This window comes from Diabrotica undecimpunctata, chromosome 4, assembly GCF_040954645.1.
Source record: "Diabrotica undecimpunctata isolate CICGRU chromosome 4, icDiaUnde3, whole genome shotgun sequence".
NCBI classification, from domain to species: domain Eukaryota; kingdom Metazoa; phylum Arthropoda; class Insecta; order Coleoptera; family Chrysomelidae; genus Diabrotica; species Diabrotica undecimpunctata.
Window position 1 is genome coordinate 76175476 of NC_092806.1, and position 144179 is coordinate 76319654.

Consider the following 144179-nt stretch of genomic DNA (forward strand, 5'->3'; position numbering starts at 1 on the left):
TCGTCTCGTTATAATTAAAAATAGCATGTGGCTCCACACCAGTTAATGTTTGTTTTAAATTTTGTATGTATTCAGCCATTTAGTCTGCATTGAGTGCTCCTCTACTTCTTTTTATGTTTGAGACTATCCTTACAGTATTGCAGTAAGGTCCTTATGACGACTTGAAAAAGATTAGAAACAATCCATACCAGGAGTATTATCTTTAAAGCGAGTTATTTTTTTTCCTTGGCGATTTAAATGAGTCTTGATTATTTGTCGTTATTCCATTCCAGTAACAGGAAATCCAGCATCACTAAGGCTATGAATGCATTGTACGAAGCACCTTTCCTCTTCATAAGAGAATATTGATGGATATCCAGGTTTTCCAGTGTGTACTCCATTTAATTTGTAAAAAATAGTTCTCCTTGGAATGTTAAAGGATTCAGCGGTAACTCTTGTACTCATGCTATCTTTTATTGCTGACCGAAATGCTTTCAAATCTTTTTCTGAGTAGTCTGCATATTTGCGAGATCCCAGTTTCCTTTTATAACGTCTGAGCATTTCCTAAAAACCATTTTCCTAACAACCTTTTACTCTTGGAGATACTTTGCACCACTTGCAAATTGGCGGTGCAAAGTATACCCAATTTCACGTGTTAAGTGCACATGTAAACAATGTTTTTTTTGTTATTGATATCATGGTTTAAAACCGTTATTTTAACAACTAAAATCGCAATCGATTGTGGTATATGCCATTAGACGTGTACTTACCAATTTGTGTCCGCTGGGACTGTCTGCACAGTATGATTTTGCAAAGTTGGAAAATAATAGATTTTCAAGGTTAATATTCTAACCGTTGCTGATAGATAACTGGCGACCGCAGAGACAATCGCGCGCGTCTTACTCACGTATTGCGATGTTGCCTATGTGCTCTAGAGATAGTACAAATACATATAAACAAAATTGAGCGTAGGTTTACAGAAAATATACTTTTACACGTTTGGTGCAAAGTTACCCTGCTCAGTGCAAAGTAACCCCGTTTTACGGTACTCAACTTTAGTAGCGGTACTATTCTACTTCTAACATATTTTTTAACAAATTTATTAGTGAACTTATATCTAAATTAGTTATTAAAATATTTCCGTGTAATTTTGACTAAATATTTTGAACTTCACTCAAATAATTTTTAACTTAAATCTCGAAATTATCTTTAAATCTCATTAGAATAATTTATATATATTATATTTGTAGCCAGAACGATGATTAAAAACTTATAGTGAAATAAATATTTGGTGTGGATTTGGTATTTAAAGCGACGTATTATTTTATGTTACTTGTTGAAATCCAATGTAAAACATACGTATCTTACTAGAGAAACTAGCAGTAAACTTACTAAATAACGTAACAGTATAAATTCATTCATTTCTACATTCATACATTCATTTCTTTCTGTATTTCTATATACCTTCCTATACTAAATAATATAATCTAAAACTTATATCTTAAATAATAAAATAACGTAATTTTATATCAATTCAAACGCAATAATAATATTGCCAATAAACCACTAAAAACTTGTGAATGTTACTACTTCTTGGTGTAGAACTTTATAATTAAATTAAAAAAGAGGTTCCGTAATTGCTGCGCAATCCAATTGCGAAGATTTATTCCTGTATTTAAAATTTCAGTCATGTCATCGACATACAATTAGAATCAATATTGTCCTATAATATTCCATAAGATAAAATATTTTTTTGTGAGTGATAGTTATAGTTATAGTTTAAATGGCGGAAAAATTATACGAGTATCAAGGTTTTTCTGGTAGATTTCATACGGTCAGAGACAATCTACGCGAGAAATATTCCGCATGGAAAGAAAACGATGATAGGAATTTAGTCAAATGGTTAACAGATAAATGCTTTTGTACTAATAATACCGATGATACCGATTGTTCAGAGTTTTCTCATATTTATAGGTAAGTGTTTATAGATATTATTAATAAGATTAAAGCTTTTAAAATTAAAAGCTTTAAGATAAAATAGTTATTGATATATTGATATATGCAAACATAAATACAATTAAATACATACTTAAATATACGTAAGCATACACACATGGTCATATATTTATAGAAACACACAAATTAGAATACGCTACCTATAAAGACGCGCTCACTGGCACACAAATAAAAATATACACACATAAGTAATATAACAAAAACGATACTGAAATGATGGTATCTTCCGAGATAAAATATTCCGGAAGCAAACTAAGCCTCCGTTCGAATTTCTGGGTGAGGTCTATTTTACGGGGAACAAAATTATAGAGATTATATAGATTATATAGATAATAGATTATACAGATTATAAGTCTTACAGGTAAGAGTATGGAATTGGTAGATAAGCTTAAAAGAAGAAAAGTACAAATTGCTTGTATTCAAGAGACGAGTTAGATAGATAGAGAGATTCAATGCGGTGGCTTTTAGCCTATTCCGCAGCAACCTTTTCAGATCTATTATGGTCCTATAATTCTAGATTACATTCTCAAGCCTGACCCTTTTTAAAAGGTCTACTAGCTTTGAGACTGAACCTTCCATATAGTTCTTTGCCGGTAGCTTTGATTCGCCTGATGTAAAGAACCGCATATTTGTCAGGCTGTCGCACTGACGGACAGAATCTGCATTGGTCATCATCTGGCAATCCCATCAGCTTCAACTGCCTATTCAGCTTGCAGTGCCCTGTTAACAGACCTACTATGGCGGTAACTATTTTTCTGCCTTTGATTACTAGGTCTGCTGTAAATTTTGGCATATGTTCTATAATTCCTCTACAAGATTTGTGTGCTGCCCACTTTCTTGCAGCCATTCTTGTTTGGTCATTTCATCTGCTTTTTTATTGCCATTATGACCCTCGTGCCATGGTACCCAGGCTACCGTAACCTTGTTACGGTCTCCTAGTTTATTTAGGGCATTCACATAATCCCATACTAGCTTAGAATATCTACATCTATGCCTCCAGCGTTGCACGCTGGTTATAAGAGTGGAATATTGACCTTATTTTTAATTTACTTACAAGAGCAATATTTATCTCTTCACTGCAAAGATTTATCCAGTTCCGGTTTCGTGGAATTTCCTCCTTCTTATGTGGGTTTAACACAGTCTTAAAAGTAGTCCTTACGCGTGGTTTAGTTTCACCTAAAGAAGGTTGTTCCTCCTCCTTAACCTCCATATATAGGGATGCTTCCCCTGATTTACAGAAGCTAATTGCTACTCGCTTTTCCTTCAGTGTTTTTGTCTTCCCTACCTGTTATCGGAAAGTTAACTTTCCCACTCCGAAAAAGAGCGAAATTTGGAGTTTATGGAGCTCTTCTCGAGATTTAGAATTTATTAAGAAGGTCCATAAAATCCCTTTGTGTGAAGGATTGCTTCCTCAGGCTGTCCATAGATGTTTCTTGAGCCCATGGTTACTTATTCTTAGTCTATTAATGATATTTTTTTGAACTTAAGACGTGCCCATCTTCATCTTGTACAAAGACACTGCATGATTGCGACATTATTCCAAAACCTTAGGGTTGGAATCACCTCCTTTAGCCACCTCGTTCTTTTCTCATCCGCACAGTTAAATTCTAGGAAATCCAGCCTGCAAGTACCCCTCAGAAAGCGAACCTGAGGTACTGTTTCCGGAATTTCTTCATCAGCCACCAGATCGCTTTTTAGACTACCTTCTTGGCTTTTTCCCTTTGCGTTGGCTTTCAGGTGGTGTGCTTCCGTCTGACCTTCTTTTTGGACCTTCAGCCTTCTGAGTTTGTTTTTGTTTTGTTCTGGCCTCTAACGGCTTTGACGAAAACTTTTGCCTTGCAGTGGCCTTGGTAAAATTGGCCTTGATTATAGCCCTTTTGGCTTGTATTTGATCTTGGCCAGGTTTCACTAGCTTACTGATTTTAGCTTTAGAGTTGGCAGATAGCTTTGCAGCCTTAATCTCTTTGTCTGTCATAAAATCAACGTCTTTCAACGCTGTAGCTCTGACATATTTTGTAGTTTTTTGCCTTTCAGTATAGGGGGTTTCTTTAAAACCTCCTGACTTTCGGAGTTCGGATTTTCTTTAGAAGTTACTTTTTAACTTTAGAGTTTTTTGGACTTTCGGCCTCGGGAACACTTTGGTCCGGGGTATTTGCTTTTTTTTTATGTTTACCATATTGGTTTCACGAGTAGTTGGGGAAAGACGTCCACCTCTTGCAGAGCCCCGCTTGCGATGGTAAGGTCTATATACGTTGGGGTGCGACCTGTTTGGGACACTGTTACCCTAGTACCTTTCAGCATTCACCACGGTGCCTTACCGCTTGGCTTGGGGAGTATTTATCGACTATCTCCAGGCTAGATACACTGGATTAAGTTTCAACAGGATCACCTTATAAAGGGTGCAATTAATGATTACATATCATTGTTGCGAGTACCCAGCGGCCTAAGAACTGTTTTCACAAAGGAATACATCCCTTGGCCTCAAGAGTCGCGGTAGAAAGGACAAAGGGTGAAAGAACTAGGTTGAGGATACAAATAGTGATAGTATTGGTATTAAAATTTTTACTTAATAAAGCAATGTTCAACACTTGTGTGCATATGTCCCTCAAATTGGTTTGGGTGAGAATAGAAGGAAAGTATTCTAAAATGAATTAGGAAACATACACTGAGTGATATTTCATAATAGAAGAGAGTCATACTAAGAGATGGATTGAAGATAAAGAAGATATGAAGCAATACATGAAGGACTAGGCTTTAAAACTAGAAATAAACCTAAAGATGACATGCTGGAATTAGCAACAGCATTAGATATGGCGATTGTTAACACATTCTTTCAAAAGAAAGAAAGTCAACTTATCACATAAAAAATGGACAAAATCACTCCTAAATAAATTATTGCATGAAAAGAAGATACCTATACTAAAAAAAATATCGGAGAGCACCACAAAAAATCAAATTTTTGATGTTAAAAGATGGAAAAGAAGATCTATTCAGGGCCAAAATAGTACAAAAAATGTACTGGAATATGAAAGAAAGTCCTAATACAATTTGGAGGAATATGAACAGTATACTATTATTAGAGATAGTGCTAATGACATACTTGGAAAGACCTCAGAAAAAAAGTTTGAGAATAAAGAAACCTGTAGTGGTGATTAAATAAAGTTCAAGAAAAAATAAATACGAAAAAAGTATATAAACAACGACAAAAAACAGGTGGGACACCAATCTTCAAAACTATAATGTCGCCAAAAAGGAAACGAAAGTACCAGTAGTAAAAGTTAAAGCAGACGCGTATACAAATCTATACGATCATCTTGATACCAGGGAGGGCAAAGCCAATATTATAAAGGGTGATTCATTTAGAGGTACTTTTTTGGTGGGGATTTGATTGGAGATCGTGCATGAATACTGTCAAACTGACATTTTGCTTTTGTTCAGTATTGTTTGACATTTTATGATGGAAAGACTTAGCCCGGCACAGCGTCTAGAAATTATTAAGTTGTATTTTGAAAATGGGAGTTCTGTGAGAAATGTTTCGTGAACTTAGAGCAATTTATGGTCCACATAATCGGCCTACCGAACGTACAATTTGCTTTACGATTAGTAAGTTTGAAACCCAGTTTTCATTATTGGATAGCACGCGACCACATAGACCACATTCAGCGGTAATATATAGTGTACTCGAAAATAATGAAGAATCGATTCGTCGCCGTTTTCAACAGCTTGGTTTGTCATATGCAACAATTTAGGATATTTTACATAAGGATTTTTTTAAAAGCATACAAAATTCAATAAGTGCAAGAGCTGAAGCCGATCGACCTTCCGAGTCAGTCGATGGGCTCTTGATAAGCTTTCAGAAGATCCACTGTTTTCGAGAAAATTTTTGTTTTCAGACGAGGCCCATTTTTGGCTTAATGGGTACGTTAATAAACAAAATGCCCGTATTTGAGGTAATCAACAACCCAAAGAGGTTCAAGAGTTGCCATTACACCCTGAAAAAAACAACTGTTTGGTGTGGTTTATGGGCTGGTGGAATCGTTGGTCCATATTTCTTTAAAACAGAGGCCGGTCAGAATGTTACTGTGAATGGAGACCGTTATCGTGCCGTGATAATAGACTATTTGGTACCTGAAATAAAAGCTCGTGATCTCGGCGACATTTGGTTCCAACAAGATGGCTCCACTTGACATACAGCCCATGAAAGCATAGCTTTACTGCGAGAAATTCGGTGAACAAATTATTTCACGCTTTGGACCAGTGAATTGGCCGCCTAGATCCTGTGACATCTCACCTCTAGACTCTTTCTTTTGGGGCTACCTAAAGTCCAAAGTCTATATGAATAAACCAGATACGATTGAGGCATTGGAGGCCAATATTACTCGAGGCATTGGTGAAATACCAATCGAAATGCTGGAACGAGTCATCGAGAATTGGAACTTCAAAATGAACCAACTTAATCGTAGTCATGGTCAAAATTTAAAAGAAATTATCTTTAAGAAGTAATTGTAAAGAAATTGTATGATAATAAATATTTTCAAATAAAATTTATTTTTTTCATTGTTTTTTTCTTGTTGAAAAAAGTACCTCTAAATGAATCACCCTTTATAACAGCCAAACATACAGCAAAGAAAGTAAAAGATTTTAACAGAAAAACAGTTGCGCTAACGGAGACAGTAACAGCAATGGCCACTAAAATGACAAACAAGAAACTTGTTCAAGCACTTAAAAAATAAAAATAAGTAAAGCAGTTGGACCAGATGATATTCCTGGAGAAGTATGGACAGCTTTAGGGGAGACAAGAACAAGTTGGTTAACAGGTTTGGCTCATAGAATTATGGAAGTGATATATAATAATCTAGACGATTGCTATACAACAATGCCCAAATTATAGGGCTATAAAACTACTTTACCACACTTTAAAAATTTGGGAGAGAGTAATTGATAGACGGATACGTGAAGAAAACCAAATATCCGATAATTAATTTGGTTTTATGCAAGACTAGATTAACAACAGACGCAATTTTCGCTATAATAAAGTTGACGAAAAATAAAGAAATAAAGAAAAAAACACTTATATGGAATTTATTTTAATGATTTACTCAAAAAAAGTTTTCCCTGTGAGTACGTGAAGATTGTGAGAGACATTTATGAGGAAGTAATAACTATTGTTAGACAGGTGTAGGAGACACTGATAAATTTCATGTGAAAGTAGGATTGCACCAGGGCTCGGTGTGGTATTTGAAAGTAATTACTATTAAAATGGAAATTTTCTTCGGAATTTTTTCGGAAAAATGCCACAATAAACCTCAGACACAATGTACAAAATGTATATATCGAAAATGTGAGTGACAAATAAGAATGCAGTTCGAAATTTTATAAGTGCAAACGCCTCTTGTACTTAGTCTATGAGAAATAGAAGTACCACGAGAGCGTTATCTGCACAACGATAAAAAAAGAAATATAGAAATGATATATTTGTATATACAAATAAAATCCTAAAAAAAGGAATCCTCGAAATTCTTGTGTCTCTTTAACTTACGGAAATAGATCACAAGTACAAAATAGAAAATGGTAAATATTTCAAAGCGTGTGGTCTCCGTACGGAGAGATATCGCAATGAATATATTTAAAACAAATAAATGCAATAATAACATAGCAGAGAAATGGAATACACCAAGCGTATGATCTCCTGGGAGAAATATCGCAACGAATATTTCAACAAATAAAATAACAGCAATAATAAAATAGCAAAAATGAGAATATATTTGAGCGTATGATCTACGAGTAGAAATATCGCAACAACTGTATTCGACAGGTTAAAAAATGCAATAATAATATAGCGAAGTAAATGGGCACTTTCTCTGTGCATGATCTATAAAAGAAATTCCACAGCAGAAAGTACAGAAAAATAGCACAAAACAATATATATATATATATATATATATATATATATATATATATATATATATATATATCAAAATTCACATAAATATCAATATAAATCAAATATCAAAAATGGTAAATAAAGGGCAGATTCTAGGTGGGTAACTAGCACCGAACCTAGAGTCTTAAAATACGAGGGTGAGATCGAACTGGCCGACTACAGAAAATCCACCTTCTTTTATACACGAAAATCCTTTGTCTTTAGGGATTATGACGTATGAAAGTGGACTTCCCGTAAAATCGACCAATGGGAAATTTTAAATTGCTCAAAAGTTGGAATAACCCTTATTTCAACCAATGAACAATTTTTCCCGTGTTTGGAGATGTTTCCCGCTCGCCGATTGGTCAGTTAATGCGAGTGTACGAGAACAGTGACAATATAAATTTAAATTTAACGAGAGATGAAGTGGTTAGAATAATTTCCCTCATTGAAGACGAAAGAACTCAGAAATATGTGGCAAATTTACTGGGTGTAAGGTACCGAGAGACTGGTCTTTATGAAAGACGAGCTGTAACAGGTCGGCCAAGAGCAACTACGCATGTGAACAATAGATTTTTAGTCCTCCAGGCTTTGCGTCGAAAACATGTGACTGCAAGTCAATTTCAACATGACTTAGCCAAGACTCGAAATGTAAGTTGTACGTGTGTCTTTAGAACCTGTTAGGCACATCTTAAGACAGTCTGGAATTAGGGCCAGAGTAGCTGCCACTGCCCCGAGACTTACAAGGGAACACCGTATAGTGCGTCTAACATTTGCAAGAGAGCACGTAAACTGAAATATCGACGACTGGGGTAACATACTCTTTACGGATGAGTCAAGATTTTGTTTATACACTTCGGATCGAAGAATACCAGTTTATAGACGAGATGGCGAGCGTTATTTTCAATCCAACCTAATACCGGCGACAAACTTTGGAGGACGATCTATTATGCTCTGGGGCGGAATATCTCTTAGGGGTCAAACGGAATTGGTACAGCTAGATGGAGGATCCTTAACGGCTGATAGGTACATTAGAGAAATTTGGCGATGCATATTGTTACATACGCCCTATTTATTGGTAATAACTTTATTTTAATGCATGACAATGCACGCCCACACATCGTAAGAATCGTTACCGAGTACCTTCAAGAGGTAATTTTACAAGTTTTGAATTGGCCAGCACACAGCCCGGACTTAAATCCAATAGAACATGTTTGGGACCATCTTTACAGAAGGGTGAGATCTAGTAATGTGACGCTAGCTAATCTTCAGGACCTGCAACGGTTGTTAACCGTAGAATGGGATAATATCGATCAAGATTATCTAAGAAGATTAATTGGAAGTATACTACAACGTTGTCTAGATATTATAAAAGCTAGGGGAGGCAATACGTCTTACTAAATTATCATGACTTCTGATTTTTATTTTTTTTATTCAATGCTGTTTGCGCGCTTACTTCTAATTTATGAAATGAATTAAATAAAACCTTTGTTTTTCGTACATTCTGCATTTTTCTTATATATTTGTTAGGTACCTTAAAAACAAAAAAAAAAACAGTAAAAAATGCATGTTTCAAATTATTTTTAATACAAAATTTGCAGTTTCATGCAGGTGATGCGATACTTTTTTGGCGGAGTGAATATATATATATAAATATATATATATATATATATATATATATATATATATATATATATATATATATATATATATATATTTGTGTGTGTATGTATGTGTATGTGTGTGTATGTGTGTATGTGTGTTTATTAAGGGGTTAGTCAATTTTTAGAATACAGGAATAGCGATTTGTAATAATAATAATAATTGTAATGTAATATAATAAGCAAATACTGACTTTTATCATAGGAAGATAAAATAAAGTTAAATTATTAATGACTTTTCGAAGGAAGGTATTAATCGCTAACTTTGAAAAATGTTGATTGATTGAAATTTATCTATGGATCAATCGCTCATTCCAATCGCAAGGTCTTAGATTAAATGTATACACATCAAAATAATGTAGAGGACAAAAACAAAATGCGATATTACAGAAGGATTTCAAATAATTTATTTCAAATATTTTTAATAAAAAGTTATAAACAAAGTGTCGCGAATATAAAATAAACATTTTTTCTTAAAATTATCGCAATACCTCTTAAGAAAATTAAAAGAGAACATAAGTCAAAAAATGGTAGCAAGAAAAATCAAAAATTAATTTGTTGCCCCTCAACTCTCAACAAAGCAGTGTTACGGTTAAATTAGTATAGTGTATGACCTCCACGGTTGTTGGTTACTGTCCAACATCTGTAAGGCAAACTCATGATTAGATGGTCAATGTTTTTCTGCGGTATGTTCCTCTCCATTAAAAGGCTTAGGGCCTTGTTGCTGTTTTTTATTGAACGTAATATTTTGTTGTAAAATGCGTCTGCCCAATATGTTTCATCCATGCTCAATAAAACTTCAATTTCATTATCTTCGACAAATGTTCGCACGTCCTTCGCAGTATGCGGACGTGCATTGTTGTGCAATAATTGAAATTGGGAATCAGCTTGTTATGTAAAGGGTACAACGGCAGATTTAAGAATTATATCGCGGTAGTCTGTTGCATTTAAAAACCGTTCCAAACAAACGAGATTGGCTCTTCCACCAAGAGTGATGCCACTCCATACATATTATACTGCCGCCTTGCTGTCTATGAACCTCCTGCACGTTGGCCAATCGTTCAGCATTGCCAGATCGTCTTTAAATTGTTGTCCGTCGTGTATCTGGTACAAATCCAAATCGGTACTTATCTGTGAACAAAGTAGAGGTCCACTTACGTCTAACCCAATTTGCGTGTTCTTTTGCCTACTGAAGACGATGAGCCTCTCTCTTGTCCTCTGGATAACACAGGCTCTCTCACAGGTCTTCGAGCATTTAGCCCTACTTCGTGCAGTCTATTTCTAATGGTTTGACCACTTCCAAACACCTGATGGGTACTTTGCAGCCTCATTTGTAATTGTGATGCAGTTACAGTGCGATCTCGCAAATCCTGCAACCTAATAAAACGGTCTTCAGTCTAGCTAGTTATTCTTGTACGACCTGTATGACGATCAGCAACATTACCAGGTTCTTTACACCTTATCTACAAACGGTTAATGACAATTCTGTATGTGTGGAGGATCTCAGCAACGTCTCTTTGACTTCTACTAGCTTGAGCATCTTGATAGCACACCACTGCGTTTCGCGATTTAAATGATGTCTCTCCATTATTGGTAATAAATAAAAATCCACATAGACATAAAAAATCAAGTACCGATAAAGAAATATTACTTTTTATCTTATAGCCAAAAAATGCATATTGAAGTTTTGTTAAATTTTTTATTGCCATTCTTATCTGCAATAACGTAGTATAATAATCGACAAAACAACAAAAAAGATTAAAAACATAAATTTATTTTTGTATTTGCAGCCAATATCGATTTAAAGCTATTAATATAAGTGTCCCTTAGATTATGTTGATGTGTGTATATTAAGTAAAATATAGTTTTTTTTGTTCAATGATACTTTATTATTAAAATATTATTTCTATTAATAGAAATATCGTTCTAAATCTCCATTTAATTTGTATATACTAATTACCTAAATATCTTAACCTATCAAGTTTTTTAATGTTTCAACGTTTTATTACCTTGGAACGAGTAGAAACTGGATATTCTGATAAGGCTTTAATCCTATTAGGATTCGATTTAGCATTGTCTTGAGTAATAATATGATCCGGATGTATACCTCTGCGTCATAGAAATATTGACATTTATACGTTTTGAATTCTAAAATTTCTTTCAAAATTCCACTTAGCAAATTTTAAATATATACTGGTAGGTTAAATAGTTATTAGCAAATATAACAATATAATTAGAGTAAATCAAACGCAGAAAATTTTAAATCTTAAACATAACAGTATGCTATATCATAATTACATTTGTAGTGATTTGATGGAAACTCAATTTTAAAAATTACTGTATTTTTATTTCTTGAAAGGCGTTAGCTACTCTTTGGAATAAAGCAGATACTGACCTGTTGCCATTATTTTGGAGTATAACCTAAGATCTATTATACCTATATAGAAATATTCTACCCCTGTTTATTTCAGTAGTAAATCTATTTCCTGCTATAGCAGTGCTGAAAAGATTGTATTGTCCTCACAAGACTTGTAGGGCTTAAAATTGTTGATAGCTTATTCTATTATTTACCTCCAATAAAATAATGTTGACTAAAGAAAGTGAGTATTCAAAATTTCATCATCTGGATGGAAAATCATTTGGAAAATCCCGAGAGTGGTCTCTCGGGATAACTTTTAAAATGTCAACTACGAGGGCTAAATTGGTACTCCCGAACGAAAAAATTCCCTTCATGTTTTTCTTTTACACCCTCTTAACTCTGCGTTACATTTTGTTAAAGTATTTTGTAGTTCTCCCAATTATCTAAATTTTTGTAACAATAAAACACTGAAAACTTTGTTTTTAAAACTTGCACAATATTTATTATCAAATCTCATCACTACAGCAGTTTCGGCAGAGTGCCTTTCTCAAGCGATCTATTTTTCGTATGCGTTTACACTTTATAGTCTTTAACTAAATAGATTGAGGAGGGGAGAACTGTTTGTCTCAATTGGGTTATTCAGAATTATGTCTGTGTTATTTAATTTGTTAATTTCCATAGTCTAACAAAGATAGCTTAAGGCCTTTATTTTTAATGTGAAGAATTTGAAATTCGCCAATAAAAGAATGATTATGATCTAGAAGGCGAAGTGCGTATGTAGAATCTGTTTTTCTATTATTGAAAGCCCTTTTATGTTCTGCTATTCATTTATTAAAATTTTAAAATTTCTACCAGTTTGACCGATGTAAATTTTTGGACAGTCGTCACATTTAAGTTTGTATACACCACTGTGTAGGTGCTTTTTATTTTGGCTCTTGTTGTTTATAATATATTTGCCTAAGTTGTTGTCTGCCCAAAAATTTACACCGGTCAAACTGGTAGACATTTTAATAAACGAATAGCAGAACTTTCTACATTCTACTTACGCACTTCACTTTCTAGATCATATTCATTCTTTTAAAGACGAATTTTAAATTCTTCACATTCAAAATAAAGGCATCAAGCTATCTTTGTTAAAATCTATGGAAATTAACAAATTAAAAAACACAGACATAATTCTGAATGACCAACTTGAGACAAACAGTTCTCCCCTCCTCAACCTATTTCGTTAAAGACGTAGTAGTGTAAGACGTAGTAGTAAGTGTAAACGCATACTAAAAATAGATCACTTGAGAAAGGCACTTTGCCGAAACGGCTGTAGTGATAAGATTTTATAATAAATTTTGTTGAAGTTTCGAAAACAAAGTTTTCAGTGTTTTATTGTTACATAAAATGAATTTCCATCAAGTAATGGTCGAATCAATCAATCATCTAAATTTTTGATTTTGTTGAAGGCTTCGCTTGCACTAGCCTTTAATTTTCCTAATTACTGGTTTAACTAAGGCATATCTCTATTGAAGGCTTTTTTTATTTATGGGACAAGCTTAACAACAACTTATGTTGTTTAATTATGATGTTATTATCGTATGATTCAACCAGTGCGAGGCTGTGTTGAGCTTATGTGCGGTTTCAATCGTATAATTAACCTTAATTTATTCTTGCATGAATATCAGTTAGTTTTTTTCAGCCTTACTTGCACTCCGCCTTAACCTCGAAATGCAACCACTGCGATCCAACATTGAGGCTTCATCAGAAACATGCTAGCTTTAAATTATATTTGTTATAAAGCAACTAGTTAGGGTGATATACAGTACCTCTTTTCTAGTTAAAGTAGTAAATGTGGGTCTGTTACTTTGTTAATAATGTATATCTTACAAGCAAGCAAGTATTTTAATAGTCCGCCACCTTACTTGTTTGTATCCATGCTGTCGCATACAGTATTGTGGGAAATTGCGTCGTATTCAATAATGAGTTGTCCGTTCTTTTTGTTGCTTCGGCTGATGAAGTTTCAAATTTCATCTGTCGGAAGGTTATCTTCGTCACTGGAAAAGTAATCAGAGGATATTCTAACAGAAGTGGATCCTCGTTTGGTGGAAATTTTCACTTTCGCTGTTGCAAGATCCTTAGTAATCAATTTTGGAACAGAATTAAATTTAGTGAAGTTTCAAATGAGCAGACATGCCCTTGGTGTGTTATGTATTTCTGAATATATTAACTTACATAAGTTCTTTGTACCTTTAACCTTCTACCAATACGGTATGTATAGAGGAAAATATGGCAGTGATATCCGACAATCAACTCCGGATCTCAACAATCTCGCCTCTCTATCTGTTATTGCCCCTAGCATTTACTCGGTCTTGCTCACCTCACATATTCATCGACCAAGAACAAGCATGAAGAGCCTCTCCACTAAGTACGACAAATGAAGACTATCAGAACGGTATGAGGCAAAAACTGTCAGAACAGTTTTGAAATTATTGCCGCCAGTAAACAAAAAGATTTTGTTTGTTTTTTTTTAAACCAAAACTCCAATTTATTGATTCTAAAAGCAGACAAAAGCAACAAAATAGTTATCATGGAAGAAGTACATTATAACACCAAAATGAATGATCTACTCAGTGATAGAAGCATATATCAAGAAATAAAAAATGATTCTACTATGCAAAAACAAAATAACGAATGAATAAGTAAATGGGAAAAAATAATATATCTCATATGGAACAGCTTAAACAAATTCCCCTTCGTTGGCTCAGTGAAGATGTTCGTTCAGTTGTAATGGAAACACCAAATAATAGTAGCAGAGTTTATTGATGAGACGTATACTATGGGTGTTGACCCGGGATTACTTTGAGTAGAGACTGATGAAGTTGATCGTTGAAGACTATCAAGTTTGTTGAGTGAATATTGATTGAATGCTTCTCTAGGCAAGAGATCTTAGTTTTATATAAGTTTTAATTGGGTCAATATATTCGCGGACCTCGCGTGATATGTGTATCTAATTTATGTAAATTGTTTAACTTTTGTCAGCACTTTTGACTGATGTCCAAATTATATTATTGATAATTGACCAAATGTGTATGTAACCTAATTAACTACGTGTGTGTATTTAATAACAAATAAATTCATTCGGTCTACTGGGTGATAAAATTATACTGTCCAATTTCGGATATGAATTCTGAAGATTTGATATTGGACACAGCTAAAAAAATAAAAATAAATAATGCTCCAATTTAATGGATTATCGAAATATTTAAAAAAACATATTGACAAATGTTTTTATTAAAAATAACTATTATATGTTAAAGACTTATTTTATTTCAAAGAAAAAATAAAGACATTAAACTACCAAAAAATCATATATTAGTCTCTTTAGATGTAATATCACTTTATACTAACATACCCATATCATTGGTTAAAAAGTTGTATAAAAGAAATGGGATGAAATAAAAAATATACTACATAATATCTCCGTTGATGACTTCCAAGAAATTATAGAAATAACACTAAAATCGACATATTTTCTTTACACAAACAACAAATAAACAGACAGATGTGCAGGGAGCAAGCTTTTCTAGTGTAATCGTCCAAATCATTATGGAAGATCTCGAAGAATCTGTGATTACTTCACTAAAATTTATATTATCATTGTATTACAAATATTTATATGCCTGCATATTGGCTATACAATCTGATCAACTAAATAGATAATAGAAAAATTTAATAGCTACCATCAAAAACTACAAGTGAAAAACAATTGTAAAATTAGTTTTCTTGACCTTACACTACACAGAAGGAATAAAATAATTCACCCAGAATGTTACACTAAAAACACTTGGTCTGCAAGATATACTAATTTTAATTCGCATCATCCCATTTAACAAAAAAAGTCGGTAGTAATCGGTCTTGCTGATAGAACGATACAATTGTCAGATATAGAATACAGAGAACAGGCAATGAGCAAAGCAAAACAAGCACTGTTAAAAAACAATTATCCTCACATCTTATACACAAAACCTTTTAACTTAGAATTTATAGATATTACAATAAAACTAATAATTCAACAAGTAATAAACCCAATCCAAATACCTATTTAACCTTGCCATACATAAAAGGTCTTTCTGAACAATTTAAATATTTATTTGCTAAATATAATATTCAACTAGCTTATAAAGGTTATAACTTTAGTAATAAATATTTTATCAAACTTAAAAGGATAGTAACTTAAACTCCCCTACACGTAGTATATAAAATTCCATGTAAAGACTGACAAGGAGTTTATATTGATCAAACAAGTCAACACCTATATCTAGATTAAACTTACATAAATATGATGAAAGGAATACTATAGCTCTTACCAAACATAAAAAACAAGATTACACTTTCAGCTTTGAGCAAACAAAAATTCTAAAAGTAGAACAAAACACAGAAAAGGGAAATATACGAAACAATACACATAAAACAGTGCCTAAACGCTATAAACCACAAAAGAGACATGAAATAAAATTTATTATTATTATTATTATTAATATAAGCAAATTGTTGATAAGTGGACATTTGAAATAACAATAAATTTTTAAAATTGTCGAATTGTTTTTGTGATAAATTATGTTTATGTTTGATAAAGATATGGGAAACCTGCCAAAACTTCAACCAAGATAAAGAACATTTTCATTCTCAAGAAAGTTTTCTCAAAAAATATAAATATTAGGTTCAAGAAAATAAAACAAACTATATATATATATATATATATATATATATATATATATATATATATATAATATATATACATCCTGCTATCATTTTGGCATCGATACACCATGCTTTTACCACCAATTTAGCATCGTCTTGCAAAGTAACGTCTGTATATCGATGCCACTTACAAGACCTTAATAACTTTTTTCCTGTACTTTTTATCTCAATAGTTAGAAATTTGATGTCGTGTTGGTACTTTAAAATATCCGTTTTCTTTTTTTATCTCATAATAGGTTATTTGAGTTTGTTCCAGAAAATGTTTAAGTCTAAAATGATGGTGTAGTGAAAATATTATATATATTTAGTTAAATGTTTTACCGTTTACTCACTACCGCAATAAAAAAAATGTATACCCCACTTTCATTAACAATCATTTTGGCATTATAAATTTGGCGTCGCTGTTGAATACAATATTACCCACGTCGAAATAGTCAATTTTCGGTCAAAGTAACGGGTCATAATATATTGCACCTACCGATTGTATCTTCGTTCTAATTGGTCCAGTAGTGACGTAAAGCCTATCAAATGATAGGATTTAACCAATAGAATACAATAAAATAGAAAAATCTAATATAACAACATGCCAAATGGACCTTAGTTATATATATGAATCTTCAGTCCTATTAGTTAAATTAACTAGAAATTAAATACAGTTACTGTTACCGACAATGTCCAAAATCGAAAGACTAGGTACTACTTAATTTTGCCGAAAAAATTTTTTTATTGTATTTTTTCAAAAAATACAAAACCTATGACTAATAGAACCAAGATAACATCTTTAAGAGCTGAAAATTGAATAGATTATAAACAAAGGTCTAAATCTTATTTTTCATTTTATAAGTGGTACACTCGTATACCGAGACGGAGTAAAAAGTTATGTCTTTAAAGTGATAGTAATTGTAAAATACCGTCACGGAAAAGTGGAGGGGTGAACTACAAAAATATTATTTATACTTATTATTCACTTATCTTCATTAAATGAAATCATAATAAAATTAATTATTTGTAGAAACAAAACTATCAATATTAAAGGTATTTTATTAATTTATAATAATTAATATATATTTATATAAATAATATACACTTACCAGTAAAATTTAAATATTACTTACGATATAATAGTAAAATTCAATAACTTTTTTATGAAAACATTTAATTATTTATTTTTCCATGATTTTCCGATAGTCAAAATAGCACAATTCTTATTATTTGGTTAAGCTACCCCAGTAAAAAATGAAGATTCTACGTGCCACAGAAGCCGAGATAAAAAAAATTTGCAGGCGAGCTTCAAAACGAAGCTCAGACAATTCTTACCTTCACTTTTTCATGGCGGTATTTTACGAATACCATTATTTTAATGGGTTTTAGTTTTTTACTTCTTTACTGTACATGCCATCCATAACTTGGATCATAAAATGTAGATCTTATTTAAAATCTTTTCAATTTTTAGATCTTAATGTTAATAAATATTGGAAATATGATTTTAAGAATAAAATACTATCTTAGTTCTTAATGGTTATAGAAAGTTTTGTTTTTTTCTCCAGCTTTTCATTAAGATTACTTATAAGCATGTGACATAACAAATATCAAAGTTAATATAAATGTTTAGTTGTTTAGAAGCTAAAAAGTCCCCTATTCAAACTGGTTTTTAATAAAAAATGTAATAATATGTTGATGTTTTACCTACAGAGATTTTCCGGTCAACAATATACAAGAAGATTCATAAACTACTTAAAATTGACGCCGTTTAAAAAAATCCCCTTGCTGGTTAGAAAGACAGGCCTTTCTTTCCTGAAAAATTTTAAAGGTGAATATATTTTAAAAGAAATAATTTTAAACTCCTGGTTTACAGAGAAACATTACATATTTATTTTTATTTCACATAAACAGTTATTACAACTAAAATTATTTAAATTTATCAACAAACCTTACATTGCGTTTAACCTTTTAACAAAACGAATTTAAAATTTTAGTTATATACCAAATAACAGAAAAACGATAATACTGACTGTCATATGTCGAAATGAAATATCAAACTTTTCTGAATTATCAATTAATTATCAAGGTCAATTTTATTTAAAAGAAAAATAAAATATGACACTTAGCTGATCCATAAAACGCATATTTATTTATAACCTTTTAATTTGTCATGAAAACAAATCTCAGTATTTTAACGAAGAATGTTTATTTTACTTAGAAAATTTTAACAAAAACTATTTTGCTTTAATGACTGACAATTTCGTTTTAATGATCGTTTTAAGTGATTAAGAAAGTTTATTACATTGCAGTTGGATACAAAAAAAACACACTGTACCACACAAACTTTTTTCAAATCCCTTTGCATGAAATACATCGTACAACAAACCATAGTGATTAACTAACTCACTAAACAAAGACTGCCAAATAAAATTTTGAGATTAAATTCACCTCCTTCTAACTTATGAAACTAAACGAAAATTTTGCCGGTTTTTTTAAACTATCTGCCGAGAATCACCTCTTCCGTTCAGAACCCAACATCTTCTTCTTTTTCACTGCTGACTAACTAATTTCCGATGACAAAGACGAACAATGAACGACGATAACGAATATCAAGAAAATCTGGACTGAAACAATAAAACCGACTGCCTTTGGCAGCGGGTCCACTCGCTATGTGGAAATATTCATATTTATTTGACGCGCAAATATATAGGCGGTATCAAGATCAAGCGAAATAGCAATTAAAATTATTATAAACAGACTCGAAAATGCTTATATCTTAGAGACGCAACAAGATTAAAAATCTTTTTCGGTATTTTATTATATACGGAGTGAAATGGAAATGCTAAAATATCCCCACATAAGAGCGAAAACTAGACAAACAGGAACAACCGTAGCATTTTCTAGCTATGGTAACAGGGTGAGTATCAAGGGGTAGCCTGAAATATGTTAAAGTCTATTTCAACTTCAGTGAATCAAACAAAAAAAAAAACAAACAAAAATCATAACCAAAAACTATTTCAAGTTCTGTTTATGAGTGCAAACACGCTAAAGTGTGGCACATATTTACCTTCCAAATGAAACTAGATGCTCGACTTGAATGAATCGACACCAGGTACAGTTCGTTGGCTCTTAAGCACAACGACCCATGGCAGATTTCTATAAAAATGGCTCTAGACTAACCAAAAAGGTGGAACAGACTAGTGTTGAAGTTTCTGGAAGCGAAAAGAGGGGTGCTTCCAGCTCAACAAAGGCGGGTGGCCAACAACATAGCTTAAGTAAGCTTCGCTATGGTTATCCACTAGGTAGATAACCAAAATAAAATTCTTTATAATAATTTTCGATATAGTGAAATATAAAGGCTAATCTTGAGCGGAAAACATATTTTTTTTACTTACCACATAATATATTATTATTAAAATTTCATATTTGATGGTTGCATCTTGGGTTTTAAAGCATGCAGAGATTTTTATAAAAAACTAACTGTTTTTTCGAAAAATTAATAATAAAAAGGTTCCAAGTTACGAGACACACGTATAAAAACACAATAATTTGTTAATTCATGTTTAATGAGAGATAAGTGGTCTTGTTGGATACTGTATTTAGTTTTCAGAATGTTTAGAGTTTCATCTATAGGAATGTTTGTAAATAGTGAGACAATATCGAAACTTACTAGAATGTCTGACGGTGATATAGGTTACTGTTTAAGAAGTTCTATGAAATGAAAAGAGTTTTTGACGAATGATGAAGCATTTTTGGCGAAAGGTTGTAGGGTTTTTGCCAAATACTTGTCCAATGGTTGTGTAGGGCAATAATTGTATGCACTGACGATGGGACGTAGAGAAATATCGGGTTTGTGAAGGCCATATATTCGAGGTGTTCTGGAAGACTTTTTTAGAGGCTGTTTTATGTCAACAGGAAGAGAGGTTTTATTAATAATGGCTTTTGTTGTTTTCTCCAGATAGGTTATTGAATTCTAAGGAATTGGTTTGTAGTCTGGATTATTAACGAGATTTAAGAGTTTATTATTGTAAAACGAAGTGTTAAGGATGACGGTGGCGTTACCTTTATCGGCGGGAAGAATGACTAGATTTGGTTTTGACTGAAGTTCTTTTAGGGTTTTTTTCTCGGATTGGCTAATGTTCTGAGTAGGAGGCTTTGAGTTTCTAAGAACTCTAGAGATGTATTGTCTGGTTATTTCAGCATCTTCGGAAGGTAAACTGAAGATGGCTTCTTCAGTTTGACAGATGATTGTTTCTAACCGCGGAAATCTTTCCGAACATATATATTTATATATATATATATATATATATATATATATATATATATATATATATATATATAGTAAACTCTTAAATATTGGGGAAATCTGCAAGAAAGACTCTAATGTGTATCAATTTTTTCGCCGAACGTTTTCGCGAAAAACGTTCGGCGAAACAATTGATACACATTAGAGTCTTTCTTGCAGATTTCCCCAATATTTAAGAGTTTACTATTTAACTAATCTGCAAAGATTAATTTTTTTTTTCTTTTTTTTTTTTTTCTATATATATATATATATATATATATATATATATATATATATATATATATATATATATATATATATATATAGAAAAGGAGTACGACCGTCAATCCAATATAAATTAAGGAACACTCGAAGAGTGGTGGGTTTCTCGGTCAAAGTGGAGAAATAAAAAAAAATAAGGTAGCTACTTCATCTATTTATTGAAGACGTTTCGCTTTCTAATCAGAAAGCATCATCAGTTCATCTAAAAAGAACAACATGAAAAACCAAACATCCATAGAAAAGTTATTACATGATTGTTACCTTAAAAAGACATGTAGCAGTCAATGATATTAAATGTGTGAAAAAGCTTACGACAATGGACATTTTAAGATCAAGTTGTATAAACAATTAATTGAAACTAGGTACAGTTTACAAATTAACAAACTTAGCACAGCAAAAGAACATGTGGTAATCGTACATGTATATAAAAAAAATTTTTGTAAAAAACTTAAGTAAAAAACATTAATATTAATATGCAGAGAACTAAAAAGATCATAAGATGCACTTTTAACAGTATATTATTAGTTAAATTTAATTTTGACTTTAGGTAACAATATTGAATAGATTAAGATTGAAATATAATATTTAAAAGTAAAATGAAGTTACCAGTCTTTAGCTTATTAGGTGCTGCAGGTAAATAAAAGCAACAGGTATAACACCCACGCCAACAACGTGAAAAGACAGTGGCCTTGAGGTCAAAGTATGACAGCATTCACCATTTCCCCCCAGTGATTGGTTGAGAAAACCAATGAACAAAGCAAGCTAGGTCAATGCAAAATATCATATATTATAAAATCTACGTTGTAACTCGTTAGCCAGCCAACAGGTGAAGATTGATTCAACTTCCACAGTCCAAGGTTCATAGCATTTGGACCTGAGATTGAAAAAGATTCTATGAATCAGTTTCAGTTAAAAATTTTTATTAAACAATTCAATCAAAAAACAATTATTTAATATATGTAAATGTAATATTGACAAAATAATTAATAAAATATAAGTTGAATGAATCTAAGTTAAATAAAGAAAATATTATTTTATTTTATTTTTATTTGAAATTATTTAATATAAAAATATGATAAAAATAAACCTTAGGGGATAATTTTAAAGTAAACAACATATTAAGCCTAATTCTGTGAAATTAATGCATGATAAATTTGGCTCAAGCTACTAATGTCAGTTCTCTTATTAAGAGCATTAGGGTGTTTAAGTATTGAACACATTTCCAAAAACTGTCTTTTAACGAGATTGGGGTCATTGCCAAGAATCTTAACTTCATTAAAGTCCACTTTGTGCTTAGTGGTAATAGCATGCTGGGCAAGAGCACAAGTATGCTTAGATAAGTTGATATCACTGCGGTGTGTCGTAAGACGCCCTCTCAGTGATCTCCCTGTCTAAACTATGTAACATGAGTCACACTCAACACAAGGTATATTATGATAGATGACATTTACTTGTTCCAGAAGGGACAAGGGTGTTTTAGTTTTAGAAAACAAATTTCTGACAGTCTTAGCATTCTTAACTGCAATTTTAACAGGTACATTATTCTGTTTGTACAGTTTAGCAAGTTTTTCAGTAAAATAAAAGTAAAGCTTTAATTAGGTTTAATTTATAGCTATATAACTATATCTATATATAAGCTGCAGGCTAAATAAACTAACACATCCGGTTAATCGAAGGGAATCCCTTCAATTTACTAAAAATATTTTGATTGAGAATTCCTATCCATCCTCCCTTATTAATAAATACCTTTTCTTACAAAGCTATGTTTCCTCTTTAAATGACATACCCAATGGTGACCAACTTAGAATAATATCAAATAATTCCATTAATAACACTGTTCTGCCTAATACTGTACTTGGGACTCCAACTGCTCATTACTCATCTCTACCTTATTTTCCTTAAGTTACTGAAGAACTCGTTAAACTGTACAAACAGAATAAGTTACCTGATAAAATTGCAGTTAAGAATGCTAAGACTGTCAGAAATTTGTTTTCTAAAACTAAAACACCCTTGTCCCTTCTGGAACAAGTAAATGTCATCTATCATATACCTTGTGCTGAGTGTGACTCATGTTACATCGGTCAGACAGGGAGTTCACTGAGAGGGCGTCTTACGATACACCGCAGTGATATCAACTTATCTAAGCTTACTTGTGCTCTTGCCCAGCATGTTATTAGCACTAAGCACAAAGTGGACTTTAATGAAGTTAAGATTCTTGGCAATGAACGCAATCTCGTTAAAAGACAGTTTTTGGAAATGTGTTCAATACTTAAATACCCCAATGCTCTTAATAAGAGAACATTGACATTAGTAACTTGAGCCAAATTTATCATGCATTAATTTTACAGAATTAGGCTTAATATGTTGTTTACTTTAAAATTGTCCCCTAAGATAAATTTTTATCATATTTTCATATTAAATAATTTAAAATAAAAATACAATAATATTTTCTTTCTTTATTTAACTTAGATTCATTCAACTTACATTTTATTATTTATTTTATCAATATTACATTTACATATATTAAATAATTGTTTTTTGATTGAATTCTTTAATAAAATTTTTTAATTGAAACTGATTCATAGAATCTTTTTCAATCTCAGTTCCAAATGCTATGAACCTTGGACTGTGGAAGTTGAATCAATCTTCACCTGTTGGCTGGCTAACCAGTTACAACGTAGATTTTATAATATATGATATTTTGGATTGACCTCGCTTGCTTTGTTCATTGGTTTTCTCAACCAATCACTGGAGGGAAAATGGTGATCTTAACCACCTTTTCCTTTCATTTTTTGGTTTTTTACTGACAAGTTGTCACTCAAATTTATCATATTCTTTAAATGTACCGCTCTATTGCACTAGAGGTTGGTATTTCGCCTTGCTGTTCTGTCATATTTTGACCTCAAGGCCACTGTCTATTCACGTTGTTGGCGTGGGTGTTATACCTGTTGCTTTCATTTACCTGCAGCACCTAATAAGCTAAAGACTGGTAACTTCATTTTACTTTTAAATATTATATTTCAATCTTAATCTATTCAATAATGTTACCTAAAGTCAAAATTAAATTTAACTAATAATATACTGTTGAAAGTGCATCTTATGATCTTTTTAGTTCTCTGCATATTAATATTAATGGTTTTTACTTAAGTTTTTTACAAAAATTTTTTTTATATACATGTACGATTACCACATGTTCTTTTGCTGTGCTAAGTTTGTTAATTTGTAAACTGTACCTAGCTTCAATTAATTGTTTATACAACTTGATCTCAAAATGTCCATTGTCCATGTGTAAGCTTTTTCACACATTTAATATCATTGAGTAATTTCTTTTTAAGGTAACAAACATGTAATAACTTTTCTATGGATGTTTGGTTTTTCATGTTGTTCTTTTTAGATGAACTGATGATGCTTTCTGATTAGAAAGCGAAAAGTCTTCAATAAATAGATGAAGTAGCCACCTTCTTTGTCTTTTATTTCTCCACTTTGACCGAGAAACCCACCACTCTTCGAGTATTCCTTAATTTATATTGGATTGACGGTCGTACTCCTTTTCTATATATATATATATATATATATATATATATATTAATATATATATATATATATATATATATATGTATATATATATGTATATATATATATATATATATATATATATATATATATATATATATATATATATATATATATATATAAATATATATGTTCGGAAAGATTTCCGCGGTTAGAGACAATCATCTGTCAAACTGAAGAAGCCATCTTCAGTTTACCTTCCGAAGATGCTGAAATAACAAGACAATACATCTCTAGAGTTCTTAGAAACTCAAAGCCTCCTACTCAGAACATTAGCCAATCCGAGAAAAAAACCCTAAAATAACTTCAGTCAAAACCAAATCTAGTCATTCTTCCCGCCGATAAAGGTAACGCCACCGTCATCCTTAACACTTCGTCTTACATTAATAAACTCTTAAATCTCGTTAATAATCCAGACTACAAACCAATTCCTAAGAATTCAACAACCTATCTGGAGAAAACAACAAAAGCTATTATTAATAAAACCTCTCTTCCTGTTGACATAAAACAGCCTGTAAAAAAGTCTTCCAGGACACCTCGAATATATGGCCTTCACAAACCCGATATTCCTCTACGTCCCATTATTCGTCCTCTATTGCACTAGAGGTTGGTATTTCGCCTTGCTGCTCTGTCATATTTTGACCTCATGTTTCTGTAAAATTTTGATGAATTTAAATTTGCCGATCTTGTCAGCTGCTGATGTATCGCATTCTGATAAATCATGGAAAAACGGCAAACTCTATGAAATGACGTCACCATATATAAAACTTGAAAGACAGTATAATTAAGGACTGCTTTCTTCCTAATGCCTTGAGCAAGAAAAGGATAACAAGAATCTAAACAAAGATATTTAGTACCTTTTTTTATGCCATTCTCAGCGATTAATGCCAATGAAAAAGATGCTAATTCGTATGTCAGATATTGTTTGATATCACCGATTATTTCTCTCGAAATGCATATCCATTGAAATAAATGTAAGGGATTAATGACGACCGGAGATAACATGATATATTTTAACTTCAATAGTATTTATCATAACACTTAAGGGAAGAACCTTCGATTTGCGATTAAATGACAGTTGAGAAATATGTGGCACCACTAAACTGCTTGGGATTCTCGTAAATGTACACTGCTTAGAAATTATTGTAAAAACCCATAATATTCTAAGCTTTGTATTGGGGAAAAGGATCGATAATAAATTAATACTAACATAAAAATAATAATTTATATAAATCGAAAAATATTTAATAGAAAACTAAGCCTAATGATTCGTTTTTAAACTATTCTTACGAGTACTCAAGAAACCGATCAACTTCGGAGCGCTCTAAAACCCAGATAAATTAATGAAATTAAACAAATTTGTATTGAAAAATATTCGTTGAAAAACCCTATAAAATTGCTATAATGTTATTTCACTGTAAGTTGACAAAAAAAGTTATAAGGCCCCAAATAAAATAGGTTCAAAAATTTTCAGCTATTTTTGTTTAAACCTTTTTTATTTTTCATTTTAAGATAAAAATAATACACACGTAATAAAAACAAAGTTATAGACAATTTAATTTGCTATAAATAATATCAAATAAAATTTTCTGTAGTGTTTCTAGTTTACGAGATATAGCGCGAAAATACTTTGCACCCCTTTTTCCAAGATGGCGGCCGGAGGACAAAGGTTGCGACCCCACAAACTTAAACTTAAGCTTATATTAAATCCCCACATATCAAAAAATAAAATTGCATATTCAGAAAAATGCAACCCGAAATGTAACTTTTTAATGAACTATTAGAAAGAAAAGTAGTTTTAAAGACCCGGGCCTATAGCGGGACCGGAGACTATTTAATCATTGACCACAGATGCGATAGCGTAGTTATGTAGTCTACATAACTAAATGTAAAAAAATATTTAACCGTCTGTTTAGTGCCATAAGTATAGATACTATTGTATTTGTTTTTTTTTTATTTTTAGGCGAAAAACAAGAAGAGAACTCGTTAGAGTATCAGCCGCAGTAATGGGAATAGAGTTTTCATATGCTGCAGAAACGGCTTTCGTTTCACCAACACTTTTAAAAATCGGCGTTGAGCATAAACACATGACATTAGTATGGGCGCTTTCACCTCTTATTGGTTTTTTCCTTACGCCGATTTTGGGATCTCTTAGTGATAGATGTCATTTGAGCTATGGTAGAAGAAGACCATTTATTTTACTGATGTCAGTGGGAGTCTTATTAGGTATATTTTACTTATTTATGCATAAATACAAAAATCTTCAATGAATTCGAAAAAAATTCATTGCAAAGTCTTCGTTAAAAAATATAAATATTTAAATTAAAAAAATATTTATTTAAATAATTTTAATTTTAATATTAGCAGTTTGAAATTCAATATATTTTACTTTGAACTTTAGTTAGACTGAAAGGACAACTTTAACCTTAGGATACCACAATGGATCTCTTATGTTGAGTTTAAGGGTGGTTAAGTGTCCATTCATATTGTAACGAAATGACTTAATGTCAGCTCCTGGGTATGTTTTGACTAATATTATGCTGGTATGGAATCTTTTATTAATCATGAATTAAACTCTTCTTCTGCTGTATACTCACCCAATCGGTATCTTCGCTTATCTATTTTTTTAAGCTTATACTGTCCTATGAATTCTCCCGATTGTCAAAAAAAAAAAAAATAATCTGATGAAATTGTCAGCCTAGTACCGATTATAAACAATTTTCGCAGACCTTATCTTCGGGTCTAGGGATAGTTAGTTGTAAATGATTTTAACACCAATTAATTGGAGGCTGAACTGGCTGTCTGTTTGTAGATATGTGTATAAAATAAATATATCAGAAATTTTCGAGAATAACAATTTGCAATGCTTCATAATATATAAAATTTATTTCATCATCATCATCATCATTTGGCTCTACAACTCTATGTGAGTCTTGGCCGCGTTTACTATTTCCTTCCATTGTTGTCGGTCCTGAGCAGCTATTTCCCATTGCTGTATTCCCATTTTGCGTAGATCACTGGCTACTGCGTCCTTCCATCTCTTTCTTGGGCGGCCAACTGACCTTCTGCCATCGGGCCTTTCCCAGCATGTGGCGTTCAGGAGTCTTTCGTCACTCGATCTTAGTACGTGGCCCGCCCATCTTATCAAATTCATTTCATCATATATTCCGCCCGTCATCATATAAAATTTATTTACATAGTTAAATTTGTGCTCCTTAGAAAGCATCCGTTATTATTCATTTAAAACATAAGCATTTGTCTATTTTATAAAAATGTGAAATTATCTCAGAAAGTAAAAAATATTTAGTGCCAGTGCGCGGATAAGTTAAGTGTTATAAGAATATAAGTGAATAAAATTATTAAGAATAAAGTAGAATTAAAAATACTTCTTGAAGAAGTAGGCACTAATGCACATCAAAAAAGGAAGAATTTGACATCGACGAAATAGTTTATTATTAGTTTTGAAAAACTATAAAAAAATTGCTTCTGTATGAAAATCATCGATAAAGGAAAAGCTCTGAGTAGAGATAAATTTTTATTAGTCTGCTGACGTGAACGAAGTATAAGTACAGTAATTCCTCTTCCACCGAGGAGTTTAAGTTACACGCGCCGTTAGTGACTTTGTTGGCGAGGGATCCACATTCCAAAGAAAAATATGAAAAATAATCCCAATTTGGATACGTACATTAGTACATAATGCGTAGTCATAATATGTAGATATGTGTATACAAATGAAACAATAAAATAGGCTGTTAGATAGTGATATACTTATAAGTATAAAATGCCTTCAAAACATAAATTTTTAAATATGTCAGAATTAAATATGCGTCATTTTCTTTTAAATTTCCTTTTGCCCTCCTCCTCAAAGTGCCAACAAGTCTTCTAAACCATTCATGAATTTCTAACTCCTTTTCATAGAAGGATCCACATCAAAAACCATATCCTGAAGTTTTTGAGTAGATCATAAAATCGTATTTATCTTATGCTGAAAATGTTATGTTACTTCTTGGGAGTTATTGCCTTCATGGATTTCTATATTATTTTTCCTTAAAAATTTATTTTGTGCATCGCTTGTAGAATATCATTGACTTCCGTTGTTTTATTGGACACTGCTGAGACACAATAACAACTTCTGCCCACTGCTTTTCCAAATAAACGTTTATAGTTGATGACCGTATTTCATCAGTGGCTTCTTTGATAATAGTTATAGAGTGAGTAATATTAAATTGTCTTCAACTATCGGCACCACTCAATGAATGATCTAGTTGCATACGATCGAAGATATGGCATAATGAACGCCTTAAGTAATATCGCTTCAATGAAGTTATTATTTCCTGATCCAAAGGATGTAAAAGCGAAGTGATGATGGAAGGTAGAAAGTCAATTCTTACATTTGAATCAATTAAATTGAGACATTCTGGATATCCAAAAGCATTGTCGATAAGAAGAAGTATTCGTTTTTATTTTTGTATTTAAGAGGCCGTGTATTTAAGGACTATTCTTTTCCAAAAATGTATGATTCGTCGGAGTTAAAAATTGGTTTCGGCTTATATCCCTCACCTTCTATGAGTTCTTTGAGTTAAGCTAGATAATAGTTGGCCGCGTCTTGATCTGCTGAAGCTGATTCTCCTACTATTTTGACGTTATGTAATAAAACGTCGTTTTTTAAATGCTTCGAACGACCCTTATTTCCTTGTCGCCTTTATTTCGTCGTAAAGACGAAGAACTTTTTTTTATAATATTCGTATACTAATTTGCCTGCTCTTTTTGTGTGATCTTCCATCCAAACAGGCTTGAACTAGTGCTACAAAAACACTGGAATCAATAGTCTTCTTACTCTAAACAGTTAAACTGTCTAAAAACTATTTTTTTTTCTAAAGTCGTTACACGTTTTACACTTTAAACAAAATCTTTACTATTTCTTATAGACGAAGATATTTTTCAGGATAAAAACTAGGTAGGTACTATGTTAAAACAACAACCGTATTTTACCGTTACAACGCGAAATGAGAAGAAGTACATATGTACATATGTATATAAAAACATCTGCAATACCTACTATGAAATGTGATGCATAGGAGTGGTATTGGACGCCAGTAAATTATTCTATTGACTGTACAGAGTCGAGCATTCGTCAAAAGTCAATACCGAAGAAAATCCACATTGCGAAAAATCGCGGTTGATGAGTGTGCTAATAACGAGGGATTATTTGCTAAATATTGGGTTGCTATGAAGCTGAAAATATTTTTAATGCTGATTAAACTAGACTTTAGTAGTTGTTTTTATCTATAACACATTTAAGCAAATATTCGATGTTACAAAGAATCTATTGTAGATAAATCGCCAGTAAAATAGATATCCAACTTAAACTGTTGGATGGAAATATAAAAAATGGAAAAATAACAGCAAAGACAGTACCATTTCAGCTAAAGAACTTTAATAATAAAAAGTAGAAAATAAGGTAGAAAAATTCTATTCTTTCCACTTTTTATCCCACTTCTTCTCATTGCCAACAAGGTGTAATGTACAATTTGAAAATAAAATATAAAACATTCTTTATAAAAAAATGGTCGATCTTTTCAAATACCGCAAAACATTTTGAAAAGATAAAAAAAGTATAGATTTGTTAATATGGTCCAAAAAACCAAATTTTTCTTTGCAGAAATTAATTCATGACTTTACTGACAAATAAAGTGAAATCGAGTGTACTGCCGATAAAGAATATATATATATATATATATATATATATATATATATATATATATATATATATATATTCTTTAAATTCAAAGTTTTATGCTTTGCCAAAAATCCACAAACCAACACTATCGGTTCGTCCCATAGTAGCTTCCATTGGAACACCCACTGAAAATATCTCAGCTTTTGTTACAGACATACTTACTAATGCATATAATTATGAAAGTCAATATTACATTAAAGATTCTTTTGAGATGGTAAATAAATATAATGGCTACATACTTCCATCAAATTATGTTCTCGTTAGCCTTGACGTTGTATCCTTATTCAGCAATGTTCATCTAGGAATATGTTTGACATCAATAGAGATCAACTGGGACCGTATTAGAGGTTGTTGTTCCATGTCTTACGACAGATTCATCAGCATCGTCGAAGATAAAGAAAATCAAAATAATATTTCCCTTTACTGGGATTTAAATTCATTCGTTTTTTACCAATGAACCTTAACGACATAAAGATTCATACCAACTATAATTAAGTTGTCAGCGCTTGCGTTCTGGCTTAAACAGAACCTCACTTTTAACTATCTAAAAACCAAAAATTTAGTTATTGCCGACATTTCAAAGAATTACCTCCTTTTAAATGTAGTTGCATTGAGTTTTTCGATTAACCTTGGGTAAGCCTTTACGTGTCAAGTTCGAAGCTACCATACATTTCAAATCTTATAAAAAACTTTTTTTGCACATAGTAACAAAAAACACCACTATGTTACTAGCAAAGTTTTTTAATATTCTAACTCTACAATTCTAAGTTACGGTAAGATCAATAATGTTTTAATAGATAATATATGGTAGCTAATTATAATTTATTCTCTTTCAGCCCTGAAGAAGCCAAATTAATTCTCTTTGGCGAAAACGTTCGGCGAAACAATTGATACACATTAGAGTATTTCTTGCAGATTTCCCCAATATTTAAGAGTTTACTATATATATATATATATATATATATATATATATATATATATATATATATATATATATATATATATATATATATATATCGGAATGTTTCTTCAGCGTTAAGTTTCCCAAAAAAATCTTTATTTCGAAATTAAAAGTTTACAATTTTGAGAAATAAGTACTACAAACTACTACATTTAATGATTTAAACTTGACTCTTGAAACATAATAATTACAATAATAATAAACATATTGATTTCGTCCTTTTTATAACATTGGACATCGGAATCTGCTGATTCCTAATAGTAGGGGAGCTTATGGCCACCTTTCTCCTACCTCCATTGGTTGGGACTTCGTCCTCTAAGTTTTGGTTACTTCCGCTATCAGCTCGTTCAATATCTGGATCTGGGCAGGATGCAATTTTTCTCCTAATAGGATTTTGGAAATTCGTTTTCTTTAACTAATTAGGAAGATTATTAGAAAAGCTAAAATAGTTAAAAATATTATAACAGAAGTGGTGCTCAGTCCTATTGATAATCGGGGTAGTACGTCTATGGTATCTAGTGGTTGGATTTGGCCATGTATCTCTGGGATTGTTAATTTTTCGATTTTCATCTTATGGTTTGGTATTAATTTTATTGGAACAATTTTTGGAATGGAAATGTCTTGTGACGTCTTTTAATTAAATTGAATACCTTCAATCATTATTGGTACATCTGTCGTCAAGAGGCTGGTTGAATTAATTTCTATCTGCTGGATTCTCATCGGGTGAACTATTCCTAGTAATATGACTTTGCTGGTCTCTTGAAAAAAGTTCTCTGTGACTAATGTTGTTGTGAAATTATCTACATTGGGTATGTTACATTTGGATTGTACATAGTTGAAACAAACTATGTTATCGCCTTGTCCTATACAAGTGTCGAACCATTTATTATTTGTATAGTTGCTTGCAGATGGCAGAATCATACCATGATCTTTGTTTGGAATGGGGTAGATTTTATAGGTAGTGTAAGGAATTTCATGGAGTATAGAGATTTTAATTATTATGAGCATTGTATTTGAAGTTACACAAACTAAAGTTTTTGTTAACTCTATAAGTTCATAAGGGTGTTCATTACTATTGGGGATTGAATTTCTGGGATAAATTTTGAGAAGGTTTTCTTTAAGGTCTATTATTTCCTTTAAAGTGAATAATTCTATATTAGAGATATTTAGTTCAGATAAGGTAATGGTTCTAATAAGTTTCATTAGAAATTCGTTTATATTTTGTAGATTTATTATCTCATTATGTAGAATGATATAGCTGTCGAAATCAGCTGATAATTTGTTAAGTGCAGATATGAGAATTGAATTATCAGAATTTAGTTTTTCTAAAAGTTTATCGAATCTCGTGTTAAAAGAGTTTCCATAAGATATTTTGTTATTAAATTTTTTAATAATTTAACTTTAACTTTATTTTCTAAAGAGATTATATGTGATTTTAATAAGTCTAAGTCAGAGTCGTCTGGATTCCCAGTCACGTATTTGATGGCTGTACCTAGAAAATTAAAAAGTCCGCGTTTCTGTTTTCGCGTAATCTTGTGTAGATCGTCTTTTGTTTGTTCTTGTATGTGAGTGTATTGAGAGTACAGTAACGAGAGAGGTGCATTTTTGAAGTAATCTCTGAAATAGCTTGTCGGACAAGCGTCAATAGTGTCGGATAGTTTGTCTAGTAGAATGTGAAGAAAGTGTCTGTGATAGTGGAAGATTTCTTTTGATTTGCCTATCTCTTCAGCATAGTAACCGTTATTCGGAATCTCCTGAATACTGAGTGGATGGACCAGTGCGAGGATTGTCCTGTGAAAAATTTGGGTCTTGAGTAGGTTTGTCTACATGTTTTCGTATTCGTTTTACATATTTAAGGCGAGTGATTGTTAAATTTTGTTTATCTGTTTTACCGATAATTTTTGTTTTGTCTTGTGTTTCTGGATGGATAGTGGAGAAAGGGGCTTGTAATTTAGACTTATGTTTTTTCTTAGAAACATATAGAGATTTTGTGAGGTCTATTTCCGGAATATCTTCGGCATTTTCGTTTTGTCTATTTAAAAGGTGTTGTCTTTTTTGTTTTTGTTTATTATATAGTTCTGCAATAAAGAGTTGGAGTTGTTCTTTATATCTTTGCTTATATGTTTCGTATATCGGAAGATCAAAGTCGAAATGTATTTCATCTGCATAGGGTCCGTACAGAGTTGAGAAAGGGGAATAATCTGTGGAACTGTGGATTGATTGGTTGTAAATGAGAATGGCATGTGTTAGAATGTCATCTAACGAATCATTTGGATTTTGGGCTTGTAAGGTCCTAAGTTTTTCAATAAGAGTTGAATGAAAGCGCTCTACTGGAGAGTTTGAGGAAGAATTGTTTACTTTTGTAAAATGTATTTCGATTTTGTGGATATTTAGGAATTCTTTAATGACTTCGGAATTGAATTCGATGCCTCTGTCGCATACAATCTTTTTTGGATAATTGTGGTGCGAAAAGTAGTGTCTCAATTTATTTAGTATGGAAATAGAAGTTTTGTCGGTGAGCTTATAGCATTGACCGTATTTGGAAAAAGAATATATTATTGTGAGATACAGGTTTTTATTGCAGTGGAATAGATCGATATGTAGTATATCAAAAGGTTTTTGACCTAACAACGGTCCTAATTGGGGAAGTTTGTAAGGACGTCGTTCGTATTTATTTTTTAGGCAAATTTCGCATTTATTGATAAAATTAGAAATAGTTGTCTGCATTAAGGGCCAATAAAATTTTTGTTTTAAGTGTTTGTAAGTTTCAATTATTCCGTTGTAGTTTTCTACGTGATAATTCTTTATGCATTCTATTTGTTGGTTTTCTTCTTTTATGCCCTGAAGTAGTATATTGCAAAATATTGCTTTGACTGTGGAATTTATTTTTTATTTAAAATAGTTACAGATAAAAGGTTTAAATTCGTGAGGGATTGTTATGGCAAATTTTTGGTTTGGTCTAAGGATATTTTGGAAGGTATTTGCTATTTCTATTTTCCAATTATTTGTCAAAGTAACAGTGTAACGGTGTTTGTTAAAAATTCTTTTGTATTTTATTTCAAAATTATTTGACTCTGGTTTGAAAATAATTTGGTTTAAGGATAAATTAATTGGTTCAAGTGAAATTTCTATTCTAGTAATGGGGTTCTCAACTGATGTATGTAGAGTGTTAGTACTGTTTTGTAAGTTGTCAAAATCGGCAAGGAAATCGTCAATGTCGAAATTGTCGGGTGGTTCAGCACATTTTGAACTAGAGCTTATGGCATTTATTTGGACTCGGTTAAGAGCATCAGCAACTTGATTCTCTTTGCCTTTTTTTTATATTTAACTTCAAAATCATATTCTTCTAGTTTAAGTCTCCATCGGGCTAATGTAGAAGTGGGGTCTTTAATTTTGTAGATACATACGAGAGGATTGTGATCTGATTCTACAGTGAATTTTTGATTGTATAAATACATACGGAAGTGTTTACAAGAATCTAGTATGGCTAAAAGTTCTTTTTCAATAGTGGAGTAGTTTTGTTCTGCAGAATTAAGAGTTCGAGAATAGTAGGAAATAGGGTGGTTGTTTTGAGATAATACTGATTCTATAGCTATATTAGAGGCATCTGTAGTCAGTACAAAAGGCTTTTCAACGTCTAGGTATTGTAGAACTGGGGAATTAGTTAACAATTGTTTGCATTTTGCAAAACATTCTAAATAATTTGGATTAGTAGGGTCAATAGTTGCTCCTTTTCGAGTACATCTCGAAAATGAGGACGTTATTTTTGCAAAATTTGGTATGAATCTTCGGTAGTAACCGATTAAACCAAGAAATGATTTAATTTCTTTTACTGTTTTTGGTAGAGGGTATTTTTGTATAGCTTCGATTTTTGCTGGATTAGGTTTGATTCTTTCAGTTGTCACTACGTGACCTAAGAAAGAAACTTCTTTCGTGAGGAACTCGGATTTGTCTAACTAAATTTTTAAATTATTTTTTCTGAAAGTGTCAAAAATAGTTGCAATATGAACTAAGTGTTCTTGCAGTGACTTAGAAAAATAATAACATCGTCCATGTAGACGAAGCAAAACTTATGAATAAAGGGTCTAAGAATATTGCCCATTAACCTTTCGAATGTTGCTGGGCTATTCTTTAAACCAAAGGGCATACGTAAAAATTCAAAGTGACCATGCGGAACTGAAAAGGCTGTTTTCCGAATAGAATCCGGATGAACTTCAATCTGATGGTAACCTTGAGCTAAATCTAATGTTGTGAAATAACTGGCTTTTCCTAAGTTATCCAGTATCTCATCTATCCGAGGAAGTGGGTAACGATCACTTTCAGTATGATCATTGAGCTTCCTGTAGTCAATTACTAATCTGACTAATCTTTTTCTGACCTGAGGCATCAGCTTTTTTTTGGTACTATCCAAACTGGAGCTGAGTACGGTGAAATTGACGGTCGAATTATCTTATTATCTAATAAATTATTTATTTGTTTGTTGATTTCTTCCTGCATTGTTTTGGGATGCCGAAATCCCTATACATAAATCGGATTTTCATCCTTCGTTTTGATTTCGTGTCAAAGTGACAAAAACAGCAGACGTGAAAGTTAAATTTTTGTTTTCATCGTAAAATACATCCTTACCTATATTTCTTACAAAGATTTATAATTTTATACTTTTCTTCGTTGTTTAAGTGCAAAGTTCGTATTTTATTTTCATTAAAATGTGTGGGAATTTGTGCTATCATAATAATTTGGGAATCATAATTACAGAAGTTCTCAACTTCAATTCTCTTATTAAATTTCATAGGCGTCGGTAATTCGATAGTCTCTATGAAACCATTTTTGCAACGTGAATAGAATGGGAAATTTTGATACCTTGAAAGTGTCTTTCACGCAATAAAACTTCGCCGTTATTTATGTTTACGGGAATTTTCTGATATAATGTTTAGAATGGAATGCTTACGTGGGGATTTTCAAAGGTTAAAATATGAGTCGCATAATTAATAGTGGCATGGCATCTCTTTAAATCGTAATTTCCTATTAGGATATCAAAGTGCTGACTAAAGTCAGCGATTTTTACGTCGAATGTTTGTGGAATTCCATATTTCATAAATAGTGGCATTTTAATAATTCATGCTTGAAAGTAATTTTCATTGACGTTAGCGAAAAACGTTTTTGATAAATATGTTTTTTATCAAATAGTTTAAGAGCTCGCGGATTTAAAATTAAATGGGAACCTCCGGTGTCGATCAAAACGCGTAGATGTGTTTTGGGTGTGACGAAGCAGGGTAATCCAGGGGAACTTTCTATATTATGTAGGTTTATACAGGAGGTGGATGATCGTCTAATGGAATGGCTTGAACATACTTATGATTTTCGTCATGCAAATCGGGTTCTTCTTCGGATTCATAATTTTCGAAATCATTTTCGAAATATTGGGTATCATTCGAGTCTATGTTAAAATTGTGGCTTCTATTAGTTGTAATTGTCATGGGCTGATGGTTTCTGGTTGTGGTAGTCATTCAGATTTGTAGTTATTCTTTGATGATAATTGTCGTAGGATTCAATATGTTTTTGGACGATGGTGGATATTTGTGTTACCAATATGTCTTCGGAACGTCTGTCTCCGTATTTAGTTATTAAGGCTGGACGAATCTATGTCCAATTGGTTTTATTAGAATAGTTTAAGAAATTGGTTGTCTCCAGAAGAGTATTCGGGCAGAGTTGAGCAATATCGCTAGAACATTTTCATTTTAAAATTTTAGCCATGGTTTTTTTTGTATAAACTTTGTGTAAGTTGTAAGTAAGTTGTAAGTGTGAGTTGGGGTCATAACCATCCCCAGAGAAAAAGCATATATTGCCAAGTAGATTTTGATCTTTGAGCTATTTTTTAACTACTGTTAAAATTTCAAACAAATCAATGCATATAAAAAATCAGAGGTTTTCTAATATTTTTACCGTCATTTCCTAAACTAAAAAACAATAACGAGTGGTGTATATAAAACGGGTATCCTTCTAAATAGGGAATATATATGAAATTTAATTTACCGATGTGGAGAAGTTTTAGTGTATATAGTTTACAAGTATTAAGAATATTTTAAAAGTAATTTTTAGCTTAATTTAATAAATATGACTTTATAATTATTGTTAATGTACTGAATTGATTAGTTTAGGTAGTTTTCTAAATACAAATAATTTTAATTTTTTATGTTTAGGATTGATTTTAGTCCCAAATGGAGAATACTTGGGATACAAAATGGGAGATACAAAGCCTCCAGATTTATACTACCATAAGAAATCTTTTCAGAATGATGTACCATTAGAACAGGCAAATTCAGAACTAGACGACTCAAAAGTAACAAATAAAATGTTTTCATTAAATAGTAAAAATTCATCAAAGGCGCAAATATCAACTTTAAATAAAACACACAAAAATATAACAAATAACGACAATATTGCAGAAGATATTAAAAATAATAATGACACTATTAGATTATTAAGTAATAACGTTGTTAGCAACAGTCATCCTGGTGTAATTTACAACAATTCCCATCCATGGGGAGTACTATTTACCATTATTGGAACTGTTTTATTGGATTTCAATGCTGATGCTTGCCAGAGCCCTGCAAGAGCGTATTTGTTAGATGTTACAATTCCAGGTTAGTAATTGAAATGCTAATATTTATTTATATTATATTTAAGTACCAATGGTAATAATATATATATATATATATATACCTATATATTCATATATATATATATATATATATATATATATATATATATATACCTATATATTCATATATATATATATATATATATATATATATATATATATATATATATATACCTATATATACATATATATATATATATATATATATATATATGCGTTTGTTCTGTGTAATTTTTTTTTATCATTTTTTAGATGATCATGCTAGAGGCTTAAGTACGTTTACAATAATGGCCGGACTCGGCGGATTTTTCGGATATGCATTGGGAGGAATTAACTGGGATGCTACATTTATTGGTAATAATTTTAAATTTTTTACTTCATAATGGATATACTGAGGTCTATTTATGATTACAGTCTTATAGTAGACTAAATAGAACGTTTATCAATAGTACCTTAATATCATAATATGCTGTGTAGTTGTCGTTGGTTGGTGTAGCTGCTCAAATAACAACAATTTAATTTTTGAACATTGCATATGTGGATCTGCTATTATGTTTTCTCTTCCTTTGAGATCATAAAACTTTTTATTAAAGAAATAATAGTAAACACTTAAAACGAAACTTTAAGTACAAATGATTTTCAGACAAAACAAAAATTAATGACTCAGGAGATTCTGACAGTGATAGATGAACTTCGAAAACATAAACACAAGAATGATGTAAAATACAAGAAAATTCACAAATCCACTAGGAACAAAATTAATGAAGCAAAGGAAAGGTGGATCAACGAAAAGTGCGATGAAATTGAGGAAATATATATATATATATATATATATATATATATATATATATATATATATATATATATATATATATATATATATATATATATATATATATATATATATATATACAGTAGACTCCCTCTATAACGAGAACTGAAATGGCAGACTAATCACCTCGTTATAAGCCGATCTCGTTATATCAGACAACAATAATACTGTGCATACATATAAATATGTAGATTTCTAAAATATTAGCTTCCTATAGTGAAGCCATTCGGAGCAATATAAGATTCTAAATATTGTTTGAATGGCGTTTTTGAAAAAAAGTTGTTTACTTTTATTGTCAATGAAATATGTTAAAACAAAAAGAAGTTGTTTACTTGTATTGTCAGTGATATACGTTAAAACAAAAAATCTGTACTTACATTTTTTTTTCAACTACATAATGGATAAAGCGTATTTTGAAGGATAACATAAACTATTGCTTCTGCAATTGTAAAAAGTCTGTCATTCTTGACTTCTTTAAATTGTCCAGTATCATTCAATCATATTTTCTAAAGATGTGAAAAATTTGTATTTATTGTAAAGAAGTTTATTGCGGGCAGCAGTTAAGATTATTGCCGGCAGTTAAAAAGGGTATTTATTTATAACCACAGCCGGGTCATAAACGTAAAAAACACGTTTTTCGATCTTATTTTCTCTCGTTATAACCAAATTTCCCTCGCTATAGACGATTATATTTCAATATAAATTTCACGGGACATCTAATGTACCTCGTTATAAGCGAAACCTCGTAGTAACCGTGTTCGTTATAGGGGGAGTATACTGTATATATATATATATATATATATATATATATAAATATATATTTATATATATATATAAATATATATTTATATATATATATATATATAAATATATATTTATATATATATATATATATATATATATATATATATATATATATATATATATATATATATATATAAATAAATATATATACAGTAAAACCTCCCTTAACCGAAACCTTTTTAACCGAAACATCGTTTAACCGAAACGGCTGACATTTTCAATAATTTCGTCAATAATAAGTAAATTTTTATCGCAAAACGTAACAATTGCATTAATTTCCCTCACCGAATGCTGCCTATGTGTGTTGGGAAATCAAAAAAACCAAGAGCTCTGAAAGATATTTCCGAAAAAGCATTTCCAGTTTTTTATAGAAGCCAAAAAAGCTCATGGATGTCGACCACTTTATTTTCAGAATGGTTCGAAAATGAATTCGTCCCAAGTATAAAATCCTTTTTTTAAATAAAAAAACCTTTCCGTCAACGAATTGTTGCTTGTTGACAATGCGCCAACTCACCCCCAAAATATACAAAATAGTGACAGTTGTCAGATTTTCGCCACCGAATGTCACGAGCTTAATTCAGCCGTTAGACCAAGGGGTAATAAAGACATTCAAGAGACATTATAGTATTTTTTAATACCAATACTTTGACCAAGAATACTGTAAAACACAATGTTATTTTTAACCGAAATTCTTGTTATCCGAAACGGCCTGCCCCCCAATTATTTCGGTTAACAGAGGTTTTACTGTATATATATATATATAAATATATATATATATATATATATATATATATATATATATATATATATATATATATATATATATATATATACAGTCCCTGCTCAATTTATTAGACTCACTTAGCAAACTCTAGTTTTCTGTGTTTTATAATCAATTATAATTATAACTATGTTAGCTATAAGTAAGAAACGTAAGACAAAAATGATAGTAGTAACCCTTTTGCATATTAATTGAACAAAAATAACGGAAATTATTACAATATTTTACTTAACATTAATATTTTGTTAAGCCACCCTTGGCTTTAAGCAGTGAAGCCACTCTCCTAGGCATGCTGTTTATGCATTTTCCTGTGATTTCTTTTAAATTTTCGGTGTAATTCCAATGGAAAATAATTCTTTTTATCAACTGAACCTTGTTGGTAATTATTTCCTTGGCTAAATTTCTTGTTCTAACAAAAAATTTTTAATAGTTTTAGTCGTATGGCAAAGTGCTCCATCCTGCATAAATATCTTCTGGCTGTTACCAAACCATTTGTTCACTTGTGGAACCAATCTTTTCTGCAAAACCATTTTGTATTGGTCTTGTCGCATGATTTTTTCTACGACATACATAATGTCCCATGCATTTGCCACTAATCACCGACTATATCATTACTGAGATGGGATGTTTAATTGTATTTATTACACACTCCTTTTCATATTTTTCTCCTAAACGTCTTCGGACAAACTGGGCCTTGTCATTCATAATTTGAAATGTGGCTTAATCGCTGAAGCAAACCTGTGAATGTGAATAACAATGATAAAGTACGAAAATAAAATGATTTGTAATAATTTACCTTACGCCAATTATCGATAGATCAGTCTTTATAGATCTTAGCCCAAGCTAACAGTTTTTTGAGAATTTGTGGTGTTAGTTTTGGCTTCTTAACAGGTCTGCGACATTTGAAGCCCATGTAATGCAAATTTCGGCGTACGGTGGCCACCGATACTGAGCATCCTGCTTCTTCCAACTTATTTCTTAAATCTCTATAGGTAGCCCTTCTGTGTGTTACAGTTAAATTTTTTTACATTCGTTGTGCCTTATAGGTGATTAAAGGTTTTTTGACACACCGGCCCTTCCGAACTGACGTCACAGGTTACTTCTCTTTGAGTTTTTAACTTAATCTTCTCACCGACGACTGGGATACACCACATTTTCGTGCTATCTCTCCCTGGGTAAGTGTTGTATTCTTTAATAGAGCAGTAATGGACGCGATTTTCTCAACACAAATATCTTTAGATTTACAAATCTAAAAATGCCAATCCAAGATTAATCGTCTTGTTTTATGATTAAGAATTAACCAAAATCAAAAGTAACACTATTATATAATAATATCAATACTCACTCGTGCAAATTTTAAATAAACTGACCACAAATCCTTGTTTTAAGTAGAAAAACTCAAAATGCAAAACAATTAGTTACTCCACACTTTGAGCACATTCTACTGTCATCTGTAAATTTTTGACAATTCTAAAAAAAATTTATACCATTTTCTACGTATCTATGTAGTAAATAGTTGTGCAAGCCATTTAACACCTAGTATCCAAGTGAACATACTTTCAGTGCAATTGAAATAAAAAAAAAACTGAAATTTTTATGAGTCTAATAAATTGAGCAGGGACTGTATATATATATACATCTTTAACATCTATTGAGAAATAAGATTGGTACAATAATCACAAACTTAGAATAAAAACTTATATATTGGAATAATTACATATTTTATTTCTTCAATGATGATACATAGATCAAGGAATTGCGTCTTAACACTTTAGGAAGATGCATCTCCAATAACATCTGATGAGGTAAATCATACCATAAAAATTACAAAAAGTGGCAAAACAGTAGGGCCAAATGAGATTTATTGTAAACTCTAAAAAATACTGCACGATAAGTCGATATCCGTTTTGATGAATCTGTTTATAATATGTAATATGTTAATATATTTTATAATATGTAAATAGTATATATAGAATTGAAATAATTCAAAAATATTGGTTAATCTCCCCATTTGTCACAATTCCGAAGAAGTCCCGCGCTACTAAAAGTCTTCCAAGGAATTATACATACAAAAATTTACAACAAATGCGAAAGTGAAATATTACATACACAGGTCAGATTCTGCAATGGTTTGGGAAACAGAGAAACCCTGTTTGTCTTTAACGTACTGGCACAGAAATGCACCGATGTCAACTAAGATATGTATGTCGGTTTCATTGACTATACTAAGGGCTTTGACACTATTAAGCACGAGAAGCTACTTGCAAATCTTGGAAAAACTAAATATTGATTATCAAGATGTTCAAATAATATTAAGATTCTACTGGAGTCAAACGGCAAGAATAAAACTTAAAGGCTCTATGTCAAAGGAAATAAGTATTCAGAAGGGTGTTCGATAGGGATGTAGTCTCTCGCCAATAATATTTAATTTATACTCTAAACTTAGAAAATTTAACTTAATAATTTGATATTTTTACCTCACAAATTCACGAACAACAAATAATACCAATGGCATTGAATAAATGTTTATAACCAAAAGTCCTTATTTACTCTTCAAACAATTAAAAAAAACAATATTCCCAACTTCTTATGGGACAAATACATACAAAATAGAAATGTTTGGAAACGTTTTCTAAGCCCCGCCCATTGTGAAGTCAGACTTAGGAAGTCCGTAGCCAACAATTTGAGAAATCTCCAGAGACTCTTTGCTAAAGTATCTAAGGTTAGAATGACGAACGGTTTATATATCAATATCAGAAAAACCAAATCGATGCTCGTTAAAAATAAAAAAAATTAACCACGATTGTGAACATTACTTTTTAATGGACAGATAATTAAGCGAGTTTTGTGGTACAAATATCTTAGAACTATTGTCAACGAAACGAAAAACATTCAGAAGAAAGGCGTTCACGCATTGAACAAGCACGATCTGCGTTAAAAAACTTGTTTCTTGGCCACGTCTCTAGACCCATAAGATATAAGTTTCTACAACTTCTAAGGAAAGATAGTTGGACGAAGAAGCGTGAGATGTAGAAGCATTTCTTGGCTGCGAAACCTTCGTAAACGGTTCGGAATGACATCGATCAAATTATTCCGTGCAGTACTTTTGAAAGTGAAAATAGCCATGTTGAGCAGCAAGCTCAACAGGAGCCACTGAATGCAAGAATTTAGTGTAGGAATAATTTTCTCATTGAAAATTAGTAATAAATGTTATACTTTATCCATTAATATAGTCTCGACAGATGTTATGTTTTGGTACAAATATTTTAGGGGAGATTCTTGGAGGCCATGTAAGAGCAGTATTTACTGTAATAACTGTAATATTTATAATATGCGTGGCGTCCACAATAACAAGTTTTAAAGAGATACCTTTACCGTTGTTGGAATTAAATCGGAACGAAGCTAATACTCTTGAGCTAAATGAAACTCAAAAATATGGAACCCTTTGTGATGACTCTAATATAGATGAAAAAGTAAGTATAACTTTCTACAATATTTTAAATATCTTTGAATTTCATATAGATTATCTTAATGAAGATTAAAAAAACAACATGAAAAAGAAAGACGTTATTATTTATTTAGCTCAACAGGTCTTAGAGGGCTAGGGTTAAAGGTTACAATAGAAAATCATAAGAATAAAAACTATACTTTAAAGATTATTACAGTGCCGATAGCAAGCTCTGCCTTTTGGGTACAATTTTTCATTTTATTATTTCAAATATGTACTTTCTCTCACAGGCACCGACCATATATGTCATTCCTCACCGGCACATTCATTCTATGAGCAGTATCCTACTTACAAAATCTCATGAACCTGACTCACTCATTTGCTAACTTCAATCTACAAACAAAATGATGGAATCTGACATTTCTGAAAACATTTAATTTTCTGCAGTGCTTTCTTACAGCAAGACTGAGTCAAAATAGTTTTTGCATTAGTAACATAGTTGGGAGTATTCATTGTTTTTTCTGCTAACAGAGGTTGGTAAGATTTTATATTGAGATACTAAAAATGTAAGTTAAATTATGTTTATTTTTATTTTAGTAAACTTTTTTTTAAACATACCTGATATTTACTTTATCTAATCTTTCCTATATTTTATCGTTAATAGAGCGAGAAGCTCAGGCTACTGGTGTCTCAGAAAGTATGACCCGCTATAAAGAGGGTGAAAACAAACCAATAACTTTAAACTTTGGTTTATTTGCTTTAGTTTACAGATATATATATATATATATATATATATATATATATATATATATATACATATATATACATATATATATACACTGTGTGTCAGCCAAATGGAATTTAGCTAATAAATAAATGAGGGAGAATTAACGTCGTATTATCGAAACGTATTATCGAAAAAACGTCGATTAGTATTTATAGTTGTGCATAATTTCCATAAAATCTTTTTATACTGGGTGTATCAGATAACTGTGGCAAAAAATACCAACTTGCTTATTTTAAATAAAACACCCTGTATATTAATTAATTTTTAGATTCCTCAGATCATGTTAGACATTTTTTGAATACAATATCCTATACCCATCTTTAAATGTTTCGGAAATATTAAGTGAAATGCAAAAATTCACATTTAGAAAAGAAAATTATCTATTTGCTGAAAGTCGCTACAACATATTCAAAAACTTCTAAATATTACAAATCTAAACAATATTGTTTACATAGGAGATGTTCAAAATGCTTCCCACCAACGTCTTGGCAACACCCTAACCGTAAAGAGAAATTTCTTCTAAGGTTACTCAACATCTCAGATGTGATCGATCTAATCGCAAGCGTTATTCGTCTTCGTAAGTTAGCTAAGTTAGTGGGTTAAGTTTTGCATACAATACTTTTCACATATACACATAAGAAAAAGTCTAATGGCGTCAAATCAGGAGATTGTGGTGGCCATTCCATCGATCCTCGCCTCCCTGTCCACCGATTTGGAAATATTTGGTTTAGGTACTGCCGGACATGGATTTGGTAGTGGGGTGGTGCTCCAATTTATTGAAACCATATTATATTCGCTGAAACTTGTGGGTTTCCTGGATCAAGATACAAGTTGGCCAACGTTGCCACTACATTATTTTGGAGCAATGCTAAATAATTGTCGCCATTCAAATTGCCATCTATGGAAAAATATTTTCTGCCCACACGTTAACCTTCTCATTGTATTGAGTATTGCCTTCTCTCATCCAGTGAGGCCTTTTTCTGGACCAGTAGCGGCAATTTTGACGATAAGCATGACCGTGAAGAGTAAAGGTGCACTCATCACAAAACAAAACATGTTCTAATTGGATCACATTGCTGTCTAACATTGCTATTATTTGTTCACAAGAATACGTTCTCCTGTCATCATCTTCCATGAGATCCTGAGTGTGTATAATTTTATAGGGATGCATTTTGTTTTCTTGTAATATTCGAATAACCGATGAATAGCTAATATCGAGCACTGGGGCTGCTTTTCGAACAGATGTATGTGGGTGTTCCTCAAAACTCAAGCATAACAGCCAATTTGGTATCCTCACTTATTGCATTGGCAGCTTCTTTTTTTTTACCTTCCTAACATGGCCCAGCTCGTGGAATTGTTTCTCTATTTTACTAATTGTCCATTGAGATATGTGCTTACAGTTATTTTCAAGAGCTGCTAAAAAATACAAAATATATTACAAAGTAGAACTGAAAAAAAACATTATATTAACTCACCAAATAAAATTAGTTTTATTAATAAATTTATGCTGCTAAACATATTTCAAAAAACTATTCTAAATAAAAAAGAATTTTTAAACAAAATTTTAGTTTTTGGCAATATAATTGTCAGTAGACAGAGAATGTGTAGATCACAGAGATGCAAAATCAATACTCAGATGAAGCTCATGGATAAATAAAAGTAAAAAATAAAACATAACCGTATATTAAAACAAATGTTTCTACCAAAGAAATAAACACACATTTTAATGACAGCATAAATTGCAAAAAACAAACAATCTATGAAAAGTGTAAGTAATTAAATATAAAAAGACATATAAAAAAATACTACAAGTTATTTTAAAAAAGAAAGTCACCCAGAGTAGATACAATAATAAATTATGGTTGCAAGAAATAATTTTAAAAATATTACGAAATTGTTTCTGCGTCGATGAAACAGAAGTCCTCGCAACGGAGAGTATTGTTGAAATATTGAATATTGAAATATAGAGGTATATCTGAATACCTTGGAAAAATTTTTCTTTACGATGTCGGATACTATTATGTAAGTACTTAAAATTGCTATCACTTCTCACTGAATTTAATTTTAACTTTTCAAAAAGTATTACTTTGTACTTGTTACTTTTACGGATGACTACAAGGCGTATGGTTAACGAAGACCGACACTTTTTTTTAATACAAACTGCTCCTTTCAGCTATCGGGAATCAACTCTCAGAATCACTGTCTCTACACTCACTGTCGTTTTCTTTCATTCCAAAAACTCCCTTGGCTGAACACCTCATTCCATCAATAACTTTTCTTCCTGACATTGGTCAAAACAAACATGGCTTTTTCTTCATTTCAACGTCTTCAAATTTCCCAGTCGTAAGTACTTTAACATTTTCTAGAAACTCCAAATTCCCGACTTCTTCCTGTCTTATTAATAGGTTTTATCACAAATTATTTAGCATTTATATATAATCGTATTTAATTACGTACTAGTTTTTACTAAAGTGGAGAACCGACCCTGTCACGAAATTTAGTATGACATTAAAATAGTCAATGTTTTTAGGATTCATTTATTTTCAAGCATAGGAATTTAGAAGGTACATGAGGTTTTGCACCCGCTCTACATAGTTCTAATAAAAAAATACATCTGAGAGATTACAAAAAGAAAATTATTCTATTCTACTTTTACGTTGCATACATTTGTTTACAATTTTTTTTTACATTTTCTATTTCGTGCATCGTTTCTTCAGTTTTCTACTTGTATTATTGCTAGTTATTGTTCACAATGTTACTTATCTTTGACGTAGCCTCCATTTTTATCTGCTAGAGTGTGGTAGATACTAATTTTTCTTTTTCTTATTACATTAAAAGTTTTGTTCTAAAGCTATTTTCTTGTGGCATTTTCAAGTAATTACTATTTAAATGGGAATAAGCCACAATTAAAGGTTAAAGTACGTTTATTGACGTTTCAATTTCCACTTCGGAAATTTCGATTTCCGAAGTGGAAATTGAAACGTCAATAAACCTACTTTAACCTTTAATTGTGGCTTATTCCCATTTAAATAGTAATTACATTAAAAGTTTTAGCGCATTTTTTTTTGTTTCCTGGGTCTTTATTAGACCAGTTAGGAGAGGAGAGTGACTAATTGAATTTTGTAATGACCACGATTTCGTTATATCCAATACGTGGTATCAACTCCCACTAAGAAGATTGTATACATGGCGAGCACCAGGAGATCAGGTGTCCAGGTCATATGATACGAAATCAGATTGATTACATCTTGATAAACGACTACTGCAACTATATAAAATGAGTGGCTGCTTACCCTGGTGCGGACATTTCGTCTGACCACAACCCCCTAATCGCGAATGTAAGGCTTCGATTGGCAATAGGCCATCTAATAAAAAATACATAAACACTAGAGAATTAATGAGAGATGAAGAGCTTAGATCTACATACAGTAAGCACATCAACGAGAACTTGAGAAACTTAAAAGGAAATTGTATAGAGGAAACCTGTGAGAAAATAAAAATGGCTATAGTCGAGGTTGACGAAGTAGTCGCAAGTAAAATAAAAAGAAATCATAAAAACGAGTGGATGACGGAAGGAATACTTGATCTAATGGACCAACGCAGACAGCACAAAATACATCAGAAGCAACAGGAATACAAGGAAATCCAACGTACGATAAGGACAAGAATTAAAAACGCAAAGGAAAGCTGGATGAAAGAACGTTGTGAAGAATTGGAATCACTACAAGAAAAATAAAACAGCTTTGGACTACATAAAAAGGTCAAAGAAATTTCGAGTATATACACCATGAGACTCGCCTGAAGAATGATCAAGGAAACTACGTTTATACTCAGGAAGCACTAGCTAAAATCTGGGCAAACTATGCTTCGTCCCTCTTTGCGGATAATAGATCGAATCTGCCAACTACTAACTTACCCACGGAAAATTTATCCGGCCCTCCCATTATTCGCGCTGAGGTGGAGTACGCTATAGAAGTAGCAAAACTGACGGACTGGTCACACGTGAAGCAGCTTTCTGCTTGACTACGCTTGTACAAAACTGCATGGATCAACGAAAGGATATAGTCATAACATTCCTCGATTATGAAAAAGCGTTTCACATCGTAAAACATGACGCAATGATAAAAATGCTACACAACGCTAACATTGACGAAAAAGATATAAGAGTTATCCAGAATCTCTATTGGAATCAGAGTGAGACTGAATAAATCAACCAACACAGAAGAATTTGAAATTTTAAGAGGGGTGCGACATGGGTGTATTTTGTCTCCTATGTTCTTCAATCTATATGTGGAGAACATTTTTGCAGAGGCACTGGAAGGCTCTAAGTGTAGAATAAAGGTAAACGGGTTCCCGATAAATAATAATTCGTTAAGCCAACGACACCGCGATAATAACAGACAACGAACATGATATGCAGTTGATGTTAAATAAAATAAAATAAAATAAAAAAATATATGGCTTGAAGATAAATGCTGGAAAAACCCAATGCATGGCAATAAGAAAAAACGCACTTTTAAGAATACAACTGCAAGTAGATAGTGCTCTAATCGATCAAGTGAAAACATTTAAATACTTGGGAATGATGATGAATGACCAATGGGATCCTCAAAAAGAAATAAAATGCCGTACCGAACAAGCAAAACAAGCTTTTATCAAATTTAAACCGCTATGTCACCGCAATATTTCCTTCAATCTCCGCTACAGGATGGTTAAATGCTATGTATGGTCCATATTGCTATACGGCATGGAATAATGGACGTTAAAAGTACCTTCCATTAATAAGTTGGAGGCCTTCGAAATATGGACGTTGCGAAGAATGTTCCGCATACCATGGATAGATAGGTTGAGAAACGAGAAAGTCTTAAGGAAGGCAAATACTGAGAAAGAACTACTCAATTTGATCAAGGTACGAAAAATTGGATACATCCTCGACATCCAGGGAAAGATTGAAGGCAAGACAGGAGTAGGTCGCAAACAAATGTCGTGGCTACGGAACATAAAGAACTGGACAGGCATAAATAACACTGGCGATCTTTTGCATGCCGTAAAAGACACATTCGCCAACGCACTATAGGTGCATGGCACTATAAGAAGAAGAAGGTCTTTATTAATTATACTTCACGTCCATTCTCTTCCATTTTCACTCCCAAACAAGTAAACTCCTTCATCCCTTCAGATATTTAATCAGTTTCTAAACCAACTTTTGAAGTTTACTATTTGTGTTGTTAGAATCTATTTGTCTGAATCTTGTGTTTTATTAATGTTATATCACCTGAAAAAGCTAAATACTGATATTTTTATATTTAAAAATTGTTTTTTTCTGTTTTTATCTTCTATCGTCTAATTATTATGTCAGGTGCTAGATTAAAGAGAACCGTAGCCAGTATCTCAGTTCTTGTTTTATTTTACATTTGTTTTAAGCGATTCCATTCATATGTAGTTTCTAAAGTTAGTTTTACTAGTCGGATAATGTTTCTTTGTATTACTAGTTGTTTCATTACTATGAACAATTATTGATTTATCTTTTTATTTCATAGGCTTGTTTAGAGGATTTGTGAAAATTGAATATACAGAGTGATCAACTTTTGTGACAAGGTCCGTTATAACTGTTCTTATAAGGGATATCAAAAACAGTAATTCATAAAAATAGGAGGTAGCTATAAGCTTCACATTTAAATTTTTTATATTTTAGACTACTGAAGAAGAATATATCCCTATCAAAGATCCAAATGTAACGATAGAATCTCAAAAAAAAAGTATTGATATAGATCCAAATATTTCATTATTACTGTACCTACAAAGCATTATTTACATGCCGTATTCGATAAGAATACTTTGTACAACGAATCTATTTTGTTGGATGGCACACGTTTGTTATTCTTTGTATTTCACTGATTTTGTTGGAGAAGCTGTTTTCAACGGAAGTCCTACGGTAAGTTTAAAAAATGTACCAAAAAAATGTTTATTTTCTGCAAAACGCAAATTGTTTTTAAACTATATTAAGTGAAAGAAAATTGCAGTATTATTATTTGAAACTATATTTATTACATACCGGATTACGAACTTAAAATTATTAGCAAAAGCAGTTTGTTTAAAATGTTAGTAATTACTATGATTGCAATTTCTGAACAAAAACGTAAACGCCTCAAAAATATGCGCCCACGGCTACTATGATGTGACTAACGCAAGTGGAGTTTTAGAAACTTCAGTCAAAAATTAATTCTGAAAATTATATATTCTAAATTTTTAAAATAAGTTATGTTATTGAATAATTAGTGCTGTATAAACATAAAGGGGACATTCAGAACTGTAAGAAATATAGAGTAATAAAGTTATTATCGCGCACAATAAAATTTTGGGAGATAACTGAAGATTTAAGATTTAGGGGAGATACATATTATTATACATTAAGATCTATAGGAGAAGCAAGTTTGGGTTTATGCCAGGAAGGAGGGCAGCGTATGCCTTGTTTGCTTTAAGACAGTTGATAGATGAATACGTCGAGAAGAAAAGAGAGCTGCATTTGGTATTTATGGGTTTAAGAAGGCGTACGACACAGTTCCTAGACAAGAGCTATGGAAATGTATGGGAGAGAAATTGGTTCCTGAGAAGTACGTAAGGCTCCCGACGGATAGGTATGAGGGAGCGTACATCAAAGGAAGGGTTTGTATTGGATTGACCGAAAGTTTTTTGGTAACGGTTGGTTTGCATCAAGGCTCTTCACTGAATCCTTTCCTGTTTAATCTTTTTATGGATGTACTGAAAGAGAATGTAAGGGGGTGGCTCCTTGGTCAATGACCTTTGTGGATGATATGTCATTAGTGGTGGAGAGTAAAGAAATGTTAAAAATTTGAAGGGTTGACAAAGAGCTATTAAACAGGGAGGACTAGAAGGTTAGCAGGTAAAAAATGGAAAATATGTGGTTGGGAAGGAAAGGAATAGTTGGAGACATAAAACTGTTTGAGAAAAAACTAGGGCGAGTAGAAGAATTTTAAGACCTTGGCTTAATACTTTGCTACATAACAAAACTGGAACACTAGATCGAGAAATTGCCCACAGGTTACAAGATGATTGATTTAGCTGAGAGCAAATGAGCGAGGTACTCTGTGATCAAAAAATCGAGGAGAGACTTCTTAATTCCCTATTCTTCTGTATTCTCAGCAAAGCCATCTTTGTCCTCCAAACTTTCGATTTGAATTTTCACCCTTAGCCGGAATGAAGTAGAAGTGGAACCCCAAGCTCAAGCAGCACCATACAATCTGTGATTGCTTCTTGGTTGGCAGTGCAACTACTTCTGGCCCTTTGTAAAAATAGTCCATAGTAACCATCAAATACTGATTTCCTAATGTTGTTACTGCAAATGATCTCAACATGAATGTCGACAGCAACTTGTTCATATGGACTCCTGATGATGTATTGTTTGAGTTTTCCTCCAAGTCCCGTTTTGGGGCCCTTGGATGAACACATGCCACATCTTGCCGATGATTAACCCAGTAATATCTCACGGATTCTGGTCAGAGTCCTATTTATCCCAAAATGCCCCCTGGAGCGGCGATCTAGGAGTTCAGCAAGCACGTTCTTTGCACATGTCCTTGGAAGAACAACCGGGGGCACTGTTCTTGTTCCATCTAATATTTTTTGGTTACGAGTGTTACCGCTACCTTGCAGACACAAGGAGTCCCACTGAATCCAATAGTCCTTCATTGCTTCCCCATATTTGCCAATTTTCTGTCACTGTCGACTAGCTTTATTGTCCAGCCACTCCAGGACTATCTTTGGATCTGGATCTTTCTTCTGCTCGATCTGAAGGTTTTATTTGGTTACAACTTCTTCGTCACTTTCGCTCTCTGGTTTTTAACTGTTGACTCTGACCTTCCCATTCTTTATGGCACTCGTAGAATCGGCAGTTCTCTTCTTTACATGATCTTCTCTAGAGGCCGTTGGCAGTCCCATGAGTTCTTCTTGTTCGTTAACAAATGCCAAAATCATAGGTCTTTCGTTTTTTAAATAAATGGTAGTGATCTACTGCTTTAACGACTGTCAACAACTTCTTCGTGATGACACACAGTAGTTTCTTTCTACTTTTCCCAGAGTCGTGCGTTAATATCTTATAACGTGTTCCTCGCCCTTCTGTAATTGAAAATGCAATGTTCTAATGCCATTTTGAGAAGTATTCGTATTTACCACGCAAATATCCTCATCTTTAGAATATGCCAGGATTGGAGCTGTTATCAGTTTATGCTTGAGTGTGGTGAAGGCAAGCTGCAACTACTGTATCCAGTCAAATGACAAATTCCTCTCAGTCAAGTTATGGAGAGGTTTTGCAATATTTTCAAAATCTTTCACGAAGCGATGATAGTAACTGCAAAGGTCAAAGAAGCTTTGGACATCGTGTTTGTTTCTTGGTGTGGGCCATTCTTGTATTGATTTTTTTTAAGGATTTACTGCAACTTCTAAGAACGAAATTACATGTCATGACATGAAATACATGTAAAGAAACGAAATTTTTTTTTGGAAGAGCTTGAATTTTTTCTCATTTACTTGTAGGGGAGTGTTCGATGAGTGTTTCTCAGTCTGGTAAAAACTTTTTTTAAATTAGTCAAGTGCTCGTAGAAGGCCATTGCGATGACCAGGATGTCGTCAAGGTATACCAGACAGATTTCTACGTAAGTCCTCTAAGTATTAACTTTGTTAATCGTTCATACGTGGTAGGTGCATTACACAATCCTAATGACATACCTTTGAATTGATAGAGTTGATTTTCAGTAGAAAATACTGTCTTCTCTCTAGCTTCAGGGTAGACTGCAACTTACCAATAGCTGCTTTTGAGATCCACTGTGGAAAACCATTTCGATCTAACCTAGGCCCTGTGGGTATCGTCAATTCGGAGAAGTGGGTAGTTGGTTTTCTTCGTGACGTTATTCAATCTTCTGTACTCGATACAGAACCCTGCGAAGCCATCTTCTTTGGTTACCAGCACCACTGGGGAAGACCAGAGACTACTTGACTCGTCGATAATATTCTCTTTTTGTATATGACCTAAGAATGATAACATCTTCTTTTTTGGATGTTGGACTGTAGCCTGCACAGTAGTGCAGCCAGTTATTTTTCTTCTGAAAAAGATCACTTTCATTTTTAATGAATTCTTCTGCTTTATGGTATTTATCTTCATATAGATGACCCCTTGGCTGTTTTAGATTTTCCAACAGTTTAGTGAAGAGTTAGTGTTTACTGGTTGGCACATTTTTTTCTATTCTGGTCACTAACTGGCTCGCATATTTTAAGTACTTGATCCTTTTTAAAGGTGGAGTTCAGTATATGGGAGAGAGTCTCCTTGGAATAGGTCCTGGTTAATTGGGATATTTTCCGTTGGGATGTGTTTTAAGTCTTGTATATGAAGAAGAATTTTAATCCTTCCAACATATCAATAACTTTTTTAAAACGGTAACAATATTATTATTGACTTTGTATATCGTAAAAAGATTTATTTTTCTGGTATATGCCTGAATGGGAATGGAGAAGATTATTATATTTTTTTTGCAGTCCATTAAGTGAGTGTTTGTGAAACCGATCATACTACAACCAATTGACTTATTATAGACATAAAACTTTTAGCACAACCTTTTTGAGACTCCTGCGGACAAGAAATAATATAATAATTAATATTATTTCTTCGTCTTCTTCAGCTTTTCCCTTTGCAACTGTCGCTATTTCTTGCTCTTATTCGCCAATAATTTCTGTTCATCGTGTTTTCTTCATTTAAATCTTTCTCTCTCAAGTTTTTTGCCACGCAGTTCTTCTATCTTCCCCTCTACCTCTTTTTCCCTTAACTTCTAACAGCTCTATCCTTCGTCCCACGTAATTTTCATTTTTACGTCTGACGTGACCAAACCATTTTAGCCTTTGTTCGTCAACCTTTTTTTATTCCTAACCCTTATCCACTGTGATATTTTCATTTCAGCTACCTCCATCTTCTTTTTCTGAACCCTCTTTATATGCTACACTTCAACGCCGTACACCAATGCAGACCTCACCACACTCTCGTATATATTTCCTTTCAGTCCTCTTCACATTTCTTAAGTAATCTTGTCTGTAGTATTCTTAAGAAAAGTTTTAAAAAGTGGCTCATTGGGCTTATTAGTCTATCTGTGTCGCTTTCTAAACTTAGCCTTCTACTGGGAATTACTCATATGAGCGACAGAAAAGGTCTGTCCTAGGGGCCGGGTTAACCTCCTGAGTGCCCGGTTTTTTTCAAAAATTTGCTTGTATTGTTTTTAAGTTTGATTTTCTGTATATTGTAGCAGTATATGACAAATAAAAGAAAAAATATTTATTGAAAAATTAGAGTTTTCTTTATGCACTGTGTCTGAGACAATAGCATTTAGTACGAACTTAACACTTGATTTACATGTTCTATATTTATGACAAGGACATTGAATTAGACAAAGATTTGCCAAAAACAAATTTGCTTTTATTACAAAATAAAACACATACATAAAAACTTAAAAGAAAATGACACAAAGAGAATGGCAGAACACAAAAATTATGAGTTTAATATTTTGTGTGAAATTTCAAGTAACAATTTCGTGTTGATGTGCAACATACATAAGTATACCTCACATTTCTTGTAATATACTGTGTATTTTTAAGACAAGTTAAAATAGATTTGTGAAGTCTAACTGATTCTGAAGGCAGAGGTTTTATTAACACTTTTCTTTTCTTGTGTTTTGGTACAAGCTCTTTCCAATCATCATAAGACTCTGTCTGAATTGCTACTAAGAGGATATTCATTGAGTATAGTTTATCCACATTTCATTTTAAATATTCTTAGCTGTGGTATTTTCTTTAATGTATATTTTTAAGCTTTTCCGTTTTAAATTTAAATTGAATCCACGAGTTGCAAAGAGCAATGTCAATCATATGGTGTATAAAACTTATTGTCCACTTTCTTGTTCTAAGTCTACTATGGCAAACGGGTAATAATATATCCGATAGATCCACTCCCCCCATAAATTGGTTATAATTTTTAATAATATCAGGTCGTTTTATCATTTCATACTCTTTTTGCTTCTTAGTCCATATTTTACAAAAATCTGAATTGGTACAATTAAAACCAGAAGACATCAAGATAACTGATTCATAATGTCCTTTTGGTTTTTGCAGAGTACCGAAATACAGGATTTGGGTACTCTGTTTTTTATAATTATACCAGTTCCATGGAATCCGTTTTCTATTAACGTGTTTATTAGCTTCAAAGTTGTAAAATATTTATCAAAATGGAGGTATTGTCCTGGGATCAAGGTTTCACATATGCGAATAACAACAGTTTCACCTAAAGTAAAACTTTTTTGAATAAGATCTGGAAACGTTGTATTACCCTGATATAACAGCATGTCACAAATTACGGCATTTCGACTGGCCAATACAAAAACCTTAATGCCAATAGGATTTGGTTTGCCTTGATAAAAATGACATACTGCAGTGACCAGTGAAAGGGATTATCATCTCAATACTAATATGAATTAATTCTTTTCATCGATTTTTGAAATATTTCCACTCCAAAATCAGTCGACCAATACCATTCTATTTTTTGCAAGTTAGTAGAACCCATGATCAGAGTAATTTCTACAAAAATTTTCAACTTGCTTAATGTCAAACCTAATTTTTTTCCCATGTATTCCAGCTACTGCGATCAATTTTGATATAACGACGTTATATTAAGATATATAATATACACATATATACACATACTCTTTAGTCCACTTTCTCGGTCTTTTCTTGATAAGCTTTTTTTCATTATCGAGGTGGATTAAGAAATTAATGAAGGTGTTCGACTATTACATTCTGAAGAATACTTAGTGGAAAGTACTAATGAATCTCCAGATGAATCTTAATATTTTTTTTTCATTATCAGATTGATCTTCTGTATTGTTTTTATGACTGATTCTAAACACTATCACTATCAGATAAATGAAAGTCAGATTCTTTTAAAATCTGAGCTAGTTGATATTCACGTAAATCTGGAAAAATTAATTAGTCTCACTTCACTACTTTGTCAATATCATGTATGTATACGCATGAATAACCTTAAAAATAAAATTATAAATTTATAAATACACTCTAACATAAACTATTCATTACAAAATAAAAATATAAATTAAACAGATTGATATTAAATTATTAGATTACTTACATGACTCCCGCAAATTACGAAAAAGGGGAGATATGGAACGAATGGATAGCCCAGGCTGGCCTACAGGTACTCAATATTAATAAACCAACTTTTATAAGAGGGGCCAGCCAAACACACATTGACGTAACTTTTGCCAATGAAAGGCTATCCAGACGAATACAAAACTGGGACGTCCTCGACGATCAATTATTCATCTACCACCGATACATTACATATGAAATTAAGATAAAGGGGCGGAACATAAGACGGCCGATAGGATATACTGGGAAAACAGTTAATAAGCACGTGTACCTATCGGAGGTCAGAAAAATAAACGAAGAGGAAATATCTGACCTTGACCAACTCAGAAAGGCACTAGAGAACGCTGTTGAGTTGGCCACCGTAAAGAAAAGGAACAAAGAAAGAACCCCCTACTGATTGACGGATGAGATTAAAGTTTTACGGAAGGAGTGTCTCCGAACTCGCAGGAATTTTACGAGAAGCCAGGGCTCCTACGAGCTCAAAGAAGTATACAAAACAGTAAAAAAGAAACTCAATAAAATAATAAAAAAGAAAAAAAAAAAAAGGTGGCAGAACCTAATAAATGCTTTAAAAGACGACATATGGGGCGACGTATATAAAATAACAATAAAGTCACTAAAGATGATTGCTCCATACAATTTAGACGAGGACCGGCGGCGAGAAACGGCGGAGCTCCTCTTTCCCATCAAGGAGGAACAAACCTTCTTGAAGGTCTCCCCTGCGGTGGCAGAGGAATTCACAGAAGAAGAAATAAAGACAGTTCGTCAAGAAATCAAGACGGAGAAAGTTCCCGGCCCCGATGGACTGCCACTGGAGGCACTGAAGATAGCAACAACAGAGAAACCAGGTTTGATCAGAAAAATATATAACAATCTACTGCGGAAGCAAGAGTTTTCCAGGGAACTAAAGGAAGCAAATCTGATTTTGCTCCTAAAGCCTGGGAAACCCCCCGATTCATCATCCTCTTATATGCCAATATGCCTTCTGGACTGCCTTGGCAAGTTCTATGAGAATCTTATCAAGAAGAGGCTGGAAGGCATGTTGGCAGATAAGAGAGCTCTATCCAACCAACAATATGGATTCAGAAAAGGTCGATCAGCAGTCTACGCCGCGATCTGGATAAGAAACACGGTAAAAACAAGCAAAAAGAAATGGGTGGTACTTGTTTTATTGGACATTAAAAACGCCTTCAATTCATTGAACTGGAGTCAATCTGGAGTCATCGTAGACAAGATTGTCAAACTTGGGACCCCGGAATATGTGTCCAATATAATGAGGGACTACTTATCGCAAAGAAGCGTATGCATATCGAAGAAAAATAAGATGAAAATGACTGCTGGAGTACCCCAAGGGTCAGTCCTGGGGACACTATGGAATATTTTATACAACGGGGTACTAGAAGTAAACAAAACACAAGGAGTAAGGGCTATTGCATATGCAGACGACCTAGCCCTACTTATAGAAGATATGAATTGGGGTATCATAAAGAAAGTAAATGAAGCAATAGAAAACACTGTGAGATGGATAGACAGAAATGACCTAAAACTTGCAGTAGAAAAGACAGAAGTTATCATCTTGAGGGGACACGGGATAGAAAAAACGTAAATTTTCGGTTCAGAGGCTCCGACCTAAGACCCCAGAAGACCGTAAAATACTTGGGAATCATACTAGACGACAAAATGGCATTCAGACACCACATATAAGAAGCATGTCGGAAGGCGAAAGAGAGGACCTCGACCCTTAATAAGATAATGCCGAATATAGGAGGCCCCTGTTCACATAAAAGATCAGTTATCCTACAGTCAATCATCTTACTATATGGGGCCCCAGTGTGGCATGAGATCCTCAACAAAGCAAAATATAAAGACATGCTTCTTAGGACGCAGAGGAAACCATTGATCAGGGTATGCAGCGCGTACAGGACCGTATCAACCATTGCCTTACAAGTAGTGGCCGGTGCTGTATTGGTGCATATCTTGGCTAATGAAAAGGTTCGGATGCACCAAAGAGGAAATGGAGCTTTAGGGTCAGGAACACAAGAAAGAAAAAGGAGTTTGGAGATCTGGCAGGACCAATGGTCAAGGGAAGAGACACAAGGTAGAGAAAGAGAGGAGACGGCAACAAAGCTGAACTGTTTATTTTAATGTGTTGTATCTGTCGGCGTCAGTGGGGTGAGCCACTATTCAGCTTCCACTACCGACGCCGAAATTGAATTCTCAAAGAACTTGACTACATTACAGAAACCAATTTACATACGTGTTGTTTTGTTTTGTCTCTACTTGTATCTAGTGTACGGTGTGTGTCTCCTTTTGGAGGAGCCTATTACTAAATAACGGGCTGGTGTAGATGGTGAAATGAATGTACCACCCCCTGGGGTGGAATATGAATGTCTGGAGTTACTTGTACCTGTTGTCTGATCTTTCTCGTTAGGTTCAAGATGGTTGAAATAACGGCGGGGTCGCTCCTTCCTGCCTATCGCTCTGCACAAGGATGGGTACCTTACAAACCAAGTCCAGTACAGACGTGGGTGGGGTGGCGTGACTGGGTTGCTATGACAATCACGGAGCGTAGACGGAGAGTGACAGATGGGAGTTATGAGTAAAGCTGACGGGTCAGATAGTAATGCTCGCTAAGAGCGGTCCCAGGCCCATCGGTTGGAGAAAGAGGGGGCGAGTTTAGTTGATAGGCGGTCAACTACGGTAAGGCGTAGTCGTCCGAATCCAACACACCTGGGACACCTTCCCAGAGGTCTTTTGAAGATTCTCACCTCCAAAAAAAAAAGATTACTTACATAAGTCTCTTCTTGGATCTCAACGTCTTGGCGCCATCTTGTCAAACGAACATAAATATTAAGAAACAGTAAAGTAAACACGAGACGCTTTGAGTATAATAAAAGGTGAGTACAGAGAACTAGGTTTTTAAGTTATTAATTTTTAGAGTTTCAGTTAGAGGGCGCCTCATAATGCATTAAATTTTTATGTACTAAATATATGCCATAATCAGTCAGGAGGTTTTAATAGAAGGAGTACATCCATAAGCCAAGTCGTAAAAAATGCTGACTTTTTAATACTCCGCCACCCCTTCGTCGTAAAGCGTTGTTTACAATTTATGACCCCTTTTCCGTAATTTAAAAAAAAAATTCAATGTTATATTTGGATTTTTGAAAATAACTAAAACTGTATATATAAATGTATCATAAGAGCAAGTGAAAAATTATATTTATAGAGACAATGTCCACAAATTGAAATGCACCAAACGACGTCTGATGTGCAAGTAACTGGACCAGATTGCACTTGTTATAAGAAATGTATGGCGGATTTCACATTTGAAGAAAAACGTTCAATCTTTGCAATCGTTTATAGTGGAAGACCAAAAAATAAAAAAGATACATACCTAATCGGCCTAACAGAAAGACATCATCCTGCGTCAGCAAAAGCTAGACAGTTTTCTTCTTCTTTTAAGTATTTTGCTATGAAAGGTACGAGCAGAGTTGAAATTTGCCGCAATGCTTATATAAGTTTACATGCTCTCTCCAGCAAAGCCGTACAATGCAATACAACGAAATCATTTGGTCTTCCAAAAAAAAAAGAACAATAATAACTTTCAAGTAAAACGTCTAACAAATACCGATTCAAAGTCTAGTGGGCACAATTTTTTAAAAAGACTGTCAAAGATGTTGAAAAAAAAGTCATTTACCATAAGCACATACAGACATTTAACATAGATATACTCAAACAATGAAATGCTATATCATGGCGTCTGAATTCATTAATGGTTTCACCTATGGTCTTTTTAATATGTTAACTCCAAGAAGTTAGATGTTTCCAGAATAATACATTATATACCAGAAAACTACAGGGCCTTTTATAATGATATACTTACAAATCCTACAACAAATAGAGAGAACAGTGACCCAGAAGACTAAAAAGAATATAAATGCCATTTGTTTTAAGTTTGTTTCTGAAATAAAAATTAGTTTTTTATAAATGCCTTGTTTTATTTTGTTTTACTCATGTTTTCGATTTTTAGTGGAAAAAGAAAAAAATGTTTGTACTTTTATATATCAATAACTACTTCCCTAATATGCATGGACTCTTCGTACTTGGGCATTAAATGTACCTTGTCAAAGTACACAAATGTTCAATAGAAATGTTTTTAGTAAAACTAGCGTCTTCGGCGCAAAACAGTTTTTTTTTATTTTTTAAAAATTTGGTTCGCAGGAATGTTATTCTTTTTCCAATCACCCATTCATTTAGAATTGTTGATTTTTTTAAAGAGCAATGTATAAAGGCTTCCGCATAATTCTAAACTTACCTCTAAAATAAATGAGTTTGGATAATTTCAACTCTTGACTTCCTGCTTATAGGGTTGATGGGTTGTAAATTATTTTTTTTTAGAATTATTTGATTGATATTTAATTTTGTTTGGTGAGGGGGGGGTCATGACCCCCCGTGACCCCACCCCCCACCAATGGATGTGCACTCTTTCCCTCCTCCCTCTTGTCGTATACCATCGTAATAAGCAAAGTCCCCTTTCCCCTTCTCGATTACGTAGTTTATGTATGTTCCCAAATGTATGATTCCATTATTATAGACATTATCACAGGATAAATAATAATTATAGTATGATAATAATAATTAATTTCAGGCCAAGCCAAAAAGTTTAGCTAAAGAATTATATGAAGACGGAGTAAGATTTGGATGCTGGGGCATGTCAATGTATTCCTTGTCTTGTGCTTGTTATTCAACAAAAATTGTAAAATTAATTTCAGTGTTTGGGTATGTATAAAGAAAGATATATTTGTATTTTTATTTCTATATGTATTTTTTAGTGCAAGAAATATATACGTCGGTGGGTTATTGATTTATTCTATTGGCATGTTTTGTATGGCCATAACTAAACACAAAATTGGAGTTTTATTGTTTAGCTGGACAGCTGGAATTATGTATTCGACCTTGTTTACGATGCCTTACCTAATTGTTGCTCATTATCATGCGAAACGAACGGTAGGTTTTTTTTTAATTAGAAATTATATATATATACATATATATATATATATATATATATATATATATATATATAATAATATATATATATATATATATATATATATATATATATAATATATATATATATATATATATATATATATATATATATATATATATATATATATATATATATATATATATATATATATATATATATTAGAAGTGATTATTTCGACCAAAACATAATTTATAAATACGTTCAAATTATCGGGTAAAGTGGTCTGTAATAAAAATCTTTCTTTTTTCTAAATCACTCAATATTTCGCCATTTATTTAAAAGCTTCCTCAGGAGTAAACTAAAAACAATTTGAACATTACAAAAAATGGCGTACAAATACATTTTAAATTAATTAAAATTAATTAATTAATTTAAATTAATTAAAATTCTGTGAGTGTTTTAAAATGTATTTGTACGCCATTTTTTGTAATGTTCAAATTGTTACTCCTGAGGAAGCTTTTAAATAAATGGCGAAATATTGAGTAATTTAGAAAAAAGAAAGATTTTTATTACAGACCACTTTACCCGATAATTTGAACGTATTTATATATATATATATATACATATATATATATATATACATATATATATATATATATATATATATATATATATATATATATATATATATATATATATATATATATATATATATAATATAATTATGTATAACGGTACCCCGCTTATACTCCCTAGTTTGATATACCCATTACCATATCAGGAGAGATACAGAAGACATTATGTTAAAAATATATACACAGAGTTAATAATCATAATAAAATCTGGTAGATGCATCTATAAAATCCCATTCTTACATCCTACTTATAACTACGAGCTGATTCAATGAAACGGTACGATTTCAAACAAACAAAAAAAAGTGTAAAAATATCTTTTTATTAAATTTAATAAAAAAAAAACGTATACTACACAGATGGAAATTAATGTGTAAGAGAATAAACATTTAGTTTTTTAAGATGCTATTAGAAAGGTGGCCTCCATTTTGTCGGACACGTTCTTGCAGTAGTGGTAGAAAGCTGTTTACGATATTGAGTAACATTTCTTGAGATATTGCTTCCACTTCTTCTCGAATCCGTTCTTTTAAAGCCTCAATAGTTCTTAGGGAGTTACTTTGAAACATTTTCAGCTTTAGATATCCCCAAAGAAAGTTGTCGCATAGGGAGAGGCCCGAACTATGAGGTGGCGAGGGAATATCGCTGTTTCTACTCATAAGACGACCGAGAAACGATCTTCTTAGTAAATCCATTGACACTTGTGATGTGTGATATGTTGCACCATCCTGTTGAAAGTTCGTGTGTTCATTTCTGTAATTATTAATTGCCGGAAATTTATTTAACATGTTCCTGTAACGAACAGATATTACTGTTATTGCATGCTTATCCTTGTGTTGTCAAAAAAATTAGATCCGATGATCCCTAACAAAGAAATTGCACACGAAAAGGTAACCGACTACACGGTCGGTTACCTTTTCTAATATAGGGGTCTTTCGTATAATTGCCGCGGATTATTGTCGAACGAATACCGGAAATTTTGTTTATTTGCAGTTAGTACGCTCCAACTTGTTCACAAAATCCTAGTCGGGTGTGATAATCTCAAACGTTAAGGGCTTGCACAATATGAATGTTGTATGGATGATACTGGAGGTCTTTATGCCAAATTCTGCTCGTAGTGGTACAGCTTAATTCTAGCTTCGAGGACACGCGTTTAATGAGTTTCGAACCACTTTAATATTCTGTGGTGTGCGAGTAGTTCTGACACTGCCACACCTTTTCTGTGATCTTGAACCACTACTTTTATAGTTCCTAACTTAGGTCTAAATACCCTTACTAGGCGAAACTAGAGCACGGGGCGGCTAATGGTAGTGTAAACTAATCGCTCGTTGTACACGCACAAAACTTTTACCATTTTTTAATAATATTTCCCAGCAAATGCGCGTTATTCACCCGACCATTCCTTCATGATAACTAAACTTCCCACTCTTAAGATTCCCAACGTTTACGTTGCAAGCCCGCGTCTCCTCTATTTTTTCACCTGTAACGTTGCCAAATCGTGTCGTTTCACTAAATCACTTTGCGAAAAAGTGGGAGGTTCAGTCGGACCTCAATGGCTATCGTTGGTGTGCAATAACACACTAATAGCTCCTGTAACTTAGAGACAAAAGCAAATCTTTGTACCTTGTTTAGTTTGATTAGCGCAGAACATAATATCTGTCGTTGCTAAGTTTACCTATGTGCTCATCTATGACCAGATTCGACAAAAGAGAAGATGCGGACCTCCCTTCTGCAGACAGCCTCTTGTTACTTGTTCTGACACTGTACCCCACAGTAACTTTATGTAGATCAAACAGCTCCTCAGCATGCAGTCTATCCAGCTACAGCTTGCTTAGTCTATTTCTTTTAGAAGAATCCCTTTTGTGATTGCTTCGTAGAAGGTGTTGTCGAATACTTTTTCTACCCCAGTGCTAAACCAGGTTGTAGTATTATACATATTTTTTTGTACAGAACGTCATTTTAAATTTTTTGCCATTTGATTTTGTCCTGGTTTCTCAATTTTTTCAAGTCAAGGTATTCATGGTAAGTCATGGTATTTAGTCCATTCTGCTGCCATGTGTTTAGTTATATCAGTTTTAGAGTTAGGAAAGTATATCGCGATAAGTTCTTCCTAGGTGTCTTCGCCTTTCTGAGTATAAGTATGTGACTCCTTTTGGAGCTAGGAAATACTTATCTGAGGGTTCTTTGAGAAAACTATATGGATCCTTGACATTTATGTAGTTTGTTCTATCTCCCCGCAGTGCCATCTCCACGATTCTCTTTTTCCATTCTTGGTTTCTTATTATATTCAGTAAGAACTTCCCGATAATTACCCCACTCACCTGATCTTTCGGCAAAATTAAATCTCCGTCTGCCTTATGTCCTTTGATTTTAAAGGTTGTCGTTCTACCAGGGTACTTTCTTGTTGGAATTCGTCATTATCTCCGGATACTATCTCCGGATAGTTGTTTGTTTTCAAACGCTGAAATGACAACTTCTTAAAATTGGCGGCCATGTCTAGATCCAATGTATTCTATATCGTCCCCTTAATCCTACCTAAACTATATTTCAGGTCTGCTTGATATTCCTGCCAGTTTGTTTTACGGTGATTACGATAAATAAGTACCTTGATAGGCTCATTATTTTTGATTTCAAAACATATGTGTCGATGTTCTGAACAAGACACCTCATCTGTAACATGCATGCCATGTTTTAACAGTTCTAGTCACGTGAGTCGTATCCACTATTACATCAACGTCAAATAAACTTTAAAGTAAAATTGTGGTTTATTGTCAACGAAAAATTAAATCGTTGATGTTAATCAACGGTAGTGTTTTGATATGTCGTTTAACTATTATAAAGGTTATCAGGACTTATGCAAATCGCCTAGATATAAGCTCTATACCAATGCCCGATATAACTCTTATTTTTTCCTTATGAACCAAGGCCTCTTGTACCAAAGATGCATCAATACTTCTCATAGCGACATTGAGTTTTGCTAAAGCTGCCTTACTATGCTTAGTTTGCCTACAGGATTGCAGCCCTCAATGGTTTGAAGGAGATCTCGTCGATCGTGTAGACTAGGATTTGCATGTCCTCTTTGATCTTCCGATTTTTCAACAACCATCGTTTTACATTTTTTTGTAAAACAACACAAAATTTTTCTTTTTGATGTCATCGTTTGTTTTTTTAATCGTTTTCTCGTTAATATGAAATTATAATTTGTCTAAGTAATTAATTATTACGTTAACCATAGATTTTTATAGTATATAGCCGTTTTAAAGCAAATTAAATAATGTAAAACATTTTTCAAGTTTTATTTTTGTTTTGATGTATAATTTCTTAAAATTAGCAATAACACTCAAAATTGTAGTGGGCTGATTTCTATAGACGTAAGGTATATTTCTCATTTTTTTCTCTTCAACAGACAATTCCATTGTCCGCTAAAAAGAGAATTTAACCCAATGTTTTTATTTTGTAAAAAACATTCTTAAATAATAAGTTTTTTTTAGTTTGAAATTACTGAAGATGGCAAAGAAAAAATTACAACTCAAATACGTGGGCTAGGTACAGATGTCGCCCTTATTTCGAGCATGGTATTTGTAGCTCAATTTATCCTTAGTATATGTATGGGTACTATTGTTAATACCACTGGGACTATTACATCCGTAGTCAGTGTCGCCAGTATGCTTGCGTTCTTTGGTGCAATATCTGCTAGTCAAGTGATGTATTTAGATCTCTAGTAAAGGTTCCATACCAAAAAATATTTTTAAAAAATATTTTGAAAAAGGTAGGGTAGTAATGAAGTACAGATGTTTTTGATATCTGTTTCGATATAAATGTCTTATTAAAATTGTAGCTGTAGCATACAAATAAGTAAATAGATAAATAAGACGAAAAATCAATAGACAAACAAGTAAAATGACAAATAACAAGGTAGTCCAGTAGATTTTATTAAAGCTGCAACACATTCTTACAACATCCTTGCTTAACGCTAAAATACCATGTTATTACGTGTACATATTCATTTAATAAAGTATATAAAGAAACAATGTTACTTGTTATTTCAAACTGCATTAGTTAAAGGCAAGGTTATTTAGAATAGATAAGACCAGTAAGGAAGAGAAAATCAAACCATCAAAATTCTTCGTCCTATAAGACCGACTTAAAAATCTCCAGGTAAGTTGTGCTAACATAAAGTGGCAACGCTTTTCATACATGGAGAACAGTGCTTAATATACGAATGGCTCAAATGTCGATGAAACGTACGATGTTGGCTGTTGACCGCGAGAGACCGCTATACGGCCACACGGCTCCATAATAATAGAATTATCGACAGCAGATGAACAAAGAGGATACTGGAGACCGAGAGACGAAAGTTACCAAAATAGAAAAACTACTAAAATGTTGCCAAAAATACAAAATGCACAAATCTGAATAGGATGGAAAATGATGAGGGTACTATGTTCAGTAGTCAATGAAAATTATCCGTAGTTGATTATTTTTTGTGTATATTCATAAATTCTAGACATTTTAATTACGATAATAAGTTCAGACATAATGGACAACCGGAACCTACCGGTTAGATTGATAAAGAAAACGTTCCGACGAGAAAAATCATGAAACTTAAAAATATCTAGTCTATGAATTAACTTTGAAATATATGACTTTATGACAAAATCTGTTAAAACAATATATGAGCAACTCAAAAAACCAATTTATTCAGGACTAAAAAAGCTCTGCTTGCGCACAAGCTAAGTTGCTACACCAGCTATCGTATGATAACAAAGGCGTAACTCGATATGCTCAAGTGGAGATGGAGGGATTTGAGACTTCTAATTTAAATTGAATGGATGTTAATTGGGTGCCAGAAAACGGTCCACGTCTAAAGTAGCCTACAACTCCAAACCTACCAAATTGTTGCAGTACTAAATCAATGGTATAGAGAACAAAGGAAATAAAACGACACCTCACTTATAAATTATGTATTAATATGTAATATGTAATAATTATGTATTCTTGGCGAATATCAAAGTGGTTTTAGGCCTGGTTGATCAACGACAGACCAGATCTTTGTGCTAAGGCAAATACTGGAAAAAATCAACGAATTCAATATCGACACATACCACCTTTTCGTAGATTTTAAATGGGCCTATGATAGTGTCCTAAAAAATAAATTGTATGAAGCCATGGATGAATTCCACATCCCTGATAAACTGATAAGATTGGTTAAGGCTACAATGTGTACAGTTGTTTGCAAAGTCAAAATACAGGGCGAACAATCACAGGCATTTGAAATGCATGTTGGGCTGCGACAGGAAGATGCGCTGGCGTGTCTTCTTTTCAACATAGCTCTGGAAAATAGACAACATTTTTAATAAATCATCCCAAATTTTGGCATATGTAAATGATGTTGACCTAGTTGCCCGCCCAACTCGCAAGCTGGAAGAAATGTATACCACCTTGTCAAATGTCTCAAAAAATATGGGCCTGCAAGTAAATGAGAAGAAAACTAAGATAATGGAATCAACACCCAACAATAGAGCCAGAAACATTAGCCACCAATTCACGGTTGATAACTGTACCTTTGAAGTGGTGGACAAATTTTACAGATTTAGGCGAACGTCATGACGGAAGAAATCAAGCGAAGAATAATCCTAGCAAAAAAATGTTATTTTGGACTGAGTAGACATATGAGAAGCAGAAAAGACAAAACAAAAATACCCGTGTATAAAACCCTTATACAACCAGTGTTGACATATGGATCAGAGACATGGGTTATTTCCAAGGCAGATGAAAACCTCCTGCTTATATTTGAACGAAGGATCCTGAGAAGAATATTCGGTGGCATCTGTGAAAATGGTGTTTGGAGAAGGAGGTATAACTATGAGATATATCACAGATATAAACATTTGGTGGTAAAGACTTAGTATCTTTTATAAAAATAGGAAGACTAAGATGGGCAGGACATCTGGCAAGATCACAGCAGAACTACCCTCCTAGAAGAATCCTTATGTCACAACCTGTGGAAGTAGAAGTAGAGTTGGGCCAAAACTCAGATGGAGGGATGGTGTAGATGAGGATGGTAGAAAAATAGGCGCAGCAAACTGGCAACAGTTGGCAATGGATAGAACTGAATGGCGTAATAGACTTGGGAAGGTCGAGGCTCTTTTATAGGTCTGTAGCACCAATGATGATGATGAATAAGTAGACCAAAAATAAATTTAGCTCATCAATAAATATGAAATAATCAATAATAAAATAAACCACACAAACATAATAAAATACTTCCCACTTTTTGCCCACAAAAAAAAAAATATTCTCAAGTTATAAGCGTCGCGTGAGCTTAGGTGTAAATACCGTGGAACATAAAACAATAAAAAAAAACGAAGAACCGAAAACTCACTAGATAATAATTACAATTCAAACTAAAATTGGTATAGAGCTACGAGTATGAACACTTAACAAAGTGCTTACAATAAAACTAGCGGAGGTATCCAGCGATGTGTTCTTAAGTCCATAAAGTGGAGGAAATCAATGGCGAAAAAGAACAAGGTAATAACAAAATGGAATGAAATTGAAACCCTACAAGAGATATTCGAATATCTCTCTGTATATTACACTAACACATAAAGTTAAATCTAAAACTAATAAATTAACTTAAACTATCTCAAAATTACGTAAAATGAATCGTTTAATTTCTAAATCAGCAAAAGATAAAATTACGTAAGGCGCATAATTTAATTTTTATAGCAAATACAAACAAAAATTAAAACTACAATAAGACCGCGTACTATCCTCTGGCCAGAAGGATTTTAGTAGGGTACAGATTCCAATATCTACTTTTCAACATCGTATTTATTAACAATAAATACTGGCTACCTCTATCGATTAGGTGGTTAAGGCCTAAAAATTACACGAAAAAAAATATAACTCTCAGAATACACGAAAATATGCGCATGTATATCAACAAAGAGCTTATAGTAGTACAAAAGAAAATTACATACATGCCTTACATATATGCGTTACATATACCTGTAGTATTCCTTCACGGCGGCTTCATGAATCATTAGTCTACCTGTAGAATGGTGGCGTTCAAATATGTCCCGTAAAATACGGCATGAACTTGGCAACTACACAAAATATGCCTACAGTAACACTCCAATGTACCCAAGTTCTATAACATAAGTTCCGGCCGATATTCCCAATGAGGGTGATCTATACAAAACCAACCACCTGATAACTTATGTTCCACTTTCTACCATATATCAAAAATGACTGCTAAGATGACGTACCGCAAAACAACCCTTGTCAGATTAAACAGGCTACTGGGGCGATCCGATAAGTACCTACTTAGCCTACAAAATAAAAACGAAAATGTTGGAAAAGTGGCAATTTATTTCTCTATATAGTCTCCTTTTAGTCCGGCACACTTGATTCAACGATGCTTTTACTTCTTTAACTCGTCTGAAAAATACGTTTTTTCGAGGTCTACAAAGTATGTTTCCGGGGCGACGATGTCCTCCTGATTCGACTTAAATTTCTGTCCGGCGAGTGCCTTTTTCAAGTTCTGAAACAAAAAGAAGTCACACAGAGCCAAATTTAGAGGATATGAAGGATACATAAGGATATAAGGATAAACCGCCATGGTGACGGCGGAGATGTGAGCGGATCCGTTGTCATGGCGGAAGAGCACTTTTTTCTTTGCTAAATGGCGTCGCTTTTTCTGCAATTCGGCGTCAAATCGGTTCAATAATTCGGCGTAGTAGAGCCCCGTGACCGTTTTGCCATTCTGCAGATAGGCAACGTAGATCACCGTTGTGAATCCCAGAAAATGGTGGCCATCATCTCTCCGGCCAATAGGACACTCTTCGTCTTATTCGGAGCACGTTCGCCGGGTGACGCGAACTGTTTCCACCGTTTGTTGGTCCTTGGTGTATACCAATAGATTCATGTTTTGTCAATGGTTATGAAACGACGTAAAAACTCCTTCGAATTACGCTTAAACAGCGTCAAACACGGCTCTGAAGTGGTATACGGTTAAGTTTGTTGTCCGGAGTGAGCAGACTCCGACAACTTTCAGATCACAGCGCCGACAGCTTTCTCATGCCCATAATTTATGTGTTAGTGTAATATACGGGAAGATATTCTTATATGTTTCTCTTTGTAGGGGTTACATTTCATTTTATATTTTATTGCGTTGTTCTGTTCTTCTTCGCCATTAATTTCCTCCACTTTATGGACTTATGAACACATCGCTGGATACCTCATTTCATTTAAATCATTTTATTGATTTTGTTCATTTAGAAAAAATTGTGACATTGCAGCGTTTTCTTTTTATTCGATATTTATTGAAGTGCTAGGGGATACACAATATTTCTTGTTTTTCCTTCTTGTGCGTAAACAAATAAATCGGAAGGTTTTCCGATGCGTGAGCAGGCCACATAAAGCTGCCCATGTAAGAAGTACGGATTCTCCAAATTTAATCCACACACTTGCAACGAGTGTTCTTCTACTTTGTTGATAGTCATTGCGAAAGCGAGTCACATCGGGAACTGAAAATGTTCAAATTGAATTGAATCAAACTGAATTCAAATGGCATATCTGTCAATATCATTGGGATACTTGGCAACAGTACGTCTTCACCTTTAAATTTTCAAGTCAAAATTATTGTGTCGATAACATTGCTTATTATTTTGTCGATAACGTTCCAAAGTCGTGGTGGATTTATGTTTCGAGGACGAATGATAGGTATGCCAACTTTCAATGTAAGTACGTTGGCTGGCATGCCTAGCAAATCAAGCGAATTCAAGAATTCAGTTGGATAGTTGACAACTTCGTCGTGATTCAGCACAGTATCGATGGACTTATATGATGTTGTTTCGCCAACTATTTCATTCTGAATGGTGTAGTTGATTCTATTGACATCGATGTTTTTTGCTACTAATATAGCGCGCGTACTGAGCCACTGATGATTTTTGTAGTTCTGCGCAATGTTTGGGAAAACTTTTTGTACCAATTCGTCTATGCTTTCAGTGATCTTACAGAAGTTTGTTGGCAAGGTAATACATTCCTCAATTTTCATTCTCCCGTTTCCAATTTCTATAAATAACTCCATAAAACTGAGGATTTTAGACATGCATTAAGTTCATTAGCGAGTGTTGAACGTGGTATAACCGGCAGTGCTTGTCAAAAATCTCCAGACAATAAAATGAATGCACCACCGAATATCCGTGCGTTTCCATTCAAATCTAGCAGTGTAAGATCAAGCGCTTTCAATGCTTCCTTGTGAGATATTGTACATTCGTCCCATATGATAACTAAACATGTTTGGAGTACTTTTCCCATTCCAGAGATTTTTGATGTTGTTTCTTGATGCCTCAGTGTTTTTCAAATGTGTTTTAAATTTAATGGCACTTTCAACGGTTTATCCTTAGTTAAATAGATAGTTTTATTTACACCTAATTTAATCGCCTCGATCTCTACTCCGTCATCGCCAGGGAATTTGTTATTTTTCATTTCTAAAAGTGCCGTTTAGATTTCGTTGTTATTTCTGGCATTATTTCTGATACTTGGTTTGTGATTTTAACCAGGGGCTGATCTTGCGTTTCGTCGGTGCTCTCATACATTTCGCGATAAAAGGATTCGACAACCTCAAGGATTTTGGTTGTATCCGTAGTAATGTTTTCATCTTTGTTTCTTATTTTGCACATTTTTTTGGTTGCCCATGTTGTTCGTATTTCATCTCAAAACTGTTAAACTTTTGTTTTCTTGAATTATTTTAGTTATTTCTCTTGCATTGTTTTCTCTTACGTCTTGCTGGATTGACCGTTGGATATCTTTATTTAATTTTTCCATGGTTGGAGTTGGTGTAGTTGCAGTCGCCGTATTTTCCGTCAGCTGTCTTATTTTACCTATTAGCTGTTTGGTATTTTGACTTAGTTTTTCGTTATGAGTCAGAACGGTTGGACAGGCCCCCCTTTCCATTTCTTTTAATGCCTTCGTTATGTCATAATTTTCTTGATCTACATCTTCTATTTCGTCAAGTAAGTCTTATATATGTATGGATAGTTTATCATCAAACAGGTCGTTGTTTTTTTGCGGAATCCATTTATTTTTTTGCATTTTAGAATTATCTTTGTACTGTCCAATTTGAGATTTAATAGTATCTTAGTTCGAATTATTCTATGGTCGCTTCCTATTGAAAATTTTTTGAGTACTTCGATGTCTGATTATTTCTTTTCTGCTTGTTATGATATAGTCTATTTCATTTTTGACACTGCCAACTGGGCTAATCAATATCAATTTATGCTGAGCCTTTTTATCGAAAAAAGAGTTCATCATAGATAAATTTTCCTGAAGTAAGAAGTTCAGCAATTTTTGTCCTCGTTTGTTTATTTATTTTTTTCGCCAGATCCATACTTACCCATTGCTACTTCTGCATTATCATGTTTAAACCCCTTGTTCGCATTAAAGTCACCCATAATTATCGTGTAGTAGGCTGGTGTGGTATATAACGCTGTTTCTAGGTCCTCATAAACTTCTATAACTTTTTCATCCTAGTGAGTAGTCGTTGGAATATATGTCTTTAGGTATACAATCCTCGGACTTATGCTGATAATTTTAACTATATTTTATATATAATTTATTCTATGTATAATGAATCCTACTCCACCATTTGAAGTGTCTTCTTCTCCTCTAAACTGAAATACGTGTCCTGATTTAAAAGTAATTTGGGCTTTTTCTCTTTGTCTTATTTTGCTTAGGCCAAAGATGTCTCATTTTATTATTTCCAGCTCTTCTTCCAGTTTCACTATATTCTGGTCTGATATGAATTCAAACATTGTATGAAGTAATATGCATTTGTCGCTCTTTATACTAGCTTGATTTTTCCCGGGGATCCTTAGCACCCTCTGCTCCAGACCTGTTCCTACCGCTAACTTGGTTGGCGCTGTTATGGCTACCGGAGACTGAAGGTCGTTCAGTAGTTTCATCTTTCATGTAAAATAACTTTTAGGGTTTTAAGCCATTAAAACGCCATGCTTGGCTAGTGCGTATTAGCGAGTTGGTTTAGAAGTGGGAGGAGGAAAGGATGGAGATAGAAATGCTTTGGTTTTGGACATGGAAGGATGGGGAAATCCATGAGCTCGCGTGGGAAGGTGCGATATTCCTGAAGTAGAGCTATCTCCTGCCAGGATCGCAGAGAAGTATCCACCAGCTACCACATCGATTTCGTGTCGATTATAGGAATGTAAATGCTGTGACTGTCAGAGATAATTATCTATTACCACTCATATCTGATATCCTTGACAAATTGCATGACGCTAAGTATATTTCTAGTATGGATGTTAAGCTGGCTTACTGCCAAGTAAAAGTAGCTGATGACTTAAAACAGTACATTTCTTTCACTGACCCAAATAGGGGATTGTTTGAATTTCTTCGTATGCCGTTTAGACTACATAATGCTTTGGCTACGTGGCAGAGATTTATAGACAAAATATTAAGCCATGATTTGGAACCTCATGTATTTGTGTATTTAGACGATATTGTAATAGAAAATCAAACATTTGAGGAGAATATTAAAATATTAGAAGTGTTTAAACGTTTTAGGGAAGCAAGAATCACTATTGGTGTTGAGAAGTGTCAGTTTTGTAGATCAGAGTTGAAATATCTGGGTCTTGTTGTTGATAAAAATGAAAGGTCTACATTTTGATCTCTACAAAGATAAAGGACTTCCTCCTATATGGAGGAATAATAATGGACGGTATATGGATAAGAAGATCAAATGATGAGTTAAAGAAATTATATAATCAACCTAACATAATAGGAGTCATAAAGGCACAGAGACTAAGATGGCGAGGTCACCTAAAAAGGATGCCGAACACGAGGACTCCAAAAAGGGTACTAAACTACACTATAGCTTTAAAAAAGAGAAAAGGAAGATATTCTGAATCTAAATGTTCAATTCTCAATTGCGTTAAAATTCAGTTATTTAGATGTGAAAATCTATCAAAAAGCGATCTACCTGTTTTATAAAATGATCCATTGTTTATTTAAGCCAGCTCATGGTTTACGTAAAAGATTAATAATTTTTTGAACTCGTGATCCCATAATTCTGCAACAACACAAGGTAGGTATGTAATTATTCACATTATGTATAAATATTTATGTGAATATTCATTAATATAGAGGCACTAAACTTTATATTTCATTACATTTTATATCTTACAGAGGCACAATCATTATTTGACTTCAAGTCTGTGGTTTTTTTTTAACACAAAGACATAATTGAAAATACACGTAGAAAATGACTGAATAATTTTAAATATACAGAACCAATTTGACATGCGTACACAGTATACCCGTAAGTTCTGTAATATAACGGCATAAAACTAAACACGTCAGTTTAATAGAAAAAACAAAATGTGAAACTTACTAGAGTTTTCATCATACAATGGTACAATGCTGAATATGACAACACAACAACGGTTTGCAGTCGACGAATACTGATACGACACTGAATTCGTCGATATAGTAGGACGAGCGGGGGGAAAAATCGCATAGTTGAAAAGAGACACATTATAGGTTTCTCGGGCCCTACAATTCATCTTTCTCGCTTTTTGTCAAATCCATTGGATAGAATATTAGGTTTTATGTCTATATCAGACTAAAACTCAAAATTCGAAATTTTTGATTTGTGCCTTTACAGGGTGCGATATATATATATATATATATATATATATATATATATATATATATATATATATATATATATATAGTAAAAAATACGACCGTTGATTAAATTTGGAATATATTCAATGGTTGAATAGCAGAGGTTTTATCGGTCAATAATTGGCAAATAAAAGTCGTCAACTACTTTATTGCTTTATTCGAATACGTTTCGCTTTTATTTTTAAAAGCATCATCAGTTCACTACAAATAAAAAAGATTTTAGAATATAAGTAAACAAACCAACAGGGTTCATACTTACAAAAACAATTTGTAGGGTTTTTTTAAAGATGTTATACAAACTCTACGATAACTTAACATTAAAGATTAAAAACTAAACGAGAGAAACGAAACAAAAAATACAAGTAAAACTGTAAGAACATTAGTTCATTTAATTTTAACCGATGGCTTCATTAGAATGTTTGTTTGAAAACAACCAACCTTACTATTAAGAATCAGCAGATTCCGATATCCGACGTTATAAATAGGAAGACATCAATATTTTAATTATTATTGTAATTATGTTTCAATAGTCAAGTTTAAAATCATTAAATGTAGTAGTTTGTAGAATTTCTCAAAAATTGTAACTTTTAATTTTCGAAATAAAGATTTTTTTTGGGAATATCGACGTTGAAGAAACATTTCTATATATATATATATATATATATATATATATATATATATATATATATATATATATATATATATATATATATATATGTGTATATATATACATATATATGTATATATATATATATATATATATATATATATATATATATATATATATATATATATATATATATATATATATATAGAAGAAGTACTTGTGACTCGTTTGGAAAAAATATATAAATGTTTTGGATGGGTTGGAGTCAATAAATTGGTTAACTAACTATTGGTTAACTATATATTATCTTAACGTATTATTATTTAGAGAATTATCTACCATTCCTTGACATGAGAATTGTAAGAAGTACAGACAATATGTTGAAAACCAGATGGTTCAGAAAACCCATATGTAGTAATAGATTTATACGCTATTACTCTTATCATCCAAATAAGATGAAAATGAACCTTATAACAGGATTAAAAGAACGTGTTTTAAACTTTTCTCATCCAGATTATCTACAAGAAGATCTTCAATTGTTAAAAAATATTTTAATTGAAAACTCTTATCCTCCAGATATGCTACATAGGATGCTTTTTTCTAATATTGTTAATATAAATAACTTAACACCATTTTTTGCTAAATCTCAAAACATTGTATCTAACAATCAGAACATATATTATCATTTAATACCTTTTATAACATCATTAACACCTAAATTAATACAAACACTAAAGGTTATTGACAATATAAAAATAGCAACAAAGAACATCAAAACTATTTCATCTTTATATTCCAAAACTAAATATCCTATAGACAAATTTGAAAAAGGAATGTAGTCTACAGCATTAGTTGTACTCAGTGTGAAGCTGAGTATGTTGGTGAGACCGGAAGAAATCTTTCAAATCGCATTATTTCTCACAAAAGTGATTGCAGAATTAAAAAACCATCTTGTGCTTTGGCAGAGCATGTAATCGATAAAGACCATATTATGGATTTTGATAACATTAAAATTTTATGTAGTGAAAGTAATAAATTCAAAAGGACTTTTTTGGAAATGGTTTGTATTAGCAAAATTGATAATAATTTAAACAAAAGATCAGAAATTCAAAATCTAAGCAAAATTTACAATTATATTATTTCTTTATAATTTATATATGAAACTTGTAAAATATCACATTTTGATTTAATTTTCCATATATCTGTTACATTTTTTCAGACATATATCAATGGTAAATAAATCTTCTTCTTTTTTGTTACTAAACAACAAAGAATTTTTAAACAAAATTTTATTTTTGGCAATATAATTATCAAAAATAAAAATTTTAAGTTGGCATTTATGACATTGAGGCCTATTTGTAATTGGTCGCTATTTTAACTTATTTATAAATTCAATTGTTTTTGTGTTAAGAAATTTTTTTTCAAAATTATATTAAAATTTCAGAGAAGCATTTATTAGATAAGAACATTTTTGTATTAATTCTTTTTGAAATGTATTAGCAGCAATTTTATTAACCAAACTAATTTTATTTGGTGAGTTAACAAAAAATTTTTTTCCTTCTAGTTCAACTTTGTAAGATATTTTGCCTTTTTTAGCAGCTCTTGATAATAATTGTAAACACAATTGAAAGCTCGAGATACTAAATAGTTAACCAATAGCCCCTTTTATTGACTCCAACCCATCCAAAACATATATATATATATATATATATATATATATATATATATATATATATATATATATATATATATATATATAAATATATATACATAAATATATATATATATATATATATATATAAATATATATATATATATATAAATATATCATATATATATATATATATATTATATATATATATATAAATATATATATATATATATATATACAGGGTGAGTCACCACTAACGGGACGGAAGATTACAGCAAAACGGTAAAAGATTTTGAAAAAAATTTAAATGTATAGTATGTAGGTTGATAAAGGCTACATTTTAAAATTATTTTGAAATATACAGGGTGTCACAATAAAGTGCGGCGTATCAAAGTTATATTTTTTCTTATGGAACACCCTGTATTTTAATGGATTTTCTAATTGTCAGCAAAAAATAAGGTATAGTTTCATAAGACTTCCCTATACCTATGTACAGAGTGTTCTGAGTTATGTCGAATTTTCTTAAAATGTAAAACTTTAAACGAGGACTCATTCTTAATTTATTTAAGCAATTCTAATAAAATTACTCATACATCTAAATAGCTGGATATTGGTCGAATGTATTTCATGATTAATTATTAAACATTTATTTACAGGGCGTTTAAAATTTGTAGTTTCATTATTGGATTATTCAATGTGTAATATAAGGCTTATTTTAAATGGAACACCCTGTATATTAATGAATTATTAAATTAAAAAAAAATTTCTCTTTCGAATGATATACGGATGTCCTATAACTAGGACTAATAGTTTTGCCGTAATTTAAAATTTTGTTAAACGGAAATCGATTTTAAATATTTATAATTGTTACTTTCGATTTTTAAACCCATCATATTGACATATTGTTATAAACGAAACCAGTGTAGTTGTAAATACATTTTTTGTAAATAAACTAAAATTTTTATGTCTTTGGATTTGTATTCGTTGGGAATAGGATAATTAGTATTAAAATATGATGAAAAGAAAATAAAAAAAATTTGTTGAAAATCTGATATTTTTTTAGATTTTCTACGATTCATCAAGTGAAAGGCAACTGCGCAAAGGTTACAGTTTTCAAAAATGACGTAGATAATAACGTTATGTTTAATTCTTTGTATTATTTTAAGTATTAAAATAAGTTTAATATTTAAATAAAAATAAAACTGTAAAATATATGTATTTTGTTGAATTAATAATAATAATAATAATAATAATAAGATATACCTATAACTTCTTACGTGCTTACGAGCACACACTTTGAAAACAATTAAATACATAACGAAACAGAAAGAATTTTAATAAAACAAATAATACAAAATGAATAATGAACATATATAATACAAAATAATCCAAAACTTAGTATAACTAAAAAATGTTCAGGTATGTAACAGATGTTCAAATTGCTTGCCATCTTGTGCAATACAACAAGCGATTCTATCTTCGAATGATTTACTTACATTATTTAACATAGCAGGAGTTATTGAAGCAAACGCGTTTGTAATTCTTAATTTTATGTTATCTCTAGTAGTAGGAGGTGTAGCATATACAATATTTTTAATATAACTCCACTTAAAAAAATCCATCGTGGTTAGTCCTGGTGACCTAGGGGGCCAATTATATGAACCACCTCTACCTATCCATCTGTTTGTAAATTTTCTGTTAAGGTAGTTCCTAACATTACGTGAGAAATGAGCAGGAGCTCCGTCCAACTGTAGCCACATTTTTGTTCGTAGACTAAGTGGAAGGTTCTCAAGCAGTGTCCAAAAATCTTGTTTTAAAAAATTTTGGAAATTTGTCCCATTGAGATGTCCGTAAAAAAAATACGGGCCGATAACGTACTCGCCCATAATGCCGCCCCAAACATTAACACTCCATCGATGTTGGCGATCAACAGTACGAAATAAATGTTTATTTTCTGTGTCATAATAATGAAAATTATGTCTATTTACTAGACCATTATTATAAAAAGTCGATTCGTTGTAAATAATACATTTCTAAAAAAATCAGGATCTTTTCCAACTTTATCTAAAGTCCATAAACAAAAATTTAAACGGTTATGTTGAATGTGATACGGATGAAAGTGGTTGGTCTTAAGTATTCTACATACACTAGTTTGACTAATTTCTAATTCACCCGAAATTTTTCTTGTACTATTATTTGGGTTTTCCGTAACATATAGCAGGACGTTAAGTTCATTAACGTTGTCACCAATAACTGGTTTATTTTTCTTTACCTTTTCGTATGCAACATTACCAGTAGCACGGAATCTATTAAGCAATCTCTTAAAAACTTCCTTGTGTGGGTGTCTTCTATCAGGATACTTTTGAGCATAAACTTTAGAAGCTAAGAGACAATTTTCCAAACATTCTCCAATGCAAACTACCATGTCAACTCTTTCATTAATAGCGTAATTCTTCATTTTTAGGAACAATGAAAGTTAAATATTACACAGGAATGTTTATATTTTGACAATTACCAGACAGTAATGTCAGAAAATGACAATGTCATACAATGACATTAACTAACTATATCTTTTGTTTTAAAATCAATATACCGATGAAGAGTTTAAATAATTGTAAATTACGCAAAAACTATGAGACTTAATTATAGGAGTATTATAGTATTACGTGTTTGGGACTTTTCATCATTTTGTATAATATAGGATTTTAGGTCAGTCTTGCAACAGTGTGTACTTAGTTGCAACCTGTAAGACTAATGGACTCGCCCAAGTGACAATGTACAAGGAGAGTAAGGTTGTAGAGAGAAGTTGTTATAATGGCGGAAATAACATAGCATTGTAAATTTGTTTGGTTAAATAAAAAGTTGGAAATATCAGTTGGGATATTAATTTTGGCAAAGAAAACCTATGTTAAGAAAAGTTAAAGTTCTTAGCATAATCATTGTGATTAATTAATATCCATGGTGTTCCATTTAAAATAAGCCTCATATTAGATATTGAATAATCCAAAATTGAAACTAAGTTTTTAACACCCTGTAAATAAATGTTTAATAATCAATAATGGAATAAATTTAACCATTACCCAACTATTTCGCTATAAGAGAAAATTTGTTATAATTACTTCAATGAGTCGAGAATGAGTCTTCTTTAAAAAATTTTTTTTTGCTTATAATGTAGTAAGTTGTGGTTTATTTTGTATTATTTGTTTTATTAAAATTCTTTCTGATTCGTTGTGCATCAACAAGGAAAAGTATAAAGTATACACATTTGTTTACAACTACATTGGTTCCATTTATAACAAATATGTCAAAATGATGGGTTTAAAAATCGAGAGTAACAACTATAAATATTTTGAAATCGAAAAGAAAATTTTAAATTACGCAAAATCTATCACTCCTAGTTATAGGACATCCATATATCATTCGAAAGTGGAACATTTTTTTAATATAATAATTCATTAATATACAGGGTGTTTCATTTAAAATAAGCCTTATATTACACATTGAATAATCCAATAATGAAACTACAAATTTTGAACACCTAGTAAATAAATCTTTATATCGACTATTTAGAGGTATAACCAATTTTATTAGAATTTCTTAAATAAGTTAGGAATGAGTCTTCGTTTAAAGCTTTACATTTTTAGAAAATTCGACATAACTCAGAACACTCTGTACATAGGTATAGGGAAGTCTTATGAAACTATACCTAATTTTTTGCTGACAATTAGAAAATGTAATAAAATATAGGGTGTCCCATAAGAAAAAATATAACTTTGATACGCCGCACTTTATTGGGACGCCCTGTATATTTCAAAATAATTTTAAAATGTAGCCCTTATCAACCTTCAAACTATAAATTTAAAATTTTTTCAAAATCTTTTACCGTTTCGCTGTAATCTTCCGTCCCGTTAGTGGTGACTCACCCTGTATATATATATATATATATATATATATATATATATATATAAATATATATATATATATATATATATATATATGTATATATATATATATATATATATATATATATATATATATATATATATGTATATATTTATATATTTATATATTCCATTTTACATTACAAATTTTTTACTTCACTGTAAGATATTTAAAATATGTTATATAGCCAATCCATGGGAATTTCCCTTTTATTAGTTGACTTTTACTTTATTTTAAAATGTAATTAGTAAAGTTTTCCATAGTGTTGTTGAACCAACTTTGGAAAGGCTAATAAATCTTATCGATTGTAAATAAGCAAATATAGTTCTAATATATTTAACTTATCTTTAAGGTGTCTCAAATAATAAGTCGCAAGACTATGATTACTGGTTACAAAAGTATGTATTTTATATGGGTTATATAGATTGTGGTCATATTTTTTGCTTTTGTATATTTTTATTGTAAAGGTTGTGTAAAATTAACGTATTTAGTTAGGATTTAGTAGAGCCTTAGGAGACATTAACTAGCAGTTTACTTATTTATTTAGTTCAACTAGCTTTTAACTTAAGTATTAATTATAATACAAACTACTAAATTCTAAAAACAAAGTCAATGAGTAGAAGAGGCAGACCTGCGGTAATATGCAGATGGATAAGAGCATCCTTGAAGAATAGGATAGTAATATAAACTCTGAGTAAAGCAACCATCGGAGCAAGAGCAGGTTGTGAGGGTAGCTCTCTAGACAGCAGACTTAGTAAAACTCAGGATTGATTTAAATATAAATATATCCGAAATAAATAAATAACAAAATAAAAATATATCCTAAAAATATGTACATAATTATTTAAACGTTAATCCTAGCGACGACTGTATTGACGTTTCCATGACTCACTGTTTAATAGCGGCGAAAAATAAAATACAATTAATGTCTTAAAAATCCAAACGAAAATACGGTGCGTTAATACACACTGGCTAACGAAAATGAATGATCTGGGTTGAGGTGGATGGATAGATCAACACTCGATCGGAAAAGGAGCGAGAAGTGACTAATGAACACTTAGACCCGGAACAGGTCTGTTTCAGATCAACACTTTAAGACCAGTAAGGAACTGCTACTAGATCAACACTATAGCAGAAGTAGTTAGCCTTCTGTCAACACCCTAGGGCAAGTGGAGTTGTTCCCAGATCAACACTATGATCAACTTAATTCTTCCGTGCGGTGGCTTTTGTTTTGTTCGGTTGTCGGCCGTCCATCACCTCTAGCGCGCATCGATGAAAGTGAAACCCAGGGGTGGGAGTGCGTGTATAAAGAGCGTTGAGGGAGCGTTGAGAGACGGTGACGAGAGGTGGTGACGGGCATGGTTAGATCCTCTTCTCTTTGAAAAACAATCTACGTATGCACTTCACCTTCTAGACCATAATCATTATTTTAATGACGAATTTCAAATTCTTCTTATCCAAGATAAAGGCCTTAAGTGATCTTTATTAGAATCTATGGAAATTAACAAATTAAAAAATACAACATAATTCTAAATGACCAACAGTTCTCCCCCTCAATCTTTTCAGTTAAAGACTATATATAAAGTGCAAAAACATACCAAAAATAGATCACTTGAGAAAGGCACTCATTATACCGAAAGAGCTGTTGTGATAGTAATTCAAAATAAATTTTGTGGAAGTGTTGAAAACAAAAGTTTCCAGTGTTTTATTGTTATATAAAATAAAATAAATAAATATATAAAATAAATTTCCATCATGTAAGGGTCGAATTCATAACTTATTTAAAAAATTAAGTGACTCTATAAGTATTCTTTTCTATAATATATCTAAAAATTTTTAGTTATACACCCCAAATTTTAATTAACTTGTTGAGAACACTGAGTACAAGGAAAATAAAAGAAATGTTAAATAAAAATTATTTAAAGATATTGATCAAAAACCTTGCAAAATTTTCATTATATATAAAAAAAGATACCAAATACGGATATCGCTATGCCCTACTCTGACTAACTAACAAAAAAATACTGCGCAGTCCAAATTAAATCCCCCTGAATTAATTTCCTATACTAACTTTTTGAGCTTATAAACAATTAAACAAATTTTATAAAATTTTACTAATGATTCCGTTTCAGAACTTTTCTGTACGTGATTGTTTAAAATCACGTCCAGGATTCTCATGTAGAACTCGTTCGCTAACCGTCTGCTTTAGATTTGCCCCCAAAAAAAAATTGATCTCTTGTAACGAAACAAACTCGTTTACCCTCTGGACACTGAGTCTCCCAAAGCAAGTATTAATTTGTTGTACTTACAGATGCTGTTGCTATCACACCTGCTACCCTCAGTCAGAGTACAAGAAACCAAAACTGCTTCCACTTCTGGGACTGAGGTCTCAATCTACCTACTCCTCAGTATCGAATGACGACCGGTCAAGCAAGCAAGCAATTTAAGGAAACTCAGCCTGTGAGACATATTCACTCTAAGAATTATGTTCGGGTCTAACAATTTACTGGAGCGAGGTGTATTAACTAGACTTAAAAACAGGAGTCTCTCCACCGCGCTCCAGACCATCCCTTTCCCCCCTATAGCTCTCTGATACACGATAGGGGTACAACTATCAGCCAAATGCTCTTCATAGAACTCCAACATGGTTCCATAACCGATTTAAATTCAGGACAGCGTGACGCACTTTGTTTCTGCTATCCTCTAGTGACTTATCCGCGATCTACAATTACTTGCTTGGACCCCAAGTCTCCGCACCGGTCTACGTCCAGTCCGGGCCTCAAGTGTTTGGGCCCTACGTGCCCAGGTTTTTTGTTTTTATAATTTTTTTGGGTGGCTTTCGCCGGATTTTTATGTGTTATCTGCGTAATATAATGAGGGGCAAGAAGCACTTATTCATCATCATCATCCAGCCCCATTTTCACATCCATTGTTGGATATAGGCCTCCTCCAAACGTCTCCAGTTCTCTCAATCTCTAGCTTCTGCAATCCAGTTTGTTTCTATTCTCCTTAGGTCGTCGGTCCATCGGGTGGGTAGTCTGCCTCAACTTCGCTTGCCGGCTCTTGGTCTCCACTCCAATAATCTCTTCGTCCATCTTCCGTCTTCCATTCTAGCAACATGTCCAGCCCACCTCCACTTTTGTTTATTGATTCGCAGTAGAATATCGTCTACGCCAGTTCTTCGGCGTATCTCCTCATTTCTCACGCGATCTTTCAAGGTCGGGCCCAGCATTGATCTCTCCATTCGCCTTTGTGTTACCCTCAGTTTTTCGGCAGTAGCTTTCGTTAAAGTTGGGGTCTCTGCTCCGTAGGTCAAGACTGGTAAGATGCATTGGTTAAATGCCTTCCTTTTCAGATGAATTTGGGTATTTGTTTTAAAAATGTCTCTCATCCTTCCATATGCCGCACATCCCAATGTGATTCGTCTATTTAGCTCGCAGGTTTGGTTGTCTCTGGTTATTCTAATTTCATGACCCAAGTATGTGTATTTATCGATTAATTCTACCTTGTTGTTATTGATCTGTATCTCTTCGCTGGGAACCATATTGGTCATTATTTTGGTTTTCTCGAAATTTATCTCCAGCCCAGTTTCTTGTAGTATGTCATTCAGTTCTTGGAGCATGTCTTTGATCTCTCCCAGATTATCTGACAGAAGCATGATATCGTCTGCAAAACGTAGATGGTTTAATCTTTCTCCACCGATGGATATTCCTTTCTGTTGCCATGTTAGTCTTTTAAATGCATACTCAAGAATGGTAATGAACAGCTTTGGTGACATGGTATCACCTTGCCTGACTCCCCTTTTTATCTTTATTTTATTAGTTGCTGAATGTAGACTTGTTGTGGCATTTTCATATATATTTTTATCTATATTACAATATTTGTGGTCGACCCTGCAATCTTGTAGTGCTCTTAAGATGGACGGTAGTTCCACTGTATCAAACGCCTTTTTAAAGTCTACAAATATCAATGCCAAGGGACGGTTATATTCGTTAGTTTTTTCTATCAGGGTTTTTAGGCACTACAGGTGATCGTTTGTGCCGTAATTAGGGCGGAAACCGGCTTGTTCCCGAGGTTGGTAAAAATCCAGCTTTGTCTCTAATCTTTTCGTTATTATTCGGGTGTATAATTTATAAAGATGGTTAAGGAGACTGATTGGTCTGTACTGTCTGAGAAGTACTTATTACTTAGAGTTAATTATGCAAGGGAAGATACAAGGGAAGAGAAACCCAGGACGAGGCAAAATATCCTGAGTAAGAAATTTGAGAGAGTGGTTCGGTTGCAGCTCATTAGAATTATTCAAAAGCGCGGCCAATAAAATTAAAGTAAATATGGTGATTTCCAACCTCCGATAGGAGAAGGAACCTAAAGAATATGATATATATATATATATATATATATATATATATATATATATATATATATACATACATTATATATATATATATATATATATATATATATATATATATATATATATATATATATATATATATAAGTATATATATAATAATAATAAAAGTTATTATTTCGACCTAAAACAATTTATAAATATGTAGAAAATATCAGGTATGTGGACTACAATAAAAATCTTTGTTTTTTCTAAAAACTTAATGTTTCGCTACTAGTAAACTGTATAAAACATTTTTAACATTACAAACAACTGAAGTACAAATATATTTAAAAACACAGAAATTAAAAGATTTCACAAATAAAAACTGAGATTAAAATATTGCATGTTAAGATTTAAGAAATACAGTAATAAGATAAAATAAGTAAAAATAATACTCCAATAAGAGTAAAAGAAATATTAGAAGAATGATATTTCTTTGATTAATTATTAAGGTTAGTTGTTATTAAGGTGAGTGTTAGCTTTTTGAGTATTTATAAATCTAATTCAATATATTACAATGTTATGTTATTTAACTGTCCAGTGTCAGTTTTTGAATCTAAAGTTTTTTTGATTTTTTTTTAATCATCTCTAAAAATAATCTACTTATGTAGTTATCAGCATGTGCCAAAATACGAGCCTTGTTCCAGTCTAGTATATGATTGGTGATTTCATAGTGCTCAACTACTGCATAATTATTTAGAATAGAACAAGTACAAGCATAAAAGTAATGTTGTTTATGAAATACCGTCTCTAGTATCTCAAAAAAGCTACATTGGCCAAACATCACAGTGGTTAAAACAACGCATCACAAAACACAAAAATGATTGCCGCTGGTGGAAAAATACTTATGCAGTATTTGAGCATTATGAAAACACCTGTCATATAATAGGCTATAACACTAACACTAAAAAACACACTTAATTTATAACATTTATTTACTGAACGAATTTATTTTTTTGAGTAACTTCTACAATTTAATTTTTCTACAAATTTGTCCCGTTGTTCTAGAATTCCATCAAAGTCGACTAGCTTGACTGGCTCTAGACCCCTCGTGACGTCAGAATATCTAGATCTTTGTCAAGCGCCGTTACTTGGAATTTCGAGCCGTCGACTGATAGAGTTATTTTCAGAGCTTTTTTTGAGTGCGTCACAGTTTTTCGATTTCTTTCTAACGCATTAAATTGGATGTGATGAAAAAAGCGGTAGGTAAAAATATTGCGGCGTTACATACACAAGCGGTCTATTCCTAACCTACGTTTGATTCGTTAATATTTAAAATGCACGCTTTCTACAGCCAATCAATTACAAAATGTTGCTAATATGGAGCGCTTTCATCTTATATCAAAACCCTGGGTATGTTAAAAAATATTGCTAATAACTTGCTGATTGTTTGCAAAGGCTTCATTAATTGATATCTGCAGTGAGATATGATTATCAAATGTAGACCTTTCCCTGCGCAAATCCCTTTGAAAAGGCTTAAGATCATTTGTTCCTAAATTCTATGTTAAGGCGCGTACAGACTAGCACACGCATGCGGTGAGAAGCCACGCATATGCGTGCGTACTCAAACGATTCGCGCTCAGAGCATTCGTTGAAATTAGAAATCACCGCATATGTATGCGTGCTCAAGGCGCTCCATTCATTAGTGAAAAAATATGTCTGAGGAGCTGCTTATGGTTAGTGCCGCGTTTGTGGTTATTAGTTCATTAAAAAAGGAAAAATAGGCGATGGTGGACGACGCATTTATTTAAAAGAAGAACCCTACATATGAAGTCCGATTTACTAGTAGATTTGGCGTTAGAACCTAATACTGGACAATTTCAAAATTTTACACTTATGTCAGTAGAAGACTTTGAACGCCTTTTAAATGATATAGGCCCCGTAATAAAGAAAAACGACACAGTCTTAAGAAAAGCCATACCTGTTAAGGAACGTTTACTGATAACATTAAGATTTCTGGCCACAGGGGATGCTTACACAAGTCTCCAGTATCTTTTTAAAGTTTCCAAACAATCTATTTCACAAATAGTACCCGAAGTATGTTTAGCCCTAATTGAAAACTTGCGGTAATGCATAAAGGTAAAGTATTGGGACGAAACCAAATATTTATTTTTATTAAATAGTAAGTTACAAAATTAAATGCTAATTACATAATAATACCTAATAACACATAATAATATGTACCTACATATAAATGAAAACTGGAAAAACTTATTGAGAAGTATTTGTTGGCTGTTCTAGTGTATAGGTTATAGGCTTAAAAGTAGCAAACAAGTTCTGTGCAGTTGGTATATTGTATCCAGATGTATCAATATTATTTGAAGGTTGACTATTCTCAGTTGCTGATGCATTTGTTAGAGGGTCGGAATAAGAGGTATACTGACTTATGGCAGGGCTGAGAAGAGAAAGATTAACATAGTTTCCTAGATCTGCTTCAAAAAGTATATTGTTGATAGCACGTTCAACCATTATTTCTGCTCTTTTAGAATAGATTCTTAATTTTGAACGGATGTGTTGCCCATAGATGTCAAACCGATCTTCAGCTTTCTCTCGTCTAGAACTGCGGGCTTGTGCCTCCTTCATAATTTTATAAGTTTCTGCTACTTTGTGATCTTCGTGAACCTTACGTTTTTTTGGAAAACTCTGAGGCATTTTTGCTATTGGACTTGAAGTTATTCTATGTATAGGTTTTTCTGCATCATTACCATTTGGTTAGCCAACTGTCTGTTCAACATTCAGGTCATTGGGTTGTTCACATTATTATCGGACTTAGTTACATTTTCTTCTTCGATTAAAGACTCATTTAGGTCAGTAACTTCTCCATCGTCCTACAAAGAATAACAGAGTTTAGTATGCATATGTGTGGTAGATAATTTTGTAGAGTTTTTTTAGATTAATAGTAAATATATTTTTTAAATACGTGGTACTTCTATAGTCTGGCAAACATTTCTATGCCTCATAAAAGAATGCAGGTATCCTAAGGTTACTACATATAACAATGTATTTTATTATTGTCCGTTAATTAACCATAACAATGATATCGCGAAAAGAGGGTCGTCACAGGCACATATCCGTTTGCTATACATTATGTCCACGGAATATTGGGACACCCTGTATTGCTTTTGGTACCCACATTAAAATTTTAAATCTCCCTGTTGATAATTTTTTAATATATTAAACACACTGATTTTTTAGATTCCCACTACACCACAAGAGTGAAAGACAATATCAAATCGATTTGAAGATATTTGTAATTTTCCACATTGCGTTGGTTCAATGGATGGGAAGCATATTATAGGGAGTGAATACTACAATTATAAATCTTTTTTGGTATTGTTCTTTTGGCATTGGTTGACGAAGATTATTCATTTTTATTTGTTGACGGCGGATCTCAAGGAAGAATCTCAGACGGTGGAGTATTTAGGAGTACGAAATTGTATAATCTCATTGAGAAAGGAAAATTAAACCTTCCTGAAAACGATGCACTTCCCGGTAGACATCGACCTGTACCTTATATAATTGTAGCCGATGAAGCTTTTGCGCTTAATGAAAATATAATGAAGCCATATTCAGGACAGCACCGTCAAGGATCACCTGAGAGGATTTTTAACTATCGCATCAGTAGGGCCCGTAGAATAGTTGAAAATGTGTTTGGACTTACATCTGCTGTTTTTCGCATTTTATCTTCACATATGTATCTTCACAATTTTCTAAGGAATTCTCCCTTTTCTAGAAATATATATACACCTCCTGGAACTTTTGATAATGGTACACATAAAAATATACCAGGGGAATTGAGAACGGTTCAAGACAATGCCAATAGTTTGTTGCCTCTTCAAAATACTCCACGTAGATCTTCCGAAAACGCAAAAATGGTTAGAAATGAATTTACAGAATATTTCATAACAAATGGACGTGTACCTTGGCAAGATAATTATGCCTAATTTAAAAAAGTGTGTATCATGTATAAAACATGATACATATATATATATATATATATATATATATATATATATATATATATATATATATATATGTATATACGTATATGTATAACGATCAAGTAGTCATCGCACAAGATGAAGAAGATCTCAGCTTTATGCTCAGAAAACTAGAAGAAGAATATAAAAACAACGGAATGTAAATAAACTTAGAGAAAACCGAATACCTAACAACAGAAAACAAGGATATGAGAAACCTAGAGATATACGAGGGAAGACAAATAAATGGAACAGATAAATTCAAGTATTTAGGAACCATAATATCGAACCAGGGAACAACAGAAGAAGATATAAACAACAGACTGAGACAAACAAGAAACTGTATAAGACAACTAAACTCAGTGTTGTGGGATAAGAACATTACGATAAAGACAAAAAAGAGAATATATAACACCCTGACAAGAAGTATTCTGACATATGGGTCCGAAAACTGGACAATAAACAAGAGAAATAGAGGTAGAATAAGAGCAGTAGAAATGGAGTTCCTGAGGAGAAGCTGTAGACTTACAAAAAGAGACAGAATTGAAAACGCAGAGATTAAGCGGAGAATGGGAGTGCAATCAGACATAATCGACTATATAGAGGAGAAGAGACTATCCTGGTACGGCCACGTCAGAAGAGCGGACAGAGGACGCTGGATAAACAAAATCACAGAATGGAGCCCGATTGGAAGAAGAAAGAGAGGAAGACCCCGAAGGTCATTCAGAGATGAAATCGACGAGGCTATGGAGAAAAGAACCCTGCGAGATGGAGACTGGAATGACAGGGAAAATTGGAGAAAACGGTTGAGTGAAGGAAGACAGTGAAAACTGTGGAAATCCTTAGTAGTAGTAGTGTATCATGTATAAATACTTACCATTTCTCGAGTTTCGGTATCTAGGGTGCAATTTGGTTGGTCTTTGTCGAGCAGAAATTTCATCATTTGGAAACAAAAATTTCAGTTGTACCTAAAATACATAAATAAGCCCATTATTACATATAAGCTTAAGTAGACTTTTCTTTTTATAACTTTTTAAGCTATATTTTTTACCTATCTTTAAGTTTAAAATTATGCATATTTGTTTAAAAGGTATCTAATATATGAATAAAACCTAAAAGTTCAGTCGTCGTTGATAATTTACTTAAAGAAAGAACTTTAATGAAATATTAAAACAAAAACACAAAAATAATTTGTGGGTTACTAAACTTTTGTACACAAAATTCATTAGTGTACTTAAAAAAAAGCTCATTTTGACGGAGGTATTATGAGCCAAACTAGATGTTTTTTAAATGGAACACTCTGCATTTTTTTGTCCCAAGAAATTGGTTTTTTATTACCGCTTTAATGATGTACCACATTTGTATATTTATACACTAATTTTTATTTTCAAACGGCATCTCAAAAACCTTGGTAGCCCATTTTTGTTTGCAACATTAAAAGTTTGACGAAAAAGTAGCACAGGTTCATTAAAACCGCAATGCTTTATCTTCCATAACAACCGAAATAACCTATAAAAGTGTCCGAATTGGGAAACCCTGTAGTTACTTTAAAAATGCATTACCCTTTTCCTGTACCCACGGACTTCTTGCATTTGCTCCTTTGAGTCCTAAAAGACCCAAGTAAGCTGCTTATTTTCTTCTTCACAACTGCTGAATCTATATCAAGAAATCTTTTTTGAAATCGACTCCCATGCATCTTCTTTTTTTGTTTTTGAATAACAAAACTTATTTTTTGGATCCCATAATATAGGGTTTTCTTCATACAAATCTATTAATTGCAAAACATTGTTCATTTGACCACTCCATTTTACACATAAATCAATAAAATGAATAAAACTCAATAAATCCGAACTTGTCTTGCAAATGCAACAAATCCCCACGCTATCCGTCTAAAGTGAGCGCGAACACACACGTATGTTTCTTTGATGTGTGCGAAAAAACCGACACCACTCTGGCTCGCAGCATGTGTGCTCAAGTCATTCGCGAGAAGCAACGCATGTATTCGTGGCTGCTCACGGCATGCGTTTGTAGGTCTGTACGCGCCTTTAGACGAAGATTTAAAATTTTATACAATATTTTGCACATGCTGCTTGTGCGAAACATGAAATGATGAGGGTACATCCCTGGGCTTATTGGGTTTAATAATGGGAATAGTTATTGCCCGAGACTAAAGTTTTGGAAATTTATGTTTTAAAAAACAGGTGTTGAATAAATCTAACAGGATTATTTTTGGTGTGAAAGGTATTTTATGAATATTGGTGGGATATCAAAGTGTCCTGAAGATGTGTTTTTGGAGTTTGCAGTGGAAAATTCTAGTTCTGGAAGAATTATAGCAACAAATAATGGTCTTAATCCATAATCTTTTTCCATGATTTTCTATGAAAGATTCAATAATTTGCTTAGGTAATAAAAATTCCAGAGTTATATTTTGGTTGCTAAAATTTTGTTGGTAAACTTTTTGATTTTATTATTATGAGTTGGTGATCTTTTTTAGTTTACTTCATTATTTTATCTTGTTTATTAACAAAAATCTACAAAATCATGGAAATTTATTTGTGCATAATTTATAGAAAAATACTCCAGATTATTTATTTGTTTTTCTCAAACAGACGGTACATTCCGTTTCAATTTTATAAAATAGACGATAAAAGATTAACGTAAAAGCGATAAGAGGATGTGTTTATAATAAGATCTATAATAACACAAATCCGATGCTCAAATCACAAAGAATCACGCTTATTACGATGGCCATAGTCCGATTCTTAGAATAAAGTTAAAAGATAAGAAAATCATTTTTAGTAGTCACTTAAACGTGGGTGATGGAACAAGTATTATAATAATTAATTAAGTTGAAACTTATTTCATTTTTTAAAATGTGGGCATATCTGAAGGTACCTGTGAAAATTACTGGCTTTAGACCAGCGATTTGGAGTACGTCGCAGATGGTAGTTACAAGCATTAGTTCTAGATCTATAACACATCAGGTAAAATATAATTATAATTTTAATAAAAAGTTATCAGAGAGAAATAATTTAATGCATTTTAATGGTAATTTTATTTTTTGTTTCTTATAATTTCTAGGAGATGTAATTAGAAATATTATATTTGACCTTTCGACATCCACTTCGAAAATCATTTTTACAATATAAGTTTTTTTTTTAAAACAAACAAAATATTTTGTTTTTTATAACATAGAAATTAAATTTTAATAGTTTAATTTTACCAGCTTTACACATAAGGACTATTTAGATATTAAGTATTATAGATACACTTTAAAGAAGAAAACTTTAAAGTGGTATCGACAGTATTTTTGACATGGATTTCTGGGAGGACATGTCATTTAAGTGAAATAAACTTTAAAGTAAGAATCCTTGTCAGAAAAATAATAATAGTGTGTAATTGCACTTCAATAAATCGACATAATCCATTATATCCAATCATGACAGTACAATTTTCTTGTATCAAATGTATCCTGGACGTTTCATTTCTGTTTATTAATGTACGAATATTTGTTTTCTTTTTAGTAACTTTTTCTACATGTTTATTTAGATTCTACAACATTTTACTGAGTATGCATTTGGTGCCCAATATGCTTTACTTTTTTTTACAACCCATTTCTTTCAAGACTATTATTTGTTGCCTCGTGTATATGTATTTACATAATCTGAAATCTATCAACTTCTCTATTTTTAATGCCAAATTTATGTTCATTTATTATAACATTTAGTGATTTTGAGGCTTCACTGACTTTAAGTGTTTGCATTCACAAAGTATTTTATAAACACAATAAATTGTTCTTTTTGTTTATTTTGGGTTGAGGTTTAGATAAGCTAGATCTCAATATGGTGGTTGTTTAAATGTTGTTGCAATATCGAATTCCTGTTCTTTTAAGTTTCTCAGATTATTATTTTACATATTATGGTATTGTAGTTTTCATCATATCGTTTCCCATATTATATTTTAAGATCTTCTTTAGTGTTGTGCTGCTCCCTAGTACACTTTTAGTAAAATTCCTTATTGATGAATGACAGATCGTAATCAGTTTTTACTAAAATAGAGGTTAAAAAATTTCTTCTCTAAAAAAACATTTTCATTAAGTCATTTTGACTTTATCATAGAATTATTTAATGATCCATTTTTTAATATACGTACTGATATTCATATATTATAATTTAAATTTTAATTTTAATATCTGTAGGTGGTTTTCTGGATGCTTTGGTTTCCAACGCCAAACTAAAGTATTTGAGTCCTAATAAAATATGTCTGATTACATATCTGGTTAATTTCCAAAACAATGTAATAATTAAAATATAATATGTCCTAAGAAAATAGTTTTAAAACCACACAATAACTTAGGTGACAATGAAAGGACATATTAGTTTTATAAATCAGTTTATTTTGAGTTCATGCTGATTGTTACGTCTGCTAATACTCTGTAATCTTCTTTGTTCACCGCTATTATGTTTAACGATAAATTCTATGTAATAAAATTTTTAATTTATAATTAATATTTATGGTGTATTTTTTCAGGATCTTTGCTTCTTAGTATCTTTCTTAAAAAACCCAATTTTCTACTGTGTTGTGCGAATATTTTCTCATGGTCGGGAAAAGTAAGCGTGGTAGATATATATATACATATGGGGCGTTAATAACTCTTTCTTCGTACAAAATAAAGTATAGAGTGATTTTGGATAAATTTTATGTTATCAAAACTTTTTAGTTTCTCTCTCTTTCTCCCTCTCTTTCTCTCTCTCTCTCTTTATTTCTTTTTCTCTCTCTCTCTCTCTCTCTCTCTCTCTCTCTCTCCCTCTCTCTAAGTATCTTTAACACAACATGCAGGCGCATACTGTTAAATTTAATGGTTAAATCTACGAAGCACGTACGAGCAGGTGTATTCAATTCTATTGATGTTTTTTTGTTTTATTGTAAACAATGCATCGATTATCGACCTTTTTCTGAATGTTAGCCTTTCTTAATTTCCGTTAGTTCTTCTAATTTTTCTTTCAATATTGCGGAGAACAGTTCTATTTAGAAGCGATATTCCTCTGTAGTTTTCTTATATGGTTTTTGCCCGCTTTTAAAATGTTATGCTTGCGTTCTAATTTTGAGCTGTCCTTGTGTTTCCTAGTATGTTATTAAATAAAAATTATTGTTTGCGCCAACTCGAAATTAGCACCAATTCCTTCGTTATTTTATACGTTACAGTGGCCTTTTCTGATTTTGTTTTTAATTCCTTATTCTTTAACCTTATCGCTGTTTGGTGATTCGTAATATCCGAGGCTTTCCTCATTATTTATCCCTTAAAGCTTTTTGACCTATATCTCGTATGCTTCCTCTTGCAGGCCTTTTGTTAAAATATACTTGTTAACAGACTTTTTTTATTTTTGATTATTCAACACACTTTGTTTTCTGGTTCATATAATATATGGTGATCATGAAGCTTATAAACTTTATCTAAGTTTTGATTGATCCTAGTTCTGAAATCTACATATTTTCTGTTTGATTCATGTGTTAGTTTTGTACTGCGAGTAAGAATGTTTTTTTAATTATGTCAGTTTTCTAATTTCTGTATATCTGCAATACTGCCGTGATAACGTAAAAAGCAGTAAGTGCCAAAATAATGGTTTTGAGTTACTTATTTGTAATTTAAAATTTTTTTGTTTACACCTATACAATTATCGCGCAATTTAATAGAAATTTTTAGTTTTAAATTTGCTTTAAGAAAATTATATTCTTTGAAATTTTCGTCATTATTAGTATTTTTATAAAAAAGTAATCGACTGCCTCGTCTGAACTATACCACAGATATCGCAATACAAAGGTCTATCCGTTTTATTTAATTTGGCTTTTGAATCTCCAGATTGCTAATTTAAAACATCTTCATTTTTTAATAAAATTACGTTTATTTTTTTCCATTTGACTTTTCTACAGCCTTGATAAAATCGTTGAAGTCGTAAATATTTCCTTCATTCGTGATCTACATGCTCTGTTCCACACCGTGATGAAAAGAATCCGCACTCATGAACGTGTGGCCTGTCTCAAAATATTTAAGGGTAATTTCAAAGGTGACAATCATTTTTAAATTTACCATTATGACAAAGATGGTAAATAAGCACAAATTTTTATTTTGAGCAATTGTCTGTCCAATACAATATTTTAACGGCGTCTCTTTCTTCAACTAAAGCTCTACAATATTCAGATGCAATTTCTTCTGCCTTTCTTCCAGCTACTCCTACATGCCACAAGACTAATATGTTTTTTTAGTGCTTTTACTCTTCTTGTTTGCCATGGATGCAAAGGTTGGATGAAAAGCCATAAGTCGTCTTGTAAAAAATATCTTCTGGCTTCCGGGAATCCTTGGTAGCATTATAACTTTCTATAAGTCTACACTCCTTACTACTTCGGTTTCCACTTTTTCCTGTGCTACATCCTGTTTGTATACAAATCTTCCTTTTTTGGCCTTCTCACTGTAGCCATTTCATGCAAGATGTACAAGTTGCTTTAAACTTAATGCTTACAGACTAGAACTAGGAGTTGTATTAATACTATTTGTTCTGTGTTGTTGATCTTCATTAGAACCTTCCACAATTTCACCTGCTGTGGCTATTGCCTCATTATGAGATTTTATATGCTGAATATGCAACACACATTAGTCGCACTCCTCATTTCGTAATTTTGTAAAGCTAATGTTCAAGTCGGACACCACTTTTCGATAGGTTTAATAACTAACTTTATTCTCAGGATATTTTTAAAGGTAATCAGCATGCATACTTCGAATTGTGATACCGTTAGCTAGATACAAACGGTTAGAAGCATGATCCCTTCGGTAGTGACTTATACATGGATGAAATGATGAAATTTGATGATTACATTTGTTAAATGGTACTGCTGATCCTCGTCTATCTTTATTTGGGGTTATTGATTCCGATGTGGAATTGCGTAACAGCGTTGTGATAAACTTATCGTTTTTTCCATCATAACCAAGAGTTCTTAAAAAGAATTTTTTACATATGCTCTGTGTATGTGCGTTTTCATCCGGTAACGTGTAGATTGAAGTTCTACTTCTCTTTCTTGCTTCCACCTTAGTTGTTCTACTTGCTTTATCTTTTTGGGCAATACAACCATGTATCCAAGCTCTTCTTGTATTGTAATCCATTTTATAGAATTCGTTCCAGATGGCTACTCTTCTTTCTTCTTTTATTTTTTCTACACATCTCTTCTTGCATACACATGGACTCCGTAACTGATGACTTCTCTTATCTTTTTCTCTCCTTTATGAATTTCTTCTTACTCTTTTCCTTTTTTGGGAGCGAATAAGTTCATCACCTATGTTTTCAGATATATTACCTTCAGTAATATTATTATTTCTTCTGAACTATCAGTCTCAGGGAGACAATTTGGATCATCAATAGAATTTTCGGAGTATCCACTAGTTTCATCCTGTGTTTTTCTACGGTCTTGTGCTTTGTTAACCGATAAACCAGCTGTTGAAAGGTCTAAAATATTAAAGTTATGTAGAGTTAAATCCGAATTAAAAAAAAAACATGATTTGAATTTTTGATCTGATGCTTCTGCTTGTCTTATTAAGGACACTAAATATTTATCCCGTGAGGTGAACATGTTATTTAAATAGTTTTGGTGCAATTCACAAAATACAACACCTTACATACACTTCAAACAGTAGACTAAACAAATCTAAGTACGGTCAGGAACTGGAAATTACACTTTCTGCGCGATGTCATATGTTTATTTTAACGGATATTAAATCAAGTGATGTTTACGCAAATGCCAGTATCTGAGAAGATACTGCCTTATGTCATGATATAATACAAACTTTGCATACAAAAGTGAAGGAAAATAGCAGTAAGTAGATACTGCCGTTTACATTCACAATAAAAATTATGTTTCAGATCTCTGTGTAGGCAAACAACAGTAATTAGTTATTACGTTGGATACTGCCTGTTACCATTACATTGAGAGTTACTTTGCTAGTTACTGCTTTTTGTCATTGCTAGTTCTGGTAAAAGTTGACTATAAATGTGCACCAAACCCTTTGTAAAAGTAAGAGCAGTTACTACTTAGGTAGGATACATTAATATCTCATTTTTGACAAAAATGTCATTTACTGCCTTTTACCTTAACATGACAGAATAGCTAACATAACGAAATAATATTTAACTCATATCTAACATACTTTGGTTAAAGAATCATTCTTTATAACTGAAGTAACGTTTATCGAAATATCAAAAATTATCAAAAAGATTAACGATTCTGTCAGTTCTTTGTAAAATTATATAACTTAATAAATTTTAAATACTACAACTGATAAGAGTTTTGTTTCCTGTCAATATTACCAGGGAAATATCATTTAACAGAGATAAATATTATAAATTTAATAATACTAAGTAGATAAATTATCTTATACCTTTAATATTGGTTTTGAATATACAGTAATTTGTTTGGGCAGGTATATTTTGCTTTTTTTTATAAAAATACTGACATAATGAAAAACAACATGCAGATAGTCACAGAGAACCATTTATTTCTTTATTTATTATTTAGTAATTATTAATAGAGTTCAACCAGCTTTATATCAAGCAATAACAGATGCACTTCGAGATAAAATTTAAAACATTCATTCAAATTTAGGTATGGCAAAAATTTCACTAAAATATCTTAAATAATATCAAAGTTAAAAGCGCCTCACTAAAAACACCCCATATCCAAAGGTAAACATCAAGACTTTACATTTAAAATACTAAAATTCAAAACGCTGATTTAAATTTAAGAAAAAAACAATCAAACCAATATTACATACAATCGATAAAAAACAGAACTTTTTTAAAACAAACAACAAGCAGAATAATTGAAATTGCAACATTTCGTTGACATTTCTTTAATAAATTTATGCTGCTTCATACCGATATTATTACTTTCCAATTCGTTACTTTCCAATTACAAGATTCCATTCTTTTTTCCATTGATTCGTCACTTTTTCTTTAAGGAACGATTTGTAATCGGAAACAGACACTAAGTTCACTAACACTGAAGAGGCACTGTGTATTGCTTCAATTACATGAAAATCTGCTTGTTCGATTCCTTGTGTGATGGAACCCATATAGAGAGTACCTGCTGCCTGGCGTTGTTTAGCAAATGTAATTATTCTTTTATTAAAATACCTATGGGATTACTTGTATATGCAATCATATATATATGATTACTTGCAGAATTGAGTATAGTTCTCCAGAGTGAATACTGCAACTGGAAGATAATTTAAACTGTAATACAATGTTCGGAGTTATAACTGTTGATCACACACCATCAATAGTTTTGGATGAATCTGTATAGATATGACAATGATCTGGGAAAGAAGCAAGTATGTTGTAAAATGATTGAAATAATTGTTGCATGGGGGGTCTCAAGCTTATTGTATTTAAAAAGAGTTAGGTCACATATTGCAGGAGGAAAGGTTGAGGGGGAGGTGTGACTGTATTTGTCAAATCAAAAAATTTTACTTCTAACTTTCCATGTTGCAATCTTAAAGTTTGTAGATTTCGGTTTAAAGATAAAAGAATTAAACCGATGTTCAGGCGCCATTTTTAATTTTTAGATCCCTTGGAAATTTTTGGATTACGTCAAATCGACTTTAACTGAGTTTTAGAATTTGTAGTTTAAAGAGTTTTCTTCTATAAAGAGCGTTTGTGTTAGTTATAATAAAAAAAATATTGCTAAAATTACCATTTTTAAATATTTCTACGCAATTGGTTGTAATTAGTACACCCATTTTATAGAGAAATATGCCATTAATGTATAGAATGAACTTTAAGGAAATAATGTACCTATAGTATTATTAATCAATTTTTCTATTTTTCCGCCTAGCAAATAGTGGAGCTTTAGAAACTTCGATATTACAAATTTTGCATAACGGGGTTTGTTAACTGTACTTTTGCTTAAAGTACTATTGTACTTTTTAGCAAATACCATATATATATATATATATATATATATATATATATATATATATATATATATTATATATATATTATATATATATACATAGTGTTTGACAGTCTACAATTAACGAACTAACAAAGATATTTGTACAACTGGATGCTTTGTTTTGCATAGAAAAGTACCAAAATTCAGTTGGTACAGAAGTCAGGTGAGGATGGTTTAGACCGAAGGATATATATATATATATATATATATATATATATATATATATATACATAATAACTATAATATATAATATAAGTGCTTTTTTTTGGTCGAAGCAGAGTTTTACTTAAATGTTACTATCCTCAAAAAAGATGTCACTAATAAACTTACTCAACGATATTTTAGATATCGTTACCAATAATCCAACTACAAGCGTATTTCGAATTAATGGAGAACTTGGAGTAACACAAAACACGGATTGGATAATTTTATGACATGAGAGGTATCTATTTTTAGCGACACCAAATATTGGATTAGTATTTTCGACTTATTTATTTTATATTAGTAGAAATTATTTGACATAACACAAAAAGTACTGCAAAACCTTATAAATAGGATGGTTCATTATTGGTATAGGTACATTTGGTACAACTGATAAATAAATTAAACTGTACCTTTTTTATTAAAATTAGCTTGCTCGTCAATTTCAATTTTTTCCAAGATCCTTATACCCTTAAAACAAATAATAAATAAAACAAAACTGCAGCTTCCACATTAAAATTAGCTTGGAGGTCACGTTTGTGAATATCTACAGTCCAAAACCTCAAAACATTTTATGACCTTTATTTTTTTAGTAATTTTCAAAGCTAAACAAAAAACACACTGTTTAGTTTAATTTAAACCAATAAACAAACCTTTGGAGTTTTGCTACAATTTTTCGAAAATAATTAAAACATATTTGATAAATTATGAATTTTGTACCCTATACAGAAAAAATTTAACACTTGCACCAATTCACGTAAACAAGTGATAAGTCAGTGTATATCGATTATATTATTATATATTAATATAATTATATAACAAATTATACACGAAGAAAGTTAATAAGTTAAAGTCCAAGGGAAAAACCAAATATTTTAAGTTATAGAGGTTTTAAGTCTATGTTGTGATGGATTAATATAGGTCAGAAGTTCAATAAAATTAAGGCATTTATTATACACTACATTACTACATACACTACATTAATTTATTATACACTTTACAAAAAAGTTAAAGCAATAATTAAAGGTATAGTCTACTAAAACAGTCTGTGACTTTCTTTTGTTTTAAACAATTCATAGATTCAAAATGGATTTGATTTTCAATGATAAATAGAGAAGAGGATATGTTATCTTTTATGTTGCTACACTGCTCTCTAAATGATCGTACAGTCGTTATAGCACTCTTTGCTTCGTTGATTGATATGCTCGTAGACGAAGTTTGTGGGTCGTCGTTAAATTCATCGTCTTTATCACTTTCAATACTGTTGTTAACTGATTCCAATATTTCTTCCTCTGTTAACGTCATGGTTATCACATGTTCTTTTACTGTGCTAAGTTTGTTAATTTGTTTATAAGTTTCAAGTTTCAATTAATTTTTTATACAACTTGATCTCAAAATGTCCATTGTCTTAAGCTTTTTTACACATTTATTATCATTGACTGCTACATGTCTTTTTAAGGTAACACACATGTAATAACTTTTCTATGGATGTTTGGTTTTTTATATTGTTCTTTTTAGATGAACTGATGATGCTTTCTGAGTAGAAAGCGAAACGTCTTCAATAAATAGATGAAGTAGCCACCTTCGTTGTCTTTTATTTCTCCACTTTGACCGAAAAACCCACCACTCTTCGAGTGTTCCTTAATTTATATATATATATATATATATATATATATATATATATATATATATATGTAAAAGATAAAATCTTTTAGCGAAAGCCGCTATCGCTTTATTAAATTAAATGGCCAAATATATGGCCTAGGAGGACAAATTCGTTAAACTTCCCGTGCTCGAATCAGTATCAATAAAGTGTTATGATCATTTCGGCCTATCCCAGCCTCATCAGACACTTGGCCTGATACAAATTTTAACTCGGAAAGTCCAACATGTCTCCCAAGACTTCACTACAACAGTAGTTAGCTTACAAAGTCGCCACCTGCTTTGGCGGCCGTGAACGAAAACGATATAATAATATCGTTTTCTGTATCCTTTGCGCTATGCGAAATGTGTAAAAGATAAAATCTTTTAGCGAAAGCCGCTGTCGCTTTATTAAATAACGAATTTGTCCTCCTAGGCCATATATTTGGCCATTTAATTTAATAAAGCGATAGCGGCTTTCGCTAAAAGATTTTATCTTTTACACATTTCGCATAGCACAAAGGATACAGAAAACGATATTATCATATGGTTTTCGTTCACGGCCGCCAAAGCAGGTGGCGCCTTTGTAAGCTACTGTTGTAGTCAAGTTTTGGGAGGCATATATATATATATACATATATATATATATATATATATATATATATATATATATATATATATATATATATATATATATATATCGAGAAAAGGAGTACGACCGTCAATCCAAAATAAACTAAGGTACACTCGAAGAGTGGTGGGTTTTTCGGTCAAAGTGGAGAAATAAAAGACAAAGAAGGTGGCTACTTCATCTATTTATTGAAGACGTTTCGCTTTCTGCTCAGAAAGCATCATCAGTTCATCTTACAAAGACATGTAGCAGTCAATGATGTTAAAAATATGAAAAAGCTTACGAAACTGGACATTTAGAGTAAAGTTGTATAAATCAATTAATTGAAACTTGGTATAGTTTGCAATTTAACAAAATTAGCACAGCAAAAGAACATGTGATAAACATACATGTGTATAAAAAAGTTATTATAAAAACTTAAGTAAAAAAACATTAAGGTTTATTTTAAAGTGTAAAGAACTAGAAAGATCATGAGAAAGCACTTCCAACAATGTATTTACTTCCAACAAATAAATTGTTGGAAATGCTTTCTCATGATCTTTCTAGTTCTTTACACTTTAAAATAAACCTTAATGTTTTTTTACTTAAGTTTTTATAATAACTTTTTTATACACATGTATGTTTATCACATGTTCTTTTGCTGTGCTAATTTTGTTAAATTGCAAACTATACCAAGTTTCAATTAATTGATTTATACAACTTTACTCTAAATGTCCAGTTTCGTAAGCTTTTTCATATTTTTAACATCATTGACTGCTACATGTCTTTGTAAGATGAACTGATGATGCTTTCTGAGCAGAAAGCGAAACGTCTTCAATAAATAGATGAAGTAGCCACCTTCTTTGTCTTTTATTTCTCCACTTTGACCGAAAAGCCCACCACTCTTCGAGTGTACCTTAGTATATATATATATATATATATATATATATATATATATATATATATATATATTTTTTAAATTATTTTTTCGACCGTACTGTTTTAAATATTGATTTAGAGTATCACTATATATATATATATATATATATATATATATATATATATAGTGACAATAGTATATAAAATGACATTTACTTACTATTTGGGAAGTAAGCGACATTTTTTTGGCAAGCTAATTGATTTATGGTATATCTTTCGTTCAGTCATGATTCACTTGGTCTTAGTCTGATTTACTTGGTTTTAGTCAGTTATTAGTCTCCAAAAACTGTTTGCCGTTTGAGATCTAATGCCTTGTAGTCATGGAAAATATTGTAACTGTTTCAGGTTCTCTAAAAGAACTGCAGCTTAAGTCTACATGGAAAATCCCATTGTATGCAGGTGTTTTCTGACTAACGTATATTCACTAAGGAAGCTTGTTATTACTTTGAGCTGCTTCCGGCTTATTTTCCGCAGTACTTAGCCCTATTAGTGCATGAATTTTGCTATTTGCATGACTGGGTATATTATCTCAGTGACAGTTATGTTGTGTACGGATCTAGTCTTTTTTCCCTATTGCGGACGGTACTTTTTGACACTCCGGCCTGGACCGAAGTATTTTGTAGCTGATCGTAGTCTGGTAAATTCATCGGCACTTTACGATGTTTTCCAGGACCTGGAACCTATCATGACCTATTATTATGGTAAATGGATAAATCGCAGACAGCTGCATTCCAACTGATTCATTAAATGGTGAAATTAGTAGCTCAACTACAGCGAGGTATACTAATGCCGAGGTGTAACACCATCATGTCTAGAGAGTGCATGGTAAAACTTTGATAAAAAAGTATAAGGGCAAAATAAGAGGTCTGTTGGGCATTGGTGAAATATATATACTGTATAATAGTCAAACGACATATTAAAACACTGCCATTGATGAAAGGAGTTCCAGAGATGATACGACGATAAAAGAAGTAAAGACTATAGAGACAGTAAGTATCAAGGAGCTAATTCTTGAATCTGTCTAACTCCCTTATGATAATGTCAAACAACCACCTTCAAGGAAGTTGGAACAGCTAGTGACAGGTTGCAGGAAGAATAGGAGCATCCCTAAACTAAGTAAGGCGCAAATACTTGTTTGCCCTAAAATCATGAGGAGCTATGAGGGGCACACTAATGGCAGCTATGGAGACCCAACTGGATCTCCCCTCTATACACATAAGGGCGGAGGCAAAAATGGGATACTATAGACTGCGAGAAAACCTGAGCAACGTATGGGACATTTTCAAGTTCATCATTTTCCAAGCTGATCTTTGCCACGAGAGGACTGAGGCATAGCAAACTCTCAACTAGTAGTTGTGGAAATTTAAACATTTCTATTCCAGTGGGAGAATATACCTTTACATTTTAGACAGAGATTTACGCATTCTTTCATTGTGCAAGCGAAATTAATACAATTGTTATTAGATGTAATTGTTTTCAATTAAAGTAGATCAATATATACACAGATAGCCAAGCAGCCACGAGGGCTATTATAAGCGGTTTACTCTAGGTTAAAGTGAGAATGCCGACAGAAACTTGAGAGTCTCTCGGAACATAACATTGCCACACTGGTATGGATTTCAGGAACCGGGGAAATATACGACAATGAAAGAACTGATACACTTACTATAAGAACATCTGCTACAAAATACTTCGGTCCAGATCTGAAAATTTAATTAATTATTCACAAATAAGTAAAACCAGTCATTAAAGTTAAGAGGGGTTGGGCACCTTTTTAAATATTGTTAATTGTATTTGTTTTATTGTTATTAGCTTTATCTGTTTTTAACTGTTTCCAATTCTTTTTTTTTGAGAATAAAAAACCTTGTTTCTTCTAATCTAATATTCTTCTAATCTCGCCGACTGTACAGGGAATGAGTGCATATTGTTTTTAAAAGAACATATGTTAAAATAGGATTTCAATTATCAATAACAAAATTGGTTTACCAGACTCTATATCAGATTACTTATCACAGTTACTTACCTATCGTTACATTATTTTTTTTGAAATTTATAGAAAAATATCGCAAGGAACATCTAAACTAAACTCTATTGGTTTTATAGTTTTTATATTAAGATGTTTAATCAGTATTCTGATACCAAATATTTTATCTTATATTTTATATTGAAAATTTTTATACTGTAAAGATCTTTCTTACGATGAAAAATACCAATGATCAACGACCTAAAATAAACAACGACGATGACAAAATATTTTGTTAAAATTGTTATTTACATTTTACTTTTTATTACAATAACTCTCAACAATAAATATAACAAGAGCTAAAAAAATAATTGCATTAAAATTTCTATGCACATTCTAACTTACCTCTGTGGCTATAGTCCAACAATATATTGAAGGGGGTGATTTACTAAAAACGGAAAATGACACCGTGAACTGTTAAAGAATTCCGCAATTTTAGCAGCGTCGATACTTCATTAGTTTTTTGTACGATTTAATTATTTTATTAGAAATTAATTCCATCGTAATGTGTCTCCTGGTATTTTGATCATTCCGTGAATTTATTACTCCCAAAGGTTTATATATTATATTTATATGGGATTAAACTACAATTTGATTGTAAAATTAGAATTAAATTTTACATTGGTTTCATTTTCCAATTTGGGAATCGTTTAAAAAAATATATAAATTAAGAAATAATGGTAAAATGTAAATTGTTATCAATTGCAGCTTTGTAGCAACAATTAACTTGGTTGCCGCAAAAGTCAAAGCAAATGTAAAATAATTTCATAAAAATAAAATATTTAACTTCAAGATTCAACAGGAAAAGAGTTCCAGAATCTCTTTCCTTATTTTTGCCTTATAATATAAGAATACATCTGCGTTACTTATTACTACGGTTAATGCTTTGCTCTGAATTAATTTCTAAAATCAACACATAACATTAAAAAATGATTATTATTACCTAAAAACTATTATTATTTTGCGTCTTTACAATCTCATAAAGACAATAATCAGCTAATCTCTACTATCGACAAGTAAATACCTAAGTAATGGATTCGACCGTTACTTGATGGAAATTCATTTTATCTAACAATAAAACACTGAAAACTTTTGATTTTAACACTTCCACAAAATTTATTTTCAATTATTATCACTACAGCTGTTTCGACCTATCTGCTGCGGCGATGTTTGTGATTACTATCGAATATTTACTTGTCTTCATATTACATTTTTACTGATGATTAAAAATTAAATGAATTGGTATTATTGAATATTTTATTGCCCATTGAAACATATAGTTTTTGCAATCAAGCTCAAGTAGCCTCCGGCATGATGGGGCTCCCGGCTCGAGAGGCTGCAAGTAGAAGTTAATGTTTAACAAAATTTAGTAAAGAATATAAATTTTATATAAGTACCTACTTAAAATTAATTCAGTTTAGATATAACTAAAGACCATAATATATAAGTTCAAATAAATAATAAAGATTTAAACCTATTCATAAGAGAAGGATCCATTTTAGAACGCATCCATTGGTTGTTTCATTTTTGTCGCGGTACCTACTTAGTGGCGCGACCGAGCTCATGACGCTCGTGGAATTCTCGCATTTTGTTAACCGTAAAAGTACACCGTTTTTCGTGGCGCTGGCGGTTTAGCGATGCATTGGAATTCCAGATTTTTACTTTTTAAGTATGGAGGGCTGTACTACGTATTCTTCGTTTGATTGTAGTAACAATGGGTCATTGGTGTCTTTGATTTTTCGTAGTTTTATTTTTATTGAATCTGCAAATAAAGGCAAATTGGACTTACTAAACTTAAGAATATAGCAGATGCAGCTTTCGACGCCAGTATATAAATATAAGTAAACTACAACAAGGTATTAGTAAAAATCAAAGTGAATCATATTTTAGTGTAAACAATATTGCATGTTCGTCATATATTACTGATCAGTGTAATTTTAAAGAATTAAATGATCAAGTGAAATGATTCGTGATTAAAAACGGACAGTGTAAACTTATGCATCCTTTCTTAGAAAGCAGTGATAATATATCTCTCCTAGAAAAACATTACTGTATTGTTTCCAAGTCTGGTGTGAAACATGAACGTACATGGCTCTCCCATTCCTTAATACTTCAGAAGGCGTATTGAACCATGTTGGTTCATTGCGAATCTGGCATCAAAAAATGACAAAATGTTTAAATGGAAGGTTATGAAAATTCACCTGGATTCTTGTCTTATGTATGGGTTTTCATGGAGCACTAGATGAAGATCAAGTGTCCATGATTGAGAAAAAAAGTCTTTTAGGCGCCTTGAACCAGTACAAGTCAAGTACTCTCTAGACTCCTTGATATTACTCTAACGCTTTCAATTTGTAAGGTACAGAGAAATAGCATATATCAATAATTCAACTTCCCGAGAAAACTTTTTAAATATTATTGAGTTATTAGCTACAGACGATTCGATTTTACAAGAATGAATTGATAAGTAAAACAAGGCGCCAGATGAAATACTTAAGTTCAAAAAATACAAAATTAGCACATTTCTCTTTTGTTTATAAAAGTAGAAAATGCTCTCATTATTATACATTGTACCCTTTCATATTCGATACGACTCAAGATATTTCAAAAACAGATCAAATGCGCGAATTTTATCATGTATGACCAAGAGATTCGAAAACAGAATTGCAAAGTCGTTCGTCATTAAAGAGTTATTTTTAGGATTTACAAGCAAGTACTGAGGCCATATACCCATACTGGCCTCAATACTTGCTTGTAAATTGATCATTTATTATGAATGGATAATGTTGAATTTTGTCCAATCAGCCAATACAATTTCTTATATCTAATATCAAGCTCTCCTCTTTTTTTTTGATATGGACTTTCCAGCTCAACCTCGCGTCTAGGGTGATGCCCAAGTATTTTGATGATGTTGCATAAGGAACTTGGGTATATTTATTCTAACTGGGAAATTTCCTTTTTTTATTTGTTAAGTTATTGTGTTCAGATTTAGTCTCATTTAACTTTATTCGCCATTTTCTGGTCCAGGTATATATTGTATTTACTAATAGTTGCAACTTATCAGTCGCTTCTTCACTAGTGTCTTCTATCGCTAATCCGGCTGTATCATCCGCGAAGGTGGCAATAGTATTTTGTTCCATCTCGGGAATCTCACACGTATACAGTAGGTACAGGACCGGACTTAATACACTCCCTTGTGGCACGCCAGCTTTGATCTCCCTTAAATCGGTGTACACTTCTTGTTTTACTCTGAAATACCTATTGGCAAAGTATGATTATAAGATTTATGAATACTGTTTAGGCATGAAAGTTCTTAGTTTATAGTTTAAAACCAATCATGGAAAGAAAAAATCTTATACCAAATCATCAACTTGGTTTCAGAAATAAACATTAAACTATAGATCAAGTTCACAGAATTACGAATATAATAGACAAACATTAGAAGAAAATAAAGTCTGCTCTACAATCGTCTTGGACGTAGCACAGGCGTTTGATAAAGTCTGGCATGAGAGTTTAATCTTTTCAATAGAAGTTTTTCAAATAGTTTTGACATCAGTGGAAGGAGTGATATTGGTCGATAGGATGTCACTTCATTAGCAGTTTTACCTGGTTTGGCGATCATAATGACTTTGGCTACTGTTTAAAGTCTGAGAACATATCTCAATCTAATAGCAGCATTTATTAGGTGTGTCAGCTTAATTATGACTTTTCTTGGTAGATTTTTTAATAGTTTTTCTGTTATGAGATCATATTCCTGAACTTTCTTAGGAGTTATATTCTGTTTTATCTCCGTTAATACTTTTTTAAATTATGTCAACGTTATTCTTTCTTCTGTTTGGAATAGTTCTTCCAATATCAGTTCTTTACCATTATTGTTACGTTTTAAAGTGCTTTCTAAATGATCTGCAAATCGTTCTGGATTTTGTTCGTTACTTCTAACCCAGTTGCCGTTTTTCAACTTAATAGGACGAGAACGATTAATTGGTCAGTTCTTTACCATTATTGTTACGTTTTAAAGTGCTTTCTAAATGATCTGCAAATCGTTCTGGATTTTGTTCGTTACTTCTAACCCAGTTGCCGTTTTTCAACTTAATAGGACGAGAACGATTAATTGGTCTCTTCATTCTTTTTGTTGCCTTCCATAACGAATAATCTGTGTTTTAGTCAGCTATTAAATTACTTAAAAAGGAATCAATTGTTGAATTTTTTAAATTCTATATCTCCCGTTTTAGTTTTTGTGTAGCATTATTTAGACTAGTTTTGTCTCGTGGAAGTTATTGTGGGAGTATTTTCCCAAGTTAGCTACTAGATATTTTTTATAAAAACTTTTAATTCGTTATCAAGTTGCCTCGTGTTTCTCAATGGCACAGTAAGATTAATTTTGTGTTCAAGGTTTATCTTGAAGGATTAAGGATTTCATGAAGTTAAAACCAAACAGCATTATCATTGTCTAACCAAATTAATAAATTCGTAAATGACAAAAAGATACCTCTAAATAAGTATCAAGAACAAGAATATGATGGTGCTAATACAATGAAAGGCACTTATGGTGGAATTTAAAAACTCATAAAAGATATCAAACCTAACACGGTATATTTTCACTGTACTGGTTATAATTTAAATCTAGTAGTTAATGATGCAGTAAGGGAGGTTATTGATAGACAACATTTTTTTGAAACAGTTTAAAGAATTTATAATTTTTTTGACCATAATATTAAAAGATGGAATATTTTATCAAGTTTTATATCTTATAAAAAAAAAAGGAGTCTTAAACTTCAATAACATTAAAAACATTAAACCCTAGTAGATGGGCAGGACGTTATGATATGATGCTATTTTTGCGTTAAAAGTTTGGTTTGCAAAAGTTCAAAAAGCGCTAACAAGGTACCGACATGAATTTGAAAATTTTAAAAAAGAAGCAAATTGTATATCAGGAAAGTAGTCCATTAACCCTGAGTTTCCTAAAACATGTCAAAGGAAGGTGAAACGTCTTTTTGACGAACTTTGCGAAGATGAACGTTTTTCAAGATCCGGAAGTTTGTTTATAGTGAACATATTTTGTCGAGTATTGAACATCATTATTAATCAACTAAAATGGCGTTTCCTTACAATGAATGAAATTGTTTCCAATTTGAATGTTTTGAAACCTGACAGTAAAAACCTTGCAAATATATAAAAAAGACATATCTGAATTATTTGCCAAGGAAATTTTCAGTTTTTGATCTACCTTTATAGATAAACTAGAAAAGTTAACATGTATTAAAGAACTTGTGATTTATAAATAGTTAAGAATCATTTTATTTAAGATCTTTAAATTTTGATGATGTTATTAAAAAAGAATTTTATTAATAAATATCTTGTTAATATTAAACTATACATACATAATACATAATACCTATACTTTTTATAAGTAGATATTTTACTAAAACATACACAATATTGTTGGGTAACTATCTCAGTTATTTATTAGAATTAAATTAAAATGTGATGATTTTTTTTTTATTTTATTTATTTTTTTTTTATTTAGAAAATCGCATCGACCAAATGGCCATTAGCGAAAGATTAGTGGATTACATTAGGTACAATTACTTCAATACAATTTGGTTTATTAAATATTGTGGTACTTATTAATGTCTTTCAAGAAATTCAGAGTATTGTTAAAGTTACAGTCTGCACCTAGAGCTTCTATAAGTGTTCCTGGTATCTTGTTATTGCTTCGTTGTTGATTGTAGAGGTGACATTCAGATAGTAGGTGCATTATTGTTAGTGTCGTATTACACGTTTCACATCGCGGCGGTTCGCACTTTTTAATTAAGTAATTATGCGTTAACCTAGTATGTCCGAGTATGAGGCACGTTACTATTATTTCTTGGCTTCTTGACTTAGGTAACACATTCCATGCCTCTATGCTGGGTTTCACTTGTTTTAATTTTGAATTCGACACATTCCATTTATTTTTCCACGCACTTAAGATTGATTTTTTTATATAAGCTTTTATATCCGTTGATACTGATGTGTTTACGATCTCTGAAACGTCACTCACTATCGCGTCTTTCGCACTATGGTCAGCAGTTTCGTTGTCTTTTATTCCTATATGGGATGGGATCCAGATGAAATTTATCTCATTATGATTGATATAAGCCTGAAGAAAAGATAATATATTTGGAGTTTGTTGTCAGATTGATTAGTTTTATGGCGCGATAGAGAGCATACAGTTCAGCTGTATACATAGTACTAACATTAGATAGTTTGAATTTAAGGACCTTCTCTGGAGTTACTACAGACGCTCCCACACCTTCGGATGATTTTGAACCATCAGTGTATATCTGGGTATGATTTTTATAACGACTAATGATTTTTCTAAAATGGGAAATAATTAGATCAGGATTAGTGGAGTTTTTATCAAATGACGTAAGTTCAAAGTTATATGATGGTATGTTTTGAATCCAAGGTGGATTATGATCATATGTGTATGGAAGACATTCAGGTATGACAATATCAACCAGATGCAAATGGTCTTTTATTCTTTTATAAAAAGGTTTATTAGAACGGTGATTTGCATTAAGGTTTGGGTAATTATCAGTAAAAGTATTTCTATAGACATGATTTTTTGCATTATCTTTAATTTTTATAGTTAGATGTTAGACTAACTGGAAACCACTTTGTTCTGGAATAATAATATTTCGATCTTCAAGTGTCCAGAGGAGACGACGGTTGACCATTTTTTCTAACAGTTTGCATGCAGTACATGTTAGCGCAATTGGTCTATAAGACTCAGGATCTGTTTTGGGGCATTTTGGTTTTAATATAGGTATTATAATAGAATCTCTCCATGCTGTTGGAAATTTCTGTTCTGTCCAAATAATATTAAATATGTTAAGAAGATGATTGTGTGCATTCTCAGGTAAATGCTTAAGAAAAACCATTGGGATGTTATCTGGACCCTCACTAGTCTCTTTAAATGAGTTTAATGCATCTTTGTATTCATTTATATTAAATTTGGTGTTTAAAGCATCTGTGTCATCTACAAACGGTATAATTACATTGCATTCTTTGTTCTGTTTAAAGTTGATAAAATTATTATTATAATTGCTTGTATTAGATCTATTTTTATACGTATTAGCAAATTCTTCTGCTATTTCTAGGTCATCTGTGATTATTTTATTATCTTTCTTTAGTTGAGTGATTTTGTTATAAGCCGATATTCCAGATATTTTTTTGACATTCTTCCACATTTCAGACATAGGGGTCTTACTGTTTATACTGGACACAAATTGAGCCCACGAATTTCTTTTTGAAGTTTTTACTACTAACTGAGCTTTAGCTTTAAGTTTTTGAAATTCTATTTTATTGTTAAGTGTTTTATGTCTTTTTTATTTGTTAAAGGCTTTTTTGGAAGCTTCGATCGATGTCTTACATTGTTCATTCCACCAAGGGACTGGTTTATGTTTTGTAATAGGTGCAGTTTTCTTAATGGTTTCCTCGGCTGCTTTTAATATGATTCTGAAGAAGGTTTCGATGTCTGTGTCATTACTGTTGGATATTTTACAGTTTGTGACATGTTTTTCTATGATATCTTCAAATAATGTCCAATTTGCTTCCTTCGTTTTCCACCTAGGGGCGTGCTTTCCATTTTTGGGCTTGAACAAGTTATTGGTGATTATTATTGGGTAATGGTCACTGTTATAAGTGTAGTCTAATCTGTTTCATGTCATTAATGCAGAGAAGTTATTATCCGCTATCGTTAAGTCCAAGGGCGTTGATTCGCCTGTTTGTATATTGAATCTTGTAGGGCGTCCATCATTCAACAGTGATAAGTTATACTGATCTATTAATTCTTCAATAATAAGTCCTCTTTTGTCGTCATATGTAGAGCCCCAAATACTGTTGTAAGCATTAAAATCACCTGTTAAAATACGCGGAGAAGGTATTTGTCTCACGAGGTTAAAAAGGTCCTGTTTATCAATTGGTTGTCCTGGGGGTAAGTAAATCGTGCAAATATTTATTTTTGTGGTCCCTTCTAGAGAAATAGCTACAGCTTCTAAATGTGTTTGTAGGGGTAACATACTTGCGGTTAATTTATTATTTACAAGAATTGTCACTCCACCGCTTGCTATTCTTTGGTTTACTCTATTTTTTGAAAAACTTTGATAAATAATATCTGGTAGATACTCTGATTGTAGAATTTTTAACATCGGTAAGTTATTATAGTATCCGTTTATATTCCACTGAATAATTGAATTAAACGACGCCATTTTTACTTTCTAGTTATAAAAAAGTTTTAATTTTATTAAGACTCAAGGTCTGTGTCAAGTAAAATGTCATTTTCGTTGTCGGTAGAAGAAAGTTCGTCATTTAGGTGTTTTGTGATTTTTTTTCTAAGTTTGGTACATTTGATTTTAAGAGATCTATCTGTTATGTAAGCATATAAGTTACTAATCATTCCTAGTAATCCAGTAAAATCATGTGTATAATTAGTTATAGTGGTGATAATATTTGGAGAACCTGGTGCGTTTTCTAACAGATCTATAAATTGGTCGTGATTAAGGATATATGGTGGTGAATGTTCATTTATTATTGTTTTTAGGTCAGTATCAGAACTTTTCTTGGGTTTTTTGTTGGGTTTTTGTGTAGGTTTCCTAAAATTTATTTCTGTTTGTTTATCTTTTTCTGACAGAGCTGGTGTATATGTTGGTAGATGGTGACGTCACGCTTACGGCTTGTCTGTTGAGTAATATCTAGTAATATAGCGCTGTTATTTTCTGGAGGTGTAATGGTATTGTCAACTGAGGATGCTTTTGGTTCGACATGTTCAGGATTTGTACTGTTTATTAAGGAAGTAGATTGCTGATTGGGAAGTTTTTGTATGGTGTCCATTTGTGAAGGAGTATTTAACGATGTTGAAATAGTTTGAGGTGTGGGTGTTTGTTGAGAGTTTGTGGGATTTTTACAATTATTAGCATTATGTCCTTGCTGTTTGCAGTTAAAGCATAACTGATTATCTTGCGATAAGAAAATTCGATAGGATTTGTTATCGTAATTAATCAAAAAAGATTCTGGTAAAGGATTTATAACAGGGTTGATAAAAATTTGTCTTCTAAAACTGTAAATATGATTGAATTCCGGTAAGGTAGAGCTAATACGAAGAAAGGTCATTGATGACATTGGCTTGAGACCTAGGTTTTCTAATTCGTGAATAAGAATATCATGGGGAATTAAGGGGCATACATTCGATAGAACTAACCTATCCGCTGGAGTAATATATTTTCTAGCTTGAACTGGTTCATCATTTATTAGTATTATACCATCATATACCTGCATAAAATTATCCACAATTTCTTTGCTCGCTAGATACATGCATACTCGATTATTGGACAGCCTTGAAGAAAATAAGATGTTTTTGGGCTGTATAAGTGCTCCTAGTGGTATGAGGTAGTCCTGTAGGCGTAATCCATCCTTTGAAGAGAAAACAATCCCTTGTTCAGGACTAGGTCCTGAATATATGTATGTTGGCTTAGAACTTTGAGTAGGATTTAACTGTGTTAGTATGTTGTGGTACAGAGTTAATTACGTTGGAACTTCCATCTAATGTTACGGACATGATGAATCCTCTATATGCAATTTTAACAGGACTTTATTTTATATATAGATTAAATCAAATAAAGTCCGACTCTGTTTATTTTAAAACTAGTTGATCGGCTGGTAATTACCAAATTAGCTGAATAACGATAAGAGTACAACTAGTTTTTTGGTTAATTTGTAACTACAATTATTGATGAGAATATGTTATTGATGCTTAAAAGTGATATTTCTAATCAAACTATGATTAACTGGAAAGAAGTACTTACGGCACTTAACAAATCACTGTAAACTTCCTTGATATATTACTTTTAATTATTTAAATTTATACTTTTTCTATTAAAAACTATAAAAGTTGTGGAGCTTAAAATTAAGTCGACTTTCATGCCTGACATTCAGAGCCGGATCCTGTGACGATTTTTCTTGGTGCCACATCCAATAAATTTGCCACGGGACTCAGATCATGTTGTGACGATACTGCATAGACTGGTCTCACAACATAAAAAACAAATTATCTGAAAGGTATATGAAAAACTAAGTAAATAATACCTTCTAGTCGGTATTCTTTTTAACACGATTGTCAGTAGCTACAATTTAACGTATTGTGCGCAAAAGAAAACTTACCAGATGTTCCTCTAAATACAAATCAGTGCAAAAACCTTTAAGTTGAATAAAGCACAAACAAATATTCTTCGCAAAACTGTAAATTCGTTTGCTTTTAAAAATTGAATTCCAACTCTGAAATCTGTATTAAGTCAAATAGGAGAAATAACCATTCCTAAAATTCGTTAATCTTTAAACATGAGACTTCAACTCTGAAATCTGTATCAAGTGAAATAGGTGAAATAACTATTCCTAAAATGAGCCGTGAATCATTGTTAAAAACATTATATGTCACGATCTTAACTTTCGATACATAAAACGCCACCGGAATTCCGCTTGAACAGATAAAAAAAATAATATTGTGACGACATTCTCTATCTAAATAAAAGACTAGGACGACAAGTCACAGTGTTTGTCCGATAGGGTAACTACGCGACCTAGGAAAGAAATCTGAACTACCAACATCTCAGTCATATTTTGTTCTTGAAATGGTACGTTTGATTTCTTGCTAATTCATTCGATTGAAATATCCTTACTCGAAAATTTTAATACTTCATCAGTAATTAATTTTTTCCGAAAATTGCTAAAAATTTAAGTTTCTGTATACATATACCTACTTATAATAAAAAAATAAAATTAAATAATATTAAATGAAATTAAATAAAATTACCTAAATAAAATTAAATAAAATTAAATAAAATTAAATAAAATTAAATAAAATTAAATAAAATTAAATAAAATTAAATAAAATTAAATAAAATTAATTAAAATTAAATAAAATTAAATAAAATTAAATAAAATTAAATATAATTAAATAAAATTAAATAAAATTAAATAAAATTCAATTTAATAATTACTATTTAAATGTGAATAAGCCACAATTAAAGGTTAAAGTACGTTTATTGACGTTTCAATTTCCAGTTCGGAAATCGATCTCAAAATACAAAGTAATGTTCGTACAATTAGTAGATCAATTTACATTTATGCGTCACCCTTCCCAATTTCTTGTCGTAGGCACTATAAATACGTCTTAGCTAAGGAGTGTTCTAAGAATTGCTTAACATTTTCTTTTATAAACATTTCAATTTTTTTATTCGAATAGTTAAAGCGTTTTAATAAAGACATTAATTTTTTATATCTAAAATATCGATATTGCGTTTCAAATTTTATCATTTTTATAACTAAATAACTTTTCCACGCAGTATTTTAATTTTTTTAATAGATCACCAAAATTTGTGATTAAAACAATCAGAAAAAGTGTGAAACAGTGCCAAATATTTTTCAAACATATTTCATTTTTAATTAGATTTACATTTAACGTTGACAGTTTTGAAATCCATGGCAATCTGTAAAAATACATGTACACCATTAGAGAAGAAAGTATTTCCGAAATATATTCTAACATTCAAGAGTGAACATTTTTACCATCTAGTATTAAAAATAATTACGGAATCATTACATGTAGTAATTATCGTGGCAAAAATGATTCATTTAACTGCGATTCATAATACATTATTATTTAAGGACAAAGATGTGGTAATGTACTTGAAACTAGAAATTTTAAGAAAGAAATATATAACAAAATAAATTACCTATTTTATAATTAGCTTCTATATTAGTAAAAATATTTCAAGGCTTCTGTTTAATCCTTAACATCTGTTCTATCTGGAAATCAAGTGTATTGTCAGTATTTTTTAAATACACAACGGTACAGTGTGCTGATCACACTAATAGCTATGATTAAAAACAATATGTTTTTCCAGGCCGCTTTCGAAAAGAAGGGATTAGTGGATCGGAAGCCAAGTAGTTTTATTGACAGGAGTCAACTAAAGTACGCAAGAAGATTGGTGGTAAAACTAGGAAGTGCAGTAATCACCAGAGAAGATGAACACGGATTAGCACTAGGAAGACTCGCTTCGATAGTAGAACAAGTGAGTATAAATTATTAAATATTTTTTTTGTAAAACAAAGGTATATTTAAATTTTATACACAGAATGTTTCAAAAGTAGGTATAAATATTTTGTCTCCAAAATTTACATGTCAAAATATTACGATTTAGTCCAAATTACTTGGACAAAATAGTAAAATAGTTTAACTCATGAAGTTACTTCATGTTCAAAGTGGAAATCAAAACATCCTAAACAAACTTACTTTAAACTTAAACTGTGACTTATTCCTACTAAAAGTAGTAATTGCATCAAGATTCCGCCAGAAAATAACTTCAGAACAATATTAATAATTAGTAAATTTGATATAAGAGAACAGCTTGACTTGAATCGTATTTTACTGTATTTACTGTGAAATAATCACAATTTTAGTTTAAACTAGGTTTATTTTGGCTTTCATCAGAGTATTTCTAACATCTTTTAATAGTTTCCAGCAAGCTTCGATTCGCATTTCTCCTAATTTGCCATCGAAGAGTAGTCTCTTGACTTTTAGTTGCTTCATATAGAGGTCGTTACTAGCGTACTCAGTCATGTTATGTTACTATAACAGCCATATAGATAAACAGCATTTTATTTTAATTTGAGCTACCACAAGTCTTTTTGATGAGTGAAGAAACCTCGAAATACGTGTAGAAGAATGGTGGAGCTCGAAATGAAAATAATGCAATCGTTTACTTTCATTTTAATGTCTGTTTTCTACGTGCGAAGACTGCGAAATTAGCGTTTTGCAAGGATAAACTTCGCAGTGGAAAAAAGTTCATCACTTCGTGTTCCTTCATATAGAGGTCTTTATTAGCTTACTTAGGCATTTTATGTTACTATAACAGAGCCACATTGATAAACATTTGATTTTAATTTGAGCTACCACAAGTTTTTCCTGATACTAAAAGTTGTTATTTAATTTTTTTTCCATTTTAGTATCCACTCATTTCTAGCACAGTATAATGAAATTTATTCAATATTCTCTAATCCGGCTTTTCCAATAGCCTTTGGTTTGTGGCTGTGTCCAATGTTGTTTCTTATGTATACGTTAATATTGATCTTATACTTCAAACATATTTATTGACAGTTTCGCCATATACTGTTATTAAGGTATACTGCTTGTTTATTTGTTTTTGGTACTTGATCTCTCACTTCTCTCTTTATGTCTTCATAGGTGGATAGTGTAAAAACAATATTTGTTTAATACTGGCGCCATCGACCTTTAATTTACATCTAGTTGGCTCTTTACTAGTTTTCCAGTTGGAATCCTTATGTTAATGTTTTTTGCTTAAAGTGGGAAAGTTTTTTTCTTGTGCTGAATCTGTGATCTAGTCTTTATAGACCATGTTCATCTTGGGCTGTCAATATTGTGTCCTACAGTACAAAACGGAGTATTTTAACTGCTGTAATTCCTATTATATATCCCCTTCTTTTCTTAATGCATTTGATAAATTTATTTATGATTAAATTGAAGAGCAAATAGCTTAACGGGTCCTCCTTTCGTATCTATTATTCTTCCATCTTGGAAGCCATAATAGTTATATTTTCATCTCCATAAATACTTATATATTATTCAAAAGATGAATTAGATCTTTAATTATTACTTTGTCAAATGCTTTCCGCAATCATCGATCAGGCATAGAAACGCCGGTCTATTATACTCTAATAATTTACTGATAATTTGTGTTATGATAAATTGTGCATCTGTAGATGATCTTCTTGTACGAACAGGAAGCTAAGCTTAGTTTTGATCTGCTAGCTTATCCGCTGATTTATTAGTTGCAGTGTCCTAATTGTAAGTTTCAGTTTAACAAGTTGATATGGAATATACGTAATTTTGGGTTAAATTATCTTCGTTTTCCAATAATTTGTTTAGTTTTATAATGAAAACCTTGTCGTTAGTAGACCAGCGTTTTTGAAAGCCGTGTTGTTTTTTTCCTATAAAGGTTTTTATAATATGTTTTTAATCTATTTTTATTGAGTTTATAGCATATTTTATGGATTTTTTAAAAATACTGATACCTCCATACTTTTCGCAATTGTTTGTCATGTTTTAGGTATTTTGATTAATGTAGCATTCTTCAGGCTAATAAGAAATCTTCATACCTTAGAATTTCTTTTGTTTATTTAATCTGGTCGTGTTGCTGTTATATTCTTTAATATTATGACCAAAGTTGTCCTCTTGATAGATATTGCATTGTTATATGGTTGATTTCATATAAAATTTGTTCTTCTATATCCTCTTCTATACAATTGCTAGACTTACTATAATTCTATTATTTTTCATTAATAACCTCTACATGGGGGTATCTTTATTAATTTTATTCATTTGTTTTAGTATTTTGTAAACCAAGATTTGTCTTCCATGTAAATTATTTTCTATTTGACCAATAATCTTTTTCCAGGATTGATTATGTGTTTGAGTTCAGTACTTCTGATATACCACTTTGATTTCAATTATTGCATTATTACTTGTTTATTTCATTGTCGTATTTCATTATTGGTTTTTTATTTACTTTTTCTTATCTAGAGTCTCATTATTTTTATGTCCGCACCTCACCGGGACGCCATGGCGACCTAGCCAGCAAAGTTTCCAATTAACTCTTTTAAAACAAATTGTGATGGGCCCGAATCGGAGGCGTCACCACTGTCTACCGGGTCTAGTGTGGAAACTGGCCACTGTGGCCACTTAGGGGTGACGCCAGCAATATAAATGAGAGTCTACGTACCGTCACTCAACAAAATTACGATAATCTTGTATTACAAACACATAAATCAGCCCCTGTACGAACCACTTATCGAGTACTTTACTACACTCGACAGGGCGGTACTAATGGGCGATCTTAATGATCGCCCATTAGCGACTTGTCCAATTCGGTGACACTTCGACTAATCACTAGATGCTGATAAAAAGTTGTAAATTTTTGTCACTAATGAAAAGAAAGATACTGTAAACTGTGAGGCTTTAGCAGCATCGTTCACGACTAAGTTAAGTGAATAGCTACAACATGGGACAAAAAATACTCTAGGATTCATTTGCAAAATTCTGTTTTGGAATCCTATTTATTATCTTTTATATTTGCCCCATCAGTATATCCTTGTCCTCTTATATCTTCTAAAGGTATTCCCAGTTCATTAATTTTTGTAAAATAACTTCTATAGTCTCAACCCAGTGGTTTTCAGTACAAGCGCAAGTTCAAGAAAATGTTCTGTAATTTTAACACTTTGTAAATAGAAACAAAAATCAAAAAAACGTACAACAATAGTCCTTTGTTTCATCCTAGAAATATCAGGTGTACAATCCAAAATTATACTATAATACTTGGCTAATTTCAAAGAGTTTGAAATTTTCTTTCTGATTTGGTCATGACGAAGCTAAATAATTTGGTTTTAAACACGTTTTCGTAAGCAGTGGTACTGCTTGCTACTTCTCCTAATGTGCTCTTGTCAAACAGAATAAAATTTTCCAACGAGCTTAACAAACTTCAAGCAATTACCACTGTTGTGGTGAAAAAGTTTATCAGAATCACTCCTTAATGGAAGACACTGCTATGCTAAAAACTGTATTATTAATATAATTAATTTTATTACATTTTTCCAATGACGAGTTTCTGAATTTAGAACTTTTTGTGTTTCTTTGTCTATGGTTTTGCCCGATTCTAGTCTTATTGCAAGTTCTACCCACTGTCGCTGTGACTCTAGATGAGCTGGAGACTTAGCGTGGCTGGACAAAACTGTAGCCATGTGTTTTCAATTAAATTGTTATAAATTATTTACAGTTAATTGAATTTTGACATTTAAAAATATTTTACATCTATCAAAAATAATAAACAGCATTGTTTGTCTTAGAATAAATTAGCCCCTTTCTCTCAACAGTTTACCCATTAAATATTTTGTAACTGTAGTAGTTAGTTGTAAATCTACGATCCGAATCATCTTTGACTGTCGTTTGACTGAGAGGGGGCGACAGCACACGTCAATGCGTATGATAGGCCTAAGTGACTGTCGTTGGACTGAGAGGTGGCGGCAGCAGACGTGGATGGTGATGATAGGCCTAGGTCTAGGTGAATGTTGTCCGATTCAAAGCATCTGTATGTTCTTTAGGTTGAGCAATGAGCAATATTATCATCATCAGTGTGTTTAACAATTGATCTAGGGAAAATTTAAGCTTGGAATTGTTATTGTTGTTTTACTTATTTAATTCTCGTTCTTACACTTGTATTTTTACCGCTCTTGTTCATGTATTAATTTTGTCATAATATTAAAAACATAATTTATTTCTTTAGTTTTGAAAATTGGGTGTCCTTCAAAATTTGCCGCTCCTAAAAATTTGCCGCCCTGGGCAGCAGCCCGGTTCGCCTACCCCTGGGGCCGGCTCTGTAATATATATATCTTCTTTATTAAAAAAAATTTTTTAAAACTTTGTTGGAACTTTTGATAGATTTATATAAGGGTTCAGTGGTGTACAAGAATTTTTTGGGGGGTTTCACAAAGAAAATGGACCAACTATATATGTTGATATTTTTCGTTTACATTTTTAATAATTTTCTGTTACCTAATATGCCATATTTTATATCTATTTTCAATTGTTGAAGCTACTTTGCAAATAAACTTTGCAAAATACGAGTACAACACTCAGTAACGCATTTTAACATTTTATTATGAGGATACTAATCCCTTGACAGCTTTAATCAGCAACTGTCTAATTTGAAAGTAAAGAAAAAACTTAACTGCGTATTGTCAGTTCAAAATAAATTAATATTTATAAATTATTGATTTATAAATAAAATTGTCTCGAAATATAATCCACAATAGTTTATTACTTTTTCCGTTTTCATTTGTAATTTTTTATTCGATATGATATTACTGTCATCTATTTTTTTTTTCTAAAATGACCGATTGCTAAATCTCATAAGAATGTTCATTTCGTAGAGTAGGCTTTGGTAATGTTAGCATGGAAAATAATACAAAACCTGTGTCACCTGTCGCAATCGGTGCTTCGACGTAAAGTGTTGTAAACAAATTTTATAATCGGTGGATTGGAACTTATGGTCCTCCTTTACCATAACTAGATCCTCTTGATTTTTTTATTTGAGGAGTTTGAAAAAACAATATTTATAAAATTGACTTAAGCACTGAGAAAGTATTAATACAAAGTATTCATTAAGAAAGTGATGGATTCGACCGTGCGTTACTTGAAATTCATTTTATATAACAATAAAACACTGAAAACTTTGTTTTCAAAACTTCCACAAAATTTATTATAATATTTTATCACTACAACTGTTTCGGCAGAGTGCTTTTCTCAAGTCTCTAGTCACTCGAGAAAGGCACTCTGCCGAAACAGCTGTAGTGATAAAATATTATAATAAATTTTGTGGAAGTTTTGAAAAACAAAGTTTTCAGTGTTTTATTGTTACATTCATTAAGGATTTAGAAAAATAAAGCCAGCGCTTATAGTCATTTGTATAAGATCTGTAAAAACAGGGTGTCAATTAATATTATAAGAAAACGGGGGACATTATGAACATTTATTATAATTTTTATAATTTTGTAAAATTAATTCTGGTTGTTCCGTTTATTATTATTTTACTAGTTCTTTAAAATTAATTCTGGTGGTTAAGTAAATTTGTTATTCCTATTTATTGAGTTGATTGATCCTATTTCTGGTAAATAAAACTGTAAAGGATTGGTATCTGCATAATAAAATGTTAAAGTTAGAGTATTAAAATCGCTGTATCTCGCTAATGTGGGAAGCTATTATTGATTTCATTGGACAATCGTTACTTTAACGAAACAAGAAGTCATAAAATCTTAACTGCTTTTTTCTATCTCCTCTAGTTTTCGGTATACCCTGCCAAACATACCAATTTGGGACACCTTGTACAGATTTCCTTTCTTTACCCTTTTGCTAATTTTTCACCCCTTGATATAAGTTCTAATTTCTCTATTTTGAAAGCTTTCTTCGATGCATTTCAATTTTATCTTAATTGTATTTTGTTTTATTTGATCTTATCATTCTTTGAGCTCGTTTTCTTTTGGCATTTTAATGCAATTTACTATTTTTGATGGAAATAAGTCTAAATTTGGGTTTAAAATAAGTTTATTTTTGCAGTTTAGATTTCCGCTTGGGAAATCGTTCTTAAAATAATTTTTTTTTAATTAAACATTTTCAAATTTTTTTTTATCTAAATTATATTTATATTTTATAATAAATAAATATTTAAAAAAAAATTTTAATTCATTATTGTTTTTTATGTTGAAAACGATTTAGGAAATGGAAATCGAAACGTCAAAAATAAATCTATTTTTAACTTGAATTGTGGCTTATTCCCGCCAAAAATAGTAAATTGCATTAAGACGCCACAAGAAAATAGCTTCAGAACAATATAATGAAACCGGGTACAACCGGAAATAAGAAAGCGGCTTACGCTGCTTTGGTCATACATACTTTTATTTTCATCCATGTTTGAGCAATATTTCCATTTTCTGCAATATTATCCAATTCTTTAGTGACTCTTCTTTCATATTTATTTTGTTCTTCTTCTAACAGTAGTCCAAAAAGTTTAGTTGCTGTCCTCTGTGTGTTCTTATATTCCCTATCCATTTTTTCATGTCTATTATTTGGTTTACATATTTCAATCTAGCGATCTCTACGTTCCTTGTTATATTCTTTTGTGTTGGAAGTACGTGCTCATATTGAATATATTTTTTCTTTTGCAAAATATATTATGACCAAAAACGAGTGGATGACGAAAGAGATACTTGATCTTATGGAATAGATATTTGATCTTATGGAGCAACGCAGACAGTACAAAATATATCAGAATCAACATAAATACAAGAAAACCCAACGTACGATAAGGGCAAGAATTAAAATCTCAAAGGAAAGCTGAATGAAAGAAAGGTGTGAAGCATGACCCTACATCACTACATGAAAAGGGAGACAGAACAGGACTACATAAAGAGGTTGTAGAAATTTCGAGTGTATACAAGAAACACTATGAGACTCGCCTGAAGAATGATCAAGAAGACTACGTACATACCCAGGAAGAACTAGCTAAAATCTGGACACATTATGCTTCGTCCCTATTTATGGATAATAGACCGAATCTACCAACTACTAACATACTCACGGAAAATTTATCTGGTCCTCTCGTTATTTTTGCCGATGTGAAGTATGCTATTAAAGTAGCAAAACTAGGAAAGGCTCCTAGACCAGATGGCATTACTATGAAAGTCATAAAACTATTGGAAGTTGACAACATCGACATGCTGGTACCAATTTTCGATGCCATATGTAACACCGGCCACATTCCAACGGATTGGCTTTATTAAACCTTTATAATGATCCCTAAATCTCAAAAAGTGATAAAGACACCACAGTCTGATCAGTTTAATAAGCCATTTGCTTAAAGTATTTCTTCGCATCCTCCACAGAACAATGTACAGAAAGTTGGAATACCCAATTTATCGAGACAAAATTGGGTTCAAAAGCGGGCTGCGTACACGTAAAGTTGCTTTTTGCTTGAATAACAATTGATGCTAAATCAAATAAGTACATATATAAGTATAATTTGGAAAAACTAAATACATAAAATTGGATTTCTGACCATATTCTGAAAGGAAAAATTATGCAATCCCTCAACTAATTATCAAAGGAAAGATTGAGGGCAAGAGGGGAGTAGATCGCAAACAAAAATGTAGTGGCTACGAAATATAAAAAACTAGACAGGCATAAATGGCTGGCGAACTTTTTCATGCCGTAAAAAGATAGACGTCTGGCCTTAAGATAATTTGCCAACGCACTATAAGACTATATTTTATTCTTCTTTTCCTATTTTTTCATTAGCATAAATATATACTATTATATATATATATATATATATATATATATATATATATATATATATATATATATATATATATATAGTGTATATATGTATAGCTGACAACTTCATTATTAGTTGGTATGTCAGCGCTTGCGTTCTGGCTTAAACAGAACCTCACTTTTAACTATCTAAAAATCAAAAATTTAGTTATTGCCGACATTTCAAAGAATTACCTCCTTTTAAATGTAGTTGCATTGGGTTTTTCGATTAACCTTGGGTAAGCCTTTACGTGTCAAGTTCGAAGCTACCATACATTTCAATCCTTATAAAAAAACTTTTTTTGCACGTAGTAACAAAAAACACCACTATGTTACTAGCAAAGTTTTTTAATATTGTAACTCTACAATTCTAAGTTACGGTAAGATCAATAATGTTTTAATAGATAATATATGGTAGCTAATTATAATTTATTCTCTTTCAGCCCTGAAGAAGCCAAATTAATTCTCTTTGGCGAAAACGTTCGGCGAAACAATTGATACACATTAGAGTATTTCTTGCAGATTTCCCCAATATTTAAGAGTTTTCTATTTAACTAATCTGCAAAGATTATATATATATATATATATATATATATATATATATATATATATATATATATATATATACATATTTATAGTACTATTTTTACATCGTATAATGGAATATTCTCATATACTCTATCTATTTGAATTACAGAAGTATTCCTGTATTTCTATGTTTTTCTTTTTAGTCGGTGCGTGTATGTTTACAGACCCAGACCAAGAGATCCTGGTACGAATAAAAATGGCAAGGGCAGCGTTCTTAAAATTCAAACAATTGTTCTGTGACAAAAATCTGAATACTGCGCTGAGACTGAGGTTTGTTGAATGTTACGTCTGGTCGCAACTATTGTACGGGGTAGAAACATGGACACTAAAAGCGCAAATAGTTAAAAAGATTGAAGCCTTTGAACTTTGGATATACCGGAGAATGTTGAGAATTCCATGGACTGCCAGGGTCACCAATGAGAAAGTGCTGAGAAGGATGGGTCGTGACAAAAAATTGTTGAAAACGATAAAAGTACGCAAGACTGCATACCTTGGACACATACTAAGAAATAATAAATATAGTCTTCTGCATGTCATCATGTAGGGTAGAGTCGATGGCAAAAAGGGAATAGGTAGAAAGAGGAAGTCATGGCTGCGAAATATTCGAGACTGGACAAACATGACTGTAGACGAATTATTTCACGTTGTAAAAGACAGAGAAGCTTTTAAAAATGTGGTCGCCAACCTCCGTTAATGGGGACGGTATAGGAAGAAGAAGTGTATGTTTACAAATGCTATTTTTTGGTATTTTTCTGCTATTTCTATTCTTTTCGTGTATATAGATATATATATATATATATATATATATATATATATATATATATATATATATATATATATATATATATATATATACATTTATTCTGAATAGTTTGTCCATCTCGTTTACTTTTACCAAGTCGCCTTCGTTATTTTAGCCTGTTTGAATTGTGCTGCTAGTTTTTTGCTGTTACCTTTTTCTCTTTTATTTTCCTTGCTCCATTTATATCTACTGATACTTGTAGTTCTTTTTCTATCAAATTCTCCATATTGCAAAACTTTTTGATCATTGGTAACAATTTTTAATCCTTGTATTATTATATTTTTTCTGCTTCTTTCTTTCTTCAATTTCTCTATCTTTTCTTTTGCTGTGTTCTTTTTTAATTGACGTATTTGTTTTATGAGTTTTTCGTTTATTTTATGCAGTTTTTTTAGTTCATCTTTGTTGTCGCTTTGTTGATATTTTTAGTCGATTTATTGTTTTTTAATTTCCTTCTTTAGTTGTTTAATTTCGTCTCCGGATCTATATTGTTTTTTTTATGTCTTTTATATCCATATTGCTATACGGAGTGGAAACATGGACTCTCGGAATTACAAGTATGAGGTGTATAGAAGCCTTTGAGATGTGGGTTTTTCGAAGAATGCTGAAGATCTCTTGAACAGAGCACGTGACCAACAACGAGGTGCTAAGAAGAATGGGTACTGAGAGAGAACTCCTAAATATTGTAAAAAACAGTAAAACGAATTATATAGGACATATTTACTGAGGAGAAAAATACAACTTCCTACGACTTATAATGGAAGGGAAAGTGGAAGGAAGAAGAGGTCCAGACGGAAGAAATTCTCCTGGTTGCAGAATGTAAGAGATTGGACAGGCATGGACACACATTTGATATTAAGAACAGCTCAAGATAGAGAGCAATTTGCTGTACTTATAGTCAACCTTCAATGATGGAGAAGGCACCGTAAAAAGAAGATATCCATTATTAATTCCTTCATCATTTTCATTATTTGGTCCATTCCACTTGTGTTTTCTGCATCTCTTTTTTGCGGTGTCCTCAATGTTTTTATCTTTTGCTGTAGTATTTATCCTCTCCTCTTCTCCTTTTCACTTCATCAGTTAGCTCGTCATCTGAATTTATTGTTCTTAGTCCTAGTAATTTCCTGTGCAAGTTATTAGTCACTGCGCCACCTGCATAGTTACCCGAAAACTCTACTCACAGTTCAAATTTCCAACCACACCCATGCTGGCCGTGTCCAATTCACCAGCACTTCCATTCCTAGGTAAAAATCGAAATCCTGCCCTTCTTATCTGTTTATAATAAAAAAGTTCAAATAAGTCTTTCTGCTTATCGTTATTTTCATGTTTAATAATATTATTTATTTTTATACATGAATACACCATTCACTAGATTGTTTTGTTTATTTCCACTCACTATAAATACTCTAGGTGCCAGGGGGTGTTAAGTATGCACTTTTATGTCCCCTCGATACCTTGACTTACCAATTTAATTGTTTGAATGATTTTATCTCCTAAAATATTGGAGATATTTAATTTTACCAAATTGAAAATGGTTCCTTTTAAAAAAGTTTCTTACACTTTGATTCGATACAAGTATAACTCAGCTGTCCTACGTGTAATTAAATTTTAAAACCCCTTGATTTAAAGGTTATTATTTTAGTTTTAAAAAAATCCAACACTAGTTTTTACTGCCTTACATATATGTCTTTCACAATCTTTACATATCCACATCATTAAGTGCCCACCACAGAATCTCTCGAGGAACTTAATCATATGCTTTCTCAAGAATGCTTCATAGAAGCATTAAAAAATTTTGGTACGTTAAACGTAACGAACAACCATAATATCTTTGTTCGTAAAATTCATTATAAGGGAAGTCTAGATTTCTCTTGTAAAGTCATTTTACTATTAACAACTCGTCCCTTATTAAAGAATTTGGCATAACGGTAATTTTGAATTGTCAAAAGAACATTAGGAACGGTGGCTGCTTTTGAGATGTAGCCAAAATAGGAGGTTTTGTATATGTAATAAAGTTTACTTAAAAATTATCTGCTGCAGCTTTACGTGGAATATCTAGTTATATATTGTTAAATTATCATAGTTGTTTACATATGATGTTTAAGGTTGCAGAATGTCAGAATGAGGGACGAGAATGTATTATGGTTACAAGTGGAGCTGTGGCCTTTGGAAAGCAAAGATTAACTCAGGAATTATTGATGTCCCTCTCCATGAGGGAGACCTTATCTCCAACGGATCACACACGTGAGGTATGTATACAATTTTATAAATGATTCAATTTATATCCTTTATGTATTAAAAATTGTATCAAAAATACCTTAAAGCGTACATCATAGCAAGTAATAGATTTCCTCTAATTATAATGGCTCATATAGTGATAAGTGTTTGTCCTACATATACGTATTTTGTATTTTTCTCCGACTTTTATTTGTTATATATATCTTCGCTGTTTGTCACTATTTTTGTTTTGATATGCTTATTTGTACTCCCACTTTCTGTATTGTTCTTTGTAAATCACTTACCTAGTTCTTCTAAAAGATAAGTCTTCTGCATATTAATGATTGTTGTAGTGGTGTCTGTATGCATGTTCTACCAGAATGGCATTTAAATATCGTCAATTTCTTTAAGCCAAAATATGGTTTTGCAACATTGAGTTTATAAGTGCTTTCTCTACATATTTGTTGTTTCTTTGTAGTTTGAGTTCTATATCTACACTAATGCATTATATATTATGCAAGAAGTATTGCGGAAGATCTTCTTAAATTGTTTCCTTTGTATATCACAGGATTCTGCAAATCTAAATGGAGAAATAGTACTATGTTATATCATACGGGCTTTTAGTATATTTATATCTTCAGATCAACCACTTATACAGTGTTTCTTTTAGTCATAATTGACACACAGTGTGTTAGAAAAAAAGTTATTTATCAGATATCAAATTTTATTAATATTATACGAGGTTTGTCAAAAAATTTAAATTTCGCTCAAGAGTGAAGCATCGGTGTATTTCACAATATCGAACATTATTATTAAGAAAAGTTGTTCGAAATTAAAAAATATGTTTCAATATAAAATTAAATTCTTCTAATTAAATTTTTTTTTATTTAGCGCATAAAAAAGAAATATTTAGAGCATGAGATTCTATTAGGCCGAGGTAATTGGACAACTGAAATACAAAGAAGAATAGGTCTCACAATATTATAGTTGTTTTAAAAACAAAGCACTGTATATATATATTGTATATATAATATATATATATATATATATATATATTGTATATATATATACATATAATATATATATATATATATATATATATATATATATATATATATATATATATATATATATATATATATATATATATATATATATATATATATATATATATATATATATGCTTTCTGTGGTTTTCCGGTTTTGATTCCCTAGCTGGTGCTTGAAGTAAACTTACCTTGAAAACTTAGTGTACGAAAATCTTTATGTTTATATTCTTGATATATTTCCAAAATTTCTGCTCTCTTCACAGCAATATGAGGCTGTTCCCTCAGTCCTCGCCTTGGATCATCTTTTAGTAATTCAAAACCAGTGTCTTTCAGTACAATACTGAGTGACCTACGACAATCACTAAAAAGTTCTTTTTGCTTTAATTGAATCCATACAGAGATTAAAATCACATGTTCTTCTGAAATGTATATCTGTGGAACGCTTTTAACAATAGCTTTAGAACAATGGATAAAATATTGTATCTACCTAAAAAGAAATAGTAGAATGATGAATGAGTATAATAAAAATATTCACAATGGTTTTGTTTTTTTTTTGTCAGTGAACGTAAAAAAATATTTAAATTTAAGTAAATATATTTGCCTATTTTCATTTATTTTCTACTTAAAATTAATAATATGGAATATTTTATCGGTCATGGTTACAATAGATTTTATATATAAAAAATATCAATAGCAGTAGGTCATTTACGCAGTCAATATCAAACACGTTTTAAGAAATAATATCAGTTACAAAATAAGGTATTGATATCAAATACGGAACTAGGATAATACTCATATAAAGTAAACGAAGCCTTGTGTTTTAAAAACATTTCAATTTATTTTCGTGGAACATATTTTGATTATTGATTACTACATATTACAAAATCAAAAGACTAATATTTTTGACAGCAACTTTATTAAAATAATAGAGGGTATAATAAAGTCTTATAAAAGAATAAATCTAATTATTTTCCAGACTTACTTTACTATCTTATAATATAATAACTAGAAAATAACACCGAGAAATTTCTGCAGTAAATATGTAAGTTTTCTATATTTTTATAGTTTGTCTGCGTAACTTGGAAGACTATGGGAAACTTTTTTATTATTGAGTTTACGAAAAAAAAAAGGTAGTCTTCATTAAAAGCTCTGCATGGTCCAAAATCTAAGATGCAACCATCAGATATCAAATTTTATCAATATTATACGAGGCATAAATATAAATTTTGCTCAAGAGTAAAGTACCTTTATATTTTACAATATCGAAAATTATTACTAAGAAAAGTTTTGTTTGGAATTAAAAATATGTTTTAATGTGCCATTACATCCTTCCAATTAAAAAAATATTATTAATTTTACGGAAATAATTATTCTTCATAAAATGCTCCGCATGGTCTAAAACCTAAGATGCACTTATCGGATAATACAGTTTTTCAATTTTATACGAGGTACGATAAAAAACATGAATTTTAAAAATGTAAAAATTCAAATTAAAAAACAAGAATTCCATATTGAAACATGGTTTTTATTTCTGAACAACTTTTCAGTATAACAATTTTCATTAATGTGAAAAAGAAAGATACTTTACTCTTAAGCGACATTCATATTTTTGACATACCTCGTATAATATTGATAAAATTTGATATCTGATGGTTGCATGTGATATATTACTAATTTGAGAAAAATTTTCAAAATTTCTTTTTTTAATTAGAAGGATGTAATTGCATATTAAAACATTTAATTTTAAACAACTTTTCTTTATAATAATTTTCGATATTGTGATATACACAATATACTCATTACACTCTTTAGCGAAATTTATATTTTTTGAAATATCTCGTAAAACATTAATAAAATTTTATATCTGATGATTGGATATTAGGTTTGGGCCATGCAGAGCTTTTTATCAAGAATAACTTTTTTCTTAAAATTAATAATAAGACCATTATTAAGTTTCCCATATGGTGTCAAGTTACGCAGAGACACTAAAAAACTTACACTAGATATCTGGATTATTCCAAAGTCACAAGATAAACTTATTTCTCTAAAGTTATCTCCACACAGAAAATATTCTGTCTAATATTTTGCTTACTCTGAAGTTGTCTCCTTTATATATATATATATATATATATATATATATATATATATATATATATATATGAATAAAATCTCCAAATATATTCCCTAGGAGGACAAATTCAAACCACTGTGTTTGAATTTGTATCAGCCCAAACGAGACGTTGAACGAACTTGTCCGCCTAGGCCATATTATTTCAACAAAGCGGTAGCAGCTTTTGCTAAACGATTTAATCTTTTATATATAACTGCTTCTTTTAATGCCACTAACCAGCGGGATTAACTACAACTACTGCGGAATTTGCTACTTGGATCATTTAGTAAAATGATAGCAGTTTCTAGGATGCTTTTTTAATCAGTTTGTTTTAAGATTACTAAAAAGCCCTTTAATGGGAATCCATTTTCATTGTCCTCCAGCAATCCATGTTGGATCTGAATACTAATATTAAGAAGAATTTGCAAAAAAATACCAACGTAAGATTTTAGTTTAGTTTAGTTTTTTTCATAAGAGCCGTCTATTGTAAACGGGTCGTTTACATACAAACCAGTTGGCTTATGGTACATTTACTATTTACTCATGATGTCCATTTCAGGATTCTGTAACCTTGTACCAGCTTATATGGGAGGATGAGTACCATATGTTTTTGAACTTACAGAGTGTGTAGCTTAAGTTTCCATGAAACAGTCCCATTGTATGCAGGTGTCACATATGCAGTAAGGAAGCCTGTTATTACTCTGGACTGAATCCTGTTTGTTTTCCGCAGTACTTAAGACATAAGGCATGTCCGCCCAATATAAATTTTTCCATATGCTTGACCAAGTATATTTTTCCAGTGTATTTTTCCATGTTGCCTTCGGATTTAGGCTTTTTCCGGTAGCATAAGATGCTTCTTGTCACTTCCTTGACCAATTCTGGACCGAAGTATGTTATACCTATTGCTATTCTGGCATATTTATCTTTCCTTTTATTGCCGTGTATTCCCCATTAACCTGGACCCGAACTAGTGTGACACTGTTATGTTCCGTTAATCTGTCGGTTGTTCTTAGGGCTTATAAAAGCCTGAAGTCTATTTCGAGTGTTTTGCAGCCTCATCTGTTTAGTGGGCAAATAGCTATTTAAAAATTAGCTATTAATAATAGCTATTTGGATACCTTATGGTCAGACATATTCAACCATCTTTTCGGTATCCCTATTTTTATTTATAATATTACTATATGTTAATCTAACCATTACGGTGCTCAGGTTTTCTCGCAGTCTATATTATTACATTTTCGCCCTCTTCGTTATAATTATGTGTAAATGAGGAAGGTACAGTAGAGCCTACGTAGGTTCCATTGGTGTGCTTTTCATAGCTCCTGTGATTCCAAGACAAGCAAGGCTTTGCACCTTGCTTAGTTTGAGAATGGCAATTTTGTATCCACTTCTGGCCACCCTATCACTGGTGCATATGTAATTGTTAGTTTTAACATCATATTATACATTTATTGTCCTCTTTCTTGCGTTAGTAAATACGCTGAGAGATCGAAACAGAAGTGAAGACATTAACAGAAAGTGTAACATACAGTGTATAAATGACTGGACACAGAATAGAAAAAAAAAGAATAAAATAACCACATAAGCAGAATAGAGGAGACCCGTGTCGTTAAAATTGGAGGAGATACGTCACCAATCGGCAGAAGAAGTATCGGACGTCCGCGCAAAAGATGGTATTACAAACTTCCATAGGGGTATTAATCCACTAATTAACAAGCAGAATTGCTTATAAAGAGGAAGAAAAAGAAGAAGAAGAACATTATGTAATACATACAGTATAATATGTTTGAGAGGACCCAATTTCTGTAAATTTCTCCTTTTGGCAAATCTAATGATTTTGGACTTCTGGGGGATCCTACATTCTTTTTTGAATACGATGCTCAGGAAAAGGGTAACCATCAGTTTTACCTGGGTTACTACCTAATGAAAATTGGTTTATCATTGTTATTATAAAATCCAGATTTAACCATACGGCTCACACTCCCTCCAAGGGGAAAATTCACTCATCCCAGACACCTACGGTATTAAAAAGATTGAGCTCTGGTGGGACTCTTTCCGTGTTATTGAGTCCTAGGTGACTTGGTACGTCGATGTATCTCCCAAAAATTTTCGCACGCATCTGGACGTCGAAAGTAGCACAGCTTTCTGCATGATCTTATATATATATATATATATATATATATATATATATATATATATATATATATATATATATATATATATGTTCATTTAGACCCAGCTTTTTTATGTTTTCTAGGAGGTTCTTCGCAATGACTCCAGTGGTAGAAAGACTAATAGGTATCGTCTGGGTACTTTCCATTCTCCATTGTCTCCTTATTTGTATTTCCAGATCTTTGTACTTGGCGATCTTTTCTTGATGCAGATTATTGTTGTTAGGTATCGCCACATCGATTAGTGTTGATTGTCTTGTTAGTTTATTAACTAGCACGAGATCTGGTCTATTATGTGCTACAGTTTGGTCTGTGAGCACAGTGCGATCCCAGTATAGCTTGTAGTTGGCATTCTCAAGCATTCTTTTAAGGAACGTATTGATAATATGGGAGATGGTTTGTTTGTAGAAGTCCCAGTTTAAAAGCTATCTCTTGATGGAGGATCTTTCCTACTGAGTCATGCCGTTCCTTATATTCAGTTGCAGCAAATGCCTGACAGCCCCCGGTAAGATGTTGGATGGTTTCTTGGGCTTGACATCCATATCGACATTTGTCGTTTTGGACCTGAGGGTCTTTGACGATATATTTCAGGTAATTTTTGGTTGGTATAACCTGATCCTGAATGGCGAGTAATGAACCTTCTGTTTCAGGGAACATCTTTCCTGATGTCAGCCAATAGTTCGACGCAATATTGTCGACATAGTCTTGACTGACTTCATTCGGATGTCGCCCGTGCAGAGGTTTACCCATCCAGATGCGCATTTTTTCGTTCTTAGTAAGATGGTTTATGCACATTTCTTGTTCCCTCAGTTTGATGGGTGTTGTGTCATCTACTGCACAAATCGCGAGATGAAGAGTAGATGTCTCCGCCTGCACCTGAAAATAAGTTCGTAAATTAGTAATCTGTTTTTCTAATTGCTCGCTTATATCAATAAGTCCTTGTTCTCCTAAATACCGCGGTAATGTCGTTCTTTCTACTGCACTTCGAGGATGGTGTTTTTGTGCCTTTGTGAGGTGTGTTCGTACTTTTCGCTGAAATTTAAAATTATTATTATTATTATCATTATTATAAAAAATCACTGCTATGCTATATACACATGAATGTGTATACAGTATAGTAGTGATTTTTTTAGTATCTTTTAGCCCTGTTTTCAGTTAACATTTTATTTTGTAGACAACATAATTTTGTAATAATTTATATACTATATAGATACTGGAACAAACATTGTTTGCCATTTTATCCATTATTTTTAAATACATACTTTAAACGGTGATATAATGCACATTAATTTTTAGGATGCCCCAACTCTTGTAGAGCCTAGAGCAGCAGCTGCGGTAGGACAATCAGGTCTTATGTCTCTCTATGATGCCATGTTTTCCCAATATGGTGTCAAAATTGCCCAAGTATTAGTAACGAAAGCAGACTTTTACAACGAAGAAACGAGAAAAAATCTAATTAGTACTCTTACTGAGTTAATAAGTCTAAACATTGTGCCAATTATTAATACGAACGATGCCGTTTCGCCTCCACCACAAATAGATGAACCAATAGGAGGAAAAGCTGGAAAAAAAGGCATTTCTCTTAAGGATAACGATAGCTTAGCGGCTATGCTAGCTGCTGAAATTCAGTCCGATCTTCTTATTCTTATGTCTGATGTAGATGGCATCTATGATAAACCACCGTGGGAAGCTGGAGCAAAATTCTTGCATACGTTTACCTCAAGTTTAAGTCACACTATTGAATTTGGTCAAAAAAGTAAAGTTGGTACAGGAGGAATGGACTCTAAAGTAACTTCTGCTACATGGGCATTAGAAAGAGGAGTTTCAGTTGTTATATGTAACGGTACACTAGATAAAGCTATAAGATCTATTATGTCTGGAAGAAAAGTTGGTACTTTTTTTACTGAACATTCACTAGGAGGACCTGTTTCTTCTGAACTTGTAGCCGAAAATGGTAAGTTATACTATCGGTACACGGTAAAAACTGCAGTTTCTCAATTCGATATAATCTTCTGGTCATTATACTTACGCGCAGTGTCACTTTAAATTTTTTCCGCAAGTCAAGTCTAGTTCAATTGTACATCAAACTTAGTATTCAATAATTTTTTATTATTTAAAGCCAAAGTCGCATCCACACAATGGTTGTTAGTTACAAATCTGTACAATTTTACAAGTATAGGTATGTTACATGGTAACAAAAAAGAGGATTTTACAAAATAGTACTGAAAGTGTAAACAATGTAATAAAAAAAATTAAATTATAATACATTTAAATTCTTTAGGAACTTGACCTAGCACGACTAATATTCTTTTTTTATTGGGAGGTGAGGATCTTCTAAGGAGCTCTGGTAACCTGGGAAGGTGTCCCAGGTGTGTTGGATTCAGTCCGTTACTCCTTACCGTAACGAACAGCCTACCAACTAAACTCACCCCCTCTTTCTCCAATTGACGAGACTGGGACCGCCCTTAGCGAGGATCGTCCTCACCCGTCATCTTTGCTAATACTAACATCGGGCACTTTATGTGCACGTTTTATGACTATCACAACGTTCACGTTCCAATCGTACCACCACACCCACTCCCGCACCCGGCGACCACAACGCTGTTCCACCCCTCGTAACTGACAAGAAGTTTCTGGACAGCCAGTACAAACAATTCTGACATTCATGCTCCATTAACCCCTCGTTTCGTCACATTTTCACTTTAACAGTTGATTATAGGGGACTGAGGTCCAAGATTTATTTAAAATTATCAAATAAGTCTTAAACTACTAAACACTTACAACACTTGTATAAATAAAATAAATAAGTAAAATCAGTAAAATAAATAAATAAAATCAATAAAATCAGTTATCCTTGTTGTCGTCTCCTCTCTTATTCTTCCTGTTCTTCATTCTGACGAAATCGATGATCAAGTCAAACATTTTTTTATTTGCCATTGACTTGTGGATCAATTCGTGGGGCTCGCCTAGAGGTGACCCTATGCCCTGCTGTAACAAGGTTCGCCCCGCCTAATAGATAGGGCATACATAAAATCACGTGGTGCGCGTCATCCATCACCCCAAATACAATGCAAAGGTTGTCTGTGGTCTTTTGTATGCGATATGTAAAGGACGGGAACGACCCATGCCCCGTCAAAAACTGCGTAAAGTAATAGTTGATGCCACCATGATTGAATTTGTACCACCTCGTCACATCAGGGATAAGAGCCACCCAGACGGCATTGCCTGTTTCCCTTGATTACTAATCCTGCCACATTTCTAAGCTTCTTTCCCTTTCTTGTGATCCTGAACCAGCCTCTCCGTTGCCCCTCCTAGGCATCCGGACCTTTTCACTGAGCAGGATGTGCACCGGCATAGCCCCAGCTATCCTCTCTTCTGCTTTCCGACATGCTTTTTGTATGTGTTGCCCGGATGCCATTCAATCGTCAAATATTACGTCAAGGTATTTTGCTGTTTTCTGGGGTCTTATTTCGGAACCTCGGAACCGGAAGCTTACATCCTTATGATCTCGAGGTCCCCTCAAGATAATTATTTCGGTCTTTTCTACTGCCAATTTTAGATCGTTTCTCTCTATTTATCTCTTGGTTTTTTCTAACGCCTTATTTACTTTATTTATCATGCCACAATTTATATCATCTTCAATTAGTATGGCTAGGTCGTCTGCGTATACAATTGCCCGCCACGACTAATAATCTTAAATCTCTTTTAAAACGATATCTTTAATGTTTGAATTTGTCACATTCAATATTATGTTTGTTTGTTAAGGAAGTATTATAGTGCGCACATATTTGGTGGGTTACTTTGAAAATAGGTATTACTGTGTGAGTCTAGTATGGCCTAATCGTAATCGGTTAACTATATTCTGTTCATGGCAAGTTTTGTATAAAGGTTTAGTCCCTATAAATGTATCTTTAATTTGTCGTAGTTTAGACGTTGATGTTTGCCATTAATTATACCAGACTTTCAAAATCTTTGCTTTAATATAAAGTTTTAAATCTTCTGGTCCGTACTGTATTACTAATACTATTTCCTAGTAATCATACTAATATTATTCACGGATCTACACTAGACACTACACTACGCGCACTTAACTTCCTATTCCTTTCTGGGAATACCCACATTGGAGATGGGTATTCAACTAATAAAGTCAACTGTTCTACCTTTTTCTTGACATACCTATGTAAAGTTCTGATTTGACCGTTTTGTTCAATTGGGTGTTAAGGATATACTCGTAGAATTGAAGTAACCGAACTCATAGAATCAGAAAGAATCACCTCTTTAATGATATTAGTATCTTAATGAATTAAATTGTTCGATAAAGAGCGAATAATTTAACTGTATATATGCTACCGTGGGAAGATAGTTAAAATATATTATGTTTACTTGAATTTATCACAAAAGCGACAGCAACTTCATTGCTAGCTTTTAGAACATTTTTTAACCATCTGTAAATACTTTAGAGAAATTTTTTATAAGATTTCAGTATATTTGACGAAATAGTTTTTATTACTAAGGGATGTATGTTTGACTTATTTATTATATTTTCTCAAATATATATTACATTGTGGAATATTGATTGACCAAGAGGTATGAGGATCGGCGATGTTTGGATCGAATATATCGGGAAAATTAAAGTTTAATTTCTTTGAATATGTTCTAATTTTTTTCATAGTTTGGTATAATGAGGCTAAATGTGTTAGTGTCAATTGAATTTGTCTGTAGTAAAGGAATGGCTCACCAATTTCAGCGTATATGATCTCAATGGGTTTACTTCTAAATGCTTGTAGTACCATTCTTAGACCATAATTATAAATTGTATCTAGATATTTTAAAATAGACTTTGTAGCAGATGCCAGCAAATATTCGATGCATCCACAATACAGATTAGACCTGAATAATGATTTTGTATACTAATAATATTGTATCTTGCTCGAAACACCATTTCCTGTTTGATAATGTTTTTAAAAAGTTTATTTTCTTACGGCACGTTAATTGTAATTGCTTTATATGTTTTGGCCGTTTTGTTAGTCTGTTGTCTAAATACATAACTAAAAATTGAATATGAGGATCGATTGTTATTGGTTTACCGTCTAACCTAATATTTATCAGATGTTGATCGATTCTGTCTAAATCCATTTTGCTCAGTAATCGGAAATTTTTTCCAATGTCCACATTTATTTACTATTAACCATTATTTCGATTAGTTTGGACATGGGACAAGTAATTAAGATTGGCCTGTATCATTCCACGCTATAACGTGATTTTTTCTTCTTTAAAAGAGGTCGGACATAGGTTAGTCCATATTGAAGGAAAATTTTGTTGCATCCATATGAAATCAAATATACAGGGTGTCATGAGAACTCTACATACTCCTACCTCGTATGGAAGCCCCTATGAGGAATAACAAATGACCATTAAAAAGTGTCTGCTCTCATTGTTTAATAATATACAGGATGAGTTGTGAATTTTGACTGAAATTTCTATTTATCATAACTTTTGAACGGTACGTTCGACGGGTCTCATGATTTTGGTCAAACGTTACACTACTGCAACCTAATCAAGTGATTTATTCAAACCAGAAACATATTTAGGTCCGGTTTTAAAAAATTAGTTTGTTTAGTTCATAGACAAAATTTTACCCTGAATACGGTTTTTGAAAACTCTAATAAGAATTTTATAAATTAGACAAATGGGCAATTAAAACGGCATATTTTTTTCTAAACAAAATTACTTAATTTTTAATTAAAAAAGTCGAATTTTAATATGAATTAAAATTTTAGTAAAGTGAACCAGCGATGTAAAAAAATGTAACTTTTCTTGCAAAAATAAAATTTTTTGATCAAACATAATTCAACATTTAACAAACAAACTGGGCCTGATTCTTTCCAGTTTGATTTATTTAAACTGGAAAAATCAGTTCGGTTTTAAAAGATTAGTTCGTTTTGTTCATAGAAAAAATTTAAACCTTTATACGATTTTTGACAACCCTTATGAACATTTTATAAATAAGTCAAATAAGCAAATACATTGGCCGATTTTTTTTTCCTACACGAAAACTTAATTTTCAATTAGAAAATTTTAATGTAACTATGTATTAAATAGTCCGATCAATGAATAACAAAACTCAAAAAAAATATATCGAGGATGAAAATTTAGGAAAATATAGCTGAAAGTGTTAATTATTAAAAAACTAAAAGTTTACAATCATAAAGTACCTCTGTTTTGCAAAAGTTTTGCAAAATGGAGGTTTTTTTACAAATAATAAAAATAATTAAAAAATTTTTTTCAAAAAACTATTATCGGCATAACTTTATTTTAAAAGTTTGTCTAAAAATGCTTTTATACGTACAATAGCTTTATACTGCAAGAGTAAAAATTCTTTGTCTTCTGCAATCTTTGTTCAACAAAATTTGCTTCCTTCTCTTTGTAAGACTCAGTTTTTCGATTTTTGTGCTTTCGGAGACCTTTCCATTCTTCGAAAACTTTCTCCAACTTTGCAACACTATGTTGAGCAGCCCTAAGGGGAATATTAGCTTTATTCCAAAAGGCTGTAACTACATAAATGACATCTCACGCAGCTTCCAAAATAGTTTTCTTTTCCACTGTATGAATATGAAGGTATATAAAGTGTCCAAAAGCTGCCTTTTTAATGGTAGTTTTTAGAGTTTTGGTCTCAAAATGTTATATCAATACGATCCAAATACACCTCTGTCTGTTTTCTTGTATTCATTATGTATTTCGATGAAATGAGAAAATTGCAGGGAAAACAACTTCAGGTCCATAGTTTCGATAAAACTCTGCGAATCTGTAATTAACACCAATAGCGCGATGAGATTATAAGCACAAAACTTACTACAAGACTAATTTCAATTGCACAGGGCTAAGCAAAAATTTCTGAGACACGGGGCCACCTTTAAATATTTTCTGATTTCAATAAAGATTTACGTTTTTAGTTTCTTTATAAATATAAATAAAACAATTTTAGGGGGTAAGAGGTGAAAATTTTAAAATAAAATTTTATTTTTATGGACCACCCTAATATATATATATATATATATATATATATATATATATATATTATATATATATATATATATATATTACATTAACATTATATTTAATTAAAGCATCAATTACTAATAGTTAATTATTGGGTTATTGGGTTATGAGTAGACTCCTCAACTACTCACTAAATTCAGTTGATCTTAAAATCTCAGGCATACATTGTATTCCACTATAATTACAAATAACTATTTAGCCATATAACCAGAAAAAGATTACTGTTATTTTGGCCAGTATTTGAACTTTTATGTACTCGATTTTCAGGGATTTTATTTGGTTTATTTGAGTTCAAAATGATCAAAATGATTTCGCATTATTACTAGATTTATCACCAACACATTTTTGGTTAGATATAGATGAAAAACTAATAAATAATTTCTACGTTAATTGCATTAAGTATACTACTTACTATTTTTTTTGCAAATTTGTCTAAATTTTTCCTCCACATAAAATTCACAATACGATTTATTGGATTAAAAATTCAATTCAAACTACGACAACCGAAATAATTTTTAAGCTTAGAATTTACGTGGATAATTATTTCATTCTCATAGGTAGTCATTATTTCACCACACATAAAAAGCACTGCTGAATTTTATATACTAAAGCGTTGTACAATATTATAAAGAACGTCCACGTGCTTCCTTAAATTTTTGTTTTAAATTTTAAAAAATGCAAAAAACAAGTCACTGTCTATATGTTTGTATTTTGTATTTTTGTGTGGATTCGACTAAAATCAACTAATTACGTTTGTTTTTCCATATCGCTATATAATATTCATAGATTTACTAATATCTATGATATTAAATAAATATAAAATGTTTAAGCTCGACTTGGCGGCCGTATTCTAGCTACATTAAGTCCTGATCAACGAGCATCGTGCGTTCATAACTTGGCGGATCTTCTTATCTCAAGACAAGCAGAAATTCTGGATGCAAATCAAAAAGATCTTCAAGAAGGAGCTAAATTAGGTCTGGCCAAGCCACTTATGTCAAGACTATCTTTAACACCAGCAAAACTGAGAAATCTTTCCATTGGTTTAAAACAGATTGCTGATAGTAGCCACAATAATGTTGGAAGGGTTTTAAAAAGAACAAAATTGGCTGACGGTTTGATTTTAAAGCAAATCACAGTACCTATAGGTGTTCTCTTGGTTATTTTTGAATCTAGACCAGATTCTTTACCTCAAGTTGCGGCCCTTGCAATTGCATCTGGGAATGGTTTATTACTGAAAGGTGGAAAGGAAGCTATGCATAGCAATAAAGCTCTTATGCAACTTGTTACTGATTCATTAAAGACTATCGGGGCAGACAACGCGATTTCTTTGGTAAGTTTGTTTCTGATTCTTATTGTAATAAATTTTTGGGAATTTATCAAAAAAACTTGAATAGAAAGATGTAGAATTTATATGTGGTTTTTAGGTATCTACCAGAGAAGAAATTAGCGATTTATTGACAATGGAAAATCACATAGATCTTATTATTCCTAGGGGTTCAAACGAATTAGTCCGCAGTATTCAAGATCAAAGTCAGCATATACCAGTGATGGGTCACGCTGAAGGTAATTTTTAGTTTTTATTTTATAATAAGCTGATCCCGCGAACTGCGTACCACATTAGAATTAAATGAAGTATTAAGTTGTCAAAGTTTAATAGATAAAAATTAACAGAAAACAAAAAAAAATACTCAAAAATATTATCTATTAAAAAAGTTAAATTAATTTAATGCTTTTTGATCAACAATATTTTTGGTCTTTTTTTGATGTGCATGAATATAAAACGATGACGGTTTTCCAACGCACAAAAACGCGACGTATAATTGTCCATTCGCAAACATTGAAACTCCCTCTTGATTCCGCAAACTTTCAATGATTCGCTTTGCGATGTATTTATCGTTATTTATACGTAGGATAAAAACATCCTCTTCTTTGTATTTTTCTTTGACGATCATTGCCTCTCTGAGTTTATTCATTATCTTTTTCATAGTAAGTCTCGTTTCTTTACACGTTCGAGGTTGATTAAGGTTACGCAACATATTGACAACAGATTCTACTTTTAATTGTAAATTGTAAGGTGGTTGTCTATGCAATTGCAAAATCTTTGTGGCATAATTGACATTGTATTGTTCTTGCCGTTGTTATTTTCGATGTGTACGAACTTGTTAACATCCGATTAATGAGCTTTACTAACATTGGGTTCAAATTTTGGAAAATATTTTCCCGATGTTTTTGAGGATTTATGTCCAACATTAATTATTTTTCGTCAAATAAACATTTTCGACATTTGTTCAGAGAATCCATTAGAATATAGTAGGAATATACAATGTATAACCCTACCATTGTTGGTTATCAGGGAGCACAAGTATAAAAATCTGTCTACCACTTCGAAATTCGACACTTAATGTATGTGCGGTAGATTATTATTTGCTGTGTCTACGATCATTATGTTTGTTCTTTCGGTGTTAATCTGAAGTCCGAATTCATCGCTTATCCGGCTTAGCCATTCAGTGATGGTAATCATTTCGACTTCATTCGCTGTTATTATAACTGTGTCATCTGCGTATCGCAGGTTGCTGGTTTTTCTACCTACTCTAGTGATTCCTCCATCCTATTCATTTAGTACTTTCTGATTAAATATTTGGAATATATGTTGTATACTAATGGTGATAGAATGCATCCTTGTCCAGTTCCTTTCTTTGTTTTGAACGCGTCTTATTTCCTGTATTTTAACTTTGACTGAGTTTTATCAGATAGATCTCTTTTTAGTTTAAATAGATGGTTAAGTACTCCCATATTTTCCATTATACTTCAAAAGGGATCCCATTTTACTGAATTGAACGCCTTTGTGTAATG

The 144179-nt window shown here is 32.0% G+C and overlaps 2 protein-coding genes across 2 annotated transcripts in view; both read left to right on the plus strand.

Moving 5' to 3' along the window:
* The first annotated feature begins 963 nt into the window (after nt 1-963).
* Nucleotides 964-66675, plus strand: lovit (loss of visual transmission). The gene is made up of 9 exons (XM_072529794.1): nt 964-1953; nt 26773-27035; nt 37711-38154; nt 38424-38525; nt 43859-44061; nt 50519-50758; nt 61688-61818; nt 61872-62046; nt 66150-66675. Exons 1-9 carry the CDS (start codon nt 1763-1765, stop codon nt 66378-66380), a joined length of 1980 nt encoding a protein of 659 aa, XP_072385895.1. The 5' UTR covers nt 964-1762; the 3' UTR covers nt 66381-66675.
* Nucleotides 66676-92656: 25981 nt separating this feature from the next.
* Nucleotides 92657-144179, plus strand: part of P5CS (Delta[1]-pyrroline-5-carboxylate synthase) — a 57907-nt gene continuing 6384 nt past the window's right edge. The window contains exons 1-6 of the mRNA XM_072529795.1: nt 92657-92926; nt 117298-117465; nt 128826-128969; nt 135564-136221; nt 142157-142656; nt 142751-142889. Of these exons, the coding sequence (XP_072385896.1) occupies nt 92816-92926; nt 117298-117465; nt 128826-128969; nt 135564-136221; nt 142157-142656; nt 142751-142889 (1720 nt within the window). The 5' untranslated portion in view covers nt 92657-92815. The remainder of the gene's footprint in view (nt 92927-117297; nt 117466-128825; nt 128970-135563; nt 136222-142156; nt 142657-142750; nt 142890-144179) is intronic.

Excerpts from the sequence above, each read along its gene's own strand:
- lovit (XM_072529794.1), top strand. The coding sequence starts at position 1,763 with ATGGCGGAAAAATTATACGAGTATCAAGGTTTTTCTGGTAGATTTCAT. Across the intron at positions 27,036-37,710 it reads GTCAGTGGGAGTCTTATTAG|GATTGATTTTAGTCCCAAAT; the intron begins GTATATTTTACT and ends TTTTATGTTTAG. Across the intron at positions 38,526-43,858 it reads CTGGGATGCTACATTTATTG|GGGAGATTCTTGGAGGCCAT; the intron begins GTAATAATTTTA and ends CAAATATTTTAG.